This window comes from Thamnophis sirtalis, unplaced genomic scaffold (genome assembly GCF_051295495.1).
Source record: "Thamnophis sirtalis isolate CommonGarterSnake01/CBP01778 unplaced genomic scaffold, rThaSir2_p1.2 scaffold_4, whole genome shotgun sequence".
NCBI lineage: Eukaryota > Metazoa > Chordata > Lepidosauria > Squamata > Natricidae > Thamnophis > Thamnophis sirtalis.
This window is the reverse complement of record NW_028261384.1, coordinates 47,180,066-47,307,007: the sequence shown is the minus strand read 5'-3', so window position 1 is coordinate 47,307,007 and position 126,942 is coordinate 47,180,066. Positions and strand designations below refer to the sequence as shown.

The 126,942-nt window shown below is 38.8% G+C and overlaps 3 protein-coding genes across 5 annotated transcripts; 1 reads left to right on the top strand and 2 right to left on the bottom strand.

The window, feature by feature from the left end:
• Window positions 1–18,259: 18,259 nt before the first annotated feature.
• RPL15 (ribosomal protein L15) lies at window positions 18,260–22,277 on the bottom strand. Of its 2 annotated transcripts, none has more exons than XM_087712857.1 (4): window positions 22,210–22,277; window positions 20,778–20,962; window positions 19,518–19,654; window positions 18,260–18,611 (listed from the first exon to the last, which is right to left on the bottom strand). In XM_087712857.1, exons 2-4 carry the CDS (start codon window positions 20,947–20,949, stop codon window positions 18,306–18,308), a joined length of 615 nt encoding a protein of 204 aa, XP_087568983.1. In that variant the 5' UTR covers window positions 20,950–20,962; window positions 22,210–22,277; the 3' UTR covers window positions 18,260–18,305. The 2 variants fall into 2 exon arrangements, with proteins under 2 accessions (XP_087568983.1, XP_013931375.1); XM_014075900.2 differs by having other exon boundaries at window positions 20,778–20,959; window positions 22,210–22,246.
• A 670-nt stretch (window positions 22,278–22,947) lies between these two features.
• NKIRAS1 (NFKB inhibitor interacting Ras like 1) lies at window positions 22,948–26,820 on the top strand. The gene is made up of 3 exons (XM_014075906.2): window positions 22,948–23,080; window positions 23,955–24,196; window positions 26,072–26,820. The coding sequence occupies exons 1-3, from the start codon at window positions 22,987–22,989 to the stop codon at window positions 26,309–26,311; spliced, it is 576 nt and encodes a 191-aa protein (XP_013931381.2). The 5' UTR covers window positions 22,948–22,986; the 3' UTR covers window positions 26,312–26,820.
• Window positions 26,821–29,234: 2,414 nt separating this feature from the next.
• UBE2E1 (ubiquitin conjugating enzyme E2 E1) lies at window positions 29,235–83,183 on the bottom strand. Of its 2 annotated transcripts, none has more exons than XM_014075904.2 (6): window positions 83,055–83,183; window positions 81,530–81,711; window positions 80,493–80,543; window positions 38,958–39,090; window positions 31,688–31,835; window positions 29,235–30,081 (listed from the first exon to the last, which is right to left on the bottom strand). In XM_014075904.2, the coding sequence occupies exons 2-6, from the start codon at window positions 81,679–81,681 to the stop codon at window positions 29,984–29,986; spliced, it is 582 nt and encodes a 193-aa protein (XP_013931379.1). In that variant the 5' UTR covers window positions 81,682–81,711; window positions 83,055–83,183; the 3' UTR covers window positions 29,235–29,983. The 2 variants fall into 2 exon arrangements, with proteins under 2 accessions (XP_013931379.1, XP_087568982.1); XM_087712856.1 differs by having other exon boundaries at window positions 81,530–81,618; window positions 83,055–83,179.
• Between the last annotated feature and the right edge of the window lie 43,759 nt (window positions 83,184–126,942).

The following is a 126,942-nucleotide window of genomic DNA, read 5'->3' as shown; positions in this document are numbered from 1 at the left end:
GCTGTGTTAATGTTTTTGCACTGTGTCATACTTTCTACTGTGGACTGAATGATGCTTTGGGGCACTGGGATTAAGCAGGGCAAAAGGAGAAACCCTAGGAGCGCCATGCCTGCCATGAAGGCGGCTTGTTTCCAATTGCGAAAAATTCCTCCCAGGAAGCCTGCATCATCCATTAATCCTGTCCATTTTTGCATGGGTACGTGTACCAATTTCTGCAACTGAGATCGGCCACTACCTTGCCAGTTTCATCAATTTGAAGACAGCAATTTGTAAAATTAAATTTCCCACATACTCCCCTTCCTTTTGTTTTTTCTTCAAAACATGTGAGTGGAATGCACATGTGTTTGACAAAAGATTAAAATTGGTCAGATCAGGGAGATCTAATTCCTCTGATGAAAAAGCATTGAGAGAGACAATAGAAGATCTCTTCAGTGGCTCCCAGATAGCTTTCAACCATGAAGGTCTAGCAACCAGGGGACAAATTTCTGGAAAGAAATTTACAGTGTCCAATTTTCCATGCCAATTAGTATCAGATATCACTTTTCTGTGAGCTTACAGACAGGTTTTTAAATAAGCAAAAATCCCAAAAATTATCCACAGCCTTGCTTTCCCTGTAAGTTATAGGCTGCCCATTTTAGAAGGGATGGTTCTTCAACCTGCCCTGGCTTTTATTTTAGTGAGGCCAAATTGAGTTTAGATGGTGTGCAATCCAGGCTTTTGTGCCTGGGGTAAAAATCAACCTAGGAAAAACTTTGTGTGGAGGAGATAGTTTCAATCTAATTCTGAATAGGCTCTTCTCTCTCTCTCTCTCTCTTGTTGGTGTGTGTTTGTGTGTGTGTGTAGCTGCTTCTACAATACAGAAAATACAGACATTTTGGACAAACTTTCCCTCCCAACAGACATAAATCCAAGGTGTTCAGAATTGCTGTGCTATCATTCTCAAAATACAATTCTTACATGAATACATTAAACTGATTACAATATAAATGAGACAAGAAAGAAACCTAACAATGAATTTCTGTGAAGAAAGCAAAGAAAGAAAACTTTCACCCAAAGAAATCAATTTTCACCCTCCCCTATAGTCTTTACAGCTGTCTTCTGTGGATAGAAGAAAGTTTCTGGTCTTTACTTCTCCATCTCAGAGTCCATTCTTTCATATCTGCTGGATGGCATTAGGCTTAGCTTGCTGATAAGAGTGGTCAGTCAGGTAGAGTCTGTCCCAGGCTTGAGTAAGTTTTTTTTTTCTCCTCATGTCAGATTTTATCAGGATGCAATCACCAGCAGCCAATTCAAGAGTTAATGTTTTGGCTAGCAGTCCTTTGTTTCTGAGGTGAAGAAAAAGAGAGGCCAGTATACAGTTCTTTACAGACATATCTTTAGTCCCATGTTGTGGAATCTCACCCATTCTGTCCAAGTGGAAATCCAAACATTATTCCAGAAGGCAGACAATGTAAATGATGTAAATTTCATGGAACAGGACATTCCCACTGCTTCTATGATTGAAACACTTTTGCAATAAGATGAGTAAATTTTCAAAAGGGACAACAACTTGTCTTGCAAACAACAAACAAAATATCATAGGGTAGAGTACCTTGACTCACAAGCTTTTAAAAATGCACTCAGGTGTAGAAGAGAAAGGGAAGAAAAATAGCTTTTAAAAAAATGCTATTAAAAAAAGAGGTACTTTGAGGCAACACTCCAAAATATTAGATTCCATTCAGATGGAAGCAAATTCTCATCAAGTATGTTAGAACATTTACAAATGTAAACAAAATATCTCAAAATCATTTCTGTTTATAGGTTTAATTAAGCATTTCAAACCTCAAAAATTTCCAGAAGGAAAAGAGAAAAACCAAAATGCATTCAGAGCAGAAAAGGAAATGTAATTGCATAACTTTTATAGATGAAAAGATAACAGTAAAAGGTAAGGATGAAGGAGTAAGTCACCCATTTACTCCAAATTTCTCAGAAGAGAGAGGAAATAAATACTGTTTAAAATGAGCAGAAAACTTCAGCCGCCTTTCAATGACCCAAAGAGAATGAGGGAAAGAATGCACAGAGGCATTCACAGGTATCTCTGGGGGCATTTCATACACATGTTCACTGTAAAAATGAGCAGACACACACTCTCCCCACCTCTCCTGCTTCCCTCCAAAGAATGACTCAGAGGGAAAAAAGCGGGGGGGGGGGGGTTTCACGTAGGCAATCACAGATCTTTGGATCTCTTCAGCTACCACTTTCTGGGGCATTGGGGACATATACATTCATACTGCAATCATGCTTGCTCATGCCAACCAATCATTATAATTATTTCAGGAAGCTTTTTCACAAGCCACCAAGCTTCATTTTATTTATTAGAGGATCTCACCCTCCCTTCAGGTTTGGAAATGATAACACACAAGCATACACACACATACCATTAAACAACCTTGCAGCTTACTGTTTCTTTATATGAAAGGAATTAAAGTACATTCATACCAACTTTTACCATCGACATACATTTGCACTGCAATCAGACTGCTTGTGTAAATTAATTTCACATGCAAAAATCCCATTTCATTCTTCTTTCATACAAAGCAATTATTACAATTATTTCAGGGAGCTGTACATAAGCCAATGAGCTCCATTTTCTATTATTAAGAGATCTCAACTTCCCTCCAGGTCTGAAAATGATTACACACACACATGCACACATACCATGAAATAACATTTTCAGGCCTGGGGGAGGTTCTGTCACTTTAAATCTTCAAATTTTCTTTCCTTGGGGAACTTGTGGCTCATTCTCCAAGCAGTGGGGAAACTCAGAGAGCAGTTTAAATCCTAACTACTCTTCCCTCCCTCACAGCTTCAAGCCCAAACTTATTTATTTATTTAGCCAGCTGATCAAACATATCACCATCAATTCAATTCTACATGTTATTAGATGCACACCTAAGAATGTTTTTAACAGACATTACATCAAAGTAATCAAGTCCAATTACCTAGGTCTTCCCATTCAGTCAGGCTTTACCTCGTTACCTGCTAAATTTCTTACTTTTGCTCGAAGTTATGCCCATTCTATCTCCTTAAGCACTAGATTGTTAATTTCTGTCTCTCCCTGGGATGTTCTGTTTCTATCTTGATCTCCCAGCAGCGCTGGCATATTTTTAAAGGTCCAAACTCTTAGCTCTCCCAGCAGAGCGCTGGCATAGTTTTAAAGAGCAAGATATATAGATATTTTATTAACACATCATTTGCATCTGGGTGGGGCTCGAGCTCTACTTTTCTTTTAAAAGACAACTATTACAGCTGCAACAATTTTCTAACATATCCCTGTGGACTCCTTAGTCACTTCGGGGAAGAAACTCAGGTAGAACTTCTCTTCAGTTCATCTGATGGTGGCCAGAAAATCAGCAAATTTGTTATAAAATCTAAATGAAAACTGTCTTCTAGAGGCCAGGTTTCGAGTAGGTTGGCCAGATAAATGTGCAGAGGGTTTTTACTCAGGTTGAAGGCAAACCTTTAGTAGGAATTTCCTTCATCTTATACATGCACACACAAGGCAACACTCTCCTCCTCCCCCAAAAGAAAAAAATCTTTACTCACCTGAAGAGTAAATCTTCCAGGCCTGAAAAACATGAAAACAAGGTTCCCTCCCCCACAGCTTCAATGGGGAGCCAGTCAACAGACTTCTAACTAAACCCCTGGTGTACGGGGATTGCATGCCATACAGAGAAGGAGCATTTTTAATTTCCTTAATGGTTTTAAAAGGAATGGCCCTCCTCGTGAATTTGGAGGCATTTGATAAGCAAACACCATGTTGTTAAAATGCCCAGAGGGGCTCGGGGTTCCTCATGGAAGTAGGTGCCCAATTTTATCCATAAGGAGAGCTTTAAAGACCCCTTTTCCAGGTAGATTGGACAATGATTTTTGACATAAGTCAATAAGTCAATTAGAATTGGAATTGGAATTGGAATTGATTTTATTTGTAGGCCGCCCTTTTCCCTGAGGGGACTCAGGGCGGCTCACAGAAACCAGGGAGAGGGGAATACAATACAATACAGTACTAAGACGACAACACATAATAAAATAATAAATGCTTTCAAGGGGAAAACGGGAAGCGACTTGCCCATCGCTTGAATAATTACACCAGAAAATTTACAGATATCCCGAAGTTCATCCTTCGAGAAACCCTACCTCATACTCACGAAATGGGAGGGTGCTCCGTTCGCTGATGGCCGGCCCTGAGTGGGAGGCTTTTCCTAGCCTGGGGGTGATATGAGGTGGGCAACACGGATCATCACGTCGGGGTCACCAGATGCGATTTCTCCGCGGGTCGTTCATGAAGCCAATGTGGAAGAAATACTCGGACACGAATTTCCTTCGGGACGAACCGACCCAGAACGGAGTCCGGGGGTCCTTTTTTATTGAGCATACACAAGGGAGGGGTGGATTTACATAGCCAATGGGGACCAATCATGATTGTGCAAGTTTACAGTATATGGTAACTCATTTACTTCCATGTAGACCTAAAGAATACTCATAGTCAATAAACCTTTTATCGCCATGTAAACTTCCAATCCTTAATTAATGTTTGAGAGTTAATTAGTTGTACCCCTGATTTAATCAACGCTTATAATTAAGAGTCTGTGATTGCTGATCTATTTAGTGTTAAGGGTTAAACAGTTGGTCTTACTGATCCAATCATATGGTTAATCATTACTTCTGTTCTATATGCCTGCACGTATATCGCAACAGAAAAAGATCTTGAGATCATAGTGGAGAGCATAGTGAAGATATTAACATGGTATATTCCAAGGTAATTCCCATGTTAAGAGATAATTAAGAAAGGGATTATAAATAAAACTGCAAAGATTGAAAAATGTCCTTTTTCAAATCTAAGGATGTTGAAGTTCTGAAATTCTTGTACAGTTATGTTTGCTCTATTGGGTATGAAAAAGGTTGTAGTACAATAGAACTAGAAAAAGTGTATACAAGGCCAAGTGCATTGAAACGCTTTATACCGTAAGGACTAGTGTAGGCCAAATAGGGAAAAGACAACTAAAATGGAACACAGTTAAGGTAAATAAAGTCACACTGGGAATGGAAAAAGTGGACAGGGAGAAGCTGTCCTCTCAGAATACTGGTCATCAGGTCATCTAATGACTGCAGTGAAGAAAAAATAGTTTTTGTGATATATAATTAAGTTGTAGAATTCATTACTACAAAATGTGGTTTTAATCATTTCCTAGAGATTAAACATATCAAAGGCTGTTTCTTTTTGAGACTTAGCACACTACCTTAGGATTTAGGGTTGCCTGCTTTAAATACTAGCTGAAGAGAAATAATGATGGTAAGGATATTTCTCCATATTATAAGGACCTCAGAGGCATTTAGTTGCCTATTGTGCTTGGCTAAAGTGGGCATGATCTGATCCACATGGGTTGTTCTTAGCGAACTTTTTGTAAAATACCATTTTTAGAACATTAAATAGGTGTCATTCTTTCAATTAAATTAAGTACTTTGTCATCTCTCTGTCATAGTATCATTGCAGAGTGACTTACTTTACTGACATGAAATATTTGCAGTAGAAATACAATGATGCAATTTGTTACCCTCACTAATTAATTACTCACATAACCATTTTATTATTAGCAATGTTCTTTTTAAGTAAAACTTTTCTAAACATTCTTCATTGCCATACAGTATTTCTTCAGATCAGGCTCAATTACAAGGCTAAATCCAACATGTTTGCCTTCTTGTCTTCCTTACTAGCCCTGGATGCTTGGTGGATGTTTTTCTCACTAGAGGAAACCAACTAATCACTGAATCTTAGTTTGTACCTGCAAATCGTTAGGACAGCAAGACTGATTAGCCTAACTAATGAGGCAGAATAGTGATCAAAGGCTACAAAGGCTGAGAAAATTTGTGTTGCCTCAAAGACTGAAAGAATGAACGTTAAGCTTTGCTTGGATATGCAATTGTTTCCAGGGTTTACTCTGGATTCAGCCAAGTAGGATGCAAATCGTTTGCACCAATTATTTTGCAATTCTTCTTGTTTAATTTATGCTTGTGAAGGGATCTGAATGAAGCAAAACTAGTCTGAACAAAGCTTTCATTCTTTCAGTTTATTAATTACTGATTAATATTTGAAGAGTCCAACTGGAACATACCTAACTAATACCTTAATTTTTCTAAGAAAAGTCCAGACTCCATTCTTGCTATTAGCATAGCCTTCCTATTAAACCTCAGTTATTTGGTTGCCATTAATGGCACCATACTTCTAAATTTACACAACATATCTTATTCTAAAAATTATTTTGTTTGCATATGTAAACTAGTACTTAATTATTATTTGCTTTGTAACAAGAAAATGTTAATTATGTGGTTAATGTAGTTACATTTCTAGAGTTTGTCTATTACTATTTCCCTGATAACAAGATAGGAACCAGGATGATGTTTCTTGTCATTTGCCACAATCCTAAATTCTGCAGAATAACAGAACTGTCAATTGTCAGATTTGGTTCCTTTCATTTAACATAGTGATGAGGCCTTATCAGTATTAAAATATTGATCTTAGTATTGTTCTCCCGAAGTGGTGTGGACTGCTGAATCCCACCACTGGGTCATCCTCAACTAATGACTATAAATGAGTCCAAAATTTCCATTGCTAAACAAGACAATTGTTAAGATAATTGTTAAGTCAGTTTTATCTTGGTTTGAGGGGTATTGAGATCTTGCCCCTGTCATGGTCAGACCACTTCCTGCTGAGGCTTGACTTTCGGATACCAATCCCCCACTGTAGGGAGGAGGAACCGATTAGGTGGTTCCACTCCAGGGGCCTTATGGACCCTCCGGGCTTTCAGATGGCGCTTGGTGTTATACCTGATACTCTCATCCACAGTCCGGTCGAGGCCTTGGTCGCTGCTTGGAACTCAGCGGCGTCGGAGGCTCTCAACCGGATTGCGCCTTTAAGGCCTCTCCGCGGTAGCGGATCCAGGAGAGCTCCTTGGTTCACTGAGGAACTCCAGGAGATGAAACGCCAAAAGAGATGCCTAGAGCGCCACTGGAGGGCCAGTAAGTCCGAGTCAGACCGAGTACTGTTGAAAACCTGCATCAGAGCCTACCTCCTGGCAATTCGGACAACAAAAAACACATACTTTGCCGCTCTGATTGCTTCCGCTGAGTCATGCCCAGCCGCCTTGTTCAGAATAACCTGCTCCCTCATGAAAGGGAGGGAAGCGGGCAACCCTTTACAAGGTAGAGCTGAGGAATTTGTCCAATTTCTCATGGATAAAGTTGCTCGGCTTCGGGCAGACCTGGACTCCAATTGCTCAGAGCCAGCCGAGGTACCGGGGGAGGGTCTTGAGCAGAATTTATGGATTGACTTTCAACTTGTTACACCTGAGGAAGTGGACAAGGCCATGGGAACTGTGAGCGCCTCCACTTGCGTGCTGGACCCGTGCCCTTCCTGGCTGGTTGCTAACAGCAGAGAGGTGACACGGGGCTGGATCCAGATGATAGTCACCGCCTCTCTTCAGAAGGGGACCTTCCCGCCCCTCTTAAAGGCGGTGGTGGTTAGATCTTTGGATCCAGCCATTCTAAGTAACTACCATCCAGTCTCCAACCTCCCCTTTGTTGGGAAGGTTGTTGAGAAAGTTGTGGCCTCTGAGCTCCGGCGGTCCTTGGATAAAACTGATTATCTAGACCCCTTTCAGTCTGGATTCAGGCCTGGCTACAGCACGGAAACTGCTTTGGTCGCACTGATCGATGATCTCTGGAGAGCCAGGGACAGGGGTTATGCCTCTGTCCTAGTACTCCTTGACCTCTCGGCGGCCTTTGATACCATCGACCATGGTATCCTTCTGCGGCAGTTGCGGGAGGTGGGAGTGGGAGGCACCGTCCTTCGGTGGTTCTCCTCCTACCTCTCGGACAGGTCGCAGTCGGTGTTGGTTGGAGGGCAGAGATCGACCCCTAGGCCCCTTAAGTATGGGGTGCCGCAGGGTTCGGTCCTGTCCCCCCTCCTGTTTAACATCTACATGAAGCCACTGGGTGAGATCATTCGGCGGCACGGGATAAAATACCATCAATATGCGGGCGATACACAGTTGTATCTGTCCGCCCCGTGCCAACTCAGTGAAGTGGTTGACATGATGTGTCAGTGCCTGGAGGCTATTAGGGTCTGGATGGGTGTGAACAAGCTTGCACTCAATCCCGACAAGACCGAGTGGCTGCTGTTTTTCCCTCCCAATAATTGGCCTTGTATTCCAACTCTCAGGCTGGGAGGTGAAATTATATGCCCCTCAGACAGGGTTCGCAATTTGGGAATTCTCCTGGTGCTGACTTTAGAGCATCATTTGTCAGCTGTGACCAGGGGGACATTTGCCCAGTTCACCTGGTGCACCAATTGCGTCCCTACCTGAACCGGGAGGCACTCAGAACAGTCACTCATGCCCTTGTTACCTCAAGACTGGACTACTGTAATGCGCTCTACATGGGGCAGCCCTTGAAGAGTATTCGGAGACTACAGCTTGTCCAGAATGCAGCCGCACGAGCTGCACTGGCTGCCTATTGGACTCCGGATGCGCTTCAAGGTGCTAGTCATTACTTTTAAAGCCCTACATGGTATCGGACCTGGGTAATTGAGAGACCGCCTTCTGCCAATTACCTCCTCACGACCGATTAGATCCCACAGATTAGGTCTCCTCCGGATTCCATCAACTAGTCAGTGTCGATTGTCGACCCCCCGGGGAGGGCCTTCTCTGTGGCTGCTCCGGCCCTCTGGAACGATCTCCCCGTGGAGATTCGGACCCTTGCCACCCTTCAGGCTTTCTGCAAAGCCATTAAAACCTGGCTGTTCCGGCAGGCCTGGGGCCGATGAGTTCCCAGCCCCACTCGAATTTGTTGCGGCTGTTGATGAGTTTTAATCTGTTTGTATTTGTCTGTCTTTTCGTTTTTTGTACTTCCCCTTTCCCCTATTTAGTTTTTTAGCCGCCCTGACTCCCCTTGGGGAATAGGGCGGCATACAATAAAACTAAACTAAACTAAACTAATTACCCCATTTTATGACCTTTTATCATCTATTGTTACAGAATCAATCAGCACTGTTAATGTAATGCACAGGTAAGAGGGTTCTTAACCTGATATTGTACTGAATTTTCTAATTTTTTAAACCAGTCCTGCCTTTATATTCCTTAATATTGTAAGATTAGAGTTTACTATTTAATCTGTGATTTCACTATCTCAAAATTGTTGTATATACAATTGGAATAGTAATGAATGAATTTTTATGTATTTTTGTATGTATTTTTGCTTAGTCAAAAAGACTCAACGTTTAGTCAATAACATTTTCCTCTCTTAACAGAGGAAGTTAACCAAATTCATGATATCACATTGCGATTATCAATTGCTAAAAAGTTTAAACTGTCAGATTTTAATGTATTTATCAAATTTAGAGACCACCCATCTGACATACATATCCTGTTGTTAATTTTCTCAGCGGTTTGGTGAACTGGTTATTGAAAGAAATCATTAGGGCAGAGAACTGGTTGTTAAATTATTTGAATTCCACCACTGGGATGACCTATATGTGAATTACACCTTATATTCACAGGAGCTGAAAATAAATCTTCCTAACCCAAATAACTCTGAACAAAAGTCATCATGGATTGATGCATTGTTAATTCAACACCAAACATATTTACTTCATGTTTAGCCAAAGTATTAATGTCTTAAACAATTATATCTGTCCAAACTGACAGAATTAGAATTGTAATGTACTAAACTCCTGCTAACTTTGCTGAGTTCTATTTAAAAAAAATAACAATGATTTTAAAGGTTTAGACTCTTTTTAAAAAAAGGTCTGCTAACTTCTAAAAAGAAGTTACCAGAAATCAGATTTGACAATAATTTCTATAACATATCACATATTCATTAGTAAAAATAATTAGCATTGCATCTCAAATATAGTAAAATCATTAAATATTATTAAGTCGTTTAATATATTTTTATGGCAATCATTTCATTAATATGTTTATAAATGATATTTGTATTTTTAGTTATGTTCAACATTCATTGAGTTGGTGTTCTCCAGATGTGGATCCACACATTCCAGAAGAAAAATACAAAAAGAGTATTAGTTCTTACCTGAGATGCCTAATCTCATAGGTTGGAGGTAGCATTCAGACTGGGTTGACCTCATCTGCTCACTGATAGGACTGAGTCTGATAAGGCTGTTAAGCCATGCCCCTGTTGGTAGGCAGACCCAGCTTTCGGCAAAGGAATTATGTCAGACTTGATGTGTCGTCCTCCCGAGATAGTAGTTTAGGTGACAGGCATCAATGCCTGATATGTTGCTTCTGGTGTGAAGCCTGCTGTCATGTCTAATGGTAGAGTCAGTTAACAAATTCCAGTCAGAAACACGAGGACCAACCTTTCTTTGGGAGGGGTTGGATGCTACCTCCACCCTATGAGAATAAACATCTCAGGTAAAAACTTTCTCCATAGTGGTGGAGGTAGTATCCAGACTGGGATATACCAAAGCTGGATCTGTCCCCCTGGGAGTGTCTATGACTGGTCTGAAGAAGTCCCTGCCCTATGTATGGCCTGGTGTACCCTGAGGCCAAAAGCTGCATCAGACAATGCGAAGCTGTCCAATTTACATTTTTTAATTAAAAAGTGGGATGGGGAAGCCCACATGGCAGCCCACACAGATCTCCACTAAGGAAGCCTGTGTTGCCCAAACGGCAGTGGTAGTAGCGCTCCTGGTAGAGTGTGCAGTTATTCTTCCCAGTGCTGGTGTAGACTATGACTGGTATGCAGTAGCAATACAGGCCCTCAAGCATCTACCAATGGTGGAAGCTGTTACTTTCCTGCCCAGGGAGGCCGCCTGGATGGACACAAATAATGTATCTGATTTTATAAATGGTATTGTCCTTTTCAGATAGATCTTTAGAGCCCTCCTCATGTCCAAGGTGTGCCACTTTTTTTCTAGAGGATGCAACGGTTCCGGGCAAAAATTAGGGAGAATAAGTTCCTGGGCCTGGTGAAAGCAAGAGCACACCTTGGGTATGAAGGAGGGTCCAGCCGTAGCACCACGTGGTCTTGGTGAAAAATGCACAGCTCCTCCCTGACTGAGAAGGCCTGCAGTTCTGAAATCCTCCTGGCAGGAATGAAAGCCACCAGGAAGGAATCTTTAAGGTCAGGAACTGCAAGAGATATTGCATAGTGGCTTGAACGGGGACCCTGTGAGAGGATCTTAGACAAGTCCCAGGAAGGGTACCTGTGTACTTCAGGTGATTTAAGATTCAACACCCCTTTCAGGAAGCAATGCACAGTGGGTTGATGGCTCAAGGACTGCAATCCCCCACAAGATAGCACCGATGAGATAGTTGCTACCTGCCTCTGGATGGTATTCGGAGACAGCCCCCTATCCAGTCCATTCTGGAAGAAGTCCAGGACCTGAGGAATTATCGCCCTCATATAATTTAAGTCCTTACCAGTGCACCACAAACAACATGTATGCTGTGTGTTCTGAAGAGTGGTGAACAGATCGACCACCAGGAGGCCAAAGCAGTCCACAATTTCCCAGAAAATTGATGGGTGTAGGCATCACTTGGCATTGTCCATGATGGTTCAGCTGAGCCAGCCTGCCTGTACATTCCCACTCCTGATATATACTCACGGTGATTGACAACAGGTTCCTCTCAGACCAAAGCCCCAGCCATTTTGCCTCCATCATGAGGGATCTGGACCTGGTCCCTCCTTGTCGGTTTATGTGGGCCTTGGCCGCTATGTTTCCATTAGGATAAGAATGTGTCTGCCAGTCACCTTGTGGTGGAACTGGTGTAAGGCCAGGTGGACTGTTCTTAGCTCTAACAAGTTGATATTGTGAGTCTGTTCTGCCTAGCCCTACTGTCCCTGTGCCATCTGTGCCTGGAGATGGACCCCCACAGCCAAACAGGCCAACACCTTCGTAAATACTCGAGGCATGAAGGAGAGCCCAAAGGGTAATGCTGTATACTGATAGTGATGACCCAGCTAAGAGAATCTAAGGTATTGTCTATGGAGGGGTAAGATAGGGATATGGAGGTATGCCTCCATTAAATCTATTGAGGTGAGAAATTCCCCCTGTCTGATGCCCCTAGAATGATTTGTAAGGAGTGCATCTTGAACCTCCTATAATGTAAAAAATGGTTTAATCTTTTAAGGTCGAGAATTGCTCTCCAGCCCCCCGTGGCCTTGGGAATAGTGAAAAATATGGAATAATATCCCTGATCTTGCTGATTTTCCAGTACCAACTGCACAGCTCGGATGTCCAACAGGTGTTGTATTGTCTCCTGCATGAGGCGTTGCCAAGCCAGATTTGTTGACACCGGACAGGTCTGGAAAAATCTTGGGAAGTTGGAGATAAATTCTAGGGCAAGCCCTGTCCTAACTGTGGTTCTAACCCATGCATCTGAGGTGGTGTTGTCCCACCAATTGGCAAAGAAGGCCACTCAGCCCTTGAGGGGGGGATTGATTGCTGGGAGTCTAGGTCCGGCGATAGAAGCAACCTCTGCCTCCACAAAAGGGTCGCTTGGAAGGTCTACCCCTCTGGTAGCGATCTGTCTGGTTTTGCTGTCTTGGGGTGTAGCCTCCCTGCTGTCTAAAACCTGGGGGCCCAGGTTGGATCCCCGAAAGGATGAACCATAGTCCTGGTTCTGAAAGGACGAACCAAACTCCTGGCCACAAAAGGCTGGGCACCTAGGGTATGGAGAAATCTTTCTTTGATGTAGTGGGGAGGACCTTCCTCTTATCTTTGTTCTCCACCAAGAACAGTTCCAGGGCATCCCCAAATAGTGAACTGCCCTTGAATGGAGCTGACACCAAACACCATTTATGTTGTACATCAGCTTGCCATTGTCGCAACCACAACAGTCTGCATGAGGCAATTGAGGATGCCATAGTCCTGGAGGTGAACCTGGCGGAGGTTAAAGTCGTATCAGACATGAACTGGACTGCCGCCACCAGTTTGTTGATATCCTGGTGGGCACGAGTGTCTGCAATAGGAACACGCTGCTGTAGTCCTGCAAGCAGAGAAGGCAGGAACAAGTAAAGAAGGACGCAGTAGCTGAGGCTCAGACCACCCATGCCGCTGCTTGATGCCCATATTGTAATGTGAGATCCGCTCTCTTGTCTTTCGGCTTCAAGGCATCCACTGGAGCTCCCTGCAGATTGGCTGAAGTGTAGAGGACAGTCACCGGTGCATCTATGTTGGAGTCGACTGGAACTGGGTAAGGTCATTGTCCACATTAAAAAATCTTTTATCCGTTGACGATAGCATGGGGCCTGAAGTAGGAAATGCTTGCTGACATTGGACCAGGTTCACAAAGATCTTGGGAGTGAGCACTGTCTCAGTCTGAAGTCTTTTCAGAAAACAAGGTCTCCCCAGAAACAGTCATAGGGCGAATAGTGGAAGCAGATGATTTGGTTCCTAAATTGGCAGAGGTCTTTCCTTTGAAAAGCAGCTACTTAAAAAGGGAGGGTGGGAACAGACTGAAAAACCTCAGTTGCTCGGATGCCATACCTTCGTCCTCAAATAGCTCTGCTTTTCTAATCTCTCCCTCCTCTGACACTGATGATTGGTGCTCTACTGTCTTGTCAGGTGAAGGTAACCCTTCTGCAGATATGGAATCCTGTGGCTCTGTAGAGTGCCCAGATGCCTGTCTTCGTGCACAGGCATCCTTTTGTTTCAACCCAGGCACAATGCCCTGTGAAACAGCATTGGCTATGATGTCCTGGAAGTTGGGCATACACAGGGGATTGAGCTGGTCAGGGCACAATCCAGCAGATATAGATGGGAATGCATCCAACCTGCCAGTGCTAGGCTTCTGCACATAATCTTGTGGTGGCAGTGGGGTTTGCACATCTTGCGCTGATCCCCAGATGCCCGAGACATCAATGGAAAAGATAGAATTAAGGGAGTCCTCCCTCTCTTCTCTACCTTTAAGGGAGAGTTGCAGGGCTAGCCATCCCTGGGAATGCTGCCTCCTGTCTGCTGATTGTGAGGAGGGAATCTTCTTACTACTAGCCTTCTTACATATGTGCTCAAGTGCTTTGTCTTTTTGTCTTTCAAATCTCGAGCTGGATTTGGAAGATTTCCTAGTCTTGACTGAGGCCTTGGATCCCTTCCTGTGAACCTTCCCAGCCTTGGTGTTGATGGAAGTGGAAGGTAAGGAGGCTGAGTCAAGGCAGGAGCCCCTGACTGGGGACTATGAACCTCCCCTGGCAGCTCAATTGCAACATTAGTAGGTGCGGAAATAGATGCAGCTGCCATTTTAAAATTAGAAAGCACGCACCTAGAAAATGGCATTTCATGCTCTTTTTAACTGGCTAGACGGCTCACGGTGCCTCCTGGCTTGCCTCTCTGGCCGCGACATGCCTTCGAGCTGTTATCGTTGCCGCCATCGTGTGCCTGAGATCAGGTCACTCCGCGGCAGCAATAGATGTTTTAAAAGATGAGGGAAAGCTCAGTTCAGTAAGAAGAAGCTAAGGTCAATCTAGAATGTCATTAATTTCTTTATTTCTTTTTTTTCAATAGATTTTAGACTGTGTTAGTTAAAAATCCATACCGTGTACGGGTTCTGGGAAGTCGGGGGGGGGGGAAGGAGGAGGGGGGGTGGGGGGGTGGAGGGAGGGAGGGGCACACACAACAAAAAAAATGTACTTCAATGTCTTAATGATTGACAAATGATGACATATTTGTGTTTTTTTTTTAAAGAAAAATAAAAAAGTTCTGTTTAAAAAAAAAAAGATGAGGGAAAGCTAATCTTCGCTGTTGCGTTCGCCGTTTGACTAGTGACAGGAGTGGCGGATCACTTCCCCAATGTAATCTGATCCTGAACTTGCACGAATACAGCACACTGACTGAGTTTAGTTCAATTATTGTCCAGCTTCTGGCAGCTCAGATTAAACAGCAGGGCGGCTAACAAAGCGCGGTATTAATTCTGCTCTGTCGTGAGCATCAAGCATTTTACCTTTCTGACAGTTGGAAGAGCCTCTGTGAATAAGCCTTCTCACCCTGTATGGGTGTGCAGCCCGAGGCCAGCAACATTCGCCACCCCAAAGGGCTACAGGCTACAAGGGCTACCCTCCAGGTAGATGCCTAAGATTAAAATGCCAGTTACTCACAGATCCAATTATTAGAACAGAATAATATTTGTCTTTTTTGGGAGCAATTCTATGACACATCCGTCCTCACTTAGGGCCTGGGTATGCCTAGCGACAAGGGTGTGGCTTAAAAGCCTTATCAGACTCAGTCCTATCAGTGAGCTAATAAGTTCAACCCAGTCTGGATGCTACCTCCACCACTATGGAGAAATGGAAATTTCTCATATATTCTCAAAAAATTCTAGGAGACAGTTCAGTTTTTTATGACCCTACTTTTTCCCCCTGAAAATCCAAATGAAGATGTATTGCCAATTGAATTAAATAAAAACTCATGCAGTGACAAGTTTAGAAGCTATTTGTCTTGTCAACTGATACTTGTTCTTCATTGTTGTGTAATGAAAAACAGTTCAGAAAAAAAATGCTTTACCAACAAGATCTGCACACCACAGTCCATTTCATTCCCTTTTGGTTGGCAGTGTCTGGAAATTTATCACTAATTTCAAAAATAAGCATATTTATCAACGGTGATTTAATACTTTATATTTCATTGCATGTTGTTGCTATGCTTGGAAATGTAAGCAAAACATGAAACAAATGGACATGGTCACAATTACACTAGATCAAAATGTACTTTGTTTTTTGAATTATAGCATGTGTGAATTCAGCCATTACATTTTGCAAGCCATGGCTTGCAGGCCTTGTAAAAGTACTGATCAACTTGTTTGATGTTTGGAGAGGGTTGTTTTTATGTACACAATAGATTCTACTTTAGTTCTTGTTTTCAAGACAAGAACATTACAAGAAAACTCTACCTGAAAGATTGATGTTTTCAGCAGATTGAACAGAGAGTATATTCTGGGATTCATGATTCTTTGGTACTATTGTGGCTTGCTATAATGCTGATGCCCAATCAATATATCAAGAATAGTAACTTTAAAACATGGATAAAAATTTATCTTATATTAGCCAGTTATTTGAATTATTTTGGAAGTTATACTGAATAAAACTGATCTACTGTACACTACAAAGTTGCTATCAAATTTTTATTTATAATTCATTTTTATTATATAATTTAAAGTTGAATCCTTAACAGACAGAAAGATCTCTACAATTGACTTATCATATCTGAATATTTTCTAATGATTGGGCATGTCCCCCATGCTGTTCATCTCTTCACTAAAAATACTTTGATTTTATTAATATACTATCAGGCATTAAACAAGATTAAAATTATATGATTCATTAAAAATACTTAATGGAGCTTTGGCAGTTTATACATGTCAGCATAGATAGCAGCATTCGCTAATGCTGTTTTCTGCATAAAAGGAAAATACATATTTTAAACATTAAGAATGCAATAAAGGAAGATATTTTAAATACTAAATATGTCATAATCATGTTAGGCAGACTAGATAGTGTGATGTATCTTTTTCTCCCATTGTGCACCTTTTAATAACCTTGTTTGTCTTGGATGTAAAACATTTTGCCTCTACATTAACTATAAACTTCCTTAGTTTTCAAGCAATGGAAATGATTTAAATTGGTGCAACTGAATAGTTTTGCTGCATTTTCATAAAATAATACAATCTTTTTATTTTTATTATATATAGATCCAATCAATTTAGTATAAAATGATAATTTCCCAACATTATCTTATGTTAACTCTAGTGGAGTCCAGCATGACAAATTAATAAATTCTAGAAGCTATAGATCCATGTTTATAACTGTCAGACTAAAATATGTTTTTGTATGTTATAAACTATACAAAACTTGTGATCCTGAAAATATAATTTGAAGCTTGAATACATAATTTTGTACAATGTGAAATCCTAATTTGCATTCAAGGCTTTTCTACGAATTCTACCCTAAATAAAAACCTAAATTTTAAGTTTGCTTAAGAAAAAGAAAACCTTACAAGGAAAATAGATTGATAGAAAAGTATATTTGATTAAACCAGAGTATTTGTGTAGTTTTATGCTTTAATTTATAAACTACCTACCTCAGCATGCATAAAGGCAGAACTTAGAAATAACAAGATAGAAAATAATGCGTAGCATGGTTCCAAGATATTTGCTCAACTCCTTTATAGCAATGAGATTTGTTTTCTATGTAACCAAGTAATTTGCTGCTTTTGTTTATGAGTACGTTGAGGCAGCTAGAAAGTACAAGATGGCCTGTACAAGTATGCTCTTTAGGTATTATAATAATTCATTTAAACATTCATTTTGTTCTCCATGTAAATAGATGGAGACAGCTTGGCCCTTTCTCATTTGTCAATAAACAGAATGTTTTTTAGATTTTTCTATTTAGAATTAGGTGAACATTTATCTGGAAAAAATAATGGAGTTATGACACTAAGCTCAGAGAATTACCCTACATAACAATCTACTTATTGTATTTTTCGGAGTATAAGATGCACTTTTATCCTCAAAAAATAGGCTGAAAATCCTGGTGCATCTTATACACTGAATACAGCATTTTTGCCTCCCGAAGCCCCATCCCTTTCACCAAAATGGTTGTGCTTACCCTTATGAAGGCTTTCAGAGAGGTCATGGGGGTTGGGGAGGGCAGAAATGAGCAAAAAAGAGCCGGTTTTTGCCCCCCCACCAGCAATCTATCTGACTGCAACTGTGACTATGAAAGTCTAAACATGAATTATTTGCTTAGGAACAGATAATCAGTCTTATTTTAAACAAGTAGATTATGAAACTTGACTAACAATTTTTAACGTCTATTTACGGCTAACAAAGTAGCATACTGTGAACCAAGTATATTTAATAATTTTACTTCCAGAAAATGTATCACAATTTATATAAATTATGATTACAAAACAGAGCCCAACCTCTAACAAAGTAAATTTGTATCAATCTTCATTAAATCATTTTTGGAATAATTTAAACTAAAATTCCAAAATTTGGTGTTTGCTTACATGGCATTTTCCCAGTTCTGCCGATTTTATTTTTAACTTTTTTCAAAATTTAGAATCAAAATAATTTGAATTGGTTTATTATGATAAACACAAGTGAGTTTCTGTTGCATATGTTTATAGATGAGAAGCTACATCGAGAACCCTTTAATTCAACCTGTTTATCCCATTTTCACCTCAATGACCACACAAGGCAAAGAAATGTAAAACCTCTGGTGACTTTTTATTGTGATAAATTTAGAATCATTTATCAGCGATAACGATGAAGTTGCAAGGTGTTATGTCGTCTCCATGCAGCACGGCGTGATCCACCAATTGTGTGATGGAACTTGTGGCCTTTGCCAAGGCCACGGCTCTTCCTGCCAGCAGAGGTCAGCCCACGCATCTCTCTGTGCTTGTGAACTGGTTTGGTGATCCATTGGGTATCTGGATTGCGCCTGATAGCTTTGTGGAATGGATCAATCAGAATGACCTCAAAGAATTTGTATGTGGAATCCTCACCCACCCAGTAAGAATTCAGCACTCTCAAAGCTCCACAGTGTCGGCCAGCACGCTCCTAAAAAATAAGTTTAAATGTAAGTATCTATATATACATATACACACAAACAAATATATTATACAGGTGAAATCAGATTGAGAAACATGATGCAAAGAAATAAGAATATATAAATACTAAAGTACTTACAAGTAATTTAATATTTCCTTTCTTTACACATCAGTATTTCATTTTCCTCAGTGGCTATCTCTCATATTTTCTCAGCTCTGGATATTTTGATTCCACAAGTACATGCTTTGAACAGTTGCTTTACTAAGTTGCTTTAGACATTATTTTCACTAGTAAACTGTTATTCCAATTAATGCTGCTCAAATGTCAGCCTCCTGCAAACACTTTTTTGATTGATGTGGTTTTCTGTTAATTCAGGACATACTGGTTTTCCCATGAGCCAAAACTCTTTACCAGAAAGAGTATGAAAATATTCATGAATAAACCATGCATGGATATTGATCCAAACTAACAATATTTGAATGGCAAAAGGGGAGAGTTCTCATTTGAGCTATAACATAGCATTTAAATTAACTATGCCTCCTGGAAAAAATAAGGAATACCGATAATCCTTAAAATCTTATTCAACTCACCAAGAATAATTAATTAAATCAGTTTGTAATCTTATTTCCAATTTGTTTCTGTACTGCTCTATAGATCCAGTTGTATTTACAGAGAAACAATGTCTCCATGTAAGTGAATATTATAAGTTATTTATCATAGCATTGTTTCTACCTAATAATAGAAACACTACACCATCATTACTACTCAGTGAGGAATATTTTCTTTAATTAAGGTTATTCATTTAATACATGTTGGACAAAATTATATTGTAATATTACCCTAATGTAATTTATAATTATGTAATCTATTATGCTATAATAAAATTTATCCAGGTTCTTCTCAAGATTTCCTTACTTCTGCTACAGATTGCAGACTCCGGGCAAATTTTAACTGGTTTACACCATGATGCACAGGCTTTCCATAAGTAGCACCCTTAGGAACTGGACGTTTACGACCACCACGACGAACTCGGATGCGATAGATGACATAACCTACAACAGAAAAAATAGCATTTTAACTGCTACCATATCAAGAGGGAGTTAAGCTATTCTCCAAAGCACCCGAGGGCAGGACAAGAAACAATGGATGGAAACTAAACAAGGAGAAGCAACCTAGAACTAAGAAGAAATTTCCTGAGTTAGAACAATTAATCAGTGGAATGACTTGCCTCCAGAAGTTGTGAATGCTCCAACAGTGGAAGTTTTTAAGATACTGGATGGCGATTTGTCTGAAATAGTATAGGGCAGTGATGGCGAACTTTTCTTATGGCGTGCCAAAATTGTGTGCACGCGCTATTGCACGCACGCCCACACCAAGGCAATCTTCCCTGCCTACTTGCACATGAGTGCGCCACTCCCCCCTCAGGCTCTGGAGGCTTTCCTGAAACCTGGGGAGGGTGAAAGCGGCCTCCCCTGGTCCTCCAGAGGCCAGTTGAAGCTGTTTTTCCCCCTCCCCAGGCTTCAGGAAAGCCTCCAGAGGCTGGGGAGGGTAAAACCCGGCCCCAACGTGCCAACCAGAAGTTTGGGAACGAACTTCGAAGGCTTTCCTGAAGCTTGGGAAGGGAAAAAAAAACAGACCTCACAACTGGCGTGCCAGCAAATATGGCTCTGCGTGCCACTTGTAGCACGCATGCCATAGGTTCGCAATCAGGATATAGAGTTTCCTGCCTCTGTAGGGGGTTAGACTAGAAGATCTCCAAGGTCCCTTCCAACTCTGTAATTCTTCTTTCTGTTATAATTGTATTAGCATCTTAAACTTTTGTCCAAGCTATCTGGCTATTCTGTATTTTTGATCCACATATGTCTATTCCATTAATCTGAGGTGATTTACAGCCAAAAAAAAAAAAAAAAACAACCCAATAGAAATTAGATTCACATAACATAGACAAAATTGTTAAAATTTGCTGCCTTATATAAGCTTTCCATCAACTTGACTTTTCAGATGTTTCCTGTACTTTATCCTCTTTGGATGAATAGTTAGGTTCCAGTTAATTTATAATAATAATCCCTATAGCGAACACTCTATCAGATCAGGTTCTTTTTCTCCATATATGTAATATGCATTCAATCAACGATACAAAGCAAAACAAAAATGTTTTTTAATTGTTCCTGTTACCTTGCTTGGCTTTATATCCCAGTCTGCGGGCTTTGTCTGGTCTGGTTGGGCGAGGAGCACGATGAAGTGCCGATAACTGACGATATTGCCAGCAACGGACACGCAGAAGGAAACGCATCACATCGGATTGCTTCTTCCTCCATAGTTCTTGGATATACTTGTAGGCACCCATTATGACTTTCCTACTAAAGAACATGCAGAATTATGTTAAATCATATTGCTACACAATATATATCTGTAATAACAGATATATACTAAAGGGGACTCTTTTAAAAGAACAATGCTCTCCAGTATTTAAGAACAATTTTCCTAAAACTGATTAAGTAAATCCATAGAAAATATGCCATCATCCAGGTTTCTTTTTTCTGCTAATGTGCTGGTAATAAGGCACATACTGATAAAAGCCATTTTAACTTCAGTCTCCCAGATAAACATGTTTTACATGTCAAAGAAAAACAGCACGTCATAATTTTTGCTTCCTTCTATCAGCTTCTGAAATCAGATGTCCATGATACAATTTCAAACTGTTATTGCTTACCATATACACCATACACCCCAAACATACATGAATGAATATATATGTATCATATACAGACGTATGTTTTACCAATATTAGGTAGCATTTTTTTTCAAATTTTATAGGTTTTAGCTTTAGTCAAGAACAAAGGTTGCAAGCAGAATATTTTACATCATTTACTATGTAAAAATCCTTAAAACAAATCTACCAACTTGAGAATTATTATTTTCTATTTCAATTCTATTTTTTATTCTTATTAACTCTCACAGATTGATAACTTTTGATTATCAATCGGGTTTGAATAGAAAATCACTGATTGAAACTGAGGCTTTGCTCAGGAGAGCCTCGTGTTTAAGGCACCAGACTAGAAAGCAGGAAAATACTAAGGTCAAATCCCACCTTATTCATTAAAGTCGGTTGGGTGACTTTGGGCCAATCACTCTCTATTAGCCCAATCCACTCCACAGGGTTGTTGTTGTGGACACAATAGGAGGGTGCGTGTGTATAAATAAATACATTAATTAATCTGGTCTACTTCCTTAGAGTTCCTTCCAATAGAGGTTTGCATCGAGGAAAGACGGCATGAGCTGCCATCGCTCGATTTTCACCATAATTCTGAGCTGTAAGAAAAGACCCGATGCCAAACTCAGCATTTCAACGATTCTTTTCGTTTGGATTTTCATCCATCTTTTTTTTTCCACTTGACTATCTTGCTCGGTAGCATAAGGCCCTAGACGCCATTCTGCCAACCAGACCCTTAAACCCTTCTTTTTCTTCCACAGCTGACAAAACATAATCATTCTCTCTCCCCGAGTCTCGTTCCATAAGAATCTGTACTAAATGGGTGGAAAAAGCCTCCAGACTGCAGGATGACATTGGATAAATCATCCGCAGAAGGAGCCCAAGGAACCTTACCAGAAGTCGCTCAAAGCCGGAAAGGAAAAGGCCTCTTTCCCAAAATGCTTTGCACTAGAGGAGGGCAGGAAAGACTCGGCGGTCAGGTGCTTGCTGGGAAATGTAGTTCGTGGAGAACACGTGTTAAAAGTGGGTGGACTTTCGTGCTATGGGATGGAACGGATCCCTGTGACTTTTGGCTAGCCGCTTTCTGCAAGTTATGTTCTTTTAAAGGCATCTAGCCATGGAAATTATCATAGAAAATATTCTCCTTAATCACATTTTGGGGTTGTTTTAATTACTAATGACAGAATGCTTTAGAGATACACTTTCATGCTGATTGTTTATTTCATACGATCTATTAAATGGGATTAATATGGGAAGGTTATGTCTGAGTTCTTATTTTAAATTAAATTCCAATTTTATTCCAGAATTCGAAGCTCATTATGTTAAAGAAATTCGAATACAGAATAATTCTTTCAAATTTAAAATCCCTTTATCTGTTGCTCTTTTAGAAAAAAAAACCTTCCAGTTTCATTAACTTTGTGCAAAGGAGCTTATTTTTTGTAAATAAAAAAAAATAGTTCTAGAAGTCTTTTGCTCGATACTCCAGAAACCTGGATAAATCTTATTAGGAGGTAGCTGATCTGTAATTTTAAAAATGATTGCCATTCACTTCAGTTAGCAATAGCATATATTATAATTATGAAAATACCAAATCTATGAAATGAGAAAAATAATTACCATTTTGCGTGGCCTATAGGTTTTGGATTTCTACCTGTAGTAGTCAGAAAGAAGATGGGAAAAGGCTTCAAAGTGTTTGTTTGTGGAATGTGTTCAGTGGGAAAGACAGCCATCTTGGAACAAGTTCTGTACGGTAATCACACTACTGGTAAGAAAGATGCCTATTTTTTATTGTTGCCTAACTAATGTTATAACTGCCACTTAAATAATAAATAAATTCTGCCTGATGATAATAGATGTAAAATGATCCATATACCATATTTGCATAGGTTAATTATGTCTTTTTCATAAAAGGCAAACTAAGTTCTCAAAAATAATTAGATATCTCTTGTATGCATTTTCCTGAACCAAGCTGGCTTGGAGAAAACATTGTAGGATGTTGTCACCCAGTCCTCTCCCAGAAAAATGAAATATCCTAGGAAATATTGAAAAGGCAGACTATTTCTCTGGATGTGAAAAGGAAGAAACATGTTTTAAAAGACAGAATAGCTTCCTGTAGCTTCCTGCCCATGCCCACTTTGCCAATAGGCCATTAAGAAGGCCAAGCTAGTCCACTTTACATAATAAAGAGTTCTCCCCTTCAGCTCCAGGGGGATGGGATTAAGGCATGATAATATTGGCCCTTTACCCAACTCACCACATGGCATCTGAAAACTTAACCAAACCTGGATTCAAAATGCAGCCTAGAGAGTTGCCCCTGCATGGCCCCATGGGAGTCTGACAACCAATCAGAATACAAGCTCAAGATCAAAGGCCAGAGAGGGATAAAACCAGGGACTCAGCATCTCAGTCGGCCCTTCTCTTTTCTCTACCAACATTGAAGCATGTGATCACCTTTTCTGTTCTGGACTCAAGCCATGTGGTCCTGTCCACCAATAAACCACCTTTCCAAGCAGCCTCCATGTCTCCAGTGTCTTTTTCCCCACTTGGAGCCGAACCCAGAAGGACATTTCAACAACATAAATGAGTTTTATGTTATGTCTGCAAGAAATGGTTTTTCTCTTTATTTTAAACAAAAATAGGTGGAGACTGCAGCAGAACTATGGAAGATGTATATGTCGCTGTGGCTGAAACAGATCGAGGACTAAAAGAACAATTACGTCTTTATGACACCCAAGGACTCCAAGGAGAAGAGGCTTTCCCCAAACATTACTATTCTATGGCAGATGGCTTTGTTCTAGTGTATGCTGTAAATAGTCTGGAATCTTTTGAGAAAGTTAACTGGCTCAAAAAGGAGGTTGACAAGTTTAGAGAAAAGAAAGAGGTAAGACTATTTCTTTTAATTTTTCAGTCTATTTGAAGTATTATTATTTTTTCCACAGAACTATGAGAGCTTATTACTATTTTCTAGGCTGCTTATTAGTTATCATACAATTTTGAATGTGTCATGGATTATGGGTTGAAGGTGAAAGAAAGGGAAGTTCCTCTACTTTGATAATCTCACTTTAAAGAGTTGCTTGGCCCGGATAACATAAGTGTTGTCTGAGTAGATTCCTCCTTACTCAACAGGTTTTCTTTTCTTTTCTCTTCTTTCCTGGCCCTTCTGCCTCTCAATCTCTTAAGAAGAGTCTCCCACAGAAGAAAAGGATTGGATTGGTATTACTATTGGAAATGGATATGAGATCTAGTCCTACTGCTTGTCATAAGAGGCAATTTGATTTAAACAAAATCCAGGTCATAATTTGGTATATTTCTGTATGAATCTTTAAGATGAAAGTGCTCTAAGTATTAGCTACTAGGATTCTCTATCTTGCCTCACAGAATAATTTCACACAGGGCACTGTGTACTCACTTTTAATAAATTGTAGATATTGAGCTCCTAGTGGTTAATATTATTAAATATTTTTGACAAAATACAGGCAGAGAACCTTAATCTGGGACTATCTAAAACAGTTTTTCAGGTGTACAGTTATATAACATTACATGTTTCAAAAGAAATATTTGTGCAATACTTTGGGTTTGCTGATCTCATGAGCTAAATGTAGCATTACAGTAGTAAGTTATTTAAAAAGTATACAGTAGTCCTCAATTTACAACCATTTGTTTAGCGAGTGTTTAAAGTTACAGTGACATGATAAAAGTGCTTATGACAGTTTTTCACATTTATGATCATTGCAGCATCCCTATGGTCAAGTGACCAAAATTTAGATGCTTGGCAATTGGATGATATTTTTAAGGGTTGCTGTGTTATGATCATGTGATCATCTCACAAGCAGAGTTAATGAGAAAACCAAATTCACTTAACTATGTGACAAAACAGTTCACTTAACAACTGTGGCAAGAAAGGTCATAAAATAGGGCAAAATTTACTTAACAATTGTTTCACTTAGCAACATAACATTTAAGCTCAATTGTGATTGTAAGTAGAGAATTACCTGTATGGTTTTAATTCTGTCTTGGGAGCCTACTGTAAGAAGATAGTAGATTTTCAGTGTTCTGTATTTGGGATCTGTTTCTTTCTATTTGTGTTTAAAATCAAATCTATAGTTGTGGTGGCTTGAGAGCCAGTCAGCATGTTCTCTGATTTGTAAGATTCACTTCTTATTGCTTGCCTGGTGGAGTTTTTCAAGCATCTTAAAGTTGGGCCCACTTCTAAATTCTGTTCTATAATAATAGTAGCTATCATTTTAGAATTGCTTATACAGTAATTGTTCTATTTTATTCCAGTTAGAGAAGCATAAATAGGTGTTACCTTGTTTATAGGAACAAATGGTTTTAAAAATATATGATGTAATTGTAAATAACATTTATTTAAATAAAATGTATTTAAATATAAATAACAGTAATAAAATACAGGAAATGGAGTCAGTAAGATTTTAGTGATTACCAAATCAATTTTAGTGCATCTACTTTAAATGTAACTATTCAATTGCCAGATTATAAAATTGAAAAATATATATAAACATTACAGAAGTCAGTCAAGAAGCTAAAGGATTATTTATTCAGCTCATGGATCTATTTGAATTTTGCATGGTCTACTTGGAATGATAGCAGCTGTCTAAATTGCAGAGAAGAATGCATTCCAATCTCTTTTCCCCTCCCAATAACGTGATTAGTCTACATATGGAAACTGGTACAAAATAAGATTTACATCACTGATTTTATTTCCTGTTTTGATTGTTTTATTCCTTCTTTGCAGTGGCCAATTATTGTTTTAGGTAATAAAACTGACCTTTTGGAGGAAAGACAAGTACAGAGTGAAGTTGCGCAACAGTGGGCTAGGATTCAGTCAGTGAAATTATGGGAAGTGACAGTAACCAATAGAAGGACAATGATGGAGCCCTTTGTGGTGTTAGCAAGCAAACTTTGCCAATCACAGAACAAGTCAACATTTTCTTTCTCCCGTCGGAGACTCAAAGGCAATAAGGAAGAATACTGAATGCTCTTATGCCTCCACTGAGCCAAGAATCTGCTGTGGCTTTTGCATTTCCAGAGTTCGTTCATGTCTAGAGCAACTAAAGCAGCTCTCACACCTCAGGATGAGAATGGCATCTGAAATCACTTCATAAAAACACTGACATGATCATAGTTGTCTGTATTCAATTACCATATTTTTTGGACTATAAGATGCACCTGATTATAAGACGCTTAAATTTACAGGAGGAAAAGAAGAAAAAAACAGCTTCACTCTCCACGGCCTGTTTTCGCCAAAAACATGGACATTTTTGGCCTGGAGAGTGCTTCTGGGAGCCTGGGAGGGCGAAAACATGATGTGCAGAGGGCTTGGTGGCCCAAAAATGGGCCTGTTTTTTGCAAAAATGGGCTGTGCAGAGCACTACAGAGTGCTTCTGGGGCTGGGCAGACGAAAACACAACATGTGGAGGGTTCAGGAGGCCAAAAATGCCCATATTCAATCTATAACATGTACCTAAATTTTCACCCACATTTTTTGGGTGTGTGTGCATCTTATACTCAGAAAAATTTGGTATTTTGCATTTTGTGGAATGCAAACTGGAGAATGTTTGAGTGAAGAAAAAAGAAAACCTTTTTCTAAAAGGAATTCTAGAGTCATTGGGAATATTGCCACTTCACTTAGCATTTCAGAAAAGAAATGAAAGAACAAGATGAAAAAGTTGTTTATTTTGATTATACATTGTATAGCTTTATTCATTCTGCTACGAGAAAGAACTTATGAAAAAGAGAGTCCAACAGAATTGGGTGCAGTGTAAGCATTTGACCTTCACTACCTTTATTATAAAGTGTATAATATAATAGTATTAGCACTGATGCTTTTGGATGAACCAGTGTTATTTCTATTGATTATCATCAAGCAACCATTCATCTTAATTAGGGTAAAACAATGGTCTCTATTGCTAAAAATTGGGCCAAAGAAAGAAAAAATAATTTATAATAACTTCATATATGAATGGAGAAAATTTGGACACCATTCCCCAATTTCAAAAGCCCATTATTTTTTGTCTCAGTGCAGTGACAACAGCCTCCTGAAAAAAAAAAGTAACTTGGTTAATTTGAAAGGCTATGTTTCTCAACTCAGCAACTTTAAGAAGTGTGGATTTGTAATTTCTGAAATTTCCCAGTATATGTAAATCTTAAAAGTTATTGTGATTGAAAAATGTAAGACTATGTTAGAGTATTTGATTCTGGCTTAGCGTGTTGTTTGATCTATTTATTCCATAAACTATTGTTTATGGCTTAACATTGGGTGAAATCAGCCTGTAGTAATTTATTAAATCTGTACAGGGGAAAAAAAGAGTATTATTAGGGGAAAGGATTGCTCCATCCACTTTTAGGTTTAAGCAACCTACTCTCTTCAACTGTGCTCATTGTTGCCATGCAATAAGTGCCTTAAAAATAATATGCTGACATAAGAGCAAATAAATACAGGATTTATATCTAGGGAAGTGGAAAGATCTTACAAAAATATGAAAATAGGTACATTGAACTTTCTTAGAAAAAGAAATAGCATACCTACATATACTTTTCCTCATAGCTATATTCTTCATGACATAAAGATGATTTGAGCAACTAATCACAAACCTAGATCAAAATTTCTTCAGAATTCCTAATATGACTAATGCTGGATATGGCTGGACGTTTTAGGAACTGTAGTCCCCAATAAATCAAGACTGTTAGATTGGAGAATTTAAAAGTCTATTCTAGGATTGTTATGGTGTCTTATACCATCACAATATAATAGACGTTCTCACCCACTTCTAAATGGAATCTGGTTAGATTTGCATTTTCACAATTTTCATTATAATGCTGAAGGATGCAAAAATCAGTTAGAAAGTAGGTAAGTAATTGTTGGACTGAAATTTCTGAAAATGTACAGTAGAGAAATTGATCAAAGTTTTCTTTTCATCTAGGAATAAAATATTTTAAAGCCTAATGATATATTTTAAGGACATTTTTAGAATTTAAATGCACCTTCTTAGAATGTAACAAAAATAGAATCGGTGAAATATCTAGCTGTTAAAATTACAGATTGAAATACAGATTTTGACTCCATTCTATTTATATTGCACATTTAAATGGCTCTATTTGTTTATATATTGCACTCATAAGCTGTCCTTCAGTGCATTTTGCAGAATGACAGTTTTTATAGCATCATAACAAGCACAATTAACATGTGAATTTTATATAACTATTTTGGGCCACTAGTGAATTGTGCTTCAATTACTATTGATTGAAAGCTAAATTGAACTATGTTCACTTCAGATATTTTGGGTGCTAATAAAAGAGAAAAGGAACTTTTTAATAGAGATTAAATAGATTAGCAGTTTAGTATAAACGAATGTCAAGAAAAAGGAAAAGCTTCCCCTTCCCCTTCCAAATATGTCAAGCAACAATGACCTGAAACCACAAATGAATTGATCTAATGTTAAATGGCTAGGGAAACTCCAAGGAGAAGATCCAATCTTTTGATAAGTCATCTGCAAAAAAATTAACAGATTGTTGGAAAGATATGTAAGTTTGCCTTCTGACCCAGGATTTAATTTCATAATCTCTTAAATTCTTCTCATGTAAGTTTTTGTTTTATAACCTATTTCTTGTTTTTTGTATGATTCTTTTATCAGGAATATATTGTATTGTCTTATATCAGGGGTCCCCAACCCCCAGATTGTGGAGCAGTACTGAACTAGGACATGCAAGAAATGGGAGAGTGAGCGAACTACTTCTGCACATACATGGGTTCTAGGTTGCACATGCGAACCCTCCCACCCCATCCTTTGGATGACAATTTTCTTCCAAAACCAATCCCTAAAGCCAAAAAAGTTGGGGACCATTGTGTTACATGCAGCCAACATAGATGCATTCCAAATAGAAGGTATATCAGTAGGGAGTTTGTACATATTTTTATTAGCACAGTAACAAATGCAGACTTGGATAGTCCACAACATACAACCAATCCACTGAGTGACTCCTATTCCACGCCTTACAATTAAACAGCTTAAGGTATTTCACTACAGGTTGTTCCCAAGTTCAGTTAAAACCTTCATTCTCATAAAGGTAACTCGGCATAGAAAAATGAATCTCTGAACTATTCTCCCTATGCTAGGGGAGACAACAATCTAGCCTTACCCCTATATTTGAAGTTAATGAAAGGGTAGTCTTGTAAAAGATGTGTTAAATATGAAAATCTCCCACCTTCCCTAGGGAAAAATATTTGCAATATTTTTTACAAATAAAAACTAAAAGAAAATCAAGTTGCAAGCCTTCTTGCAAGAAATTTTACAGAGATGCCAATAAATTAAGCTGTTTTTTTTAAATCTATCACAACCAAACATCTTTGCCTACCCTCATCCAATTGTCAGATTAGTTTACATTCTTCTTGGTGCTATAGCAGAGCTACTATTGCTGAACTAGTGAGAGTCTTAAAATATGCTATTCCCATTCTAGCTGTCTACTGTAGCAAGATACCTTAAGTAACAACAACAAAATCTCAGGAAATAAAAGACTGAATAAATTCTTTTATAGAAATACCCTACTCTTTTTCAGTTTCTCCCCTTCCCTGTCCCACCCCTTCAAAATCATAAGCAGCTTGCTCTGTCACAGATGATTTAACACGCGGGTCTGACAAAAATCCAGTTTATGTTGCATATCTCTTGGTCCACTGTCTGGCCATTCTGTCGTGCTCTGCTCTGTTAGTCATATACTGAGTTGCAATACTTCCAACAAGGGGATCAGCTGCAAAATAAAACAAATTCCAGCTAATTATTGATGCTAGGGGAAGAGAAAATACATGTAATAGATCAGATATGATGAGAGCTCTTCGAACATTGCTTTAATGAAAAATACTTGTGTGGCTTTATAATTTTAGAATTATTGTACATTTTCCATTCAAGCCAAGACTGAGAAAGGGAACTTGTGGTCCTCTGGATGTTGATAAAGTGGAAAACCCAACCTTTATATTTTTAGACTTCACAGTGCTTTTTTAACCATAGCCATGCTTGCTGAAACTTGGCAATTGTTAACAACACTGCATCTCTGCACATCAAAGACCTACTATAATAATGGGTTTTGTTGGACAACTGGTGCTTCCATAGATATTGTACATTTCTATCAATCCCTTAAAATATGTCTCACAACAGCAAGCCCTCCTGGAGATGATGACGACTTTCACAAAGCAATCAAAGCCAGTAATTCTTCAGCTACTAAACACCATAAATGGGAATATTCCACCTTATTAATTTTGTGGAAATGATAGGTTCACTTTTCCATCAGTGGATTTTGAAAAAAATTGTAGGTTTTTAAAAGTTTTTGTAAGTTATGTCAATGCGATGTAATGTACATGATATTCTAACCAATAACAATTCTGTTTGAGGTTTTAATTAATTTAATTTGCTATTCTTTAAGACAGAACAGATAATTCTTGTTTAGGGACCACTCGAAGTTATGATATAGATGAATAAGAAGACTTACGATTACTCCTCATAGTAGTAGCTGCTACAGCATTCTTGTGTTCATGTGATCATGATTTAGGTTGCTTGGTAGCCAGCTTGCAATTGTGACAGTCAGAGCATCCTACAGTCACATGATTGCCATTTGCCATATTCATTGCTAGCTTCTGACAAGGAAAACCGATGAGGAAGTTGGCAGAAGGTTGCAAATGGCAATGATCACATGCTGCAATTGTGTGTGATTTACCTAACAATGGCAACTGGGACTGCAACAACTGCCATTATTAGGTTTGCATGATCATATGACACACTTTACAATTATTGAGCTGCCAGTTCAAATTACCCTGATTAAGCAAGGACTGCTTGCATAGCTTTTAGACACAGTTGATTGGATTTTCCTTGTATATTGTGTTTTGGAGATGGGCTCTTAGCAAGAAGCAGCTAGAACAGTGCAGGAAAACTTGTGGGTTAACAATAGCCTAATACTGCATAAGACTGGACAAGGAAAAGAAGGCCAGCCAGTTAATGACTTTTGCAGTGATGAAAAAGCAATCTATGGAAAGCAACTATAGTGCAGAAATGTATCTGTCAATATTTCACTACTAGTTAAAAGGAAATATTTCCATTTTATACAAAAAAATGAGTTGCTTGGTGCTAGAAAAGGTCTGTTGCCCCTCCTGATCAATACATTCTTAAATACCCAAAAGAATGTAATGCTAGAGGGGAACCACTCTTCCTGCAGAAGATATTCCTGTGTTAGTTATCAGAAATCAACATGAAAATTCCCCCTGGCTTTATTATAACCCTATGGATAAACAGGAAGTGGGGCCAACCTTCAATCTCTGGATAGATCCTATTCTCTGTTCCCCATTGCTCATTTTGACCCAACTTACCAGGATTGCAGTCTGTGAGAAGTGAGCAAATTGAAAGAAGAACTTTAGAAATAGTTAATGCTGGACTCCAGTTGTCCTTTAATATGTCCAGACAGATCACTCCTTGACTATTGATGTTGCAATGATAGATTCTTGTTCGAAAGGTAACCTACGGTATATGAGAAGAGTTTTTTTTTAAAAAAAAATAAGGAAATTGTGTTTATCCTCATTTTTTCAGATAGGCCCTAAGCCATCTGAATAAAATACTGAATTTGTCTAAACTCATTTATAGACAGTTTCCAATTTTTGATAAATTACTAATCTAGCATCAGACAACTTTCTATTATTTCTCATTCTGCTAGATTTTCCCGAATATTTTTTTCTCTTAATTCCAAATGACTAAACCCTACCTGCTAATTTCATCAATTGAAGCTTTTCTTAGGTTTACAATAATGTTGAAAAATCCTCAGATGTTAAATTAGTCAATATCATTAAAATTCAATTTTCCTGCATCTGATTTTCATTGAAAAGGGATTAACATTAACTTTATTTCTACATTAATTCAATAAATGTTTTTGGATTTCATATAAATGATGCAAAATCTCACTTTCTAGTGGTCAGAAGTCTTCATATATTTTACCAGGTTACCTTTTGTAGCTCCCAGGACTATTCTTCAATTTTCCTCAATTGAGACTGATTTAATTTGTACAAACTTACTTTGGATATTTCCCAGTTCATGAATCTGAATATTACAGCAAATAATGTAATTATATTTTAGGCTTTAATTTCTTACTTTCTAAATTTTATTTTAAAAAATTATTAATACCTCCTTTTCAACTAGCCATCATACAAGGGGAAAAAACAAATTCTGAGCATTTTAATTTATGCTGAACCACTGCCATCTTGTGTCTATTGTTTGCATTACATGGGAATTACACGGCTTTAAAGGGTGACAATTTATTGCAGTATTAAAGAATTGCTAATTTTCTTCACCATTTTAGGCAGGATACTTAGGCAACATCTGCTTTCTAAAAATAGATACTTTATTAAGGCAGAAATTAGTAATGTTTTCTATAAGTACTGATTAAGAGAACACCTCTTGTTGCATTTCCGATGCACAGTGCTTTAGATTTGCTATCAATTTAACACATTTCTTTCTCTAGGGACCAATTGTCAAACCATTTTAGCCCAAATATTCTACAGGGTGCATAGGTATTGGTTCTTATGAAAAATGTTGCACTGACTTTAATGTATTCAGCACATACCCAGAGTGGGAAGGGGTGGGATTGGGAAACAAGAGCAAAGAAAGTAGGAAAAGTTATGCAGGATGAAAGATGATGTTTTTTTTCTCATCATTAAATTGTATATGTGCCTGTTTGTGATCAGTGGACAACTATAGAAATTCAACGAACTCTTTATACTCACAAACCACTGTGAAAAAATCTTAAGGATTTGAAATGCAATTAAAACATGCCACTATCAGCCTTCCTTGTAAAGAAAGAGCAGGTCAGTTATTGACATGTTGTCACCCATTTACTTTTGATTTGTAACACTGGGCAAGATACAACATTAAAAATCCAGTTTAAAATTCACAATGAAACCCCCTTCTCAATTCTATCGTGATAACAACAGAATCAGACAATCTATTTGATTGGCTCCAAATAGAGTCCCCAAGCACTGACAAAACTATGCTTTCTAGGCCTTGCAGAAAATAAACAAGGTGGAGGCCAATCATATCTCTGGACTAATGATGTTCCAAAATGAGGGAGGTACCACAGAGAAGGCCCTTTTTCGGGGTGCCACAAATGTACTTCCTTGATAGTTGGAACCCACAACATGTCCTGTTGCAGTTCATCAAATATCCTGCACTCAAACTTTAAAAGTGATAACCAGCACCTTGAATTGCATCCAGAAGCAAATTGGCAACCAGCGCAGCTCCTGAAAATATGACATGCAAATTTTGACTTGCAAAAAAGCATGCATCCTGCTGCATTTTGAGTTAACTATAGCTTTCAGTTGCTCTTCAAGGACAGCCCCCTGTAGAGTGCAATACAATAATCCAAATGGGAGATGAAGAGGGTATGGATGATTATGAGAAAGGCCCAATGGTCCAGGAATGGCACACAATATGCAAAGGCCCTTCTGGTCATGACTGTTACCTGCTTCTTGAGCAAGAGTTGTGAGTCCAGGAGAAACTCCGGATCAGATCTGCCTGGGGGAGTGCAACTCCATCCACAACCAAAAATGGTAATTCTTCAAGAACCAAGAGGCTCCAAATCCAAAAGCACTCTGTCTTGTCAGGGTTCAGTTTTAATCTGTTGCTTCCCATCCAGACCTTAACAGGCTTAATGAAGTGAGAAAGGGCGATAGCAGCATCACCATGGCCAGAGATGTATAATTCAATATCATTAGCATATTGATGATATCGTATCCCATTGTGATGGATGTTCTCATCCAACAGTTTCATGTAGATGTTAAAGAGGAGTAGAGAAAGCACCAACTCTTGAGGGACTCACAATGCAAGAGTCAAGTGTTTGATCTCTCACTCTTCATCAACACTGACTGGAAGAAAAGCAGGACAATACTATGACTCTCCATTGCCAATCTAAGCTGTTCCAGCAAGACACAATTCATGATTGATGTTATCAAAAGCTGCTGAGAAATCAAGTGGAGCAAGGATGGATACACTACACAGGTTTCCATGTTGTTGAAGAACATACTATTGATGAACTTTGAATTGTACTTTTGGGATTATATGATACAAGTTTCTCTGCCGAGATAGCATTTTGGCCATTCAAAACTAGTTTGGAAGAACTATATGAACAAGACAATTTTACTCTCTATAAGTGTAGCTAAAACTCTGGCAATAAGCTGTCAGTATCTAAATACCAGCCATTGTTGAACGTGCAAAACAAATGCATTTCTTTTATTGATGATTGTTCTAAACATGATGACTGTTATACTTGGAAAGGGCCCACAGGCAAACATCTATAAAAATAGAGGGAGAACACAAATGGCAGCATTTGATTTGATAGAGTAAAAAGAGTGATACATAGCATTCTAATTCCATTCTCAAATTAATTTGCATAATTTGAAGACTAGTAGACAAACAGGATAGTATGATATTGATTCAAATATTTAAATAAAAACATAAAAGGAAGAGAGAAAAAGAGATATGGGATTCATTAAGAAAGAGGAAAATATTTTCTGTGATAACATTCTCCTTTTTGTCAGAATACAATGTACCTATGTCTATGCTACTTAATGATGAGTACAAAAATATTTGTGAATGACAGGAGGAGACATTAGGCAAGAATGTTTATGATTTATTATACAACTCCTCAAACTTGCCTATCCTCCTCCTCGCACTGTGTTAGCACAACTTGACTTTCCCTATACAGTTGAGGGTAGGGGCGTGGTATCTGTAGTTATCTGAGTCATCTACAATATTTCCCTGAATTTCCAAGAGTTTCACGTAGTTGGTAGATTATTTTTCTCTTTATAATATTTGATAATTTAGCTTGAAAGAAAGGTATGTTGTCAATACCAAATACTAATTTAGAATAAATATATCTAATACTTTCTTCAGTTAATAATTTTTATAGCTGTATGGTTTTTTAATGGTTAAAAATAGGTAAAGTCTAAAATAAATTCTTCAGGAACTAGGAGAATTATGAGACAAAAGCTTCTGAAAGAGTAACCTACCTATATGGATCTCTTCTAAGCAACATTTTACAGCAATATGGAGTATTATCATGATTTCTAAACTCTGTATTAGAAAGCTTTAATTTGCTAGCAGAGGGCACACATTTAAAATAATTAATTTGGAATCTTTGTAACATATCTATCCACACTTTTATGTTTATGAGGGTGACAGCTAAGATGTTCATTAGCATCTTATTCCAAGTGAATAGCCTCCTTGAATATTATGGTAAGATTAAAATATACTGAAAACAATAACTTAAGAAGTTGGAGTATTTTAAGTCTGATTTAGTAAAAACAATTATTCATTTTGAATAATTGATTGTATCCAGAATAACTCCTGGGAGGTAAGCCTGGGAAAAGAAAATGGGGAGATAATAATTTGCTGGATTCTCTTCCCCTTGTTTTCCACAGCTCTAATAAATGGCAATGGCTAGTGCAGTAGAAAACAGAATTGGAGAAAATGTCCACTCTCCTTTTTCTAGTGCAAGAAATAGTGCACATCTTGAGGCTCCAGGCTTCAAATACTGCAAAGATACTTAAGATGACATCACTAACATTAGATGAAAAAGCAACATAATTCTAAAAGGACATTCAAAAAGCCATTCAATAATCAATAAAGCAAAAATAGATTGAATAGAAAACAACAAATTGTGAACAGCATTTAAAAGCAGATACTCATCTGCCTATTGAAGAACTTGGATGATGTCGAAGAATAGAAAAGAATAGAATAAAAAATGGCACACCTAAATAGTTTAGGGTTGGGAATGTAGAGTGCCATGGTTGTATACTGTTACTGTATTTATTTAACTTATATGCAGAACATATTATGAAAAATATTGGACTATAGGAAATTTGAATTAAAATAGCTGGACAGGTATCAATAATCTCAGTTATGTGGTCATATCGATCTGACATCCAGAAATGAAGAAGACTTAAATAATTTTGTTATAGTGAAAAAAAGAGTACAAATGTCAATCCCATGCTTAATTTTAAAACAAAACAAAGCCCAACTACTAATATTAGGTTAAATATTATTTATTCCCAATAAACTGTCTTTATCTACATAACATCAGACAGTATACATAGACAAGCCAATACAAAATAAATATTTCTATATTTGTTCCTATGTTTTCAATTAGAAACAAAACCATGAAGTTGATATGCACCAAAATACTCTAATGACCAAAGCTTTGAAATAAAATCATTTTGAGGGCCTTTCTGAAAAGTAAAAGGTTAGGGCCCAATGATAACAAACATTATTATCCCAGGCTTAAAAATAATGACATTACAGGCATAATGACTGTAACTTTAAAATAAGGAGATGTACTTTGTATAATTGTATGTTTAGAAGTGGAGAGAGATGCACATTCTAACTAGCTGGGCATTCCTGTATTATTAATGACAAATTAATTAGTCTTTTTTTTCTAATTCATGCATGTCTTATGAATAAGAAATTGAGAAAGTCTCCTTTAGGAACCCGGGAGGTGGTTCTAAAAGGGGAATTAATTCAGTAATATTATCTGATTCTCTTAAAAATTTCAGGTAAAAGGATTCTGGAAGAAACCTATTTTCTATGAAGATGGTGTCTTCAAGAATTTGATACTTGGAAGAAAACCCCTATAACATTATAGACAAAGTAACAAATTTCAGAATCATCATACTAACAGAAATGTTTTTAGTTTCAGCAAAATACTAACATCTACAAGAGCAATATCATCCATAAAAATGAATACAATAAAAAACCTTGCATATGCTACACTAATTGAACAATGGAAAGGAAGAAAAAAATAACTTATCAAAAAATTCACATGTACTAGTTAGTATGAGATTAATTGAATCCTTAAGCTTCTCATTAAAACTAAATTTATAGAAATATTACATTTTTTTTAAAAACATGGACTTAAAAAAAATTCTGCCGAAATTGGATATTCTACTTCTTTATTCTATGTAATTAATGTTAACTTTCATAATATTCGTTATCTGAGTGGTTTCACTTTACCTGCTCCATCTCTTAGAGATATTAAGATTTTGTAAAAAAATATATCAACAGTTCTTGTCTGTTTCAAATGGATCTTCATTTGACAAAACTTTTGAAATTTTAGAAATCTCTAAAACTCTATGAATTAGTATACAAAATGGCCCAAAATAAAAATGATATTTCTATAAGACAGGAATAGAAGAAAAATGAAGTATTTGGTACAAATTTAGTGGGCTTTCTAGCTTAGGAAAAGAATAACTTTTGTATTACCTGATATCCTTAGATATCCAAGTATCTCAAATATGTTAATGTTGTGCTCTCCCAAGAATTCTTTTTTGGTTGAACCTTATTTTGTCTGAAGTAATAGGTTTCAGTCTCCTCAATACAATCAGCAAACTCTATACAAAACATCTATAATGGAAATTCCAGAACTGACAGGAACAAGAGAACAAACTTGTAGAGAAGCAAGTTGGTTTTAGGGAAAGCCACTCTATGTTGGTCTATGACTAATAAAGATTGAATTGACCGAGTGACGTAATAGCTAAATGGTGATAATCATAATCAATGACAGATGCTCCATTTTCATATCTTCTAATCTTTTCAATGTCATGGGCATTCAGTACATCATTTCCCCATACAAAAGAATCTGCTGCTTATTTAGATAAGATTTTAGCATCTCATTGTGAAGCTCCTTTTTAGGAACATATTCTTAATTATCTCATTAATAAGATTCAGAAAGTAGTTTAAGCTCTAATAAATCAGGTAACCTTTATTAAAAAACAAGCAATCTGCTGCCCCTTTATTCTGTCTAGATTATTGGGTGGGATATTACTGTTGAGTCTTAGGTGTTCTATTATGCTTTTATGTGATTTAATTTCTTTTCTTTTTTTTAATAAACTGCCTTGTAGATCTTAACAGATGAAAAACCATATATGTTTTTGAAAAGTTAAACCTATGGATGGTTGCAATCTAAAAGCCAACAAAATCCATAATTTTGACAATATTTACAAAAAACAATTTATATAAAAACCACGGATATGCCTTTATTTAAAAAAACCTTATATAAATTGTTTTATAAATCTATGATTTAAAGTATAGCAATGCTGAACACTCACAGGTATATTTATATTGATAACAACTGGCCACCCAATCTATCATATCCATTCAGAATCCAAATTCAAAATACAGATGGATTTCCTGGGTATGACAGCTAGCTATTAAGCAAAGGGACAGTCTGTCTCCTGGATGCTGTATATTTTATTGGACATTTTCAAGCAAAGATTGGACAGTCCTTTGTCTGGCATGTTATCAGGATTGCACCAGAAGATCTCCAAGATCCCTTCCAATTTATGATTCTATGATGATCTTAATGGCTATCCTTAACTACTTCAGATAGAGATTTCTGCAAGTGCAACGTATTGCACAATCATCATAATATATGCTTCAGTCATTCCTGTAGTACTTACCCATTAATTAAAAAGCTATATTTGCAAAAAGGAAAAAATATTAAATAATAAAGGGAATTAAATTATACTAAATAGTATATAAAATGTTAATGCGTACAGTTATGCATTAGAAGCTAATGAGACCATGTGGTGCATTTCTTACCTTTGGAGGCTTGAAGGGATATTCTGGTGTAAATGTAATGTCGAGGAAGAAAACGCCACCCTCGTACACTGAACCTGGAGGTCCTAAAATTGTTGATCTCCATTCATAGATATTATCACCTTTTGGGCCAGCACTGTAAATTAAACAGGACAAAAATTGATACTAGTTAACTTTAATAAGACTTCAATATTTATGAAAAGTAACTCAATTCCTGTAAATATATTCATTATAAAATTAACACTGTAAGACTGAGACCAACAACTAGCAGTGTATATTGATTATGTCTCACAGAAAACTGCCATCTGTGGTAATCTGAAGGGAAAAAATAGTAATACTGATCTTCCCAATGCACGTTAAAGCAAGGCAGAGAAAAAACAATTTAGGGAAAAGATTAAAATAGATTTTTTTAAAAAGTGCAGGTTAATGAGGAAATTGCAATCATCTAATTTCCCTTGCTTCCTTGCTTATATAGCTTTTGCAATAGTAAACCCCATACAAATGTTATTCCAGAAATATTTTCTTGTTTTTTATACTACTTCCCTATATGTTTCTATTACCTTTTCAGAATGTTTAGCTTTGACTTAGAAACCATTTGTTTATAACTATTTTTCACTATATGACAGATTTCAAATAACAGAAACGTGCTCTGACATCAAGAAACAAATGAATGGTTACTGTGAATTTACTACAGTGTTTGGTTCTGCATGGTACCTGTATACCTATTTCAGAAAAATGTGGTGAAGGAAGATAAAAATGAAAAGGCAGGCAGAGCAAACTCTTCAGGCAGAGTTTAAGTATTTATAACATTTATATAACTGTCAGTGTAACTCTGGACAGTGAACAAAATAAATATAACAAAATAAAAAATACTCATTCCATTAAAATAATAATAAAAAGAATAACATTTGGGGGCCATGTTCAGCATTAATCCTTTGCTCCTATATAAAGGTTTGCTAATGCATTTTCTGTTCTATTATATTCTAAACTTGATCAGTGAAAGTCAACAGAAATAGAACATGATATTTTCAAATGAATCATGAAACTGTAAATAATTACATTTATATATGAAGCTACAAGAAAAAAGATCTGGTTGACTCAAGAGGAAAAAATACATCAATATTAATTGCGGGGAGGCAGGGAGAGGAAAGAAACCTCTTCAAAATTGGAACATAGTATGGTATTTCCAAGAGGACAATTTGTCTCAGCAACTTTACTTGAAGTATGTACACATCACACTAGAAAAAGAAGCCTTGCTTGCTAGTGTATTGAAATAAGATGCAAAATTACTACTTTAGATTCTTAGGCCATAATTGGCAGTTAAAATTTTTCTCAGAATTAGGTTATAAAAGATGCAGTATGCATTTTTTCCCAGATGGGCACAGAAGGGGCACTGATCTTACCTGAGACGCCCTTTCTCATAGCGATCGATGGAAGAGTCCAGGATTGGTTACTCTTGTCTACTAGCTCTGTTGACTGAGTTGAAATTCTGAAGACATGCCTCCCTGGTAATGGTCCTCAGTCGAACAATGAAGACGAAGCAAATCCTGTACTCTGGCTCCAGTCCATACTTCTTCTTTCCCAGTACTGGATCAGACAGTCAACCCGGTGGATCTGGACTCTCCCGTTGAGCGCTATGAGAAAGGGTGTCTCAAGTAAGACCAACACCCCTTCTCCATTGGATCAACGGGAGAGTCAAGGATGGGACATACCAAAGTCTTGGCAGTCCTACCGGCAGAATCTGTTCTGGTCTGAAGTCCCGGCCTCCTCATGCACTCGCTGCAGAACACGCCTGCCGAATGCTGCCTTTGCTGATGAGTATGGGTCCAGTCTGTAATGGTGGATAAATGACACCAGAGATATCCATATCGTCATCTGACAAATCTCTTCCACAGAAGCCTGCATAGCCCAGGCCGCTGTAGTGGCCACACTCCTAGTAGAATTGGCCGTGATCCCTCGGGGCACTGGGAGAGTCTGGATCTCATATGCTCTGGCAGCTAACAATCCACCGTGGAAGGCGTCACCCTGTGGCCCAGAGTTGATGCTGAAAGGACCTCGGTCTTTCTGAAAGAAGCAGTCCTGGAGATGTAAATGCGGAGGGCCCTTCTTATATCCAATTTATGCCACTGACATTCCAAAGTATGCTGAGGCCGAGGACAAAAGTCTGGAAAGATCAACTCCTGTGCTCAGTGAAACAAGGAGTTAACCTTTGGCATGAAGGCAGGGTCCACCCACAGGACCACCATGTTCCTATGAAACACACAGAGATACTTTCTCACTGATAATGCCACCAAATCTGATACCCATCTGGCGGACATGATGGCCACCAGGAAGGCCACCTTACACGAGCAGATACGTAGGCTGGCCTCCCTTAAGGGTTCAAATGGTACCGTGGCAAGGCCTATAACACCTTAGGCAAGTTCCAGGTGGGGTAGCGGTGTAACTTTGGGGTTTCAAATTGAATGTGCCCCTGAGGAAGGCTTGAAGCCTGGGATGGTGAGCAAGGGAACTGAAACCCCTCACCCTCAAAACTGAAGCCAGGGCAGCGACCTGACGTTGTAGGGTGTTTGTGGAGAATTGCTAGGCATTCCTGCAAGAATTCCACCAAGGCCAAGATGGGGTCTAAATTGCCCTTAACACACCAATTACTAAAAAGTTTCTAAGTCGCATTGTAAATGTGGGTGGTAGAAGGCCGCCTGAATCATTCTTATGACCCTAATAGAGAGTTTCTCTTCTTTCAGCAGGTTCTGCTGAACCGCCAAATGGTCAAGTGTAACCACTGGAACTCCAGGAGGATGATGGCTGAGAGAGACACTCTCCGTGGGAATTGTCCATGGTCGAGCGATCAACAGGCCAACCAGATCAGTGAACCACGGGCATCTGGGCTACCTTCAAAACCTCCACCTTCTCCACCAACACCTTCCAGATTACAGCCGGGATCAGGGGCAGCGGAGGAGGGGAGGCATACAGTAGACCCCTGGGCCATGGGCATTGTAGCACGGCTACTCCCTCTGCTCCAGGTACTGGGAACCTTGGGAGGTGAGAGTTTGCTGGAGAAGAACCTAGGAAGGTAAGAGTTTGCTGGAGAGGCGAAGAGATCCAGAATTGGGTTGCTGAACCATTCTGCTAGTTCTGCGAACAGACTGGGATACAGATGCCCTGCTCAACCAGTCTGCCTGCACATTGGATACTCCTGCAATGTGCTCTATCCGTATCAATAACAAGTGTGTCTCTGCCCACCAGCACAATGTCTCTGCTTCTATCATGAGGGACTTCGACCGAGTCTCCCCCTGCTGATTGATGTGGGCCTTTGTAGCCATGTTGTCCATCAGGAGGAGGACATGGTGTCCCGATATCTCCTGCTGGAATGCCCTGAGGGCCAGGCAGGCTGCCCTGAGCTTTAGCCAGTTGATATTGTAGCATAACTCCTGCAGTCATGACTGGCAGTCTTAAGCGGCTCACTGCTGCTATGGTGATATAGAGAGCCTAGCAGCCCCAAGGCCCAGCAACTCCCTCTCCAAAAGTCCCAGAAATGTTTTTTTTTGTAAGTAAAACTACTGGTCTATTTCCAAGTCTCTGGTCGGCAGACCTGTGGAACTAGTTGTGCTGTCACCCAGCTTCCCTCCAGCAAGGCCTTGGCAACTACTGAGGTAAAGCTCACTGCTAGTCAAGGCAGGAAATATTAACAGTCGAATCAGCGAGGGTAAGGAGCCCCAGCGGCTTTTAAATTCCACCTATACCCTGCTTAGCCTTTCTTGAGATAACTCTTGCTGCTGGTTGAAGCTAGCTGTGAGACCGACTGGGATTGGTCCAGTGGGTTCTCAATACTCTGCCTCTTGTACATTCTCAAGACCGTACAAGATAGGTAGTGGCTGGGACACAAATCCTTGTCCCCCGATAGCCTAGTTCAGCTTTAAAGCCATCTGCGGCTCGAGTTTGACTTCAAGCTGTTTCCTGCCTATTTGCTGCCTATGCCCTCCAAATATATAAGAATAACCATGAAATAATCCGATAAAACAAGAACCAACTCTTTCCTAAGTATCCTGAGCTGTGCAAAAGAAATGTCCTAAGAGCTGAGACTGAGTTGAAAGACTGGGGACCATTACCAGGGAGCTGTCTCTTCAGAATTTCAACTTAGTCAACAGAGCTAGTAGACAAGAGTAACCCATCCTGGACTCTGCCATCAATCCAATGGAGAATTGCAACAAAAAGACAAAAGCCAATTAACATTAAAATTATTTATAGTTACATTTCATTATGTAATAAGCTAATATATAAAACTTCATCTGGACACCAACTAAATCCAAAATTTACTTAGGAAAAATTAAGTAATGAAAGTGGGAATGGGAAAGAGAAAGGGTAACCGTAGCAAATGTTATGAATAAAGTTGGGACAACAAGCATATTAGTTAATATGCTTGCAAAAAAAAAATCCTGCAAAAGTATATTATCAAAATTTCAATGAAATTAACCTTGGAATATGAGTAATTTAAGAAGATTTTTACTCCACGGAATACAAATTATTTCAGTCAGCACATGGGCTATATACATATTTATTAAAATCTTCACTCAATGATGTTTTGGAAATTTTGTAATGCTATTTGATTTACATGATCTGTTCATACAGACAATACGACAGCTAACCTGTAAATTGACAGAGAAATAGCTCTATTGAACATCCTCAGCTCTGAGTCTAAGGAATTATCTAAAAGGGATTACTATACTGCTAAAATACTATTATTACCTCAAGTTGCATTAGAAAGCTCTCCTATGGGCTTCCGGGGCGGGAGGAAAAAAAAGAAAGAAAAGAAAGCTCTCCTATGATGGAATTCTCAAAAAGCAATTTAGAATTAGAATGTGCTAGCTAGAATTGTCAACCGGGATTCATAGTTTTAAAAAAAGGCAGTTAACCATAAGTTTCTCCGCATCAATTTTTCATTTTTTTCTCTAAAAATTATATTCCTAAGTGTTATTGAAATGTGGCGTTGGTTCTTACCTGATACGCTTCTTCTCTGGGCAGGTGGAGACAACGGTCATGCATGAGTTAACTCAGTCAGTAACCAATAGAACTGAGTCTACCAAAGTGATGTTATTGTCTCTGAGGAGCATGCTCCCACTTTTCTTGACAAAGGAGATAAGTAGACTGCTGTGCGGCGAACAATCGCTTTCTGTCCTGTGACTTCACAACATGCTCCCAGAACTCCCTTGCAAAGTAGGCCAGGACCCCAAAGCGTGGGGATGACCGCTGTCTCCACCTGCCCAGAGAAGGGGTGTATCAGGTAAGAACCAATGCCCCATTCTCCGAAGTTAGTGGAGACAGCAGTCATGCATGGGATGTACCAAAGCTGGCATGTCCTCGGGAGGGAATGAGACTGGCCTAGAAGCTGGAAGAAGGAAGAACTTGTTGAAGGACTCGCTGTCTGAAGACCGCATCCGCCGATGCATACCAATCCACCTTATAATGTTGTATCAATGAATTAGGAGTAGACCAGGTAGCCGGCTTGCAGATCTCTTTCATTGAGGCCTGCTGTGCCCACGCCGCTGACATAGTCGCACTGCGCATGGAATGAGCTATAATGTTGGATGGAGGTGGGAGATGATGCGTTATGTAAGTCTGTGCAATGGTAGACCTGATCCATCGGCCAATCATGGATGGAGAAGCTTTCAGCCCTTTGTTGGTAGGGTGGGAAGATACAAAGAGGGCTTCGCTCCGTCTGAAGACTGCTGTCTTGGCGATGTAGATCTTAACAGCACGCCTGACGTCTAGTTTGTGCCATTTGCGCTCCAGACTGAGATGGAGCAGGACAGAAATTTGGAAGAGTGAGATCCAGTGTGATGAAATGCCGAATTCACTTTCAGGACAAAGATGAGGTCGATGCGAAGGACCACACGGTCTGGGTGGAACACACACACAAGTCAGCCTGGATGGAAAGAGCTGCCAGATGTTATGGCCACCAGAAAGGAAGTTTTAAGTTGAGGTGATGCAAGGAGGCCAACCTGAGAGGTTTGAAGGGCGGGTCAGTGAGAAAGTCAAGGACTTTGGTCAGATCCCAGGAGGGAAATCGGTGTATGACAGGAGGACAGAGATTAGAAGCCCCCTTAAGGAACCTGCGGACATGAGGGTGCAAGGAGAGGGGCTCATCTCGGTGAAGTGAGAGGACTGAGGAAAGAGCTGACACCTGTCGCCATTAAGGTGTTTGGGGAGAGTCCCTTATCAAGCCCCTGTGCAAGAATTCCAATAGTTGGGAAACTGAATCTTTCAGAGGGTCCTCCCTTTGCGACAGGCTCCAAGCCACGAAGGTCTGCCACATAGATTCATAGATCCTATTAGTGGCTGGGCGGCGGGAAGCCTGAATAGTTTGGATTACTGTCTCGGAAAGGCTAGTTGCCTTCAAGACTGTCTGCTCAGCCTCCAAGTGGTTAGGCAGAGCCAGAACAGGTCGGGATGGTGAATAAAGGAGGGATGGTATCATTGGGAGAAGCCACTGAGGTTCCATGGAAAGATTAACCAGGTCTGCGTACCATGGTTGACGCGGTCAATGGGGAGTGATTAGAATGAGCTCGGCTTTCTCCTCTAGCATTTTCCAAATCACCTTCTGTATCAGGGGAAAGGGAGGAAACGGTTCAGGAGACCATGAGGCCACCTGCACTGTAGAGCGTCCGTCCCTGGTGTTTTGTAGCAAGACATGGGCAGCTGATTGTTGGATGCTGTTGCGAAGAGATCCAGAGTTGGAGTCCCATACCTGGATGACAGCTGGTGGAAAATGCGACAATCCAGGCTCCACTCTGCTGGATCGATCGTTGTGTGGCTCAACCAGTCTGCCCTGGTGTTGTCAGACCCCAAGATGTGTTTGGCATGGAGAGACAGAAGGTTGGCTTCTGCCCAGGTTCCTAGACAAAAGGCAGATTCCATGAGAGATACCGCTCTCGTCCCCCCTCGGTGGTTGACATGTGCCTTGGCCGTAGTATTGTCTGTCCGAATTAGCACATGTGTGTTTTGAAGAGAGGTTTGGAAATGAAGGAGGGCCAGATGGATGGCCCTCAATTCTAGCCAATTCATACTGTGGGACAGGTCGGAATCGGACCAGAGATCCTGAGCTGCCTGATCCTCCAGGTGAGCTCCCCAACCTGTCAAACTCGCGTCTGTCATAATTATAAGATGCGAAGGTTCCCTGAAGAGTGAGTCCTGAGCTATGGCTGGGGAGATCCACCAGTCCAGAGATTGCAGAACCTCTGGAGTCAAGATGATCTTCACTAAGAAACAGCTGCTGTTGGTCTACTGGAATGGCAGAAAAAACTACTAAAGGCAGCGGCTGTGAAGCCGTTCCCAAGGGACAATGGAGAAGCAGGAGACCATCTTCCCCAGCAGTTGAGACAGCTGGAGAAGAGGGACCCACTGTCTCCTTCGCACCTCCTTGGCTAAATCCCTGAGACTGCTCTGGCGGTCCTGAGACAGGAAGACCTTCCCCTGAGAGGAATCGATGAGGGCTTCCAGGTGCACCAGGCGAGAGGTGGGAACAAAATGACTCTTCTCCCGATTGATGGAGAACCCCATCTCCTACAGCACTTGTAGGGTGTCTTGGAGATCCCGGCGGCCCTGGATGCATGACCCGGACAACAAAAGGATAACATCCAGGTAACAAAAGATCTGGATGGGCCTGGCCCGCAGAGGTTTCGTGAAAACCCTCGGGGCTGACAGCCCAAAGGGACCGGCCCGATATTGGAAGTGGCAGCCCTCATGGACAAAGTGGGGGAACTGTCTGTGTCACCTGTGAATGGGCATATGGAGATAAGCCTCTGTGAGGTTCACTGATGTTAGGAGATCGTGTCTGCGCACACTCTCCAAAATTGATAGGAGAGAGTGCATTTTGAATCTCCTGTATCTGATGAATTGATTTAAAAATTAGAGATCAAGGATTGCTCTCCAGCCCCTCAAAGACTTTGGCATGATAAAAAAGATGAGAATAAAAACCCCGTCCCACCTGGCCTGGAGGCACAGGTTGAATGGCCTGAATCTGGAGCAGATGATGAACAGCCTGCTCTACTTAGGGGCGTTCTTTGAGGGTCCCTGGAGATAAGGCATGTGACAAAGTGGTTCAGAGGGCTGGAGCGCAAGTCCAGGAGAAGGCCGAATCTGATTGTGGACCTGACCCACGCATCATTGGTGATGTCGTCCCAATGATCCACGCAGGCCGCCAGACGCCCCCCTATTGGGAGATCCTCCAGGCAGTCACTTCTGCCTCTTAAAGGGATGATTGGAATTGTCTCTGAAAGGCTTTCTGGGCTGGAATCTCTGGTTGTTTTGCCAGATCTGTTAGAGAAAGAGGGGGCCTGTCTGGGAGGGGCATGCCGTTGCGGACGGGAGTTTGAGGCACCCCCCTCCTGGCCACGAAAGGGCTGCCTGCGATAAAAGGCTTGGTTCCGATCTTCCTTCTTTTTGTGGCTGGTTGTAGAACCTTCCGCTTCTCCTTGTATTCTACCAGTAGGGGCTCTAATGGAGGACCAAAAAGAAGGGAGGAAGAATAGAGAGAGGAGGTAATCCTCCACTTGGCACATGCTTCTGCCTGCCACTGTTTCAGCCAAAGGAGCCGGTGGGTGGAGATGGAGGATGCAATAGCTTTGGACTCAAAATGGGCCACGTCCAAGGAGGCATCTGCTGAGTATTCTAGGGCCACTTTAATTTTGTTAATGACCCTGCGAACCCTAGAATCTCAGGCTGGAAGGCGAGCTTGAAATTGTCTCAGCCATAAAAGAGCGGAGCAACTAAAGAAAGAAGTGGAGACACCGGCTCTAACAGCCCAAGCTGAGGCCTGGTCACCCTTGACCAGAGTTTGTTTGTATCCTCTTTCAGGTCGAAGAGTTTCCTCAGGAGCTGCTGAGGCTGCATTAGGAGAGGAAAGGCCAATTATAGGTAAGTCAATAGAAGGTACCTCCAAAGCCTTGGCGAGTTCAGGAGGGACATTATACCGGCCCTTGTCCGAGGTATTGGGGAGGGGACCTGTACCTGGTGATGCCCACTGATTCTGGACAACATCTATGAAAAGTCTGGGTGAGGAAATCACTTCCTTTTCAACCATAGGCTGAATGAAGAGAGGATCAGTGATGTCATTCTTGTCTGCCTCCGTACCCTGAGTCGTCTTGGATGAAGGGATGCCCGCGATCTTTTTGGCCTTAAAAAGGAGAGATCGAAAGACAGCAGGTTTAAATAAACTGACAAAAGGAGGTGGGTCAGGAGGAAGACCCTCATCTTATGAGAGATCTGAATCTCTTGCAGGGTATTCTTCTTCCCCGAAAACCGATGGTTGACTGGAAGTGCTGGGTAGCTTGTGGAAAGATGAAGCCGAGAGATTGCCATCCCTGCACCTGGAGCTATAGGAAGAAGTCGACCTGCAAGAAGTAGAATGGTAAGAAGACCTGTGTTTAAGACCATCCGCTATGCCCCGTTCGATGGCCTCAGAGATCATATCAGCCATGCCCGGTGAGTAAGAACGGTGGCGGCAAGGGGGGAAGAAATATCTTCCTGGTAGAGAGGATCCTCATCAGGGCTAATGCTTCTGCCACAATCCAAATTATCCCCACTGTCGGGCAAATTGTCTGTGCCCCTGGCATCCTCGGGCTGGAGAATGAAAGCCGCAGGGGAGAGGTCATCCTCCGAATCCGAAGATAAGTCAGGAGGGCGACTGGTGTGAACAGGCCTCTGGGCCTGGAATATGCAACATTCAGTGTGCTTGGTTTTGGCCCTGGTCTTCTTTGTAGGGACTTGAGAGGCCATGTCATCCTCCCGAGGGGATGGATTATCTATTCCCCCCCATTAGGTCTGGGGTTCCTGAAAGGGGGCTCAGTGGGGGTATCTTCAGGAGCAGGCTGAGCAGGGGGTTTGGTGGTGGGAGCAGGGGCCAAGGAGACTGGAGGCAATTGAGGCTCAGGATTAGGAGAGGAGGTCATGGTGCCAGGGGTCTTCCTGCCACCAAGCCCCACAAAGCACTCTGGCCTGGGCTTCTGCGGCATCCCGGAGGCTAAGTGCTACTTCCTAACTTAAGAAGGGAGCCTGGTGAGGCGAGGCTGAGCTGTGATGCTCCCAAAAGGCTTCCCAGGGGTTGAGATCCGCACTTGCGGAACCGGGCTGAGTCTTGTGGGAGCAGCGGGTTGGGTTTCCCAGCAGGGAAGCTTCCTCGCAACTCCTGGCCAGCTCAGTGAAGTCTCCTGAGACTCTTCCTGGGAAAGCAGTGAACAGACTGGCATTCCGGCCTCATTTCTCTGAGAGCTGGTTTGGGGGATGGCCAGCCTCCCCTGCCACTGTGTCCTCACCTCTGCTGGTGGTGCACCTCCCATTTTGGTTCTCTTTCCCCATTGCCACGGCTCTTGGAGGAAGGAGGAGAGATGCCAGCCCGGGGTTTGCTTCCCTTGCAGCTCACCGCCAACCCCACTGCTGAACAGAGCATTGGAGGCCAGGCTGGTCCCAGCAGCTTGCCCACTCATTTGCTGCTTTCCAGGCTGGCTGCCCAGCTGACCAGGCAGGGCCCGGGTTGCCACTGGCAGGGAGATGGGGCTAGGCTAGCACGAATACTGCTTATCTGTGTATAGGCAGGAAGAGGCAGTTCTATGAATCCACATGGCAAAGGTGAGGCAGGGCGAGTGTCGGAGCTGGTTGGAGTGGCCAGCCAGTGCAATAAAAATAAAATCCAAGATGGCAGCTCCTAAGATACCGCCAGGAGAACTAGTTTGGCGACATTGCAGGCCTGGGTCACTACTGGTTCCAGCGACCCAGGCCACCAAATTGCTACCTATTTAGCCGAACCAGGCCGAACCGGTAGGAACCCATCTCTGTGTAGAGCTCAAGATTACTTATATTACTATGTATTGCTAGAAAAAAAGTGATAAGCAACATTTTCTTCATTACTACATTTGGGTTAAGTAAATTGTAGCAACATCTTCAACTTCATCCTCTATAAAACAAACACACAGGCAGAATAGCCCTCAAACCTTGAGAAAATACAAAAAACAGCACCAAACCTCTAAGGCTGCTATACTTTAGCAGCAGATAAGAAATAAACCAATCAAGTGTAAAATGAAACATGGAATTGAATACTGTTTTGTCCATTTTCAATTCATACTTCTCTGTGTTGTTCTTTATTGTCAAGATTAAGTTAAACTGATGAATTGGCCACAGGGCCTTAAAGCAACATAGAGGAGGTGACAGCCACTGAGGTTTTAAAATGTAGCTGATGTGGATTCTGTGATATGGTAACTCATCAGGAGTAATTCTCTGGTCACTTATCTGGATGATTTTATTGCATCAGAATCAAATTTTATATAGCAGTTGCTTATTGAACTTTTCTGCATTCCCCAAAATCCCACCGTGAAACGAAAATCTCTTACACCCACATGTAATGCACTCACCTAAATAATACAAAATAGAATTGTACTGAGATTGTACAGAAGTAATGTGTTCAGGTAATGGCATTTAAAATCTCTGACAAGGGAAGCAGAAGAAATAGATAGAAACTTTGAAGTTTATAGTATATCAGTTGCTTGACTAAAAATGCAGTACAATAGTTTCCTTTCAAATTCAAAATGACAGGAGATGGAATCTACTACAATAATTATTTCATCCATCAAATTAGACATGGCATGCATAATTAGGTTTTAAACCACTGAATGCAAGTTTATATTTGGAGTAGATATTTTAAAAAAATTACTAATAAATGAAAAAATAAATATTTCAAAAACTTATATCAATTTAAAAAAGGATTTTTGTTGGCAATTAAAAACCAAATAGTCAATAAATATAAAGGTTAAATTAAAAGACAATAAAACCCATGTACATAAATCATCTGCTTTAATAAATGTACAATCTATACTGGTATATGTATCTACCTTGCATAATAAATTACAGGTAATCCTCACTTGAAATAGTCACCAAGTGAAGTGGTCACTAAGTAAACCACATCACTAAGAGAGACACACTGTGAAGATCACTATTTCCTTCCATTTTGTTTAGATAAAGTTCCTTTGTACTGTTCTCTTGGGCCCCTTTTTCACACTGAAGTCTTTTGTCATTCTACATGCCTGCACTGGTCAGAAAATGATTTTTTTTAGCATTTGTTACTGTCATATTTACAAATAGTTGCTATCTAATGCAATTGCTAAAAAGTACATACTAGTTTCCTATCTACAGTAATATACAGAATAATTACGCATTTAGCTCATTAAGAATATAAGAAGGAAACAAAAAGAATTGAGTACGTTCACTCCAGCAGCCAAAGTGCATTTCAGCAGGGATTAACACCAGACAAATACTTAGGCAGAAATCAATATTCTAATTAAGAGACCACCAAGAAGGAATTCACACCCCTAGCAAAACTCACAGGAAAGTTATCACATATAAACAGAAAGCAAACCCCATACTTACCACACTGTTATCTAGTTGATAATGAAATGTCTGCAAACAAATAACCAAAATCAAGGCGCACTCAAGAATTCTACAATAAAGAAGGCGGGGCTTAGCAGTGAGAAGACGGACTTTCAGGCTACTCCTGAAGCTCCTCTATTCCAAAGCATTTGGACGGTCCCTTTTTGGACCCAAGCTGTCCCGGAGAGACAGTGAAAGGTAGGAGGAGATCCAGTGGTCCCAGAGACGTTCGCAAAGTCTCTGGGGGATCTGGAAAAAAACCTCCTTTGCCAGTGACTTCTGGATTAGCCATAAGGCTAACTGCAACTGCAGATAGCCCTAAAGAATGTCGAAAGTGTTTCCAGCTGGTAAGATGATTTTATTACTCAGAGATAAACAGTCTGCCTAAAAATGCAAGCTAATTTAAATTAAAGAACAGAAGAATCTAGCGGCAATTTTGATCTTTTTATTGGTTTTTGGACGGTGGTTATCCTACCTTTTAAATGTTTTAAATGTTATTCACATGGACAAAGGATAGATTACTCCAACATCTACTCTGATCCTCTGCAACCGGGCTGTAAACTAATTCACTATAATTTGGTTGTTTACAACTTGACACTTTTATTGCTTGGCTGTATTGGTCTAAGATCTGATAAGTTGCACAGATTGCACAGTTCACAGCTGCGTTTATTTGCAAATACCTCAGAGCTCTCAAGAAAAAATACTAACTGCGTACAAACATGGCGTCTATTCAAGCGTCTATTCAAATGATTTTTTCAGCGTTACAGAAATTATCTGCCACACAAGATAGAATTGAGAGAAAATTGGATTATTTGGTGTTTTTAGCAACAAAATACGAGGAAAAAACTGAGAATGTTCTTCAAATACAAACTAAGGATGTCAGAGATAAAGATTCTCAATTTGCTGATATTTGGGGCAACTGGTTTACTTCTGAGGGAGAAAAAGATGGAATGTCTGAAGGGGAAGCAGCCACACAGAAGATTTACTTCAAAAGACAGGGTGCAGGAGGAGTGAGAAGCATTAAAGAATTCATACTTTATGAAATACCATCTGCAAAACATTTGATACCACCACTAAGAATTAAAGACAAGCTGATAAAGGAAATAAAAAGAGGGCGGCAGCATTATATGAGAGGCACCATAAGCAAAAAGGTGCAAAGATTTCTTCGTATGGACTTGCTCATAAAGATGTTTGGAGAACTGGACCCACGAATGGCAACAGATTTAAGGCTGTTCTGTTACTAGAGAGACACAGGCTGATAGATGGAAGAGTATAATTTAAAATTAGTTAAACCTAGTTAAATTCATTTGTAATAGGTATAGTTGAATAATAATTGATAATGATAGTAATGTATATAATGTTAAGTTGCTATGATAAATAATAATTGGATATGAGAAGGGAAGGTTAGAAATATATTTGGACTATATATAAAGGTTATTAATCACAATAATTATTATTATAAAAAATAAAATGAAATTATATACAGTTAAATTTTAACTAATAGGGGGAAAATGCTATGATATAGGATATAACTAAAGAAAGAAAGGAGAATGATAATAAAATATATATATGGAGGATGAAATTTTTGGTATTAAATATTATGGATGTTTAGCTAAAACAGGATATGAGGATTTGATGTTAATGGAGGATTTTATAAATAAGTAAATGAAATGCCAGCATGTGGTTATGGATTAAATCTTTGGTATAGTTAAGGATGAAGGATGTTTAAATAACTGTAGTCAATTAAAAGTGGAGGTATGATGATGTTAATATAGTAAACATTTGAGTTAAGATATTTGAATTAATATGAATTAATGGACGAGATGCACAAAAACTTGTTGTAATCAGCTGATATACTTTTTTATAACATATACTTGTTGTGGTGTTTTTTTTTGTTTTTTTTAAATTGTTGTGTATATACAAAGTGTGTCTGTGGAGGGAAATATAGTTAGGATAAACTAGTAAAGATAAGGGAATAAGAAATGATACTAAATTATATCTAGGTTGGCGGAAGTACCATCTCAACATAAAGGGATAATAAACAAAGCAACCCAAACCGTATATTACCTATTAAATGAAATAATAAATGTATAAGAATGATAAATGTTAAAACACCTGTAACCAAATGACATACTGTATGTGATGATGGTTTTTCTTTCTCTTCTCTGTTTTGTTTCTTGTTCTTTTTTGCTTTGTTTTTTCCCCCCACTGTTGTGGGTATGTGTTGTTTATGTAACAAAAAAATAAAATAATTTAAAAAAAAGAATTCTACAATAATGCTCCTATTTCCTAATTTATTCAAAATCCCTCTTATTAGCTAGGATTTTTTATAAAAATAAATGGACTCAAAATAAAGAACTGTAAACATAACACCTGGATTTTTTAAGTCTTCAAAATCACTACAAGGTAATTGATGGGAATTATAAATTAAACTGGATACTAAACATTTCAGTAAGAAACAAAGTTTATTTCTGTATCTTTATAGAAAAATAAATGGAGTCAGGCCAAATGTATTGATAAATCTACTTCTGTGTGGATAAAATGTACATTTGCTAAATAACTTCAAAGCAGTTTCATAGCCACATAGCAAAAGTAGAAGACTTATCAGCAAATGAACATGAATTGGGAGCTTCTTTACAATAGAAAAGAGATAGTCCTATGTAACTCATCATAATTAAAAGCAGAAATAACAGTAAAAATAGGAAATAGGCTTAAAATTTTTAAATTATTGCTTTCTCTTTCTCCATTCTCCCTTTCAATAGTCCTTCAATTTTCTACCACTGATCACTGCTTGTGGTGTACAATTCCACAAATATTGACAGAACCTGTATAGTTTCCTAGTACAAATGTATACCACACATTTGAAATAGTAATTTAATAACAAACTAAGCATAATGCTAATATACTTTTAAACATTATAATAAAGATATTTAATCTATATGAAACAAAGTTTTTTTAAGATTCAAAAGGAATGTTAATTATTTTTTGTTTCAAAAGGGAAAAATCTTTATGAAAAGATCAATTTAACTTGAACTTAGAATAACTTTATTGTCACTTTGAATGTACACTAATTGTCATACATTAAAATGAAATTTTGTTGCATACAGCGCTCAAAGGGTCTCCACCTACAATATATACTATATAAACACGACAAAATACATATATACATACATACAAAATCATACATATACCCACATATATTATATGACACAGAGAAATACCACAGTCTTGTCTGGATGTATACATGTTCGGTACATGGTGAGAGAAATGTATCTTGCGAGTTTACCAGATGGATGGGATAGGGAACAAAGATGTTACAGAATCTTGTAGTCCTGCAAGAAATACTTTGACATCATCTCTCAGAAGGGGGCAACAGAAACAGACATGAAGTGGGTGTGTGAGGTCTCTTAACAGTCTAGCTAAACTTAGTCTAAATCTAATGCACAACTAGTCCTAATCCAGAATACAAATAAGTATAATTAGGTCAGTAGTGGGTTTCAACCAGTAGGGCCGTACTGGATGGTGAAATTTAGCATGCCTTCCCGTACCTGTTGGTCAGGAGGCCCCATACCATAACACTCCCTCCAATCGTTCGCTCTTTCACTTGCCCCACCCATCCTTACCTCATGCTGCCAAAAAGTTCTCAGAAGAAGAACCGGAAGATGAAAGAACTGATGAGTGGCTGGGGTGGGGGTGGGGGAGGATGTTGGGGAAGAGGGAAGAGGCTGAGGGGCTGCTGGAAGAGTGTGTGCATACTATGGGTTTTTAAAAAATCTGAGTGAATTCAGGAAGAGGGAAAAGACAGAGGGGCTGGAAGATACTATAGGAACACATGCTTCCAGCCTCTCTGCCTCTTCCCTCTTCCTGGATTCATGCAGATGTTTTTAAAACTCACACCCTGTGCACACACAAGATGTTTTTAAAACTCACTGGAAGTATGTGTGTGTGCGCACAGGGTGTGAGTCTTAAAAAGTCTGAGTGAATCCAGGAAGAGGGAAGAGGCAGAGGGGCTGGAAGAGTGTGTGCTGTGCACAGGCTATGAGTTTTAAAATATCTGAGTGAATCCAGAAAGAGGGAAGAGGCAGAGGGGCTGGAAGTGTGTGCGTGTGCACAGGCTTTGAGTTTTAAAAACGTCTGAGTGAATCCAGGAAGAGGGAAGAGGCAGAGGGGCTGGAAGTGTGTGTGTAAGGTGGTCAGTAATGTTGAAGACTGGCAAGGACAGCCATATTTCATCTGTAAGTAGCTGTTTTATTATTTTGTGTACTTATTTTATTTTTATTTAAGTAGCAAGTGCACAAAATAATAAATTTCCTTTTTTTATATCTTCTTTTTGTGGGTCATTCTTTGGGACAAAGAATTCAGTGACATCGACTTGGCCACTCCCACCCAGTCACACGACTGCCAAACTACTCCCACCCGGTCACATGACCAAGCCACTCCCAGAAAACAGGCCACACCTACAGAATAGGTTCTAAAAATTTTGAAACCCACCACTGAATTAGGTCTATATTTAAACCACTTCCTCTTTCATAAAAATATGAAAAATGTATCTTAATAGCTTGACACAATATATTTATGAAATATATCACTAATAAATATCATCAATAGATTAATCCAATTAACTAATGTTAGTACAAAGCCAACAAGTGGAGAGGCATAGAATTGTATGACTATTTAGAAAAGGTGCCACAATAAACTATATACAATGCTAAATAAAATGCATGCATGTTTATTTTGCATTAACCTGATCTGATATTCTTTAGTCTGAATTCAATATTTGAGTATTAAAAAATAGAATAATGATTATGGCAGTAGGCAATGATCCTCTAAATTCAATAAAGAGTTTTTAAATAATTATAGATGGAATTTAACTGCCTTATGCTGAGACTTGAGTAAGCAGACTGGCCAGAAACCGTTCTGTAGCATGGGTAATATTTTAAAATAACTCTTTCAGGGCAGTACAAACTTCTGTTAAATATTAAAATAACAAGTTAATTTGTTAAGGAACTTTATAAATTCCTTTCAGCATTTATAAAAGAAACCATTTAAAAAGAATATATATGCAATTAAGAACACTTGACTGATGATTAGCCAATTTCTGAGTTCACAGTCAATATTCCTCTTGCAATTAATTATGAAAGCATTTTCTTCTTCTTTTCCACCCTAGTCAACTATATTGGTAATAATTTCTTTTTCTATCATTTACTATCGGATGACTGCAAACTCCTGGCCTCTTATAAAAATCAAATGCTTTGGTCGCTGTTCTAATTGTTCCATTTTTTACACACAATGAAGTGTGACCCTGATACTATAAAGAACTAAAGAGAACTGGAGAGACAGGCTGCACAATCTTTGCTGTTTCTATATTTGCTCTTTTAAAGTTTCTCTGATGCTCTTAACACTTCCTACAATTGAAGTAGATATAGTCTCCCACAGAATTGGTTTGTTTTAAAACTACGAAAGTACCATAACATTAAGTGAACTGCAACAAAAGTATCTTTTAAAAACAATTGTTACTTCACCCTATATATTTGTGTGCTCTGGGCAATTAATTTCATAATGTTAAGTGCAATGTAATGAAAACCTCAAGATGTAACTGCTACTCACACTAAACATACTTGTTTTCAGTATATTCCTCTCAGAAGAATACAGTGGTTCCCTAAATAGTGTATTTTAGTGAATTGTCAAGTTTCCTGTTTCCCTAAACTCCACTAATTTGTTCTTAATTTTTTAGGATTTTGTTCAACATTGTGTAAACTATTTCTATAGAATTTGCATGCACAGTTTGCATGGACACTTCCTCGCTATGAACAATATAGAAAGGAATATGTGCCATTTTATAAATTAGGCTGACCCCCATGCCCTTTCCATATGACAGCTTGAAGATGATAATTCCAATCTATCTGCCTGAGAGTGGTATCTGTTGTCTGTTATCACAAAAACAGACTGAGAAAACTACAAAAAAATAATAATAATCAAATAATGTACTTCCAAGGAAAGTTTGGAATTACTTTAAGAAATCACTGAAAACAAATAATAAACTGAAACACAAGAGAACACACATAAAATGCAAAAAAAAAAAGTTTTTAATTCTGAAGACTAGCTTTCATTAAAAAATTAGAAAAAAATAATTAAAAATTAAAAGTCTGATATACAAATCAACAAAGTATCTTGAATTTGATAAACCTGTACATTCATAATATAATATTTCATATGAAATAGGTTATTTAAATTTCACACCCCTTGTTGCTAGTGTTACCCAGCTTGTTGGCGAACAAGAACTTAGACAGACTCAACGTGTCATCACACAAACTTTTTGATAAACAAACCTCTCAAACCAGAGAAATGAACCATATATTTACAGTAAAATTTTTGAATAGAGAGCTCTTTGTAACACATATCAGGCAAACTCATTCTTATAGTACTAAATGGTATAGCAATGAGATCAATCAGAGAGGGAGAGGATGGATGCTATCTCCACCCCATTAGAAGAGGCGTATCAGATAAGTACCAACGGCCTTTCTCAATAGAGGTGGAGATAGCATCCATACATGGGACATACCCAAGCCCACATATCCCTACAGGAGGGAACCAGACTGATCCGGAACAGGTGCAGTAGAATGAATGGCCTGTAGGACTCTGCGGCCAAATGTTGCGCCCGCAGACGCAAATTTATCAGTTTTATAATTTGAAATGAATGAAGAAGGGGAAGCCCAGGTGGCTGCCCGGCAGATTTCTTCAAGAGATGCCTGGGTGGCGTCGTAGCTGCACTTCTGGTGGAGTGCGCTGTTATGCCCTCAGGTACAGCCTGATGTTGGGAAGCATATGCCTTGGTTGTACAACTGCAGAGCTATCTGCCAATGGTAGAGACAGACACCTTCCCACCTAGGGTCTCAGCCTGAAAGGAGACAAATAACGATTCGGATCTCCTAAATTCGAAAGTGCGAAAGATATAAATCTTAAATGCCCTTCGTACATCCAGCTTGTGCAACGTCTCTCCAAGGGATGAACCGGAGAGGAGCAGAAGTTGGGCAAAACTGCCTCTTGCGCTCTATGGAACCATGATGAGAATTTTAGCGTAAAGGAAGGATCTAATCAAAGCACTACCCTGTCGGTGTGGAAGATACAAAGATCCTCCCTTACCAACAGGGCCTGCAGCTCCGAGATCCTCCTGGTGAAGATGATGGCCACCAGGAAGGCAACCTTCCAAGAAAGGAACTGTAGTTCCACTGACCAAAGGGGATGTCCGTTAGGGCAGACAAAACTGTGGGCAAGTCACATGTGGGGTAGCGGTGAACCACCGGTGGTCTCAGATTGACTGCCCCTTTCAGAAACCTTTTCATGGCTGGGTGGCGTGATAACGGTTCTCCCCCCCCCCCCCAGTCAGAATCATAGCTACCTCTGCTACCTATCTTCTCAACGTGTTGGGTGATAGACCTTTCTCCAGTCCATCTTGGAGAAATTCCAACACCTGGGGAACAGATGCAGTGTGGGCATAAATGGTCTTGTCATCGCACCACTTGCAGAATGTACACCAAGTGGCATCATATATGCAAACCGTGGACAGCCTCCTGGAAGCCTGGAGAGTGCCAATGACCTTGGAAGAAAGACTGTTCTCCCTCAGAGAGTGTTGCTCAAGCGCCAGGCAGTCAGCTGGAGCCACTGAGGGTCTGGATGATCCAGTGATCCCTGGCTGAGGGCACCTGCAGTCTGAGGAATCCTCCAGGGTCTGTAGGTCTGTGAACCATGGTCGTCATGGTCAATGCGGGGCCACCAGGATCCCCTCTGCCAGATCACCTTGCGCAACACCAGAGGAATTAAGAGCAACAGGGGGAATGCATAAAGTAGTCTGGGGGGGCCACCAACACCTGAGAGTATCTGTCCCCTCTGCCCCTTGTGTGGGACCTGCTGAATGGCTGGAAGGCACGCCGGCACTTTAAAGTGCATGCCGCCTCGCCCCCCCCCCCATAGAGCAAAACATGTTTTGCTTTATGGCCGGGAGGCATGCTGGCACTTTAAAGTGCATGCCATCGCCCTGGGCCTGGCCATACAGCCCACTGTATGGCTGTGGTGGCCGCATGCACTTTAAAGTGCCGGCGTGCCTTCTGGCCATAATGCAGGTCCTGCTGTATGGCTGGGGTGGTGGCATGCACTTTAAAGTGCCGTGCGCCGGGCTGGGCGAGTCCCAGAAGACGGGCGGGAGATGGTGTAGGCGTCCGGAGCCCCTTTTGTCACCATCCTTGCTACCATCTCTACGCCCACTGAGTCTCACTCCGGAAGCTTTTTAAGCAGAACGCAGGATCTGTGCTGCCTCTCGCGGGGGAGGGAAGAGGAGGAGGCGGGAGCCGCTCCGGAGCCTGAGAAAGGCCGGTAGGTGCCACTCACGGCCGGCGGAGGGAGTTGGGCTGCCAGAGAGGGGGAGGGCAGAGCAGCCACTGCCGGTCATGCCTGGGAGCGCGGGGCTGGCATGCCGGGCTCCGGGCTGGGACACCTGGGGCTGCTGCTTTGCCGATGGAAGGAGCAGCAGGGGCAGAAGAGCCGCCGGACTCTCTTCCCATCTTCAAACTCGCTGAATTAGCGGCAGACCCGAAAGCAGTGGGAGCTTCTCCCTCTTGTTAATGTTTTGCACAAGTATGTTTGCGGCTTGGAAAACAACTTCTGCTGCCCAAGCCAGGCCTGCATGTGGCGGCGGCTGCAAGCTGCACCCGGCACCCTTTCATGACTCCCTGAGGAGACATCGCCGCTGCCCTCACTTCTCCTCGTCTTCACCGGACGTCACTGACTCAATTTGAACTAAAGTGAATAAACTTTATCAGCAAAGAAATGAAGTGAATCTGAGCAATATCACGATTTGCTACATACATTCAATGAAACTCAAGTCATTATATTCCTCATGCTAGTATCCATAAAAGTGCCTTAGTAAGACCAAGACCAAGGATTTCAAACTCTTTGACATTATAGGTGCTTTTTTTGGAAACTTCAAAATTTATTATGTTTATAATAGTTATTTAATAGAAGAAGACAATATATTTATTATCCTAAAAGAAAATCAATTTGAACATGTTTTCAAATTCTTAATTCTACATGTCCAGAGATCACCATAAAGATTGAGAGAGCAATGACTCACCAAACAAAGTGACAGTCAGGGACGTGCAGTCAGGGGAGGCGGGGCCTCACCAGTGTCATGAGGAAAAGAAAAGAATAATTAAAAGGAAAAGGACTAAGGTAGTTGCTGCCAGACTCCAGAGTCACAGTGGATGACTCTGGGTCTGCTTAGTACTAACTGCAGGGGGAAGCGAGAGAACTACGGGCCTTCTTTGCATAAGGAATTTTTCGCCTTTTAACCCTTGCTCAGAGTTAAGCAAGGGTTAAAAGGCGAAAAATTCCTTATGCAAAGGAGGCACGTTGTTCTCTGCCTCCTGATCTGGGAGTAGCAAATCATGCCTAAGTTGCTTTTTTATTTAATTTTTTACATTTTCATCATGGCGGGCGGACAAGAGGAGAATTGAAATCCACAGTTGGAAAAGGTATGTGGATCGAATGGAAGGAGGGGGGGGGATTCAAAATTATTGTAATTTAATTTGTAATTTTTTATTGTGAGTAATTTGTGTGTGTCTGTGTGTGCATGTGTTTCTTTCTTCACTCAAACAAACTCTCAATTTGTTTGAGAAGAGAGGAGCAGCCCTCCCCCCCACTGGGAGCCCCGTCCTGCTCCCCTCTCTCTTTCCTCCTCCTCCTCTCCCCTTTCTTTGCTGGCTGCCGCCTCGCCCCCCCCCACTGTGTCCAACAGGCCAGGTGTCTCGTGTTTATGTCCACCATAAACGTGAGATGCCTGGCCTGTTGGACACAGCGGTGGGGTCTGAGGAGGCGGGGGGTGAGGCGGTGGAGCATGGCAGCGGCAGGGATGTTCTCGCCGCTGTGTCCAACAGGCCAGGCGTCTCGCATTTATGTCCGCTATAAACGCAAGACGCCTGGCCTGTTGGACACAGCGATGAGGTCATTGCTTCTTGCTGCTGCCGCACTCTTGCCTCACCAACCATAATCCTCACCGCACGTCACTGGTGACAGTAGTCTGCAATCTCAGGTTTACCATTATAATAACATTCTCATATATAAAAAAGGACCCTAGAGCATGGCAGCATGCATTTCAAAACTAAGCCTCATAATGACCCACAAATCTATAAAACACTATAAAGAATTCTGTGCAAACCAAAAGGTGGCACACTTCCCAAAACAGAACTAACCTTGTCTACAAAATCAATAAAATTATATACATGTGGCAAATAGGTATCAGTTTAATTTTATTTCCTGCCTTCACTATGCTTACAAATATGTTCAGAATGGTGAACATAGGCAACATGCTTCCTTCCTATTTTCCCCACAACAACCACCAGTAAGGTGAGTCCGCCTGAGAGAGAGTGACTGGCCGAAGGTTATCAAATTGGCTTTCATGGCTAAAATGGAACTAGAACTCAGTCTCCTGCTTTCTAACTAGGTCTATTTATCACTAGACCAAACTGGCTCTTAGTTGCATCAAAGAATTAAAGAACACAACTGTAAAGGAAGAATCAGGATTTCAAATAATTTGTATCAATCTATCCACTTAACATGAATTACATATTTGACTAGGAGTTAGAAAATTATAGACCATACTAATAGTAGGGGAGCGAGAGATTCCCTAGATGCCACATATTCAAATAAATGGGCCATCAATGGAACATGGTGGTTGATATGATTTAGCACTCAGTCAGGTGCCCAATCCAGCCACATCCAGTAAGCAGGCAAGACAGACCTATTAAAACAGAAAAAAACATCTTTTGCAGCAACCTATTTATTGACATCTCTCAGGAAACCACAAATTGCTAATTTATCCTTAATCCAAACCTTATATAAAGTATATATTCCACAAGGCAACTCTCACTAAAATGTTACACCGAAGAAGGGAGTTAGACTGAATTTTATCAGTCAACCTGATAAAAATTGACTATTAAGTACAAAGAATAAGGTGTGTTCTTAAATGGCTCACACACACAAAAAGCATAAAGTACAGAGTTGCTAGCCCAGGTATTAAAAATCCCACTTGAATTCCACTGATAAGTAATTATAAAACAATTATCACTTTGGAATTTCTTCAATGCATATTTCATTTTCTGTTTAGTTATACCGGATGAACAAACCTACAGTTTACCATATTTAATTAGTAATACATCTATAGATAATCAAGCCTAGCAATTTCCCAGCCTTGAACACTCACTTCTCATTTGAAGAACCCAAATCAGATTAATTTTGTCAACATCAACAAGTAATAAGGTGGAATAAGCTAAACTACAATTGATAATTTCTTCCAGTTATGGAACGTATGGGCATATACTAGTGATTTTTAGATAATAGAACTATTTAGTAAGATTAACAGTGGCATGTATCATAAAATTTATGTGATGCTGCTCAAAAGATAGCATAAATCCATGCAGGTTAAGTGATTAAAAAGAGAAACAAGCAGAAGACTTCTTTTCTCCATACTGCATCCAGTATCAATGATACATTTTCAAAAGAGAAAAGGATGTGGATATCTAACAGAAATAAAAAATGGATGTGCATATCTAACTAAGGTCAGAATTAAACAATGAATAAAAACAATGATCAGTTTTTGAAAGTCCTTCCAGCCACTCGAAGAAATTAGAACAGAGAGTCGTATGGGAAAACAAACTGCTAGAAGGACTATGATAGCTAACTAAATAACTACTGGTAAATAGATTAGGATAGAATGTGGGCTAATGATAATCTGAATATAAAACAGCAGCAGTTTTTATTACCTTAAAAAAATGGGCAGATAAAACAAAGTTCCAAGCTTTATTTTCATAGCATTTTAAAAAGTAAGTGCAATAAGCAAATACTTTCCAATAGTCAGATGATAATTCTATTGACAGGATTTTATTTCTGTCAACTAGAAAGTACTTATATTTATTATGAATGAAAGATGAATCTCTTATAATTTATTATTTGGCACCAATGTAATCTAGCATTTTTTTTAGCCATGAAGTTTATTAATTAATTTCAATAGGCAGTTCTCATTTCAGTTTAATAAGAACAGAAAAACTATTGAAACAATAGCTGAAATAAATGTGGACATTTCCATGCAAAGCAGAACACAATTAAAATATTCCTGGGTTGTAATTAGGATCTTTTACAGTTTTCCAGGTACAACATTAATTATAAGGTGAGCTTTTACATAGTTTTTATGCTTGAAATGCCCTTAGTATATGAATTAATTGTCATTTCAAACTAAGACTCCAAAATGGGAATCAAACACTGCACTTACCCAGTATTAACAGTCAATGCATTTTAACATTATTTATATTTACCAATAATTGTTCAAAGTACATATGCCTGTTGAAAAATACATTAGAATAGTTGTAAGCTGTAAATAGTTTATTTTAATAGACATATTCAGAGTTGTATACCGGCACAGGATCAAATACTACCAATATGCGGACGATACCTAGTTGTATCTGTCCGCCCCGTGCCAACTCAGCAAAGCGATAGAAGTGATGTGCCAGTGCCTGGAGGCTGTCAGGGTCTGGATGGGAGTAAACAAGCTGGCACTCAATCCAGACAAGACCGAGTGGCTATTGATGTTGCCCCCCAAGGACAGTCCAGATATTCCATCCCTTAGCCTGGGGGGTGAAAATTTACACCCTCAGAGAGGGTCCGCAACTTGGATGCCCTCCTGGATTCGCAGCTGACATGAGAACATCATCTGTCGGCTGTGACTAGGGGGGCTTTTACCCAGGTTCGCCTGGTGTGCCAGTTGCGGCCCTACCTGGACCAGGAGGCACTTCAAATGGTCACTCATGCCCTCGTCACCTCAAGCCTCGATTACTGCAATGCGCTCTGCATGGGGCTGCCCCTGAAGAGTGTTCGGAGACTACAGTTGGTCCAGAATGCAGCCGCGCGAGCGATATCGGGTGTACCTAGGTACACCCATGTTACACCTATCCTACGCGAGCTGCACTGGCTTCCTATCGGTCTCCGGACGTGCTTCAAGGTGCTGGTTATTACCTTTAAAGCCCTACATGGCCTAGGACCTGGCTATCTGTGAGACTGCTTCCTGCCACATACCTCCCAATCGCCGATAAGATCTTATGGCTGGGCCTCCTCCGGGTACCGTCGACCAGGCAATGCCGGCTGGCGACCCCCCGGGGAAAGGCCTTCTCTGTAGCTGCTCCAGCCCTGTGGAACGACCTACCCGCAGAGATCCAGACCCTTCCCACTCTTTCGGCCTTCCGAAAAGCCACTAAAACCTGGCTGTCCCGGCAGGCCTGGGGCTGTTGACCCCATAAATGAGGTCCAACCTCATCTAGGTTTGAGTGCATCGTGTGTTGTTTTTAAATCTGTTTTTCTCCTTTCCCTATATTTTAGTTTTTATTTTATTCTTGTATTTGTAAGCCGCCCGGAGTCCTATGGGATTGGGCGGCATATAAATTTATTACATTACAATTACAATTAATTACAATATATTAAATCTGAGGTTAAATGGAAAAGCTGTAATGTATCTCTGGAGATAAATTATAAGAATATGAAAAGGAACAAATTGAAAAAAAAAACGCATGCTGGCGTGCCAGAAACAAAAAACTCAGCTTCCCAGTGCATGCATGGACGCCTGGGAGCTGCTCTGCTGGTTTCTGGCACTCCCATGTGGGTGAAGACCAGCTGGCCGGCATGCACTCAGAAGAGCAACAGGCGATGGCTGGTGTTCCTGGAGAGATAGCTCTGTGTGCCACTTCCGGCACGCATATCGTAGATTCACCATCACAGATATAGACCAATACACATGAGAACCAAAGATCCTATAATAAGGCACATTTTTTAAACTCGTGTTGTGATTTCTGCTCAATGAAACTGAACATAAAACTGTGCCAAATCAGGAGGGGCTACCTTGAACTGCAAAAGTGGATTCAGTGATGGTGGACATTACCCTGAAGAAAGCAGAGGTAAGCCTTTGATGAAGTGGATTGGATCATAGAGAAGTAAAGGGGAAGAAATAGATCTTAATGTATTTGTTACATTGGTAAGGATTTTGGTTCTGTTGCATGGAACAACAAAATATTTTTCCAATGACTGTTACAATGTCCTCAATCATGATCAAAATTCAAGTACTTGGTAACCAGCAATATTTACAATGCTTGCAACATCCCAGGGTCACATGACTGTCTTTTTTATCTTCTCACCTGGCTTCTGATAAGCAAAGTCAAAGGGAAAGCTGAATTCACTTAATGACCACATTCACTTAACAATCACAGTGACTTGAATTATAACAGTAGCAAAAAAAGTAGAAATAATGCACAATTCACTTAATGACTACTTTACTTAGTGACAAAATTTCTGGTCACAATTATGGTTGTAAACATATTACCTATACCGCAGGCAATAGGTATGATCAATTGCAAAATATATCATCCACATTCAGTGTGTCTAAGAGTGTCAAGAAAATTGTCCCAAACTGTCTTTGTCCCTCTTCCTTAAGAATTTAAAAAAAGGAAGAAAAAACAAAATCAGTTTTGTCTAATGGTTAAGGCACCAGGCTAGAAAGCCAGAGTCTGTGAATTCTAGCCATGCCTTAGCCACAAAAGCCAAGCTGGGTGACCTAGGGCTAGTTACTTTCTCTCAGCTCAATCCACCTCATAGGGTTGTATGAGGACATAAGGAGAAAAGTGTGTGTGTTTCGTGTGTATTGGATATGTTTGCTACCTTGAGGTATTTGTAAAAATAAAGGCAGGGAAGAATGAATGAATGAGGAAGGGGGGGAGAAGGCAGGAATACCCCACTCTAAACAATAGTAGCAGCATGCTTGATAAGGAAGACTAATTTTCATATACAGTTCCACAGACATTAGAAATCATATGCACACTCTACTGTAAATAAAATTATTAAGTCTCTCCTCTTGCCTGATAATAAAAATGTGTTCAATGGTTTTCTTTCTGTTCATTTTTATTTTCACGCAGATAAGAACACTTCAAAGCAAAACAGTGGACAACAGTTACCATTTCTATTTTCAAAAATTGTCTAGCTCCACAGGTGGTACATAGCTATCCAGATAAAGGTGGTAAGTAGACGAAGACCAGCATTTTGCACTAAAAAATTTCTGATGCTATACCTGCTATGCATTTAATTTAAAAATAATGTAAAATAAAAGATTAATAGTGAAAAAATATACATACATTATAAGAATATAAAATGGAAAGCCCCCCCCCCCCAAAAAAAAGAACTCTGAAGTCCTGAAACTTAGTAAAACCCTTTTGAGGTAGTTGCCCAATTTTTCATTTGACAGATGAGAAATGGAGTTTTATCTGTAACAAAGATGAATATATTATATTTAGGTATCCTTACAGGGTATATTACAGTGGGTGGTAGAATTAGTCTTGGCTTATCTTAAAAAAGGAATCACAGTTGGTCCAAACTAGTACTTAAATGGGGGAAATCCATGGTTTTACTAAGGAAGCCATTGGCAAGCTATTTCTACTTGCTGCCAAGAAAAATTACATGGTCATATTCATTTAGAAACCAGAAATCTTTACAATTTGGAACTAAGAGCAGGAAGTTATGTATACAGCCTGATCAGAACCTATCACATTACTCAGGTTAGCCATGAGAAAATGGCACAAGTTGGGATTTTGCCTCTTAATACATCATATATGCAGGCCAAACCAAACCAATCTCAAAACATTAATTGTAGTAACATAAGCATAAGTTTATTTTATTTCATAATACTATAATTTCCTTTCAGCACCATATTTGATGGGCTACCTTAATAATAACAAATAGCAAAATGATTTTTATAAAATAGAAAACACTATGATAATTCTTTGCTTCTAACTTCTAAGTCTTTCTTCTATGAATTACTGGGAATAAAGACAACTGAAAAAGCCAATAGGCTTTCAATGAATTGGATTATTTCATCAACTGTAATATGTGGAATACGGAAGCTGGAAAGAACACTCAACGGAGCTAGTATAATAGAAATACACAGAAAGAAAATGATAAAAATCAAATGACACAATACTCTGCTTGCCACTAGACTGGGATGGCCCATCATCCCCTAGACTACATTCTCACTTGTTTTTCCTTTATAGCAATGTCACATGTGTGAAACAATGAATAGTTGCAAAAATACAAACTGCCCATGGAGATTACTTAAAAATACATGATTCATTCAGAAGCAGAATTTGAGGTAATTATATAAACCTTTACATAGCACCAGTTCACAGGTAAGCAATTTAATAATAGTAAAACTAGAAAACTATTTACTATTGTCTTTCAAAGCAGAAGCAGTAACCACAAACTGAAAGTGCATAAGAGAAACATAAATATCTAAATAGAAATGAGTATGCATATTTATTTTTTATTTTTATTTATTAAATTTTGTATGCCGCCCACTCTCAAAGAGACTCAGGCATAAAGTGTTTCATAAGAGGGATTTTCAGATCTAAATAAACTGTTTACTTCTCTAGATCAATGGTTATCTTAGATGATCTCAAATCAATAGATTTGAATAACAAGAGTATTTATAATCCAGAAACAAAAAAGCTTGTGGATCAGTGAAAGCTCAGGTAAAGCCAGGGTCTAAGAAACTGAGCAAAATTTCAAACAAATAGTTGTTATATACAAAACTACTTGGCAAGAAATAGAAGACTAAATATAAATACAATCCATTGCATAATTTTTTTTATTACACAAAAGACAGGATAATTAAGACAGTTTTCTAGACAGTGTAGGAAATTTCTGTTTTAAATTTGATTTTCTACTTCACTGTAAAAGCAAAAACCTATTTCCATCTCTGAAGTTAATCACTTACCCAGATTTTTTAAATAGTATTACCTGTAAAAGCCTATTATTTGAATAACATGAAAGAAAAGAAATAAATTATGGGAATTCTAAATATTTATTGTGTATATGGAATAAATTAAAGTATTTATTTTATACTTGGATTTTAGAAAAGACAAAGAATAAGCAGTCCTCCTACATCCTGTCAATTAAACAGATCACAAACAATAATAAATGATTAGTTATATACATGTTAAGATTATACTTATGGCTATGTCAATTTTAGTATCCTTTGAGTTGATCTATTTCTAATCATTGTTACAATTAAAACAAATTGTATTTTCTCCCTATATTGAAAAACATTAATTTAGGATTACTTTGAATACAATATATCTTTTCTGATCAGAAAATAGATTTTAAGACATATTTAGAATATAGATAAGCATCATGTGCAGATTTCTAAAAATAAGCTACCCACTAATCTTCAAAACAATTACGTTTCAAAATTTAATAATTATATTTCTGTGTTTATCAGCCTGTACCTCAAACATATCTTTTTCCCCCAACACGAATTATTGTAATATCCATGAGGGAGATTTATTTTTTTCCTCCTAGAATCTTTTGGTAAAATGCCTTTTCACTTTTATTGTAGCAGAATCTTTCCTATCATGGGAATTACACAGAAAAAAATATAGTCTTAGAAAAATTACTTTACTGCAATCAAGAATCCCCCATTTTCTGTGAGACTTTATGAACACTATTTATATTCATTTAAAAAAATCAAAATTATTGTACGTGGTTTATATTCTTCTATAATAGAAATGGGAACTTAAGTAAGAAATCATTCATGTCTTCTAAACCAATCTTGGTAGTTTTTAACCATAATAAAGGCCAATCAAACAAATAGGTAAATAGCTATTCTTCAATTCCTGTCACCCACTGTTAATACTTCTGTGTTCTTTTTCTGATCAATCCAATGTATTTATAGATACAATGTTCCAATTTAGAAGAGCTACATCTTTGAACTTCAATACCAAGAAATTTAGCACTATATGTGGTTTGCATAGAACTGCAGGGAGGGATTCTCTCAGGGTTTCTCTCCTAGCTTCAGAAAGACAACTATGATTGCCCTCCGCCCATGATTTCCTAAACTCAAGATGAGCAATTACTACATTACTCATTCTGAAAAAAGAGGTCATGGGATTGATAATAGTTTGAACATGAAATCACAGCACAATACTAAAAATTATTCCTACTTTTTGTCAAAATCCAAAATTCCTCTTTGTATACAATAGTGGCCCAAAGAACACTAGTCACGTTCAGCTCCTGGTGACCATACAGAATTTTTTTTAAATTTAATTTAATTTTTTTAGCAACAGTGTGAGTTGCTTTACCAGTGCCTTTTCCCAGGTTATTTTGCTTTTTACTTTCCAGTCAGCCTATATAAACTCCTTTGATGCAGGTTTCCATTCAAATACTACTATCTAGGTCTGACCCTGCTCATTCTTCTGAGTCAGTGGAGACAGCATCCATGTGTGGGTTATTCTCATGTACCATCCAAAAGAACTGAGTTTGCAAAGTTTAATCCCGTCTATTCCTGCTGCCATACCTAGCTTTTGTGACTCAGCAACCTTTTGAACAAGATATGCAGATGGTCTCTCCTAGGGAAATAGCTAATTCCTGAAGTTTTCTTCACTTCTTCCCTTCCCTGAGCTGTTAATTTTCCAACACCCTTTTTTCCTTGATCCTGTAGGTTCCCTTACATTCCCCTTCAGCCTTCTTGCCTTTCTGTTTGGCTCCTCGTGGACCAGCACTGCGCAGCATCAGCTTCACAGCATTCGGCTGCAGAGACCTTTGGAAGACATTGCAGCCGCAGATTGCCCCAGTGAGTCAGCGTGGGGCCGGGAAACACAGATAGCTGGAGGAGCAGGTTTTCATGCAGTTCGGAGCATCCGAGGCTTAGGGTGCGAAAATGGTGGCCGCCATTTTGAATTCAGCAAGTGCGGCGGGCGCCATTTTGGAAAGCACATGGAGGCCTACAGGGCAGTGGGAAGGCCCTTTCTTCTCCAGAGCCAGTTCCCCATGGCCACCAGTGTTAGGGAACCCCGGGGCAGTCACTCACGCATTCCAGCAAGTGACAGGAGACCCAGTTCAGGCCAAACCTCCCTTTGCCTCCATCGAGGCTTTTTGCACAGGGACCCAGTGTGGCCTCCTGTAGCAGACTGAGAGACAGGCCCAGGTATGCTTGTCTAAGGGGCTTAATGGTCTGCTCTCCACTGCCCAGAACCCAGGCCCTGGTGTGCTCTTTAATTGGGTTAGCCACCTCCATAGTATACTGTCCTCAGTGGCGGCCTCTGAACTTTTACTACAGGTCGGACAGCTACCCCTTAGCATGGAAGGTGGTGATAGGGAGGTCTCATCCCCTTTGTCGGTTGACCCTCTTGAAGGGCCATCGACCTTTGCCTGACTAGCAGGAGGAAGTCCGTCCCCCCCCAAAAGGGGGGGGGAACCAAGAGGAAATCAAAAGCCACGCAAAGAGCAGAATTCAGGAGGCAAAAGGCCCTAGATAAACAATTCACCAAAGCCCAAAAAGAGGCAGAGAGGTGATCAGTGGCCTTCTCCCAGATCCCTCTCCTTCTGAGGTGACTGCCCAACCAGAAGCCCCCTGCCTGGAGGGGAATCTATCACCAGACAGCGAAGGGTCTGACCAGGACATGGAAGAGGCTCAACAGCCCTCTATCCTGGAAGGGATGGACAGTCAGGGCTCAGCTGGTTCTGCCATCTCCCCCACGGCATGGGTCACGGCTGGCCTGTGTAGAGGGTCTCCCCTTCCTGATATGGCGGCCATTATCTCCGAGGCCATTAGGCAGGGAATTGCAGCAGGCCTGCAGCAAAAGTCCTCTAGCTCCAAAAGGTGCAAGAAGCAAAATAAGAAGTCTGCCTCCAGAGAACAGGCAAGGGAGCCCCCTGTTCAGGAGGAGCGAGCCGCTGCATTGTCGGAGAGTTCCTCTTCGGAGGAGGAGGAGGATCTCCAAAGGGACTCCAAACTCTCAGAGGACGAGAAATCAGATCTAGACCAGACAACATTAGCTAAGCTTTTCAAACTATCTCTGTTTAGATCCCTGTTATTGAAAGCCCAGAAGATAGCCAATCTGGAAGCAGCCCAAGCCTACTATTCAGAAGGAAGTGGTTCCCACCCCCTCTTTTTCTGGACGTAGTTCAGCACCAATGGAAGTCCCTGGGCTTGGGTCCCTTTCTTACGGCCCAGGACAAACGCTTTTACAATATTGGGCCAGATCTAGTTAAGGCATTGGAGGTTCCTTCCGTTGATGCTCCAGTGGCAGCGCTGTCCTCCCCAATGTAGTTCCTAGCAATACAGAGGACGCCTTAAAGGTGGAGAAGAGGGTTGAATATGTCCTCATTAAAGGTTACCAATCAGCCGCCTGGGCACTTAGGGTGTCCACCGCATCCTCATTTTTTAATAGGACCACCCTCCTGTGGCTTCAACAGCTACAAGACAGGATCCCTATCAGTGACTCGAGGTTCCATCAGAAGCTCAACAAGTTGAAGGCAGCTCTCCAATTTTCAGTGGACGCCTCACTTAACGTGGCCAAGTTCGCAGCTAAATCAGTCAGGTCCTCCATAGTGGCCAGGCCTTTCCCCAGTGGTCATCAACATGATTCAAGTGGCAAGGAGACCCTCAACAAATAGGATCTACGATGCCACGTGGAAAGCATTCTGTACATGGACCAGGAAGGAAGCTCCTCTACATGCACTGACATGTCACATTCTCAAAGTCCTGCAGGGCGGACTATCAACGGGCCTGTCACCCAACACCTTAGGCAACAGGTTGTAGCCCTCTCTTCTGTACTGACAGAAATCTCTTGACACACAAACCACTCATCAAGCAATTTTGGCCACTAATTTACATTAACCAACTGTCCATTGCTACCCATCTTGGAACCTGCCTCTCGTCCTTCAAGCACTCACCCAGGCCCTATTCAAACCTCTGAAGGACACATCCTTCCTATACATGTCACAAAAAGTGATATTTCTGGTAGCCATTACATCCACTCGCCGGATTTTGGAACTAGCGGCTCTTTCCATGCGGCAAGATCTATGCACCTTCTACTCAGACCGGGTAGTCCTCAGAGTGGACCCAACATTCATTCCCAAGGTGAACACCATGTTTCACCGCATGCAATAATTGGTTATAACCAAATTTCTGCCCGGATCCAGTCCACCATGTGGAACATAGATGGCATACACTAGATGTTCAAAGAGCCTTACTAATCTACCCGCACAGAACTTCATCCTTCAGGCGCACAGAAGCCATGTTCATTTTTTTTCAACCAGACTTTATGGGCCTCAAAACATCCTCCTCCTTATTAGGAAAGTGGATCAGGGGATGTATTTTGAAAGCTTATTCCTCTCAGGCACATCCCATTCCGGAACACATTACAGCCCATTCAACACGTAGCACAGCCACTTCGGCGGCTTGGGGCACATAAACTCCTTTACATGAGCTTTGCAGGGCAGCCACGTGGATGTCTCTGTCCACCTTTATTAGGAACTACCAGATTGATAGATACACATCGGCCAATGTAGCCTTTGGGAGAAGAGTCTTTCAACAGGTTAGTGTCAATCAGGGGGGTCTTGTCTCGGACTGTTTCCCACCTGTAATAGTGGACAACCTCTGGTATGTCCTACACATGGATGCTGTGTCCACTGACTCAGGAGAATGGAGCGCTGGCTTACCTGATGCACCCATTCTCTGGAAAAGTGGAGACAGCATCCAGCCCCACCCTTAAGGTCCGGCCCGGTATCCTTGGAGAGATCAGTTCTGCTTACACCCATTTGTCTGCATATTAGTCTTTGTCAGAAAAGCTGGGTATGGCAGCAGGAAGAGGCAGGACTTAAACTTTGCAGACTCAGTTCTACTGGATGGTACATGAGAATAACCCACACATGGATGCTGTCTCCACTTTTCCAGAGAATGGACATATCAGGTAAGCCAATGCTCCAATCGCAGTGTCCATTTGCTGAACAGTCATTGCACCCTGCTGAGACAAAATAATAAAGTTTCTCCTAGTTTGTAAAATATCTTCGATATGATTTATAGCAATAGAATTGTTTATTAACAGCTCCCATAATTTTTCAAACATTTAGATAAATTAGCAAAGTTAGATACATGGAAGTACTATTTAGACATGACTATGCTGGCATAAAGCTACATGTGTAAAGGGTTTTTTGTACTGAAAAACATGTAAATATGTCATTAGTTCTGAAATGTATACAATATGTATCAGTTTTTGAAAAATCACAAGTCACAAAGATAGAAATAATATTAAGCAATATTTATATAGTTCAAACTCTACTTCTTAATCAAAACATTTGGATTAGATCAAATTATTGGCCTTTTTAGCCCCATGTATTACTTATTCTGTAGCACCCCTTTAGCAAAACTCTTTCTGAGCCCTATTTTCATTTTTTTTTTAAATGGACAAGATCTCGGTATATAACTTGATGCTATTAGTATAAAAAGCATATGAGTCACACTCAAATTCCACTTAGATAAAATGAAGCTTCTGAATTAATTGTGGTAGAATCTCAAAAGTCCAACTTTCTGATTATAGACAAAAGTTGGATATTACATTATTCATATTTCCAAATATCAAAAGCAAAGTAGTAAGATGACAGGTGAAAAAAGATAAATTTTAATATTACATTTATGTAATTGTCAAGTCTATAGAACACTACTATCTGAAGTGATTAATGAAATAGTTTAAACAATATTTGAGCTATAAAACAAGACAGACATCATGTAGCTACTTGTATCCATTGGCTAAATTTTCTATCATCAGAATTAACATTTATCTGTTTTTCTCTCAATATTTGTATTCCCAAAATAGTTGGAAATCCAGGGAAGGCAGATACATGTTGATCAAATGCAACCCTTTTGATTATCTGAATTTGAAAGTAATAATTCAGAACCAAAATAAAACAAGTTGTAAGAAGGCACAGATACATAAACTATTACTCATCCCTCCAATGTGTTTTCAAGCATAACCTGAAGGATGAAGAATATATACAAGTTGAAAATGGTATTACCAAGGGCATAATATAATATTATAGTAAGTGGTTATTTTAGTGTATAGTACTAAATGGTGCTATATGCCATTTAGTGTATAGAAAAATTCACAATGATCAAGTATTACATAATAGGCAATTATCAATTTAGTAAACAAGGAAAAATCACTATGGAATGTATATATCATAATCTTACATGTACTGCAAAATCCCTAAAACATTCTTTCCTATAATTATCTTTTTTTTAAAAATTGGAATACAGCAGATTGTTTCTTCCTTTAGGAAAATAGAAACCACTAAAGAATATAACTTAACAAGATTCTTGTCACTTTTTAATCTGAAGATACCTGCAACTATATGAAACTGCTAAGATGTGAAATGACTAAACACTTTTATAAACAGAATAGCAGAGTGGGAAAGAACCCTGGAGATATTCTAATCCAATCCCCTGCTCAAGCAGGAGAACCTATATTATTTCAGATAAATGGTTGTCCAATCTCTTCTTAAAAATCTCCAGTGTTGGAGCAGCCACAACTTCTAAAGGCAAGTCATTCCATTGACCAATTGTTCTCACTATCATATAATCTGAGTATATGATACACTGGGGAGATTTTAAAAATAACTGTGCTTTGAAATGTTCAATATTAGTGGCAAAATATAGAAAATAATTTTATGCGCATGTGTATATATTTAGACTTATTGAAAAACTGCTCCTCTAATTGTACAAATTTGTGTTTATAATAAATGATTTGACTGATAAATTAGTAAAATCAAAAATATTGCAATCAGGAAATGAAGCTGGCTACCATAAATCTCACTTTCTAGCTAACAAACAAAGGAATAAAACCATAATTCTCATCCTGGTTTAAGAACTAGAGCAGTGATGGATAACCTTTTTGCCATCACGTGCAAAAGCGGGGGGAGCTTGGGGGGGGTCGTGCGTGTGCGTGCCCATACCCATAATTCTATGCACCCACCCCCCTTGCATGTGCGCACAATCCCTCCCTGCGTGACTTCCACTTTTGGCACGTGATGGCATGGTGGACCTGTTTTTTGCCCTCCCCAGGTTCTAGACCCTTTCTTGGAGTCTGGGAAGGGTGAAAAAGGCCTCCCCACCCTTGGAGGCCCTCTAGAGGCCGAAAACAGCCCATCTGTTGACTTTAGGTCAGACAGATGAGGCGCCAGACCATTTCTAGCAGCCTGGAGAGGGCAAAAATGGCTTTCCCAATCGCCATGGAGGCCATCTGGAGGCCAGAAATGGCCCATTTGCTGATGTCCGGTCGGACTGAAAGGCCTGTTTTTTGCTCTCCCCAGGCTCCAGAGCCTTTCTAGGAGCCTGGGTAGGGCAAAAACACCCTCCCCCCCCCAGAGGCCCTCCAGAGGCCAGAAATGGCCCATTTGCTGTCTTCTGGTCAGATCGGAGGGCCTGTTTTTTGCTCTCCCCATGCTCCAGAGCATTTCTAGGAGCCTGGGGAGGGAAAAAACGGCCTCCCCCCCTGGAAGCCCACTAAAGGACGAAAATAGCCTGTTTCTTGACTTTTCGTAGGCCCAGAAGGTCTGAAAACAGCCTATTCCTTACTTCTGAGGGGCCCAGAAGGCCCCAAAACAGCCTGTTTCTTGACTTCTAGTGGGTCCAGAAGTGCTGAAAATCAGCTGGCCAGCGCACGCATATGCACCAGAGGTAAGCTCGCGTGACCACTGATATGGCTCCGCGTACCATCTGTGGCATGCGTGCCATAGGTTCACCATCACGGAACTAGACTATTCCTACATTATGTATGCTGAGTTAGAAAACAGCTCACTAGCTGTCAATGAAAACATATTCATATATGATTTCCAGAAAACAACTATATTGTCAACTCTTAAAACATGGATTTGCACATGCTTCTACTTCCAGCGGACTATCTAAAAGTGCTTAAAAAAATGGTTTTGGGACTGGATTAATTCTAATGTGAAGTACAGTTCAATACTGATTTTCTGCAGTGTCCATGGAAGGAGTTTATTCAGTGGTGTCTATAGGATACAGGTGTCAAACTTGCAGTGTCACGTTGTTGTCACGTGATATAGCATGATGTTTTTTCCCTTTACAGAGCTGGGGTGAGCTGGTCTGTGGATGATGCATCTGGCCTGTGAGGTGCCAGTTTGACACACCTGCTATAGAACATGGGGTTAGATGAGGAAAATAGGATCACACCAATATGACACAAACCTCTGTTCCTTTGTATGTGCCTTATGACAGCACGCACACATAAGAAAAAGATGGTGTGTAAAAACAATAGGCTTTAGTTATTTTAATGAAATTTCATCATTTTCATCTCTATATTTACAAGACAGAAGATTCTATGCATGTCTATGTGTTTATTAATTCCTGACAGAACATTAAATCTTAAGAAAACATATATTTATTATTTTTGTTACAAGATGTATAGCTTTTTATATTAAAAAAAACATATCACTAATATTTATAACAGAATGTCCTTAAACTGAAAAAAAATCATGAAATGGAATAAGTCATAAGGAATAAGTGTTAGCTTTATTTATGTATTTTGACCCCTGTTTTATTGTTAGTATTTCCTGATAAATTGCAAACAATGTTGGTACCATTCATAAAAATCTGGGAAACAGCTGGAAAAGATTCAGGTAGACATTAACTTTCCAATGTATCAGTCTTCTTGATTGGGCTATAAAGCCATTTGCACTGAATTCTTTTATCAAAGTTATCAAATCAAGATCTTTAGTTCATAAATTATACACAAACCTTCTTTATAGAAACCTGTTTTTCTTCTATTGTTTTTTGAAGGTTAATGAAAGCCTACCGTGTTTTCCCGAAAATAAGACAGGGTATTATTTTCTTTTGACCCCTGAAATAAGCACTTGGTCTTATTTTCGGGAAGGTCTTATTATTTTTGAGGTGCAGGAGGTGGTGAGCATGGTCACCTCATGGCTGCTACTGTGTTGCAACATTTTCAGGGAGGGCTTATTTTCAGGGGAAGGCTTATTTTAGCCCATGCACTCAAAAGCCCGATTGGGCTTATTATCCAGGGAGGTTTATTTTGGGGGAAACAGGGTAGTGGGTGCCTGGATTTGCTATTCAGATAGCAGTTTTTTGATACATACATTGTTCAATATGTTGCACAGAAATAGTTATGTCAGTATAGTATCAAGAGTTTCTAGTTTTTATATACATGGTCAATAAAGAAAAGCTCTTGGTCAACATCTGGAGCATTTTAAACCAAGATAAAATGAGGTGAAATTTGATTACTTGAAAAGTATTGCTATATGAAAGGAAAGAGTTGCCATCAAGATTACTACCAAATATTAGAATAAAGGACAATGAAGATGGTCATATGTAATAAAGGAGTAGATACAAGAGAAAGCTGTTATGAAAAAAAAATCCAAAATAGCTACACAGCACCATTTCAGCACAAAACTTTAATTTTAGTTATAATTTTCTAAGCATCACATTTGGACACAAATTTCTTACAAATCAAGGACTGAGATTCTATTCAAGCAGCTTATAGTCAATGGTCATTTTTATGAGAATTACTTAAATCTTTTTCAATTTACCCCGAAGACTTAGTACAATACTAATCACTTCATTAATGTTAGAAAACTGCCAGTCATACAAGAAGGAGAGCTCAAGTGGGAATTAGCCTTGAGTCTAAGAGACCTAGCGTTAATCCCCTCCCCTATAACTTTCATGGGTCCTTATCTATTTGTTTCCAAGAAAAGGCAGGTAGTCTGGGGTCATTCCTGTATTATATGCAGGATATAATAAAGTAATCCATTTGAACTCTACATGTGTGAACTTAATTGATTGTGCCTGACCATTAACTTACACTACACATATTCACATGAAGCTGGCAAATCTTAGTTTTTCAAGCACAATCTACACAAAAAAGAGCCGAGGTGGCGAAGTGGTTAGAGTGCAGCACTGCAGGCTACTTCAGCTGATTCAGTTCTGCAGTTCAAATCTCACCGGCTCAAGGTTAATTCAGCCTTCCATCCTTCCGAGGTGGGTAAAATGAGGACCCAGATTGTTGGGGGCAATATGCTGACTCTGTAAACCGCTTAGAGAGGACTGAAAGCCCTATTAAGCGGTATTTAAGTCTAACTGCTATTGCTATTGCTAAAATATAAGCAGACTGTCACTGACAGTGTTCAACCTTGGCCTGAAGGCAAATGATTGAATTTAAAAAAAGAAAGTTAGAACAACTGTTGGCAGACTTCCTAAAGAAAAAAGGATATCTGAAAAATAAAGCAGTTGCCCCTGTCACCATTAACATTAAGAATACCAAGACATCTCTGCTTATCAACTGGAATTAAGTGAAATAGTTTTCACCTGAAAACAGTATTTACAAACTTGTCATCTTTTGTGCTTTCTTATCAATGCTAGCCTCAAATCTTCAAAAACCCTGGACAAGGACCATTTATTTATTTATTTAGTACATCAACTTATACAGACACCCATATCACCACTGTACTTCTACTATTCATATGTTAAGTAGAAACTAAAGCTTTTCCAACTCATAATGAAAGCAACTTGAGAATTGATAAGTGCTGATGAAGGATGCAGAGACAATAGAAATAGCCTTGATAGCTTGGTGCCTATGTTATTTAAATAAATAATAATTTTAACACTGTCGGTCTATTCATTAGGTAATAGTATCCACATTACTTTTACAAATGGTACATAAATCATTGTTATATTTCTTGTGCCAATTCTTTTAATATGACATCTGTGCTGGCTAAAACATTTCTTCTAGTGAAAATTGTTCTATATGTTTATACAAAAAAGAATTTTAATATGTTTAATGCAAAAAAGAACACTTTCTGAACTAAACAGACTTTATCAAAACTCAGGAACTTTATCAGAAAACAACATTACTGCTAGATGCATTGTTTTTCTTATTTTTTTGAACAATTATGAGTATAAATCACAACTAATCTTCGACGTGAACAATGAACTTAGATTTTTTGTAAAAAACCCACAGTAATCTACATTTTATCTACTTATATAATCATAAATACAAGACTCTTATAATCCGTAGATTTATTGTGGCATAATCCAATCTCTGTCCCTCAAAGGTCTTGAGCAAAACAAGTATATTTCATGTGTCTTAAAATTTATGATTCCTAGAAAAAGAATCTACATTTACTATCAATATTTTTTGCCAAAATAAAAATGTGAGAGACTAGATTCAAACATGAGCTGTTTAAATAGAGTTAACTATTGAAATTATCCCATGAAAATCTGTGTACAAACTTTGATTCAAAAAGTGTGGGCTGGAAAGAGAAAGAAAATGGTTCAATACTGGATGTAGAGTATAGACTGTTTACAATCACCATAACTTAAAATGGTGTGTAGTTTCCATAGCATGACAGCCCTCATTGATCAGAGAAATATTTTCTATTCTTCTTCCAGAGTGAGATAGCCATGAAATCTACTCATCCTTCTATTCAAAACAAAAGATTTTACTACTTCCTAACTAAAGGCTAGAAAAATTAAGGGATAGCACATACTTTCCAAACTTGTTTAAATCTTTTAAAAGACAGCTCAGAGCTAGTTTATAAAAGACAACATACCTCAGGATATGCTATTTACAGATTATACAGGGGCTTAAAGTATACAACTGACCCTTAAAATTACTGTAACATACATTACTATTGCGCACAGAGATAGAAGGGATATTTCCTCTTTATCCCCAAATCTCAATAACAATATTAAAACTATTTTTGAAGGTAAAAGAAGAAAGAAAGTAACAAAATGGAAATGTGCTCTATTTGCAAATGTGCTTTATATGCAATTTTTCATAAAAAACATTCACATCTGAAACTCACATCCTGAATTTCAAAGTTTATAAAGAACTATTTTACACAACCCAACTCTTCAAAAAAGATTTTCGGTAATAGTGTTCAGAATCAAAAATGGTATTTTTGAAAAATGTCTATATAGCAATGGAATTGAGCACTGTGAACCTCGAATTCTTTTAATGATAAATAATAATATGAGATGTGATAATTTTGTACTCTGCCTTTCCCTGCTAACCCGTAACCAGGACAAATTTAATGAAAGTTGGAAATATAATATAATATCATCAGATGATATTTCTTACTTAAACATTAACAACAGGACATGGGAGAAAATATAGGATGGCATTGTAATTTCCATACTTGTAATGTATAAAGGTAAAAAGGAGAAGTATCAATACATACCTGCAATTGGGAGGTGGATCTAAAGTGATATCAGCCAATTCCTTTTGAATCCTATGACAATAAACAACAAAGGTTCACATTATTTTGTGGAGTTAGTTTGATCTATTTTTTAGTTTCCCTATTGACAGAATTGAAAGAAAATTGCATAGATTTACATAAGAGAAGCCAATAAACATTTCCTGATATTTCCTAATCAATATTTTTATCACTTAAATTAAAGATAGTAGACAAAAGACACATGAAATATTCCTTCTTTTCCTTCCCCAAACAAGACTTCTCTCTATATATCTCTATATAAATTCCTAAAGAAAATCTGCTTCTTTTATATTTATTGTTTCTGTTGTCATAATAATAATATAAACAAGATACAGAGAACTAGCTCTATTAGCCAACTTGTTTGAAAATTCTCCTTCAAATTCCAGTCAAAGAGCAAATGGATCATAACCATGAAGGTGTACAATACAAGTATTTGCAGTTGAAATGGACATTGACAAGTCTTGCCAATGAAGCAGAGCATATTTTACAAAAAAGTCTTAAAGTATGTATTGAATTCAAATTGATTGGAAAATAGAATTTGTTAATTGAAATGCACATTATAATAAAAAGCAGAATCCCTCTTTCATAAAAATAAATATTTTGTCACATTAGCTTAAAGCAGCAATCAAATATAAAAAAACCTTTTACATTCTTTATGTGAAGACTATTATTATAATCTACATATTCAGATAGGTGAAGAAATGAAATGTTTTCCTCAGGGTAGTGTAATAAGTCAGCAGCAAGGCAGGAATTTACAGTCTGGGTTTCTAGTCACATGCCTTCAACTTTTCTCACTATCAATATCAGTAATATAGACAAATAGTAAGAGGAAAGTTATCAGGAAAATAATGCACCTTTAAAGGAATGACAATATATATTTGGAAAAGTTATTATCTTTCACAGAGAGGAGTTAAACAGGGATATTGAAAAGAGTAAAATCACATTTTAAATCACATTTTAAAAGACAGGAAATAAAGGTTATAGTTAAAAGACAATTTCACCTTTTTGCACTGGTGGAAAGGAGCTTGGAATTTTTACTCATGCTGACTTTACTTTCTTTCTTCTTAGGTGTGTTTGTCTCTTTCTCAGTCTGTTGGTTGGAGGATGAAGATGAAGAAGAGCTGGTGCTAGCCCTTGAATCGTCATCCGACATAGCTCCCCCCCACTATAGCTCCACCCAAACCTGGAGAAGAAATACCACAAGGAACAGGGAGGGAAACTGAGAATTACTAATAGGTGCATGTGTGTGTGTGTGCATGTGTGTATGTGACTGTCTCTGTGAGTATGTCTCAAGATTATAACTCTTGGGAAACATTTACTTCTCCCATTGCAGGGACTGGATTAAAGGAGGAAAAAGAAACACCCCCCCCCTTTCTGCTTCAATAACATTTAATGCTCGTTCCATCTCTAGATAGAAGGGAGGAGAGAAGGAAAATGAGGGTGACATAGGTCAGAGAGAGGGAGGGGTGGAGGGAAGGAAGGGGAAACAGGATTACTGAGACTAAATAATTTCCTTAAATGTCTCTTCCTGCAATTTTTTGAGTGAGACTTACAAAACCCCTCTCCCAAATATCCACTCCGAAGACACAGGCACATGGAGAAGACACCATCAACAATAATTCACTGTCTATTAATCATAACAAAATGTTGCTGAGAAAGCAGGGGAATCCTTATTTACAAGCTTAAGCAGAAAGAAGAAATTCCCATTTGGGAAGAGGGGTGTAGCAAGAATACCTGATCAAAAGTAAAGGTAATATGGTGATAATTTAAGAGATTAGAAAGGAAACTTAGAACCCCAAGATGAGCAGTGGGATGTAATACTTCTCAGGAAGTGTATTATCCATAACTACTAATTTAGAGAGGAGGGAGGATTGATCAGAAAAGAGATGAGGTACGTGTGGGGGCGGGAAATTTGTAGCTTTCGGCCACCATTTGTGTGTTAAGGGCGACAGGAATTTCTAAAAGGCGTGTGTGTGTGTGGGTATTTGGGTATCTCTACAATTTAAAAAGGTTCTCCAACGGGACTCCCCGCCCGCAGATCTTTTCGCTGTCTGCTGACCCCCCCCCCCCACTCCCATGCTGCTGCCCACTTCTCGATCCGGATACCCCCTTCTTTCACTTCAGCCCTCTCCCCCTCCAATTTCCCCCCTCTCCAGCCCATCTTTTGCCTCCATTCACAAGCAGGACTTAGGGGGGTGGGGTGGTAGTGGTGGAAAGAGAGCTGCACATCGAAGCACCCCTCTTGCCACTGCCGGCCTCTTGCGGCTCAGTCGAAGGGACAGCTGTGCTGGGGGTGATATCTGACAGCCCCAGAAAGAATCGCCCCAAATCCTTTCCTTCCTCCATTCCCCCGATCTCCTTTACCAACCCACATCGTTCTCCCATCCCTCGCATTCCCCGGGCAACCACAAAGCCCCACCGGCTCGCTTTCCCTCGTTTTCCCCTCAGAGCTTGTCCGGACCAAGCCGTGACCCAGGAAAGGGGAGCTGTGTCTGGTCGTGGCGTTGGGGTGCCCCTTCCCCATACCTCTCCCTTTGTGTCTGGCTGCTCCTCCTCGGTGCGGCTGGGCCTGGCCACTCGTGTGTCTCTCGCAGGGAGAGAAGCGGAAGTGCTGCAACAGCAACTATTAAACAGGCAATGGCTTCCCTGCCTGGCTCAGCCCCCCCTTCCCCCCCCCCCGCCAAGCAGGGAGGGCATCCAGCCAACCGGTGCCACACATAGTACTACACACACAACACACACACGAACGTGCACGCACGTACACAAACACGAGTACTACTTATCAATGGGCAGGGGTCAGTATCTAAAGACGTACCCACTGCCCCATCCCAAGAGTGTTTCCCCGGAGACATGGCTCTATTACCAAACTGCATCCTGAAGATTTTTAGACGAGCAACGAGAAAAAAGGGGGTAGTACCACCATCCTCATACTTGTGAGGTGAATCTCCCCTTGTTGGATCAAGCGAATAGGACTTCACACCTTAATAGGACACTCTTCAGAGGACTTTAAAAATAATAGTGATAATGACAATAACAGTACGAATGACACAATGCGAGATGTCACTTTAAAAGGAACCTGTCTGAAAGGGAAGACAAGCAGAGGCCCCCCACCCCACACTTACAGTACACTAACAGTTGGGATCTTTCCCCCCTTTTATCTGTAAGAACTTGAAAACATTAAAACGCGGGGAGAAAGAACTATCCAAGTAACACACAATATTGGAAAGAGTCTGATTTTAAAATTACCCTTTTCCTTTACTTTCTTTTACAGGCAGTTTCCCCCTGCTCCCTGCTTTGCAGGCAATAAGTCTGTTCTCCAACTAACTTCTCCAGGAATTTGACATACAAATTTCTACTTTCCCATACCTGTGTCATTTGCAACTCATATTATTTTCCTCTAACTTAATCTGCAACTTTAACTTCATCTTTGTAATGGTGGTGAGGGTGCTTGTTTTCACTTTTTTGTTTATTTTAAATAAAGCAATTGGTAACCATTTACGTTCTTCAAACAATGCAGAGCTATCATTAAGAAATTGTAGTCACAATCCAGCCAGACATGTTGATGACAAGCTGTAGATTCTGGCACCATTGCATTATTAAAAAAATGATAGTGCTTGATTGTTTAAACTGTTAAAAACATGTCATCTTAGTAAAATGTTTATTAACATCCACATTATCTCATTTTTCACACTTGGTTCTTATATCCTCAAATATATCCATAGTGTTGAATCTCATTGAATAACTTCATTACCTTATGATGGGGAACTCTGTAATATTATAGATCCTATTCTTGGATTATTATGAACATGTCTGAAATTGGCAACAGACAGAAACAAAATCAGTCTTATTTTCTGATGTATTACTGAAAAGCCTATGTGTAAAAAAAAAATGCTTCATTTGTCCTGTCCCCCCCTCCCCTTTTAAACTGTTACAATGATGTGCTATTTGTAAGGGACAAGTGATGTGATGCTATGTTAATTAGATATATAAATTGCTGAAGTTTCTCACATATCAGCAGGTTCCACGTTATTCGTGAAGAAAGAAAGCACTGGCTTTGCCATTCTTTCTACTTATTTCTGAGTCAATATGAATAGAATTGCAGTATCAATTCGGCCTAGAACAGGAAAGGGCATTCAAAAGACATGCTAGCAAGAACCAATAGAGTGGATGCATTCAGCTGGACAGTCTTTTTCTTTCCTTAAGGGTTTCTGCTTGTATAAAATAAAAAATGAATAATATTCTGAGTTTTGAAGGCCAAATCGAAGCAAGCTGGAATATTTTTAACTACAGAAAATTTAGTATGCTCATACCAAGTCACCAATATTTTCCAATTTCACTTCTTTAGCACCCTAGAATCCTAGAACTGGAAAGAATTGTTTAGATAATCAAGTTCAACCCCTTGCTCAATGTAAGAATCTGATTTTAAGCCTCTCAAACAGATGGCTGTCTTGCTTCCTGTGAACATGCTCAATTATGGGAAGTCTCTTTAGTAATTGGTTCTACTGTGAAACTGCTCATTGTTAAAAGTTTTTTTCCTAACAACCATTTAGAATTTGCTATGTCTGAGGAGGCACTACATAGTTAAGAAAAGCAATATTGCTCTATTTTGTGTGGATGCTGTAGGGGGAGAGAAGTCAGCACTCCAAATGGCTTTTAAACACTTGTGTAATTTGATTCGCTGCAACATTTCTTTCATATGGAGTCCAGCTGTTTCCCTCAACCTACCCCTATTAAACCAGAAGGCAAATCTGACACTGAGAAAAGCCAAATATCTAAACAAGGGATACCTGATATATTGTAATATGTATTTTAAATTTCAGACTTAAATACGACAATGGGGAGGGAAAGCCCAAACCATGTGAACCAATGTTCCAATTCTAATTCGATCTACAGCAGCAAGAAACTGTAGCCTATCCATCTTGCACACTTTTTTTCTATTAAATTGCTTACTTTTTAAGATAAAAAGAGTTTGGTTTTAGAACAACCTGCTGTTCATTTTCAGGACAGGATTTTCAAGTTCATTATTCCAAAATTTGGTCTGTTAGTTAAATAAATACTTCCTTTATTTCTTAGGTTTGGGGCTATATCCATTGACTTATGTATAAATATCATTGAACTTAGTGAAACTTCCTTCTGAGTGAAGGTGTGTAAAAATGTGTTATTATAAATGCATTTTAATTTTGCTTTTATATTTTATTTAGTTATTTTTCAATTTAATAGGGTAAAAATGATTCAAAAAGAGATCTGGATTTTCCTCTGTGATTCAGGATATCAGAAAACCAAGTTTGCCTTTCTACATCTAGATTAGACATACATAACTGTCAAGAAGAAAGAGCCACATTGATAAACTAAAAATCCTTGTAGGCTGCAAAGAAAAACATGGTTTGGTTGTTTTGCAGATAATAGAAGGGCATAAGCCTTGGAACTGACTGGTGGCTGTAAATCTATTACTTTAAAAAAAATCAGTGGGTAGTACAAACTCGTTGAACAGGCCTGATCTAGATAATAAAAAGTCTGAAAAAGTTACACTATGTGTGTGTTTTTAAAATACTTCATTTCTGTCAATAACATTTCCTTAGATATCATAGGGCATTCCTTCATCATTGGTTCTTTTAAACTAAAAAGTTTGCCAATATAATTAGAGTTACAAAATAGATTTAAGAATGTATTTCTTCAAAGGTCTGTAGATCAGAATTACCCTATACCATTCTATGTTGCAAATCTCAGAAGCAGAAGTTTATTTAGATATTGTTATTCAAAACCTTTACATTAAAGCATATATACAGTATTATGAATGTGCATGTGTGACACATTATTATGATATACATGTGGGATTGCTTGTTGTATATTGTCAGCCTTATGAACAAGCTGAAGTAACCCTATTCAGGCTATATAGGGAAGAAGGCAGGTTTAGGGAAGAGATAAAGAAAACAAATATGTTTTCATTTCCACTAATGTCTGTTGGATAGCATTAGAGAGTTCCAATCTGGAAATACAGCATTTTATTGTTATGTATGAAGTGGTATGGGGGTAGGTAAAGCGTTGTGGAATTGAGAGGGAGATATAGGGAGAAAAATATGGTAGGGAAAGCATGTCAAGAATGGTTTCTGAAATTCTTTCCAACTCCTTAAGAGCAGCTCCACTCTAGATTTTCCCACAAATGGGGTGGGAGGAGGTAAATAATGGAGCAATTGGCAACATTCTGAACTTCTGCCCAATTGCTTCTTCCTTTGAGCTGCATTGGCTTTTAAAAGATTTTTTCCCCTTAGTCCCAGCTGGATCTGTCCCATTTTTTAAACTCAATCTTTCTATTGCTCATTCATCCCAGCACGTCAGATGTGTTCCACTTTTATTGTATTTGGAGTTATGCTAATGGACAGCCAGCAAGATTTCACTTGAATTAATACAGGTAGCTGTCAAATTATAACCATAATGGAGCCTGCCGTTACAAACATAAGTTGTAACAATTGTAAAAAGAATTGGTCACGTGACTGTTCATAGTGTTTTTGTAGGTTATTAAGTGAGCATGGTTGTTTGAACCCACTGTTTATGATGAATGCAGTTTTGCTAAAAAATTCTGGGTTTTGGAAAACTGTCATAAAACCTTGATCATGGGATGCTGGGATGCTGGCAAACTGAATTACTGAGCATCTAAAGTATTTCACTGCCCAGGGGGAGTGGGGAGGGTCACTGTTAGAACTTGGATCTGAATTATAAAATCTCCTTTTTAAGTAGATTGTAACTTTGAATAGTCAGTAAGTGACCTGTTGTAAGTTGAGGATTGCTTATAATAAGATAGGAATGGTTTCTGGAATTCTTTCCAATTTCTTTAGCAGTAGTGGACGAAAGAAATATCAATAATTTCTTCTCTGCTATATGTGGTGTCTGCTTTACCTTTATATTGTATCTCTGGGTTTGTGGGAGACAAACAGGCCACATATGTTCTATGAAAGGAAGAAATAGGAGGAAGGATTTATATGAAGCAGTAGGTAACTGCACAGATGTTTTTCATAAGTAAATATGAATGAATTTATTTCTGGAATTTTTAAAAATTATTTTTGCTCCTCCCACTATACCAAATTCAGTCCCTCTTTGTTTAGTTTTTGGAGAGGCATCTTGCTGACAGACAGTAACAAACATCCTGAGCCTTTTTCATTTCAACATTGAAATTGAAAAAAATAAAAAGAAGTTCTTTTGAAATTATACATAAAGGGAGTGATTTGATTATTATACCTTTTCTCAACATTTATATTGATTATGCTTCGCATTCCTTCATGAAGTGGATGGCATCTCATTATAAGTTATTGGTAATATTAAATGCATAACATTTCTGGGTATCTGTTACCAGAGCATATAGATAGGAAATGCTATCAGCTATGTCCTGCTCAAGCTTTCATATACTTCTGGTTAGAACAGAAGTGGTAGGAACAAGCTCATTTTTCAGAGCTGGCCTAGAGTCCATCTCCGGGATCCCTCCCCCAAGAGTTCATAGCTCTACTTATTAGGCTATGAACTACATTAATAGAAAAATTCAAACATTCTTTTGAATCCCTGGATATGTTTTATATGGACACTCTTTTGTTGTGTAAGAACAACAGGGAAAATTGGCAAATGCTGTCCCTTTTGTCTTGTTCTTTATCTCTGCTTCCTCTGAATTTAGAATTTTATGATCTTTTGAGGAAGGTAATGTATGTTGTAATTTTGAACCTTGATTATGAGGAGAAAGGGTTTCATAGTTCTGAAGTTTGGCATTTTCTCTAAGAAGATATATAAATGAAAAGGTAACTTGAAAGAATGCCCACATTCCTTTTCCTTTAGATGTGTAATTGCTGGTGAAGAAAAAAGTACCAAAGGGGACTATAATGAACAATGAATTGAGGTGGAAACTATATGAATAACTTCTAGCTAGTCTAGCTTTATCATTGTAGACAAGGCAATTAATTTGTCATACTTTATTTACAAAATGGGAAAAAAACACAAAGTGATGTAATTGTTAAGTTTTGATTAGGCATGGAGAGATACAGATTCTGGTTTACTTTCAGTCCTGGAAGCTCATTAGGTCTTTCCCTGCTAACCCATTCCATTCCATTCACAGTGTACCCAAATTAGAATGAGCAAACAATATATATGCTGCCTTAAGTGTCTGAATGAAAGGAAAGACGCAATACATAAAATAAATCTTTAGGTCTGAAGATGTGATATTTGGAATCAATAGTACAAAAATCTTCTAAATTTCATTACCTTTATGCTCAGTAAAAATGCCTTGTACCATTTCTTTTCTTTCTTATAAATTAACATTTTCCTTTGTTTTTGTGTTTGCAAAGGACTGATCACAACTTTCAACACTAAGAACTATCCACCTCAGCTGTACATTGTTTGTTTTTGTTTGTTGTTTCATTTTTGGTATAGTAATTTAAGAAAAAATCATCTAAATGCATGTTTCTGTTGATTCAAGGCAGGGTTCTGCAACCTTAAACACTCAAAGAACCGTTTGGACCCGTTTCCCAGAGAAGAAAAAAAAACACCGGTAGCCACAAAACCTGGGTGGGCATGGTCAACTTGACGTCACTCTCTCCCAGTCACATGATCTTCCCCTAACCATACCTACCAAGCAGGTCATTAAGAGCAGAGAACCAGGAACTACAACCCCCTCCCTTTCTCTCTCTCTCTCTCTCTCTCTCTCTCTCTCTCTCCTTCTCCCTTTCTTTCCCCTCTTTCTCTGTATCTCTCTATAACTCTCTCCCCCTCTCTCTATCTATGTCTCTCCCCTCTTGTCTGTATCTCTCTTGGTATTTCTCTCTCCCTCTCTGCCTCCCTCTCTCTGTATATATGTACAGTACTCCCTCCCATATTTTGAGCATACCAGGTGCTTGTATGTGTGTATGTGTATGTGTATGTGTGTGTGTGTGTAATCTGTGTATCTCTCTCCCCCTCCCCCTCTCTATGTATCTCTGGGTCTCTCTCCCCCTCTCCGTCTCTCCTCCCCTCTCCTCCCCTCTCTCCCTCTCTCCCCCTGTATCTCTCTCTCTCTCTCTCTCGGTCTCTCTATCTCCCCCTCTCCCTGTATCTCTTTGTGTGTGTTGTTAGGAATATAATCTAACAGTTGGGTTGGCAATATATAAATCATGTAACAATGCTGTACCTGTTTCTTTAAATCATGCTGTAAATATGATTGGTTGCTGTTTCCTCAATTGGCCATAAGATGGAGCCAAAATCACTGTTAAATGCTGATACCTAACATGTGTGTCTTTCTATGTTTCTCTCTGTGTCTTTATCTGTGTATCTCTTTCTGTGTATCTGTGTCTGTGTCTCTTCTCACTCACTCTCCAGAAACCCCAGCAAGCTCTTCTTGGGGCTCTTTGCTACTCCTTCTCTTTCTTCTTTTTGGAAATCTGGGCTGGCTAAAGAATGAGCATGAACTGCATTGGAGGCTTCCCTTTGGGTGACCCTCCTCCTCCTTCTCCTGTCACAACCCCCTGGCCAGCTGTGGTGGAACCAGGAGTATGCGCACAAGTGGGATAACCCTCCTCAAGCAAGCGGGCGAGCTCAGCCAAAGTGCAGCAAAGGTGCATATGAAGTTGGTGGCCACTCACTTGAAGAAGGTCTATCTGCTTGTGCACATACTTCGGATCCCGCCACAGCCAGCCAGGGGGTCGCAAGAGGAGAAGGAGGAGAGAGGTCACCCGAAGGGAAGCCTCCAATGCAGTTTGTGCTTGTTCCTCAATTTCAACAATTGAGCCTGTGTGTGTGTGTCTGTGTGTGTGTGTGTGTGTGTGAATTTATTTATTTATTTATTCATCAAATTTATATACTTATCTTCTGAGTTGTATATCACTAATGTAAACTTCTTTTTCCTAAAGATTGGTGAAGTAAACAGGTGACAAAATTGTAACTTGGTTCTTGTGCACTGCACTGTGATTCTGCACACATCCTTTTTCTCTGTGTTTTAATACTAGCACTAGCTGTTAATTTAAGGTGGATTTTGGCATTGGCATTGAGGACATGTGGCTAAGGTAGTTCCCAAGCCAGGAGTATGCCCTAAAATAAGGCTAATATGGAAAACCTGGAATAGTCTTTGCTTTGTGAGACAAGTACCAGCTATTCAGCAACTTGCGTCTAGCTGTGGCAGTCCCAGGCCACCAAAGTAAATATTAAAGTACTTCCCCCACTTTAAACATCATATTGAACTGAAGTTTTTTATCTCATTTTCGATCATTAGCATTGACCTTTGGACCACAACTTACGAGTGTCAGAAGGTGCAGTAGTAGCTACACATATATCATAGTCTTTCTGAATTCACAGAAGGATCAAAAAATCACTGAATCAAAAAAAATTGAATTTAGAAGTACAACATTTAAATCAATGATATACACTTGTACATTTGAATAAAAAGAGCAGAATACAAACTGATAGATAAATAAAGCAATAAAAATACAGGTCAAAGTTACATATGATTTTTAAGCTTTGGAGTGGTTCTCAGAGGCTTCTCCAAAAGTTAATACATGATTGAAAGACAATGTTAAGGTTATATCAAATATACTTGATTTAATTTTAATTAAATTATTTTTTATTCTTCTGTTCTTCTTCACTTATTGAGATCTCACTCATAATGCCTTGGTAAGGTCACACTTAGAATACTGCATTCAGTTTTGTTCACCACGATGTAGAAAAGATGTGGAGACTGTAGAACGAGTGCAGAGAAGAGCAACAAAGATTATTAGGGACTGGAGACTAAAACATATGAAAAACAGTTTCAGGAACTGGGTACGTCTAGTCTAATGAAAAGAAGGACTCGGGGAGACATGATAGCAGTGTTCCAATATCTCAGGGGTTGCCACAAAGAAGAGGGAATCAAACCATTCTCCAAGGCATATGAGGTAGAACAAGAAGCAATGGGTGGAAATTAATCAAGGAGAGAAGCAACTTAGAACTGAGGAGAAATTTCCTGACAGTTAGAACAATTAATCAGTGGAGCAGCTTGCCTCCAGAAAGTGTGAATGCCCCAATACTGGAAGTCTTTAAGAAGATGTTGGATAGCCATTTGTCTGGAACGGTATAGGGTTTCCTGCCTTCCTTGGGAAGATCCCCAAGGTCCCTTCCAACTCTGCTATTGTATTATTTTATTTACTTTCTGAATGTGACTATTAGCATGTAACTCAAAAGCAAAGTGTGACTCTCAGATCTCCCCCGCCTCCAACCCCAAATTGTGCACACCTTTGATTTAACCATGAAAAGATGGTGAGCAAAATAAAGTTTAATGCATACTTCTATCCATTAACATTTTCCAAGATGATTTGAGCTTTATATTTGATATAAAGGGAGCAAAAATAAAGGATTAAAAATATTTTAACATGTTGAAAAGAGGTTTATTGGAACAATTTTCTATTGTGTCCAGTAACAGTGTTATTTAACTCTTGTCAGAGAGACAGAAAGGAAACTAAGAAATCCATGCATATATTTTTTTTGTATATCTAGAAAAGCAACATAAGCAAGAGAATATGGGAATAGCAGAATCATGTTCAAGGCACAATTAGTAATATAGAGAATTTTTATCCATCACCACCAAACTTTGTGTACACAAAATACTTGGTTGTACATCACTTTTATAACCATATTGAAGATGCTTAGGTGTTCTGAACCCCTCCTCCGCCAGTAATGAAAGCCGAGACAAGCTTAATTAGAATGTCCTTTAATAACAAGACTAGAATCTCGGTGGCTGAAAGCCAAGCAAACAAACAGATAAGGATCTTGGCAGCAAGTCCGACAAACCTTGGCAGCAAGTCCGACAAACCTTGGCAGCAATTCAGACAAACCTTGGCAGCAATCCAGCCTGCCAAGTTAGTTACTTTCTCTTTAGTCAACGCGTTGACTTCTGCAAGAAGGGTGTGTCACAAGCAGTCTTTTTTATAATCTGGAGAGGAGTCTAATGACCATCAGCTGAGCGCAATTACCTCCTGTAATTGCGTAATTGTTCCTGACGCCGAGTAGCTCTTCGATGGCGTGCATCCAGGAACAACTCACTGCTGGCTTCTGGATCACTCTCCCTTGTTTCCTCCCCACTGGTCCAAGGCTCAGGCACCACCTGGTGGCCAACCAGTCTCTCTGCACCCTGCTCGGAGTTGGAACCCTGTCCAGGGTTCTCCACATCCTCCAGAGCCAACTCATAGGGCCCCTCACTGTTGGAGTCTGGTGGCAGCTCCAACGGCTCCTGCTGGGCCACAACACTTAAGTAAACCCAAAAGAAGAATACATGGTGTTCTTGCATACATTTCTTTGCTAAATATCCTGAGTTATTCTTTACCCCAAATAGTTCACAATTTACTCTTTACTGTTCTCGTTTCATTAAAATGACCAGCAAAGCTCTTCACAATTGTTGGCCCTTAAACTTTTTTAACTTTTTTACATTAAGAATCATTTTACATTTATTCAAGCAGTTGAAGAATAGAGTGACCATGTTTAGCTCTTGTTTCATTAATGGTTGTAGAGAAGATTACAACATAGTCAGTGCTACTTTTCATGTGACAAGAGAAATAGTAGATGATTTTAATTATGAAATTAAAATCAATTATCATATATATAATATTCAGTTGAGGTGAGGAAAAATCTTATGTAGGATAAATCCAGCTATAGCCACCAAAATAGTATCCACATTTATGTACGTAAATTGAGCATTGTGACATTGTGGTTAGAACTTCCTGAAAAATACAGCAAATTTAAACCTGAAAGACTTGCTGTGAATCAGTGTCATAATGTGCTTGAATGCATGATATGACTTCTTCCAGCTCTGAAGAAGCCTTAGCCCATGAGCCCAATTCAACCACACAGTTCCTCTAATTTGTCTACAAATTTCTTAGAAGGTGCTTATCTTCTTTCCTTCTCACACAGTTTCGTTCTTCCAAGACCTCTTTTCCATAGGTATATAATTTTATTAATGTAAGAAATGGTCTTAATATTGGCATATTTGCTATAATATTGTAGCTAGGTGGTGTTACAAAGGGGGAAGGGATGGTAAACAAAGCAACCCAAACTGTATATTATAACCTATTAAATGAAATAATAAGTGTATAAGAATGATAAATGTTAAAACACTTGTAACCAAACGACATGCTGTATGTGATGATGGGTTTGTGTGTGTGTGTGTGTGTGTTTTCATTGTCGTGTGTATGTGTTGTCTATGTAATAAAAATAAAAAAAAAATATATAAAAAATATTGTAGCTATTTCTGTCTTGATGTACAACCATTGAAGATATGCAACAATTTCTGTCTTTATCTTCTATATCTTCTACTGTTCCCTTTCTTATTACATGAGACTGCTGGCTATTCCTGAATGAATTGAAAATAAATATTCTCCATTTGACTAACCTATGACAACCCCCCCCCCCAAAAAAGTCACAGCTGATCTTTTTTCTGGCTTCTCTCCTGAAAAGACAAGATTTTCAAACTCAAAAATAAGAATAAAACTTGGTAGTCATGAATATTTCCAACTAGCTTAACTAACAGATGTAAGACTGAGTTCCTTGGGTGATATTGGTTATTATTAATGTTCATTTAAAACAATTTCAAATCTGACTTGAGAACAGAGAATGGCTGTATTTTCAGCACAGATTTTAAATGATTAACCTATTCATGATTTATTCTATTAACCTCATTGACTGATTTCATACTATGCTTTCAATTATAAACTAACCACATGGAGTACTGCAATGTGATTGGCTGATTTGTGATTTAATGTACTATGTGAAAACAACCAATGTGATCTTGCTAATCTTATATTCCTTAGCTGGATTTGATATGGTTAATGGAATTCTTTTGGAAGGGTGCCAGGAATTTGGATGCAAAATTTTGCTGAAACATTGTTTTGGTAATAATTAATTGAATGAGAAAAATATCTGCCCCAAATGACATAGTCTTAAAATAAGGTTCATATGCCTAAGATCTGGTGATGATAAACCAACTTAAAAGCTCTGGAAAGGACATTGGTTGCAACTTATTCTCTGAGGTATTGTGGGAAAAGTAGCCATATTTCAGACCTAGGCAAGGGTTGAAATTTACATTGTGTTGTGATCTTAAAGAGAAAAAATTTATAAAATGGTGCATGTCTTTTCTATTTTTCAACTTTTTTCTTGCACCTTTTGCCTTCTTTTTGCTTTCTTTTTTCTTCTTTTTTCTTCCTTACTTAATATTAGTTTGTATTAGCTTTTATTTTATTTTTTAAAGTTTCAGTAAAATCATATTTTTTTTAAAAAAAACCAAACTAACTTGACTTTGCTGAAGGCAAATGAAGCTACCCAAGTGAGAAGTATTATCTGGACACGACAAATTAGAAACACATGTGATTGTGCATGGTAACTATTTACTACACTTTCAAATTTCTTCTAGGGGAACAGCTTTATTCTACTTCAGATGTAACCTCTACCAGTTTTAGTGCCATGCCAGCTACTTCAAAAGTAACATCACTGTACAGTAAAGTTCATTACATAGACAGAGAAACCAGAGAGTAGCAAGATTAGCCTGGTTTGAGCATTATTCCATGGTGAATTTTCAGAGGGAAATCTAAGCATACAAGATTTCCAAGAATTCGAGGTATTGAAGACTTTTACATTTCAGTATGCAAGCATTGCCTATTAGCTATATCTATTCTACTGGTAACTATTCTTGAACAGAGTTTATTGAGGAGTTATATTTCTAGTCTCTAGAAGAATATTTTCCCCCCAAATGAGACAGTTTGTATACTCCAACACTCAAAATGCATAAGATATCTCAGCTTCCTTCTTACAATTAGATGGTGGTTCTCAGCATCCTAATAAGGCATTTTTGGGAATATTTTCCTATAATAAATCAAGTTTTTTTTAAAGCAACTGTCATCCCATGATCTTTCAGACCTCCTTTCAAGTATAAAGGATGAAATTTCTGCTACAGAAGAAAACATCCAGAGCTTCTAACTTAATCATCTATTTTAGGTGAGGCCCAAGTGATCTCAACTGCCTGATAACATTTGTGTAGTAAGCCAAACTCTCTTGGGCAGGAAGAAAGCATCTTAGGACAAGTCTCCTCTTGCTTCACTTAGGTTTATTATTGGGTGTTTAATTTTCCAGTTGGTCTCTATTTCTTTTGGTCATGCCTTGTTTTGTGTTTTTAATCTGTGAGTCATCCAAGTTATTAAGAAAAAATTAATATCTAATACATATCTGTCTGCTAGATTTAATTTAAAATGTAGTGCAATGAACTATCCCCATTTAAAGATTAAAAAGAGGAGCTTCTGTAATCAATAATACAGCTGAGTAAAAGTCTTCAAGTTAACTAACACGCCAAGGAAGATCTGTACGTGTTGGCAGAAGACCATCGCAAGGTTGCAAGATAGATTTTCTAGAGAGGAAATGGTAAAATATTTTTAAAGCAGAGAAAATGGTGGGGGGGAGGATGAGAGAGAGGAAGAGGAAGGGAGGGAGGGAGAAAAAAGAAACAAAAAAGCTCTACCATCCTTCAAGCAGCTGGCTAGGAGAGGAAAGAAAGGGGGGAGCTGGAATCAGGCCTCGTTGCCCACCAAACATTGAAATGTGGTTTTTCAAATTGGGTCATTGCATAAAGCCTCAGCTGTCTAGTGCCTCCTGCTCTTCATGCAAACCTGTCTTAGTTTTTAAGACAGAAGTGCTTTTAATAAATAAATTTGCCCATCTATCTAGTTCTTAGCATATGAGCTTCATGAGCTTATTTGTTTAAAGACTGTTTAGTGTTGAAAACCTTTTCATGGTTTTTTGATGCTACTACAGACTAACATGGTTGCTTTGCCACATCATAGCAGCAGCAAATTTCATAAGAGGTATTGTATTAAATTTATGCAATAAAACAAAAAATAGTTGTGGGAGCTAAACGATCAATAGCTTTATTACTAGCTGAATGTATCAAAGTTTACCTGGCCACTGGAAAATGCAATGTAATGGACTTGACCTTGGGAAATAGGGTTAAGAGTTACTGCCTAGAGAAACGTCAGATAAGAGAAGGTATAGTTCACAAGGGCATAGTGGGTGGGTGGTTCAAGAGGTCAGGAGGGACCTTTCCTAAATTATCATTATAAAGCTGATGAAGGGAGAATTGTACATTCAGACTTGCAAAATTCTGTTAATGTAGCTTTACAATAAAGTAGAATTGGCTTATCTGGTCATGTTTCCTGTCCAGTTTACCTGTTAAGGCTGCCATTGATCTTTCAAGTTCTCCCACCATTCCTTTAATAACCCCTAGGAAGGTTCCACCAGAGCCCTTTTGTTCCACCCACAATGCAGCTGTAGGCTATGCTCCTTATTTGACTGTTCCCTAGGCAGCATCTCTTCACCTAATCTCCCAATATCATTCCCACATACCATGATTTGTACAGGCATAAACCTGAACAAGTGGGAGCAAAAATCCTAAATAGTCTTTGTCACAGCAGTGCTTCTAACTTTCCAAAAATGGTACATGGATTGTCCTGTTGCGGTACAGAGGGAAAGGAGAAGCAGCAGTTTTAAAAGCTGGGAAGAGCCATTTTTTTGTCTGCAGAACACTGTGCTCAAAAGAAGATCTCCATGAATCCATGAAAATGCCTCCCTTTAGCACCAGGCCATGATTTATGCATTTATCATTGATTGCTCTCATTGTATAAGTCAGTGATGGCTAACTTTTTTGCCATCGTGTTCCAAAAGCAGGGGGGAGCACGGCGGGGGGGAGTCATATATGTGTGTGCCCACACCCATAATTCTATGTGCCTGCCCCCGCACTCACCCCTCTTTTGCCAAGTGATGGCATGGTGACCTGTTTTTCATCCTCCCCAGACTCCAGACCCTTTCTAAGAGCCTGGGGAGGGTGAAAATGGCCTTCCCCACCCTCTTGGGGGCCGTCTGGAGGCCGGAAACGGCCCATTTTCCAACTTCTGGGCCATTTTTTGACTTCTGGAGACTTCAGGGAAACCTCCTAAAGCCTCCGGAGGGCAAAAAATGGCCAGCGCGCGCATGCGTGCTGGAGCTGACAGCGCAATGCCTCACATACCCTATGAAATGGCTCCACATGCCACCTGTGGTATGCATGTTATAGGTTCACCATCACGGGTATTGGTGGTATTTTCAAGAACAGACGATGGAGAGAAGACCATCAGTTGTGTCCACAGGAGGGTTAGTAAAACCAAGATGATGACTGTGACATGGGGAGGAAGCTCTCGTTTCCCTTTTTTACACGTACTATACATAAGAGACATGTAAAAATGGGATGGAACTTCATTTGAATATTCACAGCTATATTGATTTTGTTCACACCTGCCCACTGGTTAATATCCCTGAACACCATGAAAGAACAAATTGGGGAACTAATTCTCTCTCCTCAGTTGCATGTCCTTTCATCTGTAAAGTAGATTTTAACTGAAAACTCCCTTAGCCCAGCTTTGAGTTACCTTGTAAAAAGGACATGTGTTAAGAAGCTAATATATAACAATATAATATAGGCCCAGGGTACTTGCAAGACCACCTACTGCCACCGGTAGCCTCCCACCGTCCAGTGTGATCCCACAGAGTTGGCCTCCTCAGGGTGCCATCGGCCAGACAGTGTCAGCTAGCGACCCCCAAGGGAGAGCCTTCTCTGTGGGAGCGCCTTCCCTCTGGAATGAGCTGCCCCGGAGCTTCGTATAATCCCCGACCTCCGGTCCTTCCGACGTGCCCTAAAAAGTTGGCTTTTCCAGCAAGCCAGCCTGGCCTGAAAAGAATATAATAAATTATTGATCATTGTTAATTTTAATTCAAATTTTTTAAAAATGTTTTTTTTTTTTTTTATGAGTCTGAATATTTTATTTCATTTTCATTTTCATTTTATACAATCACTTATATACTGTGCATAAAAAAAAAGAAAAAAGGAAAGAAAAAAAAAACCCAACATGACACTTCATTCCCCCATACACCCTCTCTTCTCCTCCTCCAACTTTCCTTTCACCCCTCCAGCATTCCCCTCTTCTACTTCCCTTCCCCCTCAGACATCTCCCCCTCCCTCCATTTACCCTCCTTACATTCCCTCTCACTCCCTCTTTACTTCTCCCTTCTCTTTCCCTCTTCTCCTCACTTTGGTGTATCCATACAATTCAATTTGTTTTTTACAATAAAAGTAGAAAAAGAAAAAAAGAAAAAAAAAAAGAAAAACGACAGTACACAAGTGAATTCTTATTGTTCTAAGGATTGAAACTGTAATTCCACCCTCCCCCCTCCCCCCTATAATCCCCCCTCCCTAACCCCCTTACGGCTTCGCAAGTCCCATGCCCGGCATAATTCTTTAACAAGCATTTGAGTATAATAAGGCCAGCTAACTTTAAAATTTAAAAAAAATAAGATAAAAGTAAAGCCAAAAAGAAAAAGGAAAAATAGTAGAAAATAAGAAATAATAAAAAAAAAAACACCCACACTCACACACAAAAAGAAGAGAGAAACAAAAAGGGTCATAAACCCACTACGTTAACACAGCTTCCCATTATCTATAAATCTTAAACAATGTGACTCATTCCAAATTTCGATTATTTTGCTACTTGCAGGGTTTCAAACTGTATTAGAGCCAGGTAAGTTGATCAATTAGAATTCCCCAACTAAAAATCTCCTTGCTTTGTCTATCTATTCAAACCTTTAATTTATCTCTTTTTTATCCAAGTATCCAAACCTTTCTATAACACCATTAACTCAAATACTTCTTTCATTTTTCATTTCCAACACCTCCCTTTCTATCCTTACCCACCTCCACATATAAATTTTTTACCTTCCACCCTGCCAGTAAAGCCAAAAAGAAAAAGGAAAAATAGTAGAAAATAAGAGATAAAAAAAAAAAAAAAACACCCACACTCACACACAAAAAGAAGAAAGAAACAAAAAGGGTCATAAACCCACTACGTTGACACAGCTTCCCATTATCTATAAATCTTAAACAATGTGACTCATTCCAAATTTCGATTATTTTGCTACTTGCAGGGTTTCAAACTGTATTAGAGCCAGGTAAGTTGATCAATTAGAATTCCCCAACTAAAAATCTCCTTGCTTTGTCTATCTATTCAAACCTTTAATTTATCTCTTTTTTATCCAGGTATCCAAACCTTTCTATAACACCATTAACTCAAGTACTTCTTTCATTTTTCATTTCCAACACCTCCCTTTCTATCCTTACCCACCTCCACATATAAATTTTTTACCTTCCACCCTGCCTTTATCCATATCCACATATATATTTTATCCACATTCATTGCTCCTCCCATATTTACTCCACTTTCCTGAAGATTCTCCGACCAAACTTTCTTAACCTTATATTGATATAGCAACTCAAACAAACATCAGCTTGCGTTCTAGCCCCATGTAATCTAATTAAACTTTCGCTGCCCTTCCCTCTCCCACGCACCTCCCAACTCCATTTGTCCCAAACCGCAACTCAAAAAGATCACAATTTCCACTCTCTTCGTCTAAGAAAATAGTTCATGCACAATTAGAGTTAGAGTTCAGACAAAACTTCTGTACAATATATGTCCACAATCACCAACGCTTCTTTCAGTCTCCATGTCTCATCATCGATATGCCACTTTTCCATTTTATCCCAGACGGAAATCATAAAGCTTTAAAAACATCGCTTAGTCTTTATTCTTTAGTCTTCTGCCCTTCCGGAAGAGAAAAGCAACACGCTCCGCCTTGTAGCCACGTGTCTCGCTGTTTGTCTTCTCCTTCTCCCTGTCTCTCCCCAGATCCGGATGAATCAGGAAGTCCCGCCTTCAGGGTCTCGTAGTAAAATTTTCGGGCTTCACAGACGGAGTTAATGCGGTGTTTTTGGTTACCAAATGTAACTGTAATACCAGCTGGGACTTCCCATCTGTATGAAATCTGAGAGTTTCTGAGTTCTTCGGTTAAGAAAGCATACTGTCTTCTTGTTCTTAACATTTGAAATGGTATCTCCTTAAAAACAATCAAGTCGTCCCCATCAATTCTCAACCTCTTTCCGTAGAGCCTCTGTGTTATCTCATTTCTAGATTCCCTTGTGGTAAAGTATATTATTATGTCCCTCGGAAGCTGTCGCTGTTTTGCTACCCAAGAATTCTGGCGGTAAATTCTTTGAATCTGCCAATCAAAATTAAGTCCCGGACTTCCCACCAAGCGACTGAAAGCCTCAAAGAATGTCTGTTTCAAATTCTCCTGTTGGTTTTCACGCAGTCCTCTAACTCGTATAGCAAAGGCAGTCTTGTTATAATTTAATTTGACAAGTTCTTTTTGGGCAGATTCAATTTCCTGTTCTAACGTTTGAATTTTTGATATCAGATTAAGGTTAGTTTCTTCCAAAAGTTCCAATTTGTCCTCCGTTTCAGCAATATAATCTGTCATGACTGTCATTACTCCGATCATATCCTGCTTTGCCTGAGCAATTTTAGCATCAAATTGATCAGATAAATCCGAAATCAGTTGATTAATCTCCTGTCTGAAATCATTAAGCGTTTTGAGAAGGAATTCTTGTGTTAGCAAATCTCCCGTGGAGGGTGTAGGAGACAAGGGTAGCGGCTTCATAGCAGTTTTATTAGTAAGGAAGCGCTTCTGTTTAGGTTTGGGAGCCATTCCAGAATAAAAATAAAAGACAAGCAATCAAGCAAGCCAAAAATCAAAGTCTGTGCTCCCCTCAGTTAATCTTTTAGCAATTAGTACGGAGAAGCTTTCAGGAGGGTAGGGTCAGCTAGCTGCGTCAGATCAAACACAAAAGCTACGAGATCGCCATCTTGTGACGCAGCTAAAAAAGAAAGGGAGCCTTGCGAAATTGAAGCTGGTATTTTAAATAGTAATAGAAGAAGTTCCTCGGGAATGGTCCCCGCCCGGATTGGCTTTTAAATAGCTTAGCTTTGTCCTGGGGGGGGAGGCAATCTGCCTAGGCTGCAAAAAAAGGCAGCGCGGAAAACTGGCCGGAGTAAAGGCTCAGCTAATGTTGAACCTCTTCTCCATTCACAGCAAAAAGAAAAGCTATGAATTACAAAGAGATCCTAACGACTGACCTTCTCCCTGCCCCTTTCTGCCAGAAAGGGGAGATATCTATAGATCTTATAAGATATACGAACCAGAGTCCTGGCAGGAGCTTTATTGAGCTCCCGACGGCGGCAGCTCCTCCCCTCGAAGCCTCCCTCCCCTCGAAGCCTGAAATTTTTTAAAAATGTTATTGTCAAGTCTAATTGGGTTTGTTTGGGATATTCTATTTAATTTTTTTAAACTTTTGTATTATGTGTTTCTTTTAATGTTGTACGCCGCCCTGAGTCCTTGGGAGAAGGGTGGCATATAAATCTAATAAACCTAAACCTAAACCGAAGTCATTTAATTGTTTCAGATGCATCTATTGCAATTATTTCCTAATATGTCATCCTTCTCTGTAAGTGTATTGTTCTTAGACTCAGATTCTGTCTGCCAAATCTATGTATAAACTATGTACTCATTTTTTGAATTAGCAGATAATGGAATAACAGAGTTGGAAGGGATATTGGAGGCTTCCTAATCCAACCTCCTGATCAAGCAGGAAACCCTATAACATTTCAGACAAATGGTTGTTCAATATCTTAAACATTTCCAGTGAGGGACAACCCACAACTTTTGGAGGCAACTGTTCCACTGTTGATTTGTCCTAACTATCAGGAAATTTCTCCTTAATTCTAAGTTGGTTCTCTCCTTGATTAGTTTTCATCCATTGCTTCTTATTCTGCCTTCTGGTGCTCTGGAGAATAGGTTGACGTCTTCTTCTTTATGGCAACCCCTTAGATATTGGGGCACTATCATGTTGAAGGTTGAAGGTTTATTGTATTTATATGCTGCCCTATTCCCGGAGGGACTCAGGGCGGCTAACAAACCCAAGGGGGGGGGGGTAAAACAAGAAGGGAATACAACAAACACTACAAAGAGAATTTAAAAAAAACAATCAACAGTCACACAATTCGAGGGGTGAAGGGAACTCGTCAACCCCAGGCCTGCTGGCACAGCCAGGTTTTAACCGTTTTGTGGAACGCCTGGAGGGAGGTGAGAGTCCGAATCTCCGCGGGGAGTTCGTTCCAAAGGGCCGGAGCAGTCACACAGAAGGCCCTCCTCTGGGTAGTAGCCAGATAACATTGGCCAGTAGATGGAACCCGGAGGAGGCCTAATCTGTGGGATCTAATGGGCCTTTGGGAGGTAATTGGCAGCAGGCAGTCTCTCAAGTACCCAGGTCCAATACCATGAAGGGCTTTATAAGTGACGACTAGCACCTTGAAGTGTATCCGGAGACCAATAGATAGCCAGTGCAGCTCGCGGAGGATAGGTGTAACGTGGGTGTACCGAGGTACACCCACAATCGCTCACGCGGCTGCATTCTGGATGAGCTGAAGTCTCCGAATGCTCTTCAAGGGCTGCCCCATGTAGAGCGCATTGCAGTAGTCCAGTCTTGAGGACACAAGGGCATGAGTGACTGTTGCGAGTGCCTCCCGATTCAGGTAGGGACGCAATTGGTGCACCAGGCGAACCTGGGCAAATGCCCCCCTGGTCACAGCCGACAAGTGATGTTCTAAGGTCAGCTGTGGATCCAGGAGGACTCCCAAATTGCGAACCCTGTCTGAGGGGCGTAGAATTTCACCCCCCAGCCTGAGCGATGGAATACTTAGCCAATTTTTAGGAGGGAAACACACAACAGCCACTCGGTCTTGTCAGGATTGAGTGCAAGCTTGTTTACCCCCATCCAGACCCTAACAGCCTCCAGGCACTGACACATCACGTCAACCGCTTCACTGAGTTGGCATGGGGCGGACAGATACAACTGGGTATTGTCTGCATACTGGTGATATTTTATCCCGTGCTGCCGAATGATCTCGCCCAACGGCTTCATGTAGATGTTAAACAGGAGGGGGGACAGGACCGAACCCTGCGGCACCCCGTATTTCAGGGGCCTAGGTGTTGACCTCTGCCCCCCAAACAACACCGACTGCGACCTGTCCGAGAGGTAGGAGGAGAACCACAGAAGAACGGTGCCTCCCACCCCCACCTCCCGTAACCGCCGCAGAAGGATACCATGGTCGATGGTATCGAAGGCCGCTGAGAGGTCAAGAAGCACTAGGACGGAGGCATGACCTCCATCCCTGGCTCTCCAGAGATCATCGGTTAGTGCAACCAAAGCAGTTTCCGTGCTGTAGCCAGGCCTGAATCCAGACTGAAAGGGATCCAGATAATCGGTTTCATCCAAGGACCCTTGGAGCTGAAAGGCCACCACTTTCTCAACAACCTTCCCAACAAAGGGAAGGCTGGAGACTGGACGGTAGTTATTTAAAATGGCTGGATCGAGAGATGGCTTCTTCAGGAAGGGTCTTACCACCGCTGTCTTTAATAGAGGGGAAAAGAAGCCCTCCCGAAGGGAGGCGTTCACTATCGCCTGGATCCAGCCCCGTGTCACCTCCTTGCTGTTCGCGACCAGCCATGGGTCCAGTGCACACGTGGAGGCACTCACTGCTCCCATGGCAATAGCAGTAGTAGACTTATATACCGCTTCATAGGGCTTTCAGCCCTCTCTAAGCGGTTTACAGAGAGTCAGCATATTGCCCCCAACAATCTGGGTCCTCATTTTACCCACCTCGGAAGGATGGAAGGCTGAGTCAACCCTGAGCCGGTGAGATTTGAACCGCTGAACTGCTGATCTAGCAGTAGCCTGCAGTGCTGCATTTAACCACTGCGCCACCTTGGCTCTTGTCCACTTCCTCAGGAGTAACAAGTTGAAAATCAATCCAAAGATGTAGCTCAAGACCCTCCCCCGGTACCTCGGCTGGCTCTGCGCAATTGGAGTCCAGGTCTGTCCGAAGCCGAGCAACTTTGTCTGCGAGGAATTGGACAAACTCCTCAGCTCTACCTCGTAAAGGTTACCCCTATCCCTTATTTTTTGTTAAACAAGACATACCCAATTCCTGCAACAATTCTTCACATGTTTTATCCTTCAGTCCTCTAATCATCTTTGTTACTCTTCTTAGCATTATTTCTAGAGTCTCAACATCTTTTTATATTGTGGTGACCCAAACTGGATCAATATTCCAAGTGTTGCCTTAATAAAGCATTATAAAGCAATGCTAATCTTTCAGGTGATCTTGATTCTATACCACTATTTATGCAGCCTAGGGTGATGGGTTTTTTTTTTTTGCGGCTGCTCTTATTAAGTGGTTGTCTACTAGGTCTTCCAGATCCCTTTCTCAGTTACTGCTATTGAGCCAGGTACTACCTAATCTGTACTTGTGAATTGTGTTTTATGATATTTGTTTACATTGTTTAAAACATCTTTTTATTGAGGCAACATACTGAGGAAAAATTGATGCTGTTTATTTTAGTTTCACCTTTATTTGTATAACTAAACATAAATCTAAACAAAACAATACAATCATTAAGAAAAAATACAAATACAAAACGAATTCTTAATTCATAGGACAACTACATGAAACAATGTGATTATGGTGGAGGTTAGTTTTCTTCAGTTTTTTTTTAAAGTTTAAGGTTAAAAAACATATGTTAAACTATTGTGGTTTAAGAAGACATTCACATTCCAATTTAGTTGACATGACTTAAATTCATTTTTTCTGCAATTACTCCAGGTTGTAGCCTAACTGCACAAACAGTGCAATCCTGTGCCAGTTTCAGCAGAAGAATGTTTCTCTTTGCTCAAAAGAATTTATTTTGTAAAACAAGAATGGACAGTATAATTTCTGGGGCCCTGAAGCACCTGCAACACCCCATTTATTGGGCTTTTAACAGTCAATTGAAATAAAACTTTTAAAAAGTCACTGTGAAGTAGTTCCAGGTGAAAATGGCAAAACTGTGTGAGATTTTAAGGAATCATAATTGAAGACTATCTAAGTTTATCCATTTCATAAAAGTTATTGGTTATTTATTTTAAATTATTGTTATTACTATTATTGTTAAAACTATTAATTTGCATCAGTGTACAATAAGAAGCTTCCCGAGGTCAACATACTCCAGAAGTGTTGAATTACACTATTCATCCTAACTAGATAGCAGAGCAGGAGGGGAGAGGTGATGACCAAACATAGATCAACACATCTAAATGTGCCAAGAAAGAGATTGGGAGGTTGGCTTAGGTAATGTTTTAAGTCATGCAGTCTTTGAAAAGGAATGGATTCCTTCCAATTCAGTAAGTAAATATTGCATTTCAGGAAAGTGGGCACTATTGAGATAAGAAGTAAGATACCTAGATAAGTAAACATTTCTAAGTAAACATTTCATAGCAGTGTTAGAAGTTTGGCATTAGCACCGTTTTTCCAAGGCAGAGTTCTTTAGGAGATCAACATAAACAATTGATAGGGCCACTTTCTTTTTTCATCTCAAACCATAGAAATTCAAGAGTATTATCCACAAAGCCTTTGCATTCTCATGGGATGGCCTTTATAATGATGGATGTTAGTTCTATGCTGCCCAAAATTCATGCCCACATTATTTATTTAGTTGATCAATTGCAAAATTTCTAATTGACTTGTCTTTGAGTAGACTGCATAATTACTAAAAAATATTAAATATATTAAAAGACATTTAATAAGAACACAAAAATACTAAAAATTAGTTCACTTGTTGGATTTATATCCTGCTTCTCCTCCAGGGAGAGGATTAGATTGTTCAAATCCTTCCTTTCACTTTATTCCCATAACAACAACAACCTTGTAAAGTAGGGTGAGTGACTAGCCCAAAGTCAGCTAACAAACTTCCAAATTGACACAGCACCTATTCTGGAGTGGAGAATCTACGCTGAACTGGGAGGGGACTTGTACTTGTTGCCTACCCTGAGCTATTTATTATAGCTCTTGAAACTGCAAGTGTAAGTCCAATGGCAGTTCAAAGATGCTTGAGGACAAAAAAGGATGCTTTTAATTGTGCACAGTTTCCTATCTACAGTTGGCAGGGCAACAGACTGAGACAGGATTGCAGAGAGATTGTCAGAAAGCAAAAGCGGCAGTTATCCTGGGTAAGAGGAGTGCCATGAACTAGAGCTGGAAATGATTATGTAGACATTTTCTCAGCTTTGTTTTTGCAGCTGGCCATTATTTCCTGCCCTATAGTTTCCAAATGAAGTCTGGAGTAGCTAAAGCTCAGGAGAATATGTGCCTTGCAGAAAAGAAGCTGCAAGTTCAAATCTCTGAAACTCCAGGCAGGAAAATGCTAAGAGAAACCCAACATCTCAATTGGCAGTGAACTGATTTAGGATTTGGTAGTTCTCTGTATTTAAAAATAGTACATTCCGGTATTGTTAAATATAGAGGCAGTAATCTGGATGCATTGTATAGGACCAAGCTTCTGAAAGAAATAAAAATGAAACATTAGTTTTCTCTTCTTGTTATATTTTGTTCATTGGATATTTATCTATCTTCCATATTTTATAAGAAGAGAAGAACGTTTGTGTATGTGTGTGTGACAGGATAAGGAAGTGTAGTCCAAGGTATTTATGGATGTGCCCTGGTTCAACTGGAGTCCCATTTATTTGCCCATTTGTGAATCTTATGATAAAGTTGGGCAAAAACTAATACATTGATTTTCTGATAATGTATTAATAGTTTTTGTTTTATGCAAAATAAAGCTAATGCCCTAAATGGTTTTTTCATCACCATCTCTGAAGTAGAACATCATAGGCAAATAGCAGTATTGAAACTGCATAACCAGACAGATATGGGTTGATGATGGGTTTGAATAGTGAGTACTTGTATTAAATTGAGGGGGCATAGAGTATTTTTCTGCCAGATGGTAGACAACCAAACAATAATATAATGTTGATAATTCCTTTCTAAATTCAGCCTGCTCTTTAGCAATAATATATTCATTTTATATCCAATACACTGCTCTTAAATATAAAAATCTGACATATAATTTATTTATTGTATTTAATAAATTAATAGGCCTATAATTTGTAGAGTTCAGTCTATTTCTTTATTTTTGTGTATTAGTACAACAATGGCCTGATTCCAATCAGATGGGAATTGTTCAATATTATTAAATATGTAATTAAGGTAGACAATACAAGAACTCATCAATCTTTATTTTCCTTTATTAATTATGGGTAGGAGGAATGAAATCACCATTTTGCTGGTTTTAGTTGGACAATAAAATATTTAATCTCAGTTATGGGTACTGGCAACCATCCTGGGAGATCACTGTAGGAAAGAATCACATTTGAGATTACAACTGCTCCTCCCATTTATTTGCAGGTATTTGTGTAATAGCACAAAAATGTCAATTGTAAAAGACTGATTTATTAACTGCCAAAACCAAATGGATTGAGAGAGGTGTTAGTGTAAGTAGGCCTTTAATTTATCTGAGATTATAGATTTTGTAATATAATCATTTCACTGTTTTCCTTTAACAAGTTTCCTTTTTAGAATGCATGATAGGAATGAATTATTTATCTGGAGCTTCCGTATAAGCCTTAGTATGAGTAATAATCTGACTTTTGTGTTTTTGTACAAAAGTCTCAATTTTTTTTTTACCAGTAAATCATGTTTTAGAGCACATAGCTGCTCAAATAGTGGAATAAGAATTAGATCTGTAAGAAGACATTGCTTTGCCATAAAATCCCACAAATTTCCCCTCAGAAGCCTCTCAAAATGTTGGCTTTTGTGTTCTATTTTTATACACCAATATTTATTTCCCTTAAGAATAGCTAGAATAGATGAGCTAACAAGACATATCCTTTCTTGGTACTGGAGAAAGTGTGAGGGAATCCACATTTTCATTTATCTTTTCTCTGTCAGATAGTGAAAGACCTAACATCTGTTGTTTTTCCAGTTCTGGTGGAAAGTCTCATTCAAGTGATTCGGGGGCTGCAAATTTGTTAGTGGGAAATTTTATTTTAATTACAGTTTCCTTTCGTATAGAGTGTTCTTCTATCTATCATTGCTTTGTAGTTTCTTTAATGAGGAAAGGGAGTCAGGACTGATGTCATATTATTCTTTCTGTTTCCCATGCTGTTGAAATCCATTCAAACTTCCTTACTTGTATCTTTTGCCTCCCTGGTATCTTCTCTGTAGAACTGTGAATGTATCTAAAATAGTCTAATAAGTTCAAATAAAGTGTAGTGAAATCTACACTAACAAAGTTTTGCTTATTTTTAGTAAAACTAATTAAAAAATAGAAATAGTTAAAAAATAACTATTTAAAAATAATATAAAAGTAAAAAGGGATAGGAGCATAAACAGTTATTGCTGTGCTACTGCCTTGGCTCCCCCCAAGTGTATTGGTACAAATCTTAATACATTATATCATTTCAATGCAATGATATTTATATAATACACTTAAATTATTAACATTCTATTGTTTAACTTCCCTAAAGTATTGGAAGTAAAGAACAGGGGGGAAATATATATTCTGTCTTTATTAATTACAGTTTAGGATATAAGTAATAAAATAATTATGATTATTTGGCTTTTTCATTCAAAGTATAGGTAACCACATTTGACTCCAAAATTTCTGCTGCTAAATTAGAAGTTATTAAGTGAGTTTTGCCCCATTTTATGACATTTCTTGCCACAGTTGTTAAGTGAATCATTGCAGTTAACAACATATTTGTTAATTGAATCTTGCTTCCCCATTGAATTTGCTTTTCAGAAGGTTGCAAAAGTTGATCACATGACACTGAGATACTGCAACCATCATAAGTATGAGTCAGTTGCCAAGCATTTGAATTTTGATCAACTGACCATGAATATGCTGCAACAATCATAAGTGTGAAAAAAGATCATAAGTAATTTTTTCAATGCCATTGTAACTATGAATGGTTACTAAATGAATTGTTGTAATTTAAAGACTACCTATACAACATTGAAAAGAAAGAGAGGAAGCTCAGCCCAAGAACCACTAGAACAATCCATCCATTCAAAGTTCTTTATTTTTTCATACCATATAGACAGAATCTTGCCAGACTAAATCTATAGACTTATTTTGTGCTCCTCCTTGGAATGTGTTGCCTCCTTTGTGTAAAACTACTGCTTTACTGCAGTTTATCACACAACTTGTTCTTTGTAGACACAATCCATCATAATGGGAAAGCATACATCAATATATTTGTTATACAATAAAGTTTTCAAATTAAGTTTTTTGAAGTATCCATTGTATTGCTACTTTGTATGTGTATGTGTTTATAGCTATTAAGTTTGTTCTTCCTCATAAGAGCCGAGTTGGTTTTTTCCCCCAGGTGGTTTGAATATTGATACATTAGTTGTGGCAGAAATTGATTGACCAGCTGGTCTTCTGAGCCTGACATTAAGGCTTGAGACAAAGTGATTGCCAAAAGTCACCCAATTGACTTTGATGCCTCTAAGGACTGGAAATCACAATTTTCTAGCCAAGTGCCTTATTCACTAGATCATACTGGTTCTGTATGTTATACATGTTAATAGAAGAAAAAATAGATGAACAAAACAGCATCTGGAATTTTTCCAACTCTTTAGTGACACATAATCCTAACCCAGAAGAATACTTGATAAAATACCCAATATTTAATCAGTGAGTGTTAACCTCTCCAAATTATCTGACCTGTGGAGGCATAATTCTATTCAGCAGCATGAAACTTTTAGAAAGAGATTAGTGATTTCCTCTTTTATGAATGTTCTTTGAATTGGAAGTGCAAATTTTTAGTTCCTTAAATTAGGAATAATTGTTTCCAGATTCTTCTTCTATTCAAAGAAGTATACCCAGAGGTGTTGCATATACAGTATTTCCAGGATAATATTTCTACGTTTATGTTTTCAAAAACAACAACAATTGATTATATAAGATGACTTCCAAATGCCATGTAACTAATTTTTGTCTATTGCTTACTTATATTGTTTTAGTGCTTTTCACTTCCATTTAAAAAGAATAATAATGGGGCTTTCCAGATATTGTTAGGGCTACCAGACTGGAAAAATATGGACAACCATTAAATAGCAGCAAGGATATATAGAAAACCCTCATGTTTTGTTGCAATCTAGGAATCATTCATAATTTTCCCAGTCCGGATATGGTAGTCCTAATTTTACAATCCCCAGTAGTTCAACTTCTAACACATCTGATTAGTAGCCATATTATTCACAGCGTGATATCCTCCTATGGAAAAAAAAAACCCCTGTATGTTTTCTTAGAAATACTGGAGGGTCAGATCCAGATTTTTTTTAGGTACTTCAGAATAATTAAGAAAACAAATCAAATTGATTATTCCTTCACTTTTCCATCTTTTTCCTTCATTTTTATGGAACTGAAATGAGGAAATATTCCCTTCCTTCCTAATAAGGAATTTTTGTCAGTTCTGATTCAGAATTGAGTAAGATTTCCCCAATGTAGTAAAAACTCCAGATATATTGAACTACAATTCTCATCCTTAGCCAGCATTACCATTGACCCAGCTGACAGGCTATAGTGCACATTTAAATTAAATGCACCTGTACATAGGCCACATTTAAAATTAAAGAGCAAGAAGCAGTCCCCAGTCCTTCAAAGTAGGCCAGACCAGGAAACAGTCTGTATAAGAAATACTGGAACTCCGCTTTATTGTTAAATGCTATAATAAGAGATTCTTGAAAGCCTTTGAGTGTTTTTTCTCTTCTATTGCTTTGTATTGCGGTGTGACGGGGTAAGTTCCCACTATTTATCCCAGCTCTTGCCAACCTAGGAGTTTAAAAGCATGTAAAAATGAGTAGATAAATAGGTAGGGCTTCAGTGGGAAAAGTTACTGAGTTCCATATTTTCATAGTGCCATATGATGACAGAAGTGTTCTTCAGAAAACTCAGACTCTCTCTGCTGAGAATTGGAGATGATTTCCCCTGTCACGACTGGACAGGGGAAATCTTTAATCCCTTATTTTATGCCAAAGAAAATTTAGAGTCTGTTTAACTTTCCTTTTCATTTCAGGGTTTATATAGCATTTTACTAATTGCTGCATTCAGAGTCATCTCTGATTTTCTACACTAAATATGACTTCTACACAGTGTTTGTTTATTATATTTATATAATTATTTTCCCTCAAAGATCTAGATGCTGTTCTCTCACACCAATTTATCCTATTTTGGATCATATGTATTGGCATTCCTTCCAAGTGACTTGCTGAAGTTTCAAACTATTCTTATCATGTCATGGTGTCATGTCAAAAGGAACATAGACAAGATATAGATTTTGAATGTCCATTTTCATGTCCCATCCTTTCTCTCTCCTATCTGTTTTAACAGCTGCCAACTTTCTTAGAGATGGGGGATCTCAGAACTCAAATCAGTGAAGAATTTTCTTTAAAGTCTTCAACTGACACATTTAATTAATGTTCATAACATCTTCTGGTTCTTCACCACAGATAGCAAAGCAACTGGTTCATGATCTGATGATTTAACACCCAGTTTAGTGCAACTGTCTGTTAGCTATTAATAATACTATATTTCTCCCTACTCCCTGATCCAGGTTGAAATCAGTGCTGTTGGGTTGTTCTAGACCGGGGGTGTCAAACTCAAGGCCTGCGGGCCGGATCCAGCCCATGATGTGATTGGATCCGGCCCATGTTCCCTCTAAGCTGCACGGCTGCACACATAACAAGAAAATGCTGTGCAGCAGTTTCCAACTGCCGCACAGTGTTTTTTAATGTCTTAAAATATGATTTAAAATATTCCCCCTCCCTCCCTCCTCTCTCTGTACTGAACTCTTTCCTCCAGCAGGTGAAGTCAAGGAAGACTCTGCCCGGAGACTGATGATGCTGCAGAAGGGAGAATTCCCATTGGTCCTCTGGGTCTTCGTCGGTTCCTGGGAAAATGCAATTCGCTGGTTGTAGCCTGCATTTCTCTGCACATCCCATATTTCTCAGGCATGCCATCGTCTAAAGGCCCGTTTTGGGCTCAGCAGCCTTTCTGTGATCCCTTTGCTTTGAGGAGAGAGGGAAGTAGTGTGGAGTTGGACTGCCTGAGCCAAAGAGTCGACGGGATCTTGAGACTTGATTTTTGAGCAGTACCAATCCATTCCACTCTTTCCTTTTCCTTTCTGTCCCTCTTCTATCTTCCTTTCCTTTTCCTTTCCTTTCCTTTTTCCTTTCCTTTCTCTTTTCTCTTCTTTTTTCTTTTCTCTTTCCTTCCCCTCCCTCCTTCATCCTTTCCTTTCTTCTTTCCCATTTCCTTTCCTTTTTTCCTTCCTTTCTCTTTTCCTTTCCTTTCTCCTTTAATTTCCTTATTTCCTTTTCCCTTCTTTTTTTCTTTTCTTTTCTCTTCCCTTCCCTTTCCCTCCCTTCTTCATCCTTTCCTTTTCTTCTTTCCCATTTCCTTTCCTTTCACTCCCCCTCCCTTTCTTTCCTTCTTCCTGGGAGTCTGACGGAGAGGGAAGGGACCTTTTTCATCATTGCCACTCTCCCCAACATCTGCTCTGATGGCAATTATGGCTAAAAAAATGCAGGTGCTCAGGCATGAAAATGTGCCACTCAAACATTATACTTTTCCACACACACTGAAAAAAAATTAGAAGGAACATTGCCCATGGGGCCATCCTGGTCTACCCAATGCAAAGATGAATAATCGAGCCAGCCTGGCTTCGGCCCAGTCTATCCAATGTGAAGAGGAAAGATCAGGCCAGTGTGGCTTCGGCCTGGTCATTATGGGGTACATAATGGGTACATTATGAAGAGAAAACCTGCCAGAAGTTTGGGGAGTTGTGTCAAGCTGGCCACGCCCACTTAGTTGGCCACCCACCCAGTTCCCCCAACACCCCAAAGTCAACCACAGACCTGATGAGGCCCTCAATGAAATTGAGTTTGATACCCCTGTTGTAGACTTTACTAGAGGAAGATAAAGGAGATTCTATCTCTATCTTGCTGTATTACAACTAGGCTACATTAGGTACCAGTTTAAATTGCTGTGTTAACTCAGCAAGCCCTGATTGTAATCATATCTCGTTATCTCAAAAATCTGTTCGTAGTTCATGTTGATTGGCTGATTGGAATCTCACTACAATAAAATAGCTTTGTCATGATTTGATACCTTTTCCCTAATCTGGTGCCAGCCCTCTAAAATCAACTTCTACCAAAAGTACAACTAATTCTCATTTTTTATTTAATTGTGAGGTGAATGGCTCTTTGAATCAGTCTAGAATCCTGATGATTGCCTAGATAAATCTCTGAGATTGTATCAGCAACATTTTTGGAAGTTCCAACATTTCTTCCTTCCAAAATTTAAAAAAAGCTGTAAAGATGTTTCTTTTTAAGGATCTTTCTGAAACTGGATAAGTATATTTTTTTATTTTTTTTATTTAGATACATATTCATCACCAATTAAGATATCTGAGGAGCTGTATTTTTATTGTAATAAATTGGGATTATAGCAAATTATTGTACATTTTATTCATATTTGATTGCTTTGTATTGTTTTGGGATACAAAAATAAAACTACTGTAATAAGGAACCCTTTGGGCTGGTTAATTGAGATATAATGAATGATTCCAAATTTTTAAATAAGATTCACAATTAAATATACATTTGAGCTTTGGTGTCCCTAGTTCAAGTCCAAAAAAGTCCAAAAGCCCAACTTCTATACCATGCAAATACCCCAGGCTAGAAACCAGGAGATGGCGAGTTCTATTCCCATGTTAGACATGAAAGCTGGCTGGGTAACTTCGGTCTAGTCATGGTCTCTCAGGTCAACTGAGTTCAAAGGGTTATTGTTTTGGGGAAAATAAGGGAGGAGAAAATATTTGGTATGTTTGCTGCCTTTAGTTAAAAAATAATGAAGGATATAAATAAATTAAACAATTAAAAAATCATAATCCTTTTTAAAAATGCTTTGCAGAGCTTTAGCATTCAGTAAAAAATGAGAATGATGGAAGGCCTTTTCTATTGATCGGAGAAAAACACCAGAGACAGGAGCTGGTTTTCTAGAACAGTGGTTCTCAATCTGTGGTTTGCACTTCTCTGGGATTCCGCGCTGCCATCATAGTGAGTGCGTAAAGGCTTGAAAAAATATTATGATTTAAATCTTGAAATCTTGGGGGTCCATAGCCATAATCTGTAGCCACAAAAGTATCTATGGGTCTATGATGAAGAAAAGGTTGAGAACTACTCTTTTGGAAGAATTCTGAAGAATTCTGGAAGAATTACAACATTTACAAGCAGGTCAAGATAACTGAAAATAAATACAGGCACGGTTAATTAATCAATAACAATAACAGCAAAATCAGGAAAAGTGTTAATTTCTGTCTCCAAAACATCAAGAGGCCACACTGAAGCAATTCCTTGAAGTCTGGCTTACAGCTTAAGGAGAAAAAATAATCAAATTGGCCCAAAGTAGGAAACAGATTTCCTAGATTTGCAAGGCAAAAGAGTGCCAAATCCAAGCTATGAATCAAGTTATAAGCACAGATAAGATGGTTTCTGAAAGCCAGACAGGCTTTCTGGATACAAAGTGAATGATCACGAGAGCTATTTCCAGCAACTTGACTAGCTTGCTGTGTGAGCTCTTATGCTCCAGGCAGATAAGCCCCACCCAAAGTTAGCTGGCACTTCTCCCAGGAGCAACTCATGAGTAATCTGACCACAGAATCTTGTAGTTCTATGTTCTTCCATCTTTTAACTTCTCCACCTGGTGGCAGTGGCATTCCTAAATATTCAAAAGTTGAGGTCTGAGTTCAGGGTTAGGAACTGAAAAAGAAGCCCAGCAATCACAAAAGTTCTCACATGGGTTGAACAGAGATAATTCATAATGAAAATATGGGGAAAGCAACCAACAGTACATGACTTTAAGGAATGTATGTATCCCATTTTGAGGGTTTTAAATGTGGGAAAGTAAGAAGGAGGAACAGGAGGAAGCATAAAGATGTAGAACTTGCCTAAGGCTACATAGTTACAGGGTGTAAAATGCTTTACATTCAATTGCTGAAATGCCAAGGCATAGTAGAATAACCAATGCTCATTTTCTTTTTAGGTTTATGTATTCTGGCACTTGGAAATTTTTCTCATGAGACAGTGGGAGCAGAGAGATTCAGCCCATGCTATCTAATAAAAAAAGAAGGAATGTGTTGCTAAAATAGTAGAATATTTGAATATACTACACTCAGAAGAGATTGCACTAAAATAGGGAAAGAAGATAATGTTATTTCACTTGGTGGTATCATGCATAGATTGTTACTTTTCGGTATTGCAAAGAGCAGAAATGCTAAAGGCAGAAAATCATGATTCTGCTATGTAATCTGATGTAGGAAACCTGTGGACTGCAGGACACATGCATCCAATATCTCACTGATCCAGATTTACTTAAATTTTGAAGGATGCCAGAAGAAGGGATGATGCCCTGTAGGCAGAGCCATAAGATGCATATAGATAGAGGTTTAGATATTCTGATTTTATTCTCGGCATAGGTGTCATTCCAAGCTACAATTATGCCAAAATGATAATACATGTACGGCAGTGTTACAACTGATGCAACTTCAATCTTTTGCACTTCCATCAAAATATTTTGGTATTGCACTCAAGAGTGCAAAGCAGTGAAGTGCAAGTTGCAATGTTAATCAGACTTTTATTTTGTCACTTGCCCCTGCTTGTTTCCTTGGATCTTATGGATTTAGGATGACCAAACTCTTATTTTTTGGAAGGAGGTTCTATAACTTAAAAAAAACCAATTGAATTTGAATTGATTTATTACAAATGATATTTCATGCCTCAAATAATGGGGAAGCTTATACTGTAGCTTATTTTCAGCTCTTGAAAGAATTTGAAAGGACACAGTTTTGGATTACATAAAGATTTGGACACTTATTCATGAATGTCCTCCCAATATGATTACAACAATTGATGGTGCATTAGAAACTAAAAGCTATGAGAGCATTGACATCATGTTGCAGAAAAGTGCTGGGTATCAATAGCATAGAATAGAACAAGAGAAGGCATTTGGTTAACTATTTTCTACTGTTATAGAAACAACTGTTAGAAGCAAAGATAGGGCTGTTCTTACGGGGCTCCATTCAGCAAAATGAAGGAAATGATGTGTCTCATCATTCAAAGAATTTTCCCTAACCATAAGACCACTAATACTAAATAAGTCTAGTCTAAGTAGGACTAAGACTAGTAATTTGATTACTAAATGAATGTAGAGAAAGGCTGAGAAAATTGGCCTTTTAAAATTTTTGGTGATATCAAGTTTTCAAGTAAAAGGACACCGTCTGGTCAAAGTGGGAAAGAACCCTATATGTTCTTTGTATTCAAAAGTCTCAGGTGCTTAGGAAAAGCTGCTGACCCTTTCCACACACTCCCATCCCAAATGCTAGTAAGGATCAAGGACAGAACAGCTAAAGCATTAAAGCATTAGAGGCTAAATCACAAGTAAGATTGTTCCCTCCCTGTTTCTCTCACACATTCGGTTTCCTTTTATAATGAAGGCAATAACTCCATTTTTATAATCTGTGTCCTAGTGTTCAAGCTGCCTTAATTAAACAATTGCAACATCAAGAAAAGAACTTTGAAATATCATGGAGACATCATTCCAGTTTCCACAGCCACGTTATTAGACTGGTTGAATGTTTCCTGCTCATTTATTTGGTTGGCAGACAAGCCTAGGAGAAACACACTGGAAGCTGGAAGGAAAGGAACACTTTGGGTTCTCCTCTTGCCTTCCCAATCTGGTGCTCTAGCACAGGCATGTGGGAACACTCTCCCATAAATAATATAAATGCATCTAACTGCTGAGCCAGAACTCTATATCTGTCCGTGCAAGAGGAGGGAATCCCATGCAACCCTCTCCATACTTCAGGTTGTGTCCAAAAATGGCATGGAGTTTTTTATGATGAGCTTGTAATACTTCTATCATAACTTTGTGTCCAGTATTTATTTTAGAACATACAGCAAGTGGTAGAGCTACAAAGTTCAGTGACCTACACAGAATTGGGAAAATAATTTACAAATACGTTAATTTTAGACTTGATTCTTGAAGTCAAAGGCAATGTTTGAGCCAAGATTAAATGCAATCCATTGAGCCAAAGAAGAAATCTATTCTGAACTTACAGGACTGCAGGAAATTATGGACTTTGATCTTTCTATCAACTTTTGAGATGAAATGTATGGAGGAAAATTTGTATGTTAAGGACAAACTCTTCTGAGCCCCTTCCCAAAGTGAGAACCAAAAAGAAAAACATATTTACATATCTGAAGCTGCTTCAATTGTGTATCATGGTTGACCACTTCAGTATCTGGATTCGTGCCTCAAGTGCAGCTTGACTTTAAATGAAGAAAAGTGGCTAGAAATTTATAAGTGGACCTTGCATTTATAATTGAATTTATTATCAAAAATATGGGAAATATTTCCTGTATGCAATTTTAGGAGGACTGGAAGTTAGATTTTTAGCAGAATGTGCTGTTTAGGCATTCTAATCTATATTTTGGGCTCTCTTGTATTCATGAATATTGGGACAATTATTAATTTCTCTGACCTATGCAACCCCAGCTTTATGCATCCTCTTGTTTATGTGGTTTTAGAGAATGTTCCTCTGTGTCCAAATGAAGCTCAGTCTCTCTTCCCCCCAAATATCTTTAATGATAATGCAAATTCACAAACATGCAAATTTGGTTTACATAATGATTTACAGCTATAAGTTTGTTTTTCCTTATGTATAAAATATTCTATTTTTGCACAAAGGGGAGATTGAGCAAGAAATCAAGTCCTCCAAACACTCAATCTTCCTCTACTCATACATCCTTCCTGCCATTTATTAGAGTAAAAGGTTAAAAATTACAATCAGGACAAAAAAAAGCAAGAAATTGCAGTGGGCTCCACACAAAGAATTAGTGTAGCAGAAGCTACTAATCTATTCTGGGCAACATTCCTTCCAGGATACCAGGATCCTGCTAATTAAATAACAAAAGATCCTTTCTTTGAAGAAAGTGCCACCTCCATTTGCAATGGTAAACAAGCAGAAACTGCAAACTCAACAGGGGTGCCTGACCATAGAACATTCCCTTTTGGAAATCCAGCTCATTGCACTTTCTTGATATTCCTAATGAGAAAGTGGTTTTGAAGAACAAAGGCTAGATTTTTCCTATATAGGGGATTGTCAGTAAAAGATCCAACCAGCTGATCATAATGGAATAAACTTCACTTCTGATCCAACTGCCTGTGTTCTGTGTTCTTTATTCTCAGCCTCAGAAATAAATCTGATTTTTTTAACAAGGTTTTTCTATTTTTGTGCAATGCCAGTGTGTTTACATCTATGAGCATGCTGACAGAAAGGTAGGAGAGAAATATAGCAGTTTGGAGAGAAAATGTTTATAATATGAAGCTTTCCAGGAAGGGTTAAGTGTTTGTCTTGCACCTTGCACATCAAGAAGAAACAGATTGTTCCTGGGACAAAGACATTATATGCTGCTATGTTGAATACAAAAATTTTATAGTCCAGTTTTGGAAATTTTCAGATAAGACTAGAAAAGATAATCATTGAAAATAACAAGCTACAGCCAATCAACATAGACAATGTTAATTAAATCAGCTTATATATTCCTAAATATGTTATTCAAAGCTGTTTTTATCAATAATTGAAAACATATTATTTGCTTGGCAGGAATATCAAATACCCATAAGAGGCAACTTGCAGCCTATAACTCAAAGCATACTCACATTTGCTTGAAGCTTTGGAACATACCATGATTTGAGGATAAATTGCTTTTGAAAAAGCTGCAAAATGAATTGTAAAGTAAGTGTATTAAGGCTTTAATAGATGTAATAATCCTACTCTAATAACAAAAGAAAAAAGAGGGGGAATGAAATTCTGGTCGTCTCAATTCTTAATGTTACTACATTACCACAGTGCTGTGACAATGATCAAAGGAAAAGTAGAGAAAAATGTGGCCAGAGAAAGATTGACAATGCTAGATTGCAAATAGGAGATATTTGGAGATGCTGTTAAGATGAGGATTAATATGGAATCTTCCTATGCCTATGAAACTAGCCACCAAAAAAAAAATCAAAGTATGTTGCCGTATCCTGGCCACTGTTTCTTTGTCAGTAGAACAGATGCCTATAAACTGGTTCCATCTAAATATGCTGGCAGGAATCATGTCAATAGGACATGAAAATGGAAAGGCTGGACTACATTCTGATTGAGGAAGGATTGGGCATCTATCCTCCTAGCTTTCAGGAAGGCCTTGAAAAGCTGGCTCTTTCCACAAGCCCTGGGGAGAGAGAAGCTGAAACCCGTGAAACTGAATGCTGACATGTGGGTGACTGTTGATTCTGAGTACATTTTTAATATAGTTCTATGTCTCATTGATATTATTTTTTTGTGAACTGCTCAAGATTATGAAACATAAGTCTTTTACATACCATGTTTCCCCGAAAATAAGACAGGATCTTATTTTCCTTTCACCCTCGAAATAAGTGCTTGGCCTAATTTTTTGGGAGTTCTTATTATTTGTGGGGTGCAGGAGGAGGCGAGCGTGGTCACCTCATGGCTGCTGCCGAGTCACAATATTTTCAGGGAGGGCTTATTTTTTGGGAAGGGCTTATTTTAGTCCATGAGCTCAAAAGCCCTATTGGCCTTAATATCCAGGGAGGTCTTATTTTCAGGGAAACAGGGTACATACATTCATACAGTCTATTTATTTATTTATTTGTTTAGTTTTGTCTTAAAAATGATGAAATGAAAAATGTAGTGATCACAAGCAAATAAATTATTCTCAACTGTAGTCCATCATTAACCAAACTAAGAATGATGAGCTGTTGATTTAGAAAAGGGATTATTTATTTAAAAGACATAATCATTACATGTAAAATTCTGTAATAGAATGTTAAATGGCCTATAGGTAACAGCCAGCATTCATAAAATCTTTTTTTAATTTCATCGAAAATATAGTAAGCATTACTCTGCTAGCATTGTTGATATATAGATGGAACAGTAACAGGACATATTAGGCAAATACCATTAAATATAGTACAGAGTGATCCTGTGTTTATTATTTTATTTAAAACATTTACATATCTTTCAGCCAGCTTTGGGTGGCTCCTAACTGATATTGAAGTGAATGACAAAAGTCATTAATAATATAAGTTCTAACTATTGGATATTTGAATGATGTCTCATTGTTACATAACTAGGCTGCTCTATTTATATGGTAAACTTCATAATTGTACTCTGCTTTTGTAATGTCTTTTGTTTCTTTGGGAGGTTGTATTTATTAGGAAAGAATGAGGAATCAGTTGGCAAATGAAAATAAAAGGAGGCTGCAAACAATTTTGTAATAAAACAGTTCAGTTGAGATTTATTAGGATATGTAACACTATTTATAAAAAAATGAATGAAAATTATATAGTCAAATATATGTTTTAAATTAGCTTACCAATGCAGGACTGTTTTTGTTACCATAGTTACTTTGTGAATAGTCATAACCTATAGAAAAAACAACAAAAAGTTTTACATATCTTATAAACTACAACATTGATCATAAAATAATTATTTCTATAATTAATAAATATACTTTAAAATAATTTCTCCTTTATTTTATTTACCTCTGGTTTTGCATGTTATCTTCCCTCATGCTTCTCTTGGGATTCTAGTCCAAATAATGTATAAAAAATGAGATCTTAAATTTGTAAAAAAATAATTAAAGCTGATGTTCTGAAACTGGTAAACTTAAAGTATCATGAGATATTTTGTTCTATTGGTTTTGCTGCAACATCCTGAGGTGGGTGCCTGTTATCTATAATTGGAGAATGGAATCTATTAGCTGTTAGAAGTAGTGATGTTTGGGTTTCCTGGGAGGAGCTTACTGGTGGGGGCAGCAAAAAATCAGCTGCCTCCGAATTCCTGGCTACGTACCTGTTTAGAGGATCTTCCATCTGACGTCTTATCAGGTTTTCTTATCCTTCAGGCAAGAGGGAAAGAAGAAACTGTTTTGCTGGCAAATGCTCTTCGATTTTTGCAGCTTTTGTGCTTGCAAGGAAAGGGGGGCTAGCCCAAGGCAGAACGGCTGTCCGTGCTGGGAACTTCAAACTGCCTTGTGCAGGACAAAGTAGGTCTCTCCCACTCTGCTCTAAGTTTTGTTTGATTTAATCTTATCACGAGCTGAATCCGTTTACTGCGAGGACAATAATTGCTTATCAACATTTTAGCTTCTTTTCTTTTTCTCCTCCGAAAAATTATTTACTCAGAGGCTTTTAAAATGGCGCCGAGCAGGCTGGTTTCTCCGGTAATAACGAACACTTTTTGCTAATTCTCACAAGACTTCAAAAGAATTCAAAACAAAAGAGATTGCTTATCAGATGTTTTGGTTTCACAATAGAAGAATTTTACTCCTTCTTTAACCTTGCTTATTTGGAAGTTAAATGGTGATGAATCTGTTGAACGGTCTTGTTACAATGTTTACTCACTGAAAGTTTTGCCAAGCCTTAAACTTCAAAATAAAAGCCTCTTTCCTTAAAGCTGCATATTTAGGCAATAGAGTTTTATTAACTGCAGGCAGACAAATTTTGAAATGGCCTCAAAACCAAATATTAACTTGAAGTCGTCACCCTCTACTTCCAGGGGCACATCCTCAGTGCCTGGCACAAAGCTGCAGCCTCCGCTTCCTACGCCCCCTGCTGGGGATGTGTTAACGAAAGAATTTTTTCTGAGTAATCTAAGTGAGGCTCTCAATGCACAGACAATTAAGATGGAAGATAAGTTTAGAGATAATAGAGAGGTGGTAAAGCAGGAGAGAAAAGAGGAAATGAAAGAAATGAAAGAAGAGATTAAAAGTGAAATAAATGGACTTAAACAGGAGCTGTATGAGAAATTTGATGCTAAGATTGATAAAATTAGAGACGACATGCTGAGTCTTGTAACTGTATTAACAGAACATATTTCTGGAGTGGAAGATACTCTAGAGGTTCTTAATGATGCCAATGCTAACTTGACATTGAAAACAGAGGTGGTGGAACAAAAAGTGGAAAATGCTGAAAAAGAAATTATTATGATACAGTACCGACAAATGGAGTTCGCATTAAGAGTAAGGGGGCTGCGTGAGGAGAAACAGGAGAACCTGAAACAGATCCTATCGGAAGCTTTTGACCGCCTGATGGGAAGACCAGGGACCAACCAAGGCTGGCAAATTGACAAAGCTTACCGCGTTAACTCCTGGCTGGCAAAGCAGAAGCAGCTTCCTCGCGACATCGTTATATATTTTACTACAAGAGAGTTTAGAAATATGGTACTGCAAGCATCTTATAATACTAAGCTTCAAATTGGCGGTCAAGACCTGGCTGTTTTGAAAGAGATACCACCTCCAATGTTAAGAGCCAGGAGAGACTACGCTTTTTTGGTCGAAGAACTCAGAAATCGTCAGATACAGTATAGATGGGATGCACCATTTGGCATCATATTTACATTTGATAAGCAAAGATACCGCCTCAACTCTGTATGGAAAGCCCGAGATTTTTATTATAACATATTGAAGGCCGGACACCCTGCACCATCTGGACCTAGAGAAAGACCACAAGAAGGACAGGATAGACAGCAAACTACACAACCACCAGACAAGATGGAGCATGTCTCTTCTCTAGAAGTGCAAGGTGCTATGGAACCAAGACCTAGCCGCATGACTACTAGACGTATGGAGAAACAAGCTAAAAAGCAACAGCATCAACAATCATCGGCCATCGATCAAGGATCTACAACAACAAATCTGGAAGCAATGGGAGGAGCTAGACCTAAGGTTAAACAGGCCGTGCAGGAAGCTCTAAAAATGCTTCAACCAACCAAAGATGACAACTAAGATTTTAACATGGAATGTCAACGGACTGAACTCTCCACAGAAGAGGAAGAAAATATTTCATTATCTCAAACAGTTTAAGAACGATGTAATTTGTTTGCAAGAAACTCATATCAAATCAACTGATCAAAAATATTTGATCAACTCAAAACTTGGTCAACATTTTGTAGCTTCTGCTATGGAAAAGAAGAATGGTATAGTTGTATACTTAAGAAAAGACATGAAAGCTGAATTAATAGAAGCAGATCCCTTCGGAAGATATATTGCTTTAGACTTAATCTTAGAAGGGAAAAAGACATTACTTTTGGGAATTTATGCTCCCAATCAACAGCAAGATAGATTCTATAGAAATCTTCATGCTAAATTAGTACAATGGGACTATAGTTCCTGTATACTATTGGGTGACTGGAATGGAGTGATAGACACTAAGAAAGATAAGAAGATTTCCCGCCTAAATACCAAGATGCGAGCAAAGTTACCCAAATCTTTCTTTGACATTATGGATGATTTTGAATTGAGAGATATTTGGCGAGAAAGAAATGCAGAGGAATGTGACTTCACTTTCTTCTCGGACAGGCATCAATCCCTCTCAAGGATTGATTTTATTCTAACCACTAATGATTTGCTTTCTAGGGTCAAGAAAACAAAGATTGCAGCTAGGATCCTTTCGGACCATAACCCAGTTTGGATGGAGTTGGGAAGGGTAGCGCAGGCAAGAAGGTCTTGGAGATTGAATGAAAACTTATTTAGATATGAAAAGTATATTAATGATTGTAAAAAATTACTATCTGAATATTTTGTTTTGAATATGAATAAGGGTACATCTATGGAATTTGTATGGGACGCAAGCAAAGCGTATATGAGAGGAGTTTTGATGAATATAAATAAAACACATAGAAATAAGCAAGGGTTAAAACGTACAGAACTGGAAGAGGAAATTAAGAGAAAAGAGCTGGAGTTAACAATGAACCCAGACGATACAAAGGTTAAGGAAGCTATTAACATATTAAAATCTCAATTTGACATGTTGATCTCTGACCAGGTGGCTACTAATCTATTATATGCAAAACACAATACTTTTTGTAATGCAAACAAACCTGGCAGATGGTTAGCTTATCAGATTAGGAAAAAAAGGAAAACTCGAAATATATCTAAACTGATTTATAGAGGGAAGGAGGTGTTTCAACAGGAAGAGATTCAAAAGGCTTTCTGGGAATTTTTTACAGAACTGTATAAAGGGGATAAAATTAATGGTTTAGACATAGACAAATATTTAGACAAAGAGAAAATACCTTCAGTTAGAGAAGAACACAGGCAAAAATTGAATCAACCAATAACCTCGGGGGAAATCCTGCAGGTAATTAAGCAATTAAAGTCAGGGAAAGCACCAGGTACAGATGGCTTGACAGCGGTTTACTATAAAAACTTACAGTTAGAAATGGTAGAACCTCTTAGAGAATTATTTAATATGATTCAAACGGAAGGTAAAGTCCCTCCATCTTGGAAGACAGCGTTTATATCTTTGATACCCAAAGAAGATCAGGATACTACTCAACCCAAAAATTATAGACCTATTTCATTACTGAATGTAGATTATAAAATTTTTACTAAAATATTAGCAAATAGGTTAATGTTGGTCACTCAACAATTGATACATATGGATCAAACAGGTTTTATACAAGGGAGACAGATGAAAAGTAATGTTAGATTAATTATTAATGCATTAGAATATTTGGGAAAGAACAACCAGATCCCTGCTGCGTTTATATTTTTGGATGCTGAGAAGGCCTTTGATCGAGTTAACTGGCAATTTCTGTTGATGATACTGCAAAAAATGCAGATAGGAGATAATTTTTTACAGTCAATTAAAGCAATATACCAACAGCAAACAGCACAAATCATAGTCAATGGAAGTCTAACAGACTCTTTTCAAATTGGAAAAGGTACAAGACAGGGCTGTCCTTTGTCCCCATTATTGTTTATTATAACTTTGGAAGTATTGTTGAATAAAATACGGGGCTTGGATGGTCTAAAAGGGATCAAGATTAGGCAGCAAGAATATAGAGTCCGCGCTTTTGCGGATGATTTGGTTTTAATATTGGAACAACCGCAGGAATCCAGTATGGTTTTAATGAATATGATTAATCAATATGGTCAAGTGTCGGGCTTTAAAATAAACTTAGGAAAAACCAAAATATTAGCTATAAATATGAATATTAAACAAAAGGAAGAATTAGGAGTGATGCTAGGATGTGAGGTAGTTAAAAAAGTCAAATATCTTGGAGTTAACATTTTAACTTCAAATGGGAAATTATATAAGCATAATTATGAACCACTTTGGCATAGCATACAGACAGAGATGAAAAAATGGGAGAAATTGCACCTATCTTTGCTGGGTAGGATAGCGGCAGTGAAAATGAACATTCTACCAAAATTTTTATTTCTCTTCCAAATGTTACCTATACTAAAAAAAGATGCGAACCTTTTAGAATGGCAGAAGGGTATTAACAAATTTGTGTGGGCAGGAAAGAAGCCGAGGGTAAAGGTGAAAATAATGCAAGATGCACGTGAGAGAGGAGGATTGAAACTACCTAATTTAAAACTATATTATGATGCAGTGGCATTATCTGTAATTAGTGATTGGATTCACTTAACCAATGATAGAATATTGAACATTGAGGGACATGATCTGCTATTTGGTTGGCATGCTTACCTGTTATTCAACAAAAAATTGGATAAGAACTTTAAAAGTCATATTTTAAGAAATGCTTTACTGCGGGTCTGGAAGAAATACCAATATAAATTAAATGACAAGATACCCATGTGGGCAATTCCTAGACACGCAATTGAAAATATGAATACAGCACAAAAACAGGACAGAATTACTTACAGACAGCTTCTTACCTCGGAAAGGGGGGTATTACAATTAAAATCTTTAGAGGTATTAAAAGAGGAGAAGGTAGTTCAAACATGGTTCCAGTATGGGCAATTACAGGCTAGGTGGAAAATAGATCAAAAAATTGGTTTTATTCAAGTTGAGGATAATCTGTTTAAACAAATAAGAGATCAAAGCTTAATGCATATAAAGAGGATATATAATGTATTAATACAGATGGATTCGGAAACAGAATTAGTTAAAGATTGTATGATAAAATGGGCTCAAAATATTGAGGAACCAATAATGTTGGATACATGGGAAAGAATCTGGGTAAGAAATGTGAAATTTACACAAGCTCAAAATCTGAGAGAAAATTTTTACAAGATGTTCTATAGATGGCATTTAGATCCTAAAAAGTTGGCTTCTATGTATCCGAATGTACAGCCTAAATGTTGGAGGTGTGGTTCTCTCGATGCTACATATTATCATATATGGTGGACCTGCCAAAAGGTTAAGGCATTTTGGATAAAAATATGGTGGGTCATGCAAAATGTTTTTAAAAGAAGGATAAAGTTTAGTCCTCAGTTATTTTTACTAGGTATATGTACTGACTTTACAGTGGTAGAGACCAATTTGACTTTGCATCTGATAACTGCAGCAAGACTGTTGGTGGCGCAATATTGGAAGAAGGAAGACTTGCCTACAATCCAAGAATGGACATTGAAAGTAACAAATTTAGCTGAAATGGCTAAAATATCGGCATATCTCAAAGATCATTCAAATGAGAGATATAAACGAGACTGGAAAAAATGGA

What these genes read in the sequence shown, in the direction of transcription:
- UBE2E1 (XM_014075904.2), bottom strand. Translation starts at nt 81,681, where the DNA reads ATGTCGGATGACGATTCAAGGGCTAGCACCAGCTCTTCTTCATCTTCA. An exon ending in CTTTCCACCAGTGCAAAAAG is followed by an intron (nt 80,544 to 81,529) that starts GTGAAATTGTCT and finishes TTATTGTCATAG; the next exon opens with GATTCAAAAGGAATTGGCTG. An exon ending in TCTCACAGACTGCAATCCTG is followed by an intron (nt 30,082 to 31,687) that starts GTAAGTTGGGTC and finishes TTTATTTTGCAG; the next exon opens with CTGATCCCCTTGTTGGAAGT.
- RPL15 (XM_087712857.1), bottom strand. Translation starts at nt 20,949, where the DNA reads ATGGGTGCCTACAAGTATATCCAAGAACTATGGAGGAAGAAGCAATCC. An exon ending in GGGATATAAAGCCAAGCAAG is followed by an intron (nt 19,655 to 20,777) that starts GTAACAGGAACA and finishes TTTCTGTTGTAG; the next exon opens with GTTATGTCATCTATCGCATC. An exon ending in GTCTGCAATCTGTAGCAGAA is followed by an intron (nt 18,612 to 19,517) that starts GTAAGGAAATCT and finishes CTTATTTTTTAG; the next exon opens with GAGCGTGCTGGCCGACACTG.
- NKIRAS1 (XM_014075906.2), top strand. Translation starts at nt 22,987, where the DNA reads ATGGGAAAAGGCTTCAAAGTGTTTGTTTGTGGAATGTGTTCAGTGGGA. An exon ending in GTACGGTAATCACACTACTG is followed by an intron (nt 23,081 to 23,954) that starts GTAAGAAAGATG and finishes AAACAAAAATAG; the next exon opens with GTGGAGACTGCAGCAGAACT. An exon ending in AGTTTAGAGAAAAGAAAGAG is followed by an intron (nt 24,197 to 26,071) that starts GTAAGACTATTT and finishes CCTTCTTTGCAG; the next exon opens with TGGCCAATTATTGTTTTAGG.